At 46.4% G+C, this 144,179-nt stretch overlaps 7 protein-coding genes across 11 annotated transcripts in view; 3 read left to right on the top strand and 4 right to left on the bottom strand.

Moving 5' to 3' along the window:
* Positions 1-14,020, bottom strand: part of LOC137432158 (epidermal growth factor receptor kinase substrate 8) — a 68,656-nt gene extending 54,636 nt beyond the window's left edge. Inside the window, exons 1-3 of the mRNA XM_078783939.1 lie at positions 13,861-14,020; positions 4,033-4,146; positions 1,347-1,411 (exon numbers count right to left, since the gene is read on the bottom strand). Coding sequence (XP_078640065.1) covers positions 1,347-1,411; positions 4,033-4,109 — 142 coding nt within the window. The 5' untranslated portion in view covers positions 4,110-4,146; positions 13,861-14,020. The remainder of the gene's footprint in view (positions 1-1,346; positions 1,412-4,032; positions 4,147-13,860) is intronic.
* Positions 14,021-21,101: 7,081 nt separating this feature from the next.
* Positions 21,102-36,255, bottom strand: LOC137432305 (transmembrane protein 216). Of its 3 annotated transcripts, XM_068124122.2 has the most exons (6): positions 36,235-36,255; positions 28,682-28,698; positions 28,007-28,100; positions 26,543-26,635; positions 26,112-26,313; positions 21,102-21,662 (listed from the first exon to the last, which is right to left on the bottom strand). In XM_068124122.2, the coding sequence occupies exons 1-6, from the start codon at positions 36,245-36,247 to the stop codon at positions 21,644-21,646; spliced, it is 438 nt and encodes a 145-aa protein (XP_067980223.2). In that variant the 5' UTR covers positions 36,248-36,255; the 3' UTR covers positions 21,102-21,643. The 3 variants fall into 3 exon arrangements, with proteins under 3 accessions (XP_067980223.2, XP_067980226.1, XP_067980225.2); XM_068124125.2 differs by lacking the exon at positions 26,543-26,635; XM_068124124.2 differs by lacking the exon at positions 21,102-21,662 and having other exon boundaries at positions 26,108-26,313.
* An 80-nt stretch (positions 36,256-36,335) lies between these two features.
* Positions 36,336-52,781, top strand: STRAP (serine/threonine kinase receptor associated protein). The gene is made up of 9 exons (XM_068124119.2): positions 36,336-36,595; positions 44,477-44,612; positions 45,629-45,710; positions 46,009-46,081; positions 46,174-46,273; positions 49,922-50,059; positions 50,265-50,401; positions 50,662-50,811; positions 52,257-52,781. Exons 1-9 carry the CDS (start codon positions 36,484-36,486, stop codon positions 52,316-52,318), a joined length of 990 nt encoding a protein of 329 aa, XP_067980220.1. The 5' UTR covers positions 36,336-36,483; the 3' UTR covers positions 52,319-52,781.
* Positions 50,313-57,841, bottom strand: TMEM138 (transmembrane protein 138). Of its 3 annotated transcripts, none has more exons than XM_068124120.2 (5): positions 57,387-57,841; positions 56,968-57,139; positions 53,398-53,473; positions 53,156-53,284; positions 50,313-50,438 (listed from the first exon to the last, which is right to left on the bottom strand). In XM_068124120.2, the coding sequence occupies exons 1-4, from the start codon at positions 57,509-57,511 to the stop codon at positions 53,175-53,177; spliced, it is 483 nt and encodes a 160-aa protein (XP_067980221.2). In that variant the 5' UTR covers positions 57,512-57,841; the 3' UTR covers positions 50,313-50,438; positions 53,156-53,174. The 3 variants fall into 3 exon arrangements, with proteins under 3 accessions (XP_067980221.2, XP_067980222.2, XP_078639135.1); XM_068124121.2 differs by lacking the exon at positions 50,313-50,438 and having other exon boundaries at positions 52,902-53,284; positions 57,387-57,571; positions 57,705-57,723; XM_078783009.1 differs by lacking the exon at positions 50,313-50,438 and having other exon boundaries at positions 52,902-53,284; positions 57,291-57,444.
* Positions 57,842-58,476: 635 nt separating this feature from the next.
* Positions 58,477-82,527, top strand: DERA (deoxyribose-phosphate aldolase). The gene is made up of 9 exons (XM_068124118.2): positions 58,477-58,620; positions 61,781-61,878; positions 62,354-62,501; positions 70,593-70,688; positions 71,003-71,137; positions 71,292-71,420; positions 81,534-81,646; positions 81,766-81,915; positions 82,183-82,527. The coding sequence occupies exons 1-9, from the start codon at positions 58,590-58,592 to the stop codon at positions 82,237-82,239; spliced, it is 957 nt and encodes a 318-aa protein (XP_067980219.1). The 5' UTR covers positions 58,477-58,589; the 3' UTR covers positions 82,240-82,527.
* A 10,874-nt stretch (positions 82,528-93,401) lies between these two features.
* On the top strand, positions 93,402-111,099 carry LOC137432300 (uncharacterized). The gene is made up of 5 exons (XM_068124117.2): positions 93,402-93,655; positions 99,243-99,463; positions 100,967-101,095; positions 106,916-108,200; positions 110,581-111,099. Exons 2-5 carry the CDS (start codon positions 99,262-99,264, stop codon positions 110,594-110,596), a joined length of 1,632 nt encoding a protein of 543 aa, XP_067980218.2. The 5' UTR covers positions 93,402-93,655; positions 99,243-99,261; the 3' UTR covers positions 110,597-111,099.
* A 4,333-nt stretch (positions 111,100-115,432) lies between these two features.
* EIF3M (eukaryotic translation initiation factor 3 subunit M) lies at positions 115,433-135,434 on the bottom strand. Its single transcript, XM_068124116.2, has 11 exons — positions 135,281-135,434; positions 131,920-132,052; positions 131,588-131,726; positions 130,979-131,102; positions 127,586-127,680; positions 125,390-125,473; positions 124,901-125,000; positions 123,860-123,941; positions 123,138-123,281; positions 122,710-122,770; positions 115,433-116,102 (listed from the first exon to the last, which is right to left on the bottom strand). The coding sequence occupies exons 1-11, from the start codon at positions 135,320-135,322 to the stop codon at positions 115,982-115,984; spliced, it is 1,125 nt and encodes a 374-aa protein (XP_067980217.1). The 5' UTR covers positions 135,323-135,434; the 3' UTR covers positions 115,433-115,981.
* Positions 135,435-144,179: the final 8,745 nt, after the last annotated feature.

Below are 144,179 nucleotides of genomic sequence, written 5' to 3'. Positions count from 1 at the left end.
GTCCGCACAGAACGTGAGTATGTTTTTCTCTGCAACCATTGGCCCAATTGTCAAGAAATTTTCAACGTAGGAGCACCTACACCTGTTTGACACCATAGGTCACATGGTACTTAGAAAGATACTGCCACACGCCATAGGCGGCGCCATCTTGGAAAAAGGGAAAATTTTTGCATCTCTATATCTCGGAACTCACCTAATGGAAAAAAGTGAAACATGGCTCATTGTCACGTACTCCCCATTGAAAACAACATATATTCATGATGATGTCATCAATGCCTTTATTATGACATTGTAGCGGTTCCCGCTGAATGTACACAATCGCCTTGCACCTGCCAGGACGCGGCCAGGGCGCGATCGCCATGCCGGGCTCGTCCGGACGGGCCCAGACGCGCCTCTCCTGGGCATGCCCGGACTCGCTGTTCCCGGGCATGCCCGAACCTCCCGGGCACGCCCGGTCTCGTCTTTCCCGGGCATGCCCGCTCTCGCCTTTCCAGGGCTCGCCCAGAGCGCCCGGGCACGCCCAGCCTCGACTTGCCAGGCCGCGTCCAGGACGCCCGGGCATGTCCAGACTCGCCTTTCCAGGGCTCGCCCAGAGCGTCCGGGCATGCCCGCTCTCGCCTTTCCAGGGCTCGCCCAGAGCGCTCGGGCACGCTCAGCCTCGACTTGCCAGGCCGCGTCCAGGACGCCCGGACATGTCCAGACTCGCCTTTCCAGGACTCGCCCTTGACACCCAGGCATGCCCGGTCTCGGTTTTCCCGGGCAAACGCCCCGGCATAAATGTGTATATATATTGCTGCCCGATAAACGGGCTTTTCAGAATACCTGAGCTGTTTTGTTTCAATAAAGCAACTCGGACGAATTCCGTCTTTGGTCGCGTCAATTCTTTCGACTCGCGTTGGAGCGCAGCTCCTTCAACATCATGATTAGACAAGTAGAACGCTTGATCTGATAAGTTTTAAATTTATTAAGCGTAATCTACACAAAACCTGTGTGGGACAATTAAATTGATGATGTCATCATCAGTCACGTCGTTCGGCAGCCATATTGGATTGAACATAAATCGATGTCGTCAATAAACCACACAAAGACAGCAGCTAATAAACACCATACAAAATACACCACACAAACACGTCCTGGTGAGGGTCTGCAATCTCTGATTGCTCTTTCTTGTATTTGATCTGTAATTTGCTGGTTTTGTGCCCTGGAAAAGGTGTTGCGTATCTAAATAAATGGAATAACCTCTGTTTGATAGACTCAAATGTGCATTTATTTGAGGGTTGTTCTGTAGACAAGTTGCAGTGTGTTCTGTAGACAAATTGTGCAAATGGACTTCCAACCCAACTTACAGTACAATGACTTGGAGTTGGGTTTCTGTGACTCGAACAACCCAGGATCACCTTGTCGTGAGGCACTACCAATGAGAAAACACAGTACAAGGTCAACGTCACAAACCTTCCCATGCCTGATCATGCTACCTTCATACACTCATGATAGTGATGTTCCTTATACAGTATTTCATCCCAACGCTGCTAATATTCCTAAATTCAGCATGTTGAACTTGTACTCTGTCCATACTTTTCATTCTCCCACAACATACCTAACCTTCCCTTCGCTGATGGGTTTAATCATCAGTATGTTGTACAACAGCACACTGTACTTCACAACACATTACATGTCTATCTGTGAGTGTCAATGAGGATGTAAAATGAAGTAGGACACATGAAAAAGGATCTTTTGTAGCACGTACAGTATAGTTGCTGTTGTCGTAGCTGAGGTTGTTGTTTGTGTGCTTCTTCCATGTACTTTTAGATTTTTTATATTGCTTTGAGAAGTATTACTATGTATAATTTTGTGTGCTCCTCCCATGTTCCATGTTCCAAAACCTTGTTGGTCCGTCTTACAAAAGTTCCTGTTGTCATAGAATAATAAACGTTACCGTTGGAACCGTTACATTAAGCTCACATTCCCACTTCATCTTCCTCAATCCCGGAAAGAGAGGCTTTATGGACATTCATTTTTGTTTTAAGTAAATAGATTATTATCTTTCCAAAAAAATTAATCGATTATTAGATTTCCAAACAAGTAAATCGATTATTAGCTTTCCAAACAAGTAAATCGATTATTAGCTTTCCAAACAAGTAAATCGATTACTAGCTTTCCAAACAAGTAAATCGATTATTTGCTTTCCAAACAAGTAAATCGATTATTAGCTTTCCAAACAAGTACATCGATTCCTAGCTTTCCAAACAAGTAAATCGATTATTAGCTTTCCAAACAAGTAAATCGATGATTAGCTTTCCAAACAAGTAAATCGATTATTAGCTTTCCAAACAAGAAAATCGATTATTAGCTTTCCAAACAAGTAAATCGATGATTAGCTTTCCAAACAAGTAAATCGATTATTAGCTTTCCAAACAAATAAATCGATGATTAGCTTTCCAAACAAGTAAATCGATTATTAGCTTTCCAAACAAGTAAATCGATTATTAGCTTTCCAAACAAGTAAATCGATTATTAGCTTTCCAAACAAGTAAATCGATTATTAGCTTTCCAAACAAGTAAATCGATTATTAGCTTTCCAAACAAGTAAATCGATTATTAGCTTTCCAAACAAGTAAATCAATGATTAGCTTTCCAAACAAGTAAATCGATTATTAGCTTTCCAAACAAGTAAATCGATGATTAGCTTTCCAAACAAGTAAATCGATTATTAGCTTTCCAAACAAGTAAATCGATTATTAGCTTTCCAAACAAGTAAATCGATTATTAGCTTTCCAAACAAGTAAATCGATTATTAGCTTTCCAAACAAGTAAATCAATGATTAGCTTTCCAAACAAGTAAATCGATTATTAGCTTTCCAAACAAGTAAATCGATAATTAGCTTTCCAAACAAGTAAATCGATTATTAGCTTTCCAAACAAGTAAATCGATTATTAGCTTTCCAAACAAGTAAATCGATTATTAGCTTTCCAAACAAGTAAATCGATTATTTGCTTTCCAAACAAGTAAATCGATTATTAGCTTTCCAAACGAGTAAATCGGTTATTAGCGTTCCAAAAAATAAATAGATTATTATCTTTCCAAACAAGTAAATCGATGATTAGCTTTCCAAACCAGTAAATCGATTATTAGCTTTCCAAACAAGTAAATCGATTATTTGCTTTCCAAACCAGTAAATCGATTATTAGCTTTCCAAACAAGTAAATCGATTATTTGCTTTCCAAACAAGTAAATCGTTTATTAGCTTTCCAAACAAGTAAATCGATGATTAGCTTTCCAAACAAGTAAATCGATTATTAGCTTTCCAAACAAGTAAATCGATTATTTGCTTTCCAAACAAGTAAGTCGGTTATTAGCTTTCCAAACAAGTAAATCGATTATTTTCTTTCCAAACATGGAAATCGATTATTAGCTTTCCATACAAGAAAATAGATTATTATCTTTCCAAACAAGTAAATCGATTATTTGCTTTCCAAACAAGTAAATCGATTATTAGCTTTCCAAACAAGTAAATCGATTATTAGCTTTCCAAACAAGTAAATCGATTATTTGCTTTCCAAACAAGTAAATCGGTTATTAGCTTTCCAAACAAGTAAATCGATTATTTGCTTTCCAAACAAGGAAATCGATTATTAGCTTTCCAAACAAGTAAATCGATTATTTGCTCTCCAACAATATTTTTTATAATTCAATGATAGCAGGAATTATTAGAAATAAAGCATAATACAAAGACACACAACACACACACACACACACACACACACACACACACACGCACACACACACACACACACACACACACACACACACACACACACACACACACACACACACACACACCTCCTTTTAGTAATACATGTCACACATTGATTTCCACATCTATCTAAACCCCATATATAAATCCCATTCTTTCCCTCACCATTCTCACCATTACAAAATCGCATCCCAAAAGACAACTTCCCCAAACAATGTAAACTCTTCTCACTGAGCAATTGGATGTGATATCATTTCTTCCAAAACACAAAGCTTACTTGTTCAGCAGGTTCGTTTCACCAAGGCTGGAAGATCTGTAGTTTGGAGAGTTACTGAACGGGTTAACAAAACTCATGGTAGAAGTTATAATCCCAGCAACGAAGTTAGTAAGGCTGTGAGAGGATCAAAAGCAGAAACAAATTGGAGGGAGAGACATGAGAATTGGACATGCAGCCACCAAGTCATTTAATTTATTTAATTACTATAACCTATTAAACAAACTGGAGACTTCATAGAACACCTTACCCCACACAGCCTTGAGAAAAAAGGGCATGGGCGGGGTCTGCGAGCAGCAAATTTGATTGGTCGAGATGATGTAAAATGCCATAATACAGACTTGGCATTTAATATGGAATATTTTTTTTGTGGGGGTGAACTTACTTTTCAAGATGACTTAGAACCAAAAGTTCATTGGAATTATGTTGAAATTATTCCAGATTTTGTTGGTGACCTTTAAAAGAAACAAAAACGACATTTGACATTTCGAAGCAAATAAATTGATCCTTGAAAGTGATGTAAACTGATATCGAACTCAATTCACGGACAGTACTGTGTTAAACTTCTGTACGTTTTCCAGAAGTATCTCTTTATTTTGCACATTAGCCAAATTTTTTTTCAACATAAACAAAAGCTAAATTATGACTGGGATTACGGACAGTAAAATTACAGTTCAGTACTTCGTGTAACCCCCACGAGCATTCGGGAGAGCACGTACACGTTGAGGCATGCTGTTCACGAGATTTGCCAAGGTTTGGACAGGAATCGCTTGCCATGCAGTGACAATAGCCTGCTGCAATTCACGCACAGAGGCAGGCTGTTGGTCCAAGTTGTCGATTTGATGCGTTAATTTTGCCCACAAGTTCTCTATCGGATTCATATCCGGGGACATGGCAGGCCACTCCATATGCTCTACACCACAGTCAGCAAGAAAGTGTTGGATCATGCGAGCACGATGAGGCCGTGCATTGTCATCTTGGAAGACAAAGTTTCCTCGAAAGGCTGCACAAGCAAATGGAAGCAATGTTTCTTCCAGAATGACGCTGTACTTGAACTGGTTCAGGTTTCCATTCAGAACAACCAGGTCAGTTTTGCCCCCTTAATGAAAAGCAGCCCAAACAGTCACCCCACCACCTCCAGCTTGGACTCTTGGCACTATACAATCTTCGTTGTGGGCTTCATGGACTTGTCTGCGCACTCGGACGCGGCCATCTTGACGATAGACCAGAAATCTAGACTCGTCACTGAAGGTCATGTGATTCCAGTGTCCTGGCTGCCATTGACGGTGCTCTCTGGCCCACTGCAATCGGCGCTGGCTGTGTTGTCTGGTCAGGCGTGGCTTTCTCAGGGGATGCCTGCCACGATAGCCTGCTTGAACCAGTCGTTGGTTGACTAGCCTTCTGGATACAGAACGCAACAACCCTTGTATACCCGACTGTGAAGCCAATCATCAAATGCACCTGTCCGTACATTTTGCCACGCCACCTGTGATATAATCCTGTTGTTGACTTCTTGCTGCGACAGACAAGCAGTGACATGGTTCTTTTAACAAATAAATCACCAAAGTGTAAAAGAAACTCACCAGATTGATATACTGAGTTAAGAAAGTAAACCCAAGTCAAGAAAAAAATATATAATCCATGTTAAATGCCAAGTCTGTATTTTGTCCAAGTACTGCCAAACGGAAGGGTTTTGAAAGTGCCAAAAGGCCATTTGTGTTCTTCGGTGTTCAAGTATATAATTGAATTGAAATAAAAGAAATATTTAAAGGTTGTCAAAAAAATTTTTTTTCCGGAAGTTTACCACAGTTGACGTAGCGACCTTTACGCCACCATATCTACCATGTTACATTTGTTCTTCATGCTTGTTGTCATTTATGACGTCCTTATGTCAGTTAAAAGCGCATCTCTCGCTGTACGTGATCGGTGCCAGTTATAATGTGACTATAGATGCTACAGTGGTATATATAGAGTCAGCGTGAGAGAAAGCCGTCGATCGATAAAATGTGATGAAGGCATAGATAGCAACGACTGGTAAGATGTAGTTATGCACTTATGCATAAGGTAGATTAGATTGATCGTTGGTTAACGAGGAACGTTTAAAGCGTTCCCGTAAACTGTGTGGATCACCGAAATGGGCCAGTGATTGTTGCCGAAACGGTGTTTTCAGTTTGGGTAGAAAATAGTTGAGTTGTATTATTGGATTCCGGGCTGAAGGAACCTTTGTGTTCATGTTTCCAATGTGCCTGGAAGGAATGACTACTCGGAAATCCCGAGCTCTGTATCTTTCTGTCTCTCTCTGTCTGTCTCTCTCTGTCTGTCTCTGTCTGTCTCGCTCTCTCTCTCTGTCACAGACACACACACACACACGCACACACACTTTTATCTTTCTCTCTCTCTCTCTCTCTCTCTCTGTCTCTGTCTCTGTCTCTGTCTCTCTGTCTCTCTCGACATTTCCTGATTGGTGCACAGAGGAGCGCGAGGACGAATGGTCGGAGGACCAGGTGTGCGTGTTGTTGAGCGAGGCTTTGCAAAGCAATACTCGTACGATTGCAACCCACGTTGAAGGTGCAACTTTGCCAGTACAACAAGACTCATTTGGACTGTGTGTCGGGCAGGATACTTACATCTCCGGAAGAGCGTGAGGACACCTTTGGAGCGCTGATTATACTGAAGGGCCGGCCTAGAGGATTATTCGTGCAACTCGAAGTGGAGCAGTAATCCAAGGCCGGCCATTCATTAGGCAGTCCCACTGTCCCAGAGGAGACTCGTGAGCGTCCAAGGGAACACTGCACGTGGATGCGGATTCGCACTGACCGCCGGTAACAGTGAATATTGTACCCACGTTTGCTACTGTACTTTTGTTTCAATACAGTTATTGTTTGAGTACTGCAAGTGCTGTCGTGTTCATTGTAGTGCGCCCACAAGTCACAGACACCGGCTGACAAGTCCCCTGGTAGATAAAGTAATGGTAATTCTAAAGATACTGTTTAGATTTTGATGATTTGCATGTGATATGATTCAACGGATGTTTATATGAATCGTTTAAAATAAAAAAAGCCTTCAATTTCTGATATTTCTGATATTCGCCACAGTCCCACGATCGATGTTTCTCTACGTGAATGTACCCGTTTGTTTGCGAACAGGTACGTTTTTCATGGAAGTCCTTCACGAACTTGCTGTCCATGTCTGACGTGCGACTGAAGGTGCTACAGGAATGTGAAATTTATTGGTTTCATGCTTTAGCATTCACCGTATCTGCATTGCCTGTTTGCTTCCGGCCTCCCACCCGTGCGTAGCACGGGTATTTCTCTAGTCATCAAAATCTAAACAGTATCTTTAGAATTTCAATAAAAACCACATTACTGTTCATATCGGTAAATATTATTCCATCGTGTTTCACATCGTGATCGATACACCATGATTGTGATGATCGTGATCGTGAATCGTGATCGATAATCGTGTTCACAATCGCTATGTGATGTCATATGTACTCCCGATACGTGTACCAAATTCCCGATACGTGTAACTGTACCAAATCAACAGTTAAAAGGATTTTGAGCCGATAGCTGTTACGGCCTTGGCAAGATCGATGGAGACAGCGATCTGTTAGCGTATTCACCGCCCAAATAGCTATGTGGAATTCTCTCATGTAGAGATTGAACGTTACGGCTGTTACGGCCTTGGTAAGATCGATGGAGACAGCGTTTATTATGCTTTTAATGAAGGACACTGTCTCAAGCCCCAGTCCCCATCACGGATGGGGCTCAGCGGTTTACCCGAGCTTGACGGCGAAGGGCAAGGTACATGCTGGCCCGTCCAGTGTAGCGCGCGCGCGGCCCCGGACATCGAAGGGCATTAAACGTTCATTAAACATTAAACGTTCATTTATGTCCATCATGTCCATCATCATTAAACGTCCATCATCCATTATGTTTTGCACTCTGTCAAAGCGCCTTTGGGCTTCATGAAAAGCGCTATACAAAATAAATGAATTATTATTATTATTATTATTATTAAAGGATTATGAAACGAAAACATTACGAAATTACGTTCACACCGTCACGTCAAACACTACCGTGAACACATCGTCACAATGAGAACATCGTCACAATGGACGTTATGCGAACGTGAATGTTATGGGGGAGTCAAAACCTGAGAATACTGGAGACCAAAGCTGAAATTGGGAAAACTAAATAGCCTATTCTACTCCTGGAGATCCCAGGATTACCCACCTAAAATATCGTTTCGATCGGTTGAGCCGTTTTTGCGGTACCTTCGAACAGACGGACGGACATTTGGTGAATTATAGTAAGATGTACATGTATGTAATTTGGAATAGTTTAGATGTACACCATACAACTAATTGTACATTGCTATGAAAAACGGGTATGTTTTACATGCATACTCTTCCATTGCAAGTCTGGATTACAATTTCTGGGCCTTTTATATAATTACAATTTAATTGTGCATATGTATTTCTCCCGGTGCGCCGACATGAAAAGTTAAATTACTTTTTAATTTTCATATTTAAAATCAACATTTCTGTCATTTGTCAAGATGGTTTGAAGGCAATCTTGTTATAATAATAGGAATTTATATGGCGTAAATTGCAGGAGCTTCTAAGCGCTTAGAAAAGAGAAGAAAGCCAACGAGATGAATATACAAATACAAATTATACAAGAAGAAAACCTAAGATATAATCAGATGTAGGCATTTTCAAATAAATGAGTCTTTAACAGAGATTTGAAAATGTTCACATTGTCGGCTTTATGTGCATGCATGCTCGTCAAGAAAGTAAGACGCAAGAGAGCAAGGTAGTCCAGAAAATGATAGGCACTTCCTGTCCCCTCTTTCCCTTTTATTCCTTTTCCGCCTCTCCTCCCCACATAAAACTACATTTCTGAACAAAGATTATTGCAATAAACAAAATCCGATTCTTATCTTTGACGAAAATAAAATCATATCAAAAGCGAGGGACACGGTGCAAATCACAAATTACACAATGTAGGCACTCAAATTTTGTACTAGGTTACGCACAATGTATACACACTAGCGGGCAGTGCACTTGTGCGTGGCGCAAACAATGGAAACAAAATGGCTTCTAATTCCGGGTTGTCGTAACTCTCTCTATACAGGGACTCCACCCTTCTCATCCCCTCCCCCAAACCATTCATAAAAATAAAAACAGAAAAATGAAACCTCATGGAGGTGCTCAGGATCTCTGCACCATGAACCCCACATTGAAGTGGTTCTCTGCACCATGAACCCCACATTGAAGTGGTTGTCTGCACCATGAACCCCACATTGAAGTGGTTCTCTGCACCATGAACCCCACATTGAAGTGGTTCTCTGCATCATGAACCCCACATTGAAGTGGTTCTCTGCACCATTAACTCCACATTGAAGTGGTTGTCTGCACCATGAACCCCACATTGAAGTGGTTCTCTGCACCATGAACCCCACATTTAAGTGGTTCTCTGCACCATGAACCCCACATTGACTGGTTCTTGACACCATGAACCCCACAATGACTGGTTCTCTGCACCATGAACCCCACAATGACTGGTTCTCTGCACCATGAATCCCACAATGACTGGTTCTCTGCACCATGAATCCCACAATGACTGGTTCTCTGCACCATGAACCCCACATTGACTGGTTCTTGGCACCATGAACCCCACATTGACTGGTTCTTGGCACCATGAACCCCACATTGACTGGTTCCTGGCACCATGAACCCCACATTGACTGGTTCTTGGCACCATGAACCCCACATTGACTGGTTCTTGGCACCATGAACCCCACATTGACTGGTTCTTGGCACCATGAACCCTACATTGACTGGTTCTTGACACCATGAACCCCACATTGACTGGTTCTTGACACCATGAACCCCACATTGACTGGTTCTTGACACCATGAACCCCACATTGACTGGTTCTTGACACCATGAACCCCACATTGACTGGTTTTTGACATCATGAACCCCACATTGACTGGTTCTTGGCACCATGAACCCCTCATTGACTCGTTCTTGGCACCATGAACCCCACATTGACTGGTTCTTGACACCATGAAGCCCACATTGAGGAGAAAGCAGGGGAACTGGGCAACGTAGACGAGTTATGGCAACAACACTTATAAGAAACAGTCATTTCTCCAGGTTGATTCCACCAAAGAGTTTTTCAACTTCCTGGCTGATGATATCGGAAAGGAAACACCACCTGATGGAAAAGATCAGGTGTGAACCTTTGACACCGTGTGAAATGCACGCGCATGGATAACGACACAACCAAACTAGAGCCAGGTATCCATGAGGAGGTGAACACTCGGATGATGATACCTGTAGCTGATCGTGTCGCCCAATGATACAATCAAGTTACCATTCGAACGGTGGACACTGGTGTAATAGTTCTGGCTGTTTCCATAGTCACCCAACTGGATATTTCGGATCTGTGGATCACCTTTGGTTCAGGGAAGACATTCAGGTACATCAGGGCCCACAAAATTACATCAAATATTTGGCGGTACAAGGCAGCAGCTCTGGCACTATTCCATAGCTTATTGACTGGGTGTGACACTGGTTCATCCTTTCCAGGACGGGGAAAGAAAACGTACCGGGATGTGTGGAAATGGTTTGAGCCTCTTACAGAATCCCTTCTGAATCTTGCAGCAGCACCGGCACAGGTCCCAATCAGCGTAACTGCAAAAGCTTCAGAGATTCACAGTATTGCTGTGCAGCAGAACATGTGGGCGGGAGACTTCGAATGAAGCCAGGAAACATCCGTCCGCACAGGGCTCAAGATCCTTGAAAAACAACATCCCTCCGACGGAGGTTGGAACACTCGAGGTACGCACATTCGCCTCCAAGCTGTGACCATCTTTAGAGGCCATTTTTTCCCGCAGAGCAGGGATTGGCGATTTTTGGGCACCTTGGTCCCCTCTTTGAAGCAATGTTTTATGGCCGGATGCCCTTCGTGCCGCCAACCCTGTTCGTCGCCTCTTGCGACACACAGGGAATTACCAGTGAACTGATACTCAATTTTGAACTGTACCTCGGAAGGATGACAGACTGAATCAACCCCCCTGGCGTTAATTCAGCGATCGACCGGGATTCGAACCCAGGATCCCAGGATCCCAAGCTGGCACCCTAACCGCTAAGCCTACACCAGGCTACTGTCTGGGTTCGAATTTCGACCCAGCCATAAACTGTCATCCCGGTGTTTCATAGCCAGGGTGAACCATCATAGTGTGTGCCGTCCCCTGTATGTACGTTAAACTGGGCGTTCCATCTGCCAGAATGATTTGGGAGACACTAAATACCCAGCGATGTCCTTTGTGAAGAGTACACGAGTTATCACTTGCACCATAGCCAACTTCCAATATTCCTTCCCTTTCCACTGTTGGCAAAACACCCAGTATAACCCTTGGCAAGAAACTTCTTGGCAGCACTAACAATCTGTAACAGATTTGTGGTACATCGGAATCAGAAGAGAATGCAGTACGAGGCCTGAGAAACTGAGGAATGTATGTAGAATTGTAGAGTAATCCACTTGCACATCTGCAAAATAATATTTCAAGATCCCAGTTCAGGAAAAGTCATGGAAGCACAAACCAAGAGCAATCGTTAAAAATGAGGACATACGCATGGTGCGTGCTCTCTCATGACCTGACCAATCTCATCATGTGTGAACAATGTAAACAAGGCCTTGCAACCTGACATAGTGCTCAGATATAACAAGGGAAAGATGGCATTGCCAATCGAGACGTCAAGTTTGGCCGAATCTGGAAATCGGTGAAATGACCAAGGCCCAGGAGCTGAAATACGGAAGTAAATAGAACCTGGAAGCTGAGAAGTGACGGTGACATTCGGAACAACTGCAGTGGTAAAGCAAAACCTCATTGAGATAGCAAAACTATACCCAGAAATATTACAACAAATGAACTACAATTGGATTGGTTAACGGGGGTTCAGGGGTGATCATTAAAAGACCCCTTCAAACAAACAGAATGAGCCATGTAAAAATCACAGCTACATCCTCCCTCTGTGTCTTCCCTCTGCTGTTTCGACAGGCCCCTTCCCCATCCTAGTCGTGTTGCTGTCTATATCAGGAACGAGACATACTACTGACTGTCCATTGTCCACCTGAAACCATCCTCCTCTGGAATAGCTCTGGCTACTATCTGGCTGCTCTCCAAACGGACTCTAATGCAATAACCTCTTCTCTGGCGAGGGTAATAACAACACAAACTAGAACAGCACTCAGTAGAGAGCATACCTCCACCTGGTTGGCCACATCACTCAATGGTGAAAAATCACTTTAGAAAATTTAATAACTCTCATATCTGAATCCATATTCAGATCTTCACCAAAATTGAATCGATTCTTCCTCGTCAGACACCCAACCTGTCCACCAAGTTTCGTCCAAATCTGTCCACAACGTTTTCAGATATCCTGCTATGTATCGTTTTTGGCCCTTTCTCCCAATGGTGAAGAATCACTTAAAAAATTTCTAGTAGCCGGATCGGAATCCAAATCTTCACCAAAATCTAATCATTTGGTCCTTGTCACATACGCTACATCTCTGCTAAATTTCGTCCGAATCCGTCCACAACCTTTTGAGATATTTTGTTCACAAACAAACAAACAGACAAACAGACAGTGATGAAAACATAACCTTCATCCACCTTTGGTGGCGGAGGTAAAGATAATAGCATAATATTAATGTTATTACAAAATAAAAATTCTTACTAATAATATCCCACCTCCCCCAAGGAGTTTCCTCCTTGAACAAACTCCGTGTTAACGTGTATAAATAGCTTATCGTGCAGTCTCGTGGAAAAACTTTACCATCGTCAAAAGATTATAAACCATGAACACCTACCTTGTGAAACAGTCGCTACTGCTGTTTAACACTAAACTGAAAGGGAGTAAGCCCAAGGTGTGTTCAGTTACCAAGCAACTAGCTAGAGCTTGCCAAGTCACCCGTTCCTTATAAACGGTTTTGAATGGAGTGTTTGCTCTTCAAGAAACTCTTGAGGCCCGACCCGAGATCTACTGTAATCTATATACCCCAAATAGGAATGACTCTTCCTACCACTCCCTAGGGAACAGGTGTACTTGTGATTAAATTGTTTTAAAATAAATTTTCCAGTAGTTTCTGTTAATGATAGCCGGCGAAGCCGGTGTTGTGAATGAACGCGTACGTATTATGTTGAAAAGCCAGATTTTGCTGGATCCTTTGAGAATTTCGAAGCTTTGACGCACCAAATCGCTCCATGGAGGCCGCCATCTTGCGGATGCGGAAGTATACATAGAAAATTACGAAAAAGTTCAATATGAGTTTGTTTCACACGTCTTTGTTTGATTCACAATCTTATGCAGCTCTAATTTGTAATTAAAATACTTTAAGACATGATGGAGTGACTTTGTTGAGTGACTTTGTAAAATATTTTATAGCCGGCGAAGCCGGTGTTGTGAATGAACGCGTACGTATTATGTTGAAAAGCCAGATGTTGCTGGATCCTTTGGCTTTGGCTTCGCCGGCTCATTGCGGCTTTGCAGTAGGGTCATATTAAAGTAATATTATAGTCTTGATTATACTTACTTATTAATCCACTAGTTGTAAGGTAAGATCACAAAATAAGTTTTCTCCATGTCATGCAGTACAGGTATATAAACCGCTTTACTTTTCAACATTCATTTGTATTTCTGTACATCAGAGCAAACCGAAACGAATTTATTTTTCCACTAACGATTATTAAAACAAGAAATATCCTCGATCTACAAAACTGCGTTCTTCCTAAAACGGTTCAGGTTAAGCTTACCGAGGGAGCTGACGATCAGGTGTCCCACCTCCTTGTCCAGGTAACGAGTCGACTTGCCTTGCGGTGAAACACACCCGTTTCAAAGGTGAGAGCAATAAAGTTCTGACGCAGCAACAGTTACCAGGTCTCTACGTACACGATTAAAACGAACTCCCTGAGTGGATCACAAAGGTCAGTTATTTATTGTTTTGGCAACAGAAACACACACACAGTTACGAATCACGTGACCAGTGAGGGTAAGATCACGTACAGCATGTTACTGAATCAATATAAATTAAATATTTTAATTCCAGTCAGTTTTACTCTGGTTACACCGTTTTACAATGGGGGTGTAAATGACAATATGTTTATGTAAGGAGTAAACAATTGAAGGGGTAAATTTTTACAAGTTGTCCATAATCGTTTTTACAAACTTTTATTTAACTTCATCTGAACTTTGTTTGTCCCTTTTCAAATCAATGAGCCGTACGTTTTCTAGGTTCCATACGTACCAGAGAGCTGAAATTTGGTCCACGGTCCTCTTTTCTGGTACATTTTCATCTATCAAAATTTAATTTAAAATAATTAATAAAACAAATAATAATAATTGGTTTGAAACTTTTTTTAAAGATGTGTTTTTAAAAGTAGCCCTAAAACATGTTTTTTCGTTCACTTGTTCACATCAAACCCAGGTTTTTCCGATGTTGTTGATGAAATTCATTCGAATTGATATTCATTTCAAACTTGATATTTGAAATGATATTTGACATGACATGGATATTCATTTTTTGATATTCATTTTATGATATGATTTATGATATGATATCATTTTTTATGATATATGATATAATTCATGCCATGAATTTATTCCATGAATTAATCTCCCCCCCCCCCCCCCCCCACCCCCCATCCAAATCATCAAAAATGAGTTATTTTGACTGAAACAAATATCAAATTTGAATGAATCTCATGTAACCCTAACCCTAAATCTAACCCTGACCCTAAATCTAACCCTGACCCTAAATCTAACCCTAACCCTAAATCTAACCCTAACCCTAAATCTAACCTTAAATCTAAACATAACCCTAAATCTAAACCTAACCCTAAATCTAACCCTAACTCTAACCCTAACCCTAAATATGACCCTAAATCTAACCATAACCATAACCATAATCATAACCCTAACCCTAACCCTAACCGCTATCCGGGAAGGCCGCTCATTGGCCGATATGATCACATGATGTATCGCTTCTCTATGATTGGCTCTTTCTCGTCGGAAGGAGGTAATTTCTATTCGTATTTTCTCCGTTAATAATTTTTTGCCGCGATATTACTATATAGAAAAGTTGTCAGAAATGACAAGATATAATCGATTCTGGGTCTAAAAGGTGTACGAATTTATGGGCAACTTGTAAAAAAAAAAATACCATTGAAGGTACAGTCAGTGTTGGTGTAAATGAACGAGAAATTTGGGACTTATGTGAGATATATTCCACATCTGTCATGTATCACAAATTCAAACTAGAACGCCACTCAGTAGAGCGCATACTCCCGCTGTGGGTCAAGTTGGAATAGTACGATTTCACAAAAGTTTGAGGGAGTAGTTCAGTGACAACACAAGACAAGACAGACACTGCACATATATATATATTATATATATATATAGAATATATAGAAAATAATGTTTAAAAAAAGAAACAAGGCAATTTCACTTACATTTTCGGATTCAGCGGTCAATTCTATATAAGTGAGTGTGTTTTGAGGCATGTGTGACTTCAAATAAAATTGTAAGCCAGGAAAACGTTCGTTTCATTCCTTAGGGATACAACATGTAAAACTGGCCCAAACGTCAAAACAAAACTCGCTCATTTTAAGTCGTACAAGCTAATGCGACCACTCATTCTTCTGGGAACAATCCCGTGCACATGCTGGTCACACTTATAACTCACCTAAGTCTTTATAAGTTCATCAAATACTGACACCGCGATTGACATTCGCTGAGGTAAATGTTGATATCTCTACTGAGGTAAAAAAAAAAAAAAAAAAAAAAACTGTTTTAAAGAATTATACGTATCAAACGATACATTTTATGAAACGGGGAAACGTAATACACACTTTGGTGGTTTTAAAATGACAGAATATGTCTTTATTAGAAAAAAAAAGAACATTGAAGACGACGCTGCTAAAAAATACACCGCTCTAACGCATAACCATGAGTTTAAACTACATTTACAACAAATATGAAAACTATTTTCATATCACAATGTTAAATATAGAATATAATTCAGTGGTTCTCAAACTTTTTTGGACTACCGTCCCCTTCTGCCCTCTTGGACCGGCCCAATGCCCCCCTTGTCCTATCGTTCGTGGTCGGACACCCAGAATTTATGTAGATAGGAAGCAAAAATAACAGAAGCCAAATATTTTCTGAATAATATTTTACTTTATTTTTTATTTTGCATGACCTACAATGTTTCAGCAGAACAGGTCGAGGTGAGACAAACTGGGAATCTGTTATCACAGGCCCAAATACCGTTAGTGTGAAGGGTGGGCCTGGTGACTCGCTGCGAGATTACGAACGTCTGGCTCCATCTCAGTGAGGTAGATACGCAGATCGCCCCTCTTGATAATGTCAAGGCGGTTTCGATACTTGCTCAGCAGCACCATCACGGTGCTGAACCCTCTTTCAACGAGGTATGATGTGGGGAACGCCATCAGCAGCAGTTCTGCCTCTGTCCACATTGCGGGGTATTCGCCCCGCTCCAGAATCCACAATTTGCCGTATTCATGCTGCGAGAATCTTGCCTTCGCCTCGTCATTGTGGAGGTTGATAATTTTGTCCTGTAATTCGCGCTTCACATCTTGAATGTCACATTTCAATGGGTTGATCACCCATGCTGGCACCGACAGTTCTCGCATGTCTCTGAAACGTTGCTCCATATCTCCACGAATCTTCTCAAGGTGATTGCAATAAACGAGCAGCTCTTCATCAGAAACAGCAGTTTTCTTTGCCAACCGGGGAAAGTGGTAGCCTACACATCTCTGCGGCCGAGGGTTTCCCTGTGCAGAGTCGCCTTGGTTACGAACGCGCCGATCACTTTCTTTGCTTTAATCAGCGTCATATGGTCACCCTGGAGTTGTTTGTTGACATCATTCAGTATACTGAATATGTCCGTGAGGTAAGCCACATCATGCTCAATCGCATTCACTTTCTCCGATAGCTCCGTATCAATTTCCGACAGAAACTCGACCACTGTTGAGAAGAGGGCATGGAAACGTGTCAAACAAGCGCCTTTGGACAACCATCGAACTTCGGTGTGCAACAGGAGCCGCTCGAATGCCTCATCGCTCTCCTGGCAAAGCTGACGAAACAGCCAATCATGCAGAGACGGCACCTTGATTTTATTCACTGCTTTGATTACTGTTTGGAGTGATGTATGAAGTCTGGTGCTGAGAGCTTTTGCTACAAGATGCTGGCGGTGCACGACACAGTGAATGGCGAACACGGACGGTCCCTGGTTCTTCAGAAGCGCAATAAAACCACGCTGGCGGCCAACCATCGCTGGTGCCCCGTCCGTCGCGCAAGCGAGAATGTTCTCCATCGGTATGTTCTTATCAGTAAAGTACTTCTCCAACGTTTGGAAGATGGAAGAACCCTTCGTATCGGTCTGGAGAGAGCGGGCAAACAACATTTCTTCCACCATTTCCTGATCACGGATGAAGCGAACGTAGCAGAGTAACAGGGCGTCACTGTCACGCAAAGTGGACTCCTCCAGCTGGATGGCGAAGTGTGTGCTTCTCAGCTCACTACACAGCTCATCTTCTACATCTGATGACATTTCATCAATCCGCCTGGCCACGGAATCATTGCTGAGCGCAATCGACGAGAGAACTGGATTCGGATCCTGGCCCATGACGGTTTTTATCACTTCCCCAACAGCTGGTTTGATCAACTGTTCGCCGATTGAATACGGTTTTCCAGATCTGGCGATGAGCAATGACAGCTTAGACGACGCTTCCAGTCCTTTATCCACGAGCTTTTGGCTGGCTTTGAACATCGTCGTTACCGTGGACCGCTTCTCAAATTTCTCTTTCAGCGATTGGAAATAGCTGACCTCTGCGCGAGCCTTATCCCTGTGCTTTTTACTCAGGTGCTCGCTCAGTCGAGGTTGTTTCATTGCTTCATTGGACAGCGTGATACCACACAACAAACACATCGGTAACTGTTTGTTCGTCGGAGATGGAATGAATCCATACTTGATGTATTCAACGGAATACTGACAACACTTTTTCTTTGAGGCCGACATCTTGAAGCCGACCGGACGTGAAGCTTTTTTGAATAACGAAATCAACAAGCCAAAATGTCGAAAGACTAACACCAGCGCTAACACTGACTGTTCATACCTTGCCCAATGTCTGTGCTGGCAAGGCCAGGCTGTAAAGTTGAACCAGGCACGTTGAATAGTCCAGCACGAATAGAGTGTGTTATATCCCGCATAAAAAGATTCTTGCAAGCCGATTGGTTGAAATGGCACCACGTGACAAAAAGTAGTGTTGTGCGGCCAATAGTATTTCGCTGGTGTCATACACTATCATGTTTGTTGCATGAGCATGTATGGACAAGAAAATACCTACACGACATCAGCGAATATGTGATCATAAAAACCATGCGAAGGGGGAAAGAATGTGGTCGTTGATTGGATGGCCAATTTGCCGAATGGCGACGGGTAACCTGTTCAGACTGCAGGAAGCCCAATGAGCGCTCCAAATCGCCGCTGCTCCTCTAAATCGCCAGTGCCCCCCAAATCATTGCCAGCGCCCCCCTACCGCCCGTGTACTCTGGAGAGCCCCCCTGAAAGTTCCCAGCACCCACTGGAGGGCGGTAGGGACCACTTTGAGAACCTATAAAATATATAGAAGATAATGTTAAAAAAAAATGAGCCCTATCTTCCAATGGTAAAAACCCCTTCAAAAAATTCCTCGATCCGGAATAATATCCTGAGCTTCACCAAAAAGTAATCAATTCTTCCTTTTCCCAAGGGCACTCATCCCACCAACTTTCATCCAAATCCGTTCAGAACTTTTCCAGATATCTTGTTCACAAACACACGAACACACACACGGACGGACGGACACGATCGAATGCATTACTCCCTGGCGGGAGTAACTAGAATGACACTTGGTAGAGAGCACACACCTCCACCAGGCTGAACAGTTCACGTTCTGTATCCCACTGATAGGCCAGATCTGGATTCGGACCGGAAGCAAAATCGAATCGGCTTTTTTTCTCACCGATCCAGCTCGTCCACCAAGTTTTGTTATAATCCGTCCACAACATTTTTAACTAGAATCCGGGCACTCGGTAGAGCGCATACCTTCGCCGCAGCTACTGTTCTGTACTTGGCATGGGAGTGTATGCGATGTGAAACTTTATGTGAAATGCGATCGATTTTTAAAAATCAGAATTTGAGCAAATCTGTTTCATTCGTCTGTTAATATGCCTCCCCGATTGACAAATCTGCAATTTGAATTTCATTTGAGGTTGAAATGATTGCGGGAGATCGCGTTATAGTGATGACGTCTTGGATGGACATCCTCTTCTTCAGTCGCTCATAACTTTGAGTGAAATACGATCGAGTTAAAAATAGTCAGAATTTGAGCAAATCTGTTTCATTCGTTTGTTAATATGCCTCATCTCTTGACAAATCTGCAATTATAATTTTTTTTGAGGTTGAAATGATCGCGGGAGATCGCGTTATAGTGATGACGTCCTGGATGGACATCTTCTTCTTCAGTCGCTCATAACTTTGAGTGAAATACGATCGAGTTAAAAATAGTCAGAATTTGAGCAAATCTGTTTCCCAAAATCTAATCAAATGTGTCCCGTATAATAACCAATCATCCCACCAAATTTCATGCAATTCGGTTGAATACTTTTTGAGTTATGCGATTAACATACACACACACAGACATACAAATAAATACACAGCGATCAAAACATAACCTTCCGCTTTTGCGAAGGTAAATATCATGCTATATATCGTTTTTGGCCATATCACTCAATGATAAAGAATCACTTAAAGCTTTTAATAATTCTCGTATCCGGATCTGGATTCGAATCTTAACAATAATCGAATCGATTCGTCCTTGTCACACACCCAACCGGTCCACCAAGTTTCGTCTGAATCCGTCCACAACTTTTTGAGATATCGTGCTTTATATCGTTTCTTGCCCTGTCTCTCAATGGTGTAATCACGTAACAAATTCTCTAATCCGGATCCGGATTCGAATCTTCACCAAAATAGAATCAATTCATCCTTGTCATGCAACCAACCTGTCCACTAAGTTTCATCCGAATTTATCCATAACTTTTTGAGATATCGTGCTATATATTGTTTTTCGCAGTATCTCTCAATGGTGAAGATCCATCTCTTAAAAAATTTCGGATCCAGATACGAATCTTCACCAAAATGTAATAAATCCTTCCTTGTCACACCCAACCTCTCCAGCAAATTTCGTCCGAATCCGTCCACAACCTTTTGAGATATCCTGTTCACAGACAAACAGAGGGGGTGAAAACATAAGCTCATGCACCTTTGGTGACGTTTGGTTTGGTTTGGTCTGGTGAATTTGGTGAGTTAATTCATCTCAGTAAACCCCTCACTTTACAAACAGACAAGCAATCAAAAAGGTTTGATGGGATTAATATGATTATTGCATTTTGCTCTACACAATTGATTTAGAAATTTCTAAAAGCAACAAAAACTGCTTCTATGTGAATGTGCTTTTCCTCTTCAGTAATTATGGGAATCCTTTGTGGTGCTGCTGTATTAGATATTTTCATGTCCATCCAAAGTTGGTCTCAGGCCATTCAGGGTGAACGAATCGAGACCGTTGTTAAACGTGTTCCACCGTTTGCATATTTCATAAATCCATGGCCCATAAGGAGGGAAACTGGTGCATTTTTATCTGAAAGATTCAGATGTCCTCTAAAAAAACATTGATGTACGAAAACTCTCATTAGTTTGTCTTAACGCATTTAGTTTGTCGTTTTTCCTCCAGTACCCGCTCGAAAATGCAATATTTCTGCCAAACGCACTTTGTATCCACGCTCTTCATATTTTAAATGTTTTTCCATTCCAAACTATATGTTGAAGCTTTCACAAAAGCTTCTCTCACTCAAACCCTTCCCATTATCGAGCTAATACACAAACAGGAAGTGGTTAATTCAATTATGCGCAAAACACAAAACGGTACACAAATTCCATTTAGGACATTTTTATTCAGAATGAGATTATAAGCATAATATCCCATACCACTTTGTGTAAAAGCATTTATTAAATTATATCATAAGCCAAAGACAAACTCATCAATTCCTAAACACAACAATTACCGAAGACATTGTTATTAACAAAAACAAACGACACCATTGGGTAGGAATGATGGTGCATTCTGGTTTTTAACACGACTCCCTTTCTAGGGAGTAAAAAAAAACACTAATTTTGCGCACTTGTCAAATGATGGACAAATATCCACCCACGAACGAGCTTAAAAACAACTAAATGAATGATGTAAAACTTTACAGTAAATTGATGAATGAACAGGTAGATAAGCTCATCAATGAATAAGTAAATGAGCTCAGGAGTGGTTGGTCGATGAGATGCAAATCCCCGAATGAGGTATGGGTGAAAATATCGCGACTGAACTGTAGTAATGACTGCATGAAATATATACATTTCAGAATAACATAACAAGTTGATAAATGAGTTTTACATGTGACAGCGACATTTCCAGGTTGTGCTGTTCACTCGAGTGCTCCTGCCCTGTGAGAAACACACACAGAATTGTAGTTTGTAAAATTTCATGCAAAGCAACAAACATATTGTTGCGGTTTTGGGAAACCGCAAAAAAGTAATGACAACCACCATACATACAGTCATGGCCAAAAATATTGTCACCCTTGCACTTTTTTCAAATAATTCGCCATTTCCTCCAGACAGTTGTTGAGATTAAAACATATTTTGGTATCCACATTTGTATTTCTTTGGTTTGGAGTGGAACAGAACAAAAAAAGCTGAAAAATTACTAAATCTTAGCTTATTAAACACAGAAATCCTAAAATGGCCCGGACAATATTATTGGCACCTTTTAGAAATTGTTAGAATTAATTAGATTTCAAGCAGGTGATTCTCCTTTACTTTGGAATTGAACTCACCTGTGGTGAGTTGCGGGTGCCTGCAATATAGAAATTACTCATTCAACCAGTTTGAATAGAGAAAAGGAGTCATTCTGATGTTTTGTGTCACTGTGTGTACCGCAATGAGCATGGAGAAAAGGAAGAAAACCAGAGAATTGTCTGAGGAGGTCAGACACAATATTGTAGCCAAGCATGGACAATCTCAAGGCTACAAGTCCATCTGCGGAAGCTTTGATGTTCCTGTGTCCTCCATATGCAATGTTATCAGGAAGTTTAAGGCCCATGGCACTGTAGCCAACCTCCCTGGACGTGGCCGCAAGAGAAAACTTGATCGAAGATCGCAGCGAAGGATTGCTCGAATGGTGGAGAAAGCACCTCTATCAACTGCCAAACAGATTCAGGCTGACCTTCGGACACAAGGTACGACAGTTTCAACTCGCACCATCCGACGCCAACTCAATGAAAGGGGGTTCTATGGTAGGAGACCCAGGAGGACCCCACTGCTGAGATTGAGACCCAAAACACACCTGAACAAGCCAAAATCCTTCTCGGAGAATGTCTTGTGGACAGATGAGACCAAATTAGAGCTTTTTGGTGAAGCACATCATCTCTATGCTTACAGAAAACAAAACGAAGCCTTCAAAGAAAAGAACGCCTTCCCTACAGTCAAACATGGAGGAGGTTCAGTGATGTTTTGAGGGTTGCAGTGCTGCCTCTGGTACTGGGTGCCTTGAATGTGTGCATGGCATCATGAAATCGGGAGATTACCAAGCCTTGAATGTGTGCATGGCATCATGAAATCGGGAGATTACCAAGGCATTTTGGAGCGCAATGTTCAACCCAGTGTCAGAAAGCTGGGTCTCCATCGAAGGTCATGGGTCTTGCAGCAGGACAATGACCCCAAACACACTTCAAAAAGCACCCAGGAATGGTTCAAGACAAAACGCTGGACTGTTCTGAAGTGTCCAGCAACGAGTCCAGATCTAAATCACATTGAACACCTGTGGGGAGATCTGAAAACAGCAGTTGGGAGACGGCACCCTTCAAATCTGGGAGAACTGGAGCAGTTTACATAAGAAGAGTGGACCAAACTGCCAGTAGAGAGGTGTAGGAAGTTCATTAATGGCTATAGGAAGCGCTTGACTGCAGTTATTTTGTCCAAAGGCTGCGCTACCAAATATTAAGTGAACGGTGTCAATAATTTTGTCAATGCCATTTCTTTTTATTTTCTAATTTCAAAGGATATATTAAGTTCTGAATCAAAAACAAAGGTTCTGTAATATTAACAGTGAAATAAAGAATTGTGGAGACCGAATAGTTTGATCAATTTCAACTTATTTTTGGAAAAAATTATGAGTTATTTGAAAAAAGTGCAAGGGTGCCAATATTTTTGGCCATGACTGTGCAAGTCCCTTGGAATAGTTATTTCATAGCAGAACATTATCTTAGTCCCTTCCCCTTATATGGGTTAGTTTGTCATGCATTGGGGAGGGAAAGACAGGCCCTCCACCCATAAGGGGATAATTTGCCAGGAAATGCACACAGACTTAAAGGCACATCATCCAAGCGTCATAGTAAAGGTCCCTTCGCCAAAGAGCGTTACGGCAAAAGTCCCTTCGAGAGCGCTTGTGGGGGCAGGGTGACAAACTCCACCAATCAGCAGCCCAGAAAACACCCAAAAACAGCGCCCACCCCAGGGAGGGGCCGGACAGGAAGGCATTGGACTTTGTTCGCTCTGCACATGTTCACGACTCTCTCTCTCTCTCTCTCTCTCTCTCTCTCTCTGCACATGCCTGCATGATTCTATATTTTGGCTGGCCTCTCTCTGCTCCTTCTCGCTGCAGGTGTGCACGGCACTCTCTCTTAGGCCTCAGCACGTGTACTTGATTTATCTCTCTCTCTCTCTCTGCTCCCTCTTGGTGCACGTATTCATCAGACTCTCTGCACTCTGCACATGGTCATCGGACACTCTGCACTCTGCACGTGTGCATGACTTGCACTCTCTATGCATGTGCCTGGACTGCCCCTTCGTGTTCATGCTGGGACTCCCTGCCCGTGTTCGTGCTGGGACTGCCTGCCCGTGTTTGTGCTGGGACTGCCTGCCCATGTTCGTGCTGGGAATACCTCTTCATGCTCGTGCTGGGAACTGACCTTTGCCGGCATGGTGCTCGTTGGTGAATCAAGACAACACGGTCCTGGTAAAATCGTAACCATTTTGCTGACAGGATCCCAACGTTCGTTTCCCTTTCTCCCCCTCCGTGAATGTGTGCTGAGCACCCTTGTCATGTTTATTCATAGCGATCATCATAAGGTATAGATTAAGCAAAGTTTCTGCCTCTTGTCCTTTTTTCTTTCCAATCGATAAGTTGCACTGTAAATACTTGTAAATAAATCGAATCGTTAAACGTTTCCTTTCCAACTGTCCGTGAATGTCCTTTCTTTCATAGGTCCGCCATTGCTCGCACCCAGAGTAGCCATCAGCCGTAACAAAATTAGCATCAGCCCGGCGGGTACCAACGGTTGCTCGGCCGTCTAAATTTCCATCCAGGAACAAAAGTGGTACACTGCCAGAGGGCACGTTCCCTGATTGGAACCATCATGTGGTACAGGTAAGTGGTGTCAAACGATTGGACCCTGCTATCGCGCGATGGACCAATTGGCGTTCGTAATTGCTGGTTCGCAACCTGCCGAAGTACGAAGTTATTCGTGCGCAGCAGCCTCAGGTCCGGTAAGTTCGGGAGAGAACGGAGGCTAACACCCTCATAGTAGACCTGATCCCCACGACTGTAACAATATTCAAGAGGTGCATGAAAGAAAAATAACCGGGTGTTATTATTAACATGGATAAACAAAATTACCTGGGGTTATTATTAACATGAATGAACAAAATAACATTGGGTTATTATTAACATGAATAAACAAAACAACTTGGGGTTATTATTAACACTAGGGCATGCCCGTACTATATATAAGCTAGGACGTGCCCGTACGTGGGTGCCCGTTCCTTGCCAAAAAAAAACAAAAAAAAAACATGAATGGTTTGGTCCATTCGCAACGACCACAGAACCCCCCCCTCTATTTACATGCAATGGTTTGGTCCAAAGCGAACGGTTTGGTCCATTCGATGTGATTCGATGATTCGATGTGAATGGTTTGGTCCATTCGCAACGACCACAGAACCCCCCCCTCTATTTACATGAATGGTTTGGTCCATTCGCAAAGCCAAAGCGAACGACCACAGAACCCCCCCCCTCTATTTACATGAATGGTTTGGTCCATTCGCAAAGCCAAAGCGAACGACCACAGAACCCCCCCCCCCTCTATTTACATGAATGGTTTGGTCCATTCGCAACGGCAAAGCGAACGGCGAACGGCTAAATCGCCATAGCTCGGTAAGTACTTGTCCGATTAATTTCAAACCTTGAAAAGGCACATCCTCGGGTCCCCAGCAATATACCTGGCAAGTTTCAAGTATATCGGACCGGTAGTTGTCGAGAAACAGCGGTCACAGACAAACAGACAAACGTACAAACGTACAAACGTACAGACAGAGATTACTGGAATTATAGATAGATGAATAAACAAAATAATCTGGGGTGATTATTAATGTTCTTCTTCCTCTTTAGCTGCCACAATTATTCCCGCGTTTTCGTGGGGTTGCCCAGGGAAACTTGGCCCAAGTGTTTCACATACCGATTGGCCAGGCCTGGACCTGCATTGTGTATTGAATTTATATTTTCTGCATTGTATATGGAGTCTCACTTAGCCTGGTGTTGGCTTAGCGGTTAGGGTGCCAGCTTGGGATCCTCGGATCCTGGGTTCGAATCCCGGTCGATCGCTGAATTTACACCAGGGGGGTTGACTCAGCCTGTCATCCTTCCAAGGTCGGCAAATTGAGTACCAGTTCACTGGTAATTCCCTGTGTGTCGCAAGAGGTGACTAACAGGGTTGGCGGCAGGAAGGGCACCCGGCCATAAAACATTGCTTCAAAAAGGGGACCACGGTGCCCAAAAAAGGCCAACTCCTGCTCAGCGGGGAAAAATGGCCCCTAAAGGTGGTATATATGGAGTCTCACTTGGCAAAGGTGGCGATGGCCAGGCAGGAAAGCACAGCTTCAAACCCAAGAAACACGAGTAAGATGGAGCTGATAATGACTTCGGCACGAAGAACATATGTTTGCCACAGCAACAGGTACAAGGAAAGCAGAACACATGGTACGGCCAAACCCAGCGCCAGGGTGAGTGGAACTCGCCTCTCGGTCAAATTTCCTTTCCAAGCTGGATCGAGGACACGAAGGAATAAGTTTAGAGATCACAATGAATGACCACTGAAATCGTCATGTGACATAGCTCTTTTAACCAATCGATAGATGACCAATGGTTTTACTACAATGTATGAAGCGACCACCTTTTTAGCAATGCTGTTATGACTTATACTTCATCTAATGCCCACTTTGCAAACTGTGAACATTGTCCCAATCTGTAACCAAGAAACAGTCACCCATACCAAAGTAAGTACGAGAAATCTCAATTCCAAGCAGAAGGAACAGCAAAAGGACATCCAGTGCTAGGTTTGAGGATGGATATGGTAAGACTTGTCCTGCATACGTTCGGAGTAAAACATACCGTTATCAGGACATCATAAATCCCTATCAACCATCATCAGTCATGCAACTTCCTCAACAAAATGTAAGGCATTACACAATCTTCATAAACTTTTTATGAGTCTCAACTTAGTATACAAAAAAAAAATTCTTGTTTCCACAGACTCGACACTTTCACTATTAGAAGCCTTTAGCAGGTTGTGTCAGGAGGTGTGCTGTTGTCTCAGGTAGCTAAGCTAGAAACTAATGCCCATCTGCCTTTTTTGTTAATTTTTCGATCGACTCACATAGGAGATTAACGAGAAAGGGCATCAGGTTCACATACAACCAGTGGTTATGGGGAGATGGACATACACAAGGAGAAAAGAAGGGGGAAAAACATAAAAATGACTAATAATGTGTTTAAGTGATCATGGATGTGCATAGGTAGTGATGGGAAGCATATTTGAAAGATAGAATTGAGGAGGGTGAGACAATGGGCACAGGGAGACGATTCCACAATTGGCAGAATAAGGCGATGAACGAATGAATGCAGATGGTTAACCAGCCTGGACTTTGAGACGGTGAGCAGGTGAAGGTTTCTGGCGGAACACGTGAGCTGCTGGGGTGACTTGGGTAAGGCAGAGCTATAAGAGGGCAGGAGGAGCAAGGCCAGACACTGTTGTCCATCTCAGCCATTCACTTTCCCGTTTTTAAATGTGCAGTGGAAGAGGCTCATATAGGGGTGAATCAAGGAGGGGGTGGGAGAGCTGGACCCCACTTTTTGGGGGAGTAAAAACAAATCACAACAAAACCCCCCAAAAAACAAAAACTGTACATTATCATCAGCCTGCTTGTCGGTTTTTGTGTTGGTGTGTTTGTTTGACTTCTGTACACATGAACTGCCTGACAGAATGACTTGAAAACTTGTCGTTGTACTAGTCACCGGTAAGAATAACAACAATGCTTGCCAACCTGTGGTTGTGTGTCAGTGCTTTATCTAATGCTGAGCATCCAGCAAGGAAGCAGCAAATTTTTAAATATTTGGTATGAGTCAGGTAGGGTTCGAACTCTGGTGATAGGACTCAGGTATAGGGACCTCCCAGACCCATAGCAGACGCTCTGTTACACAGCGAGTCTGGTTAATATAAATGAGTGTGATAGAGGGTTAAACACACAGGAAAACTATGCTCACAAAGGATGTTAAGAAGGTTTTCAAATGAGTGGGTTGCGACAAACAGCATAGAGAAACATGCATACACTTGGAATTGTACAACACAATTTGTATGGTATGCAGCCATCTTTACGGGCAGTCACATCTTACCCGAACCTCTAAAGGCCTCAAATGTTCAAATGAAAAAGTCAGAATGTGATGTACCTTCTCTTACCTTTGTACACAAACATAAGAATTTCCGCAATGAAGAAAAAGGCGAAGTAGTAGGAATTTAAATAGAGCAGAACTTGAAGGGGTACCGAAGAGAGCTGAAGTGGCGAGGAGTCAAAGTTTGAACATTACCGGACTCGGCACAAACAACACCACACTTACTAACTCCGGATGTTATACAAATCAAAAACCTTTTCACCATTCTTACTATAATTCACCAAATGTCTGTCCGTCTGTCTGTCTGTCTGTCTGTCTGTCCGTCTGTCTGTTCCCAGGTACCGCAAAAACGGCTGAACCGATCACAACGAAATTTTGGGTGGGTAATCCTGGGACCCCCTGGAGTAAAATAGGCTATATTGTTTTCCCAAATTTTCCAGTTTTTCCAAACACGATGGAATAATATTTACCGATATGAACAGTGATGCGGCTTTTATTGAAATTCTACAAATACTGTTTAGATTTTGATGATTTGCGTGTGATATGATTTAACGGATGTTTATATAAATCGTTTAAAATAAAAAGCCTTCAATTTCTGATATTTTGCCTTTTCATTTGGGGCTCCCAATGTAAGCCCCACCCATAGAGCGGGTACTGTTGCTACTTAGTAAGAACACAATAAACCAATCTTGTATCAATGAACACCCCAATCAGCTTGTTGACGGCTTGTTGCAAAGGATACCACCACATGTCCACGCCCTGGAATATAACAAAAGGGCAAACACGTTTAATCAGAATAAAAATTATTTGATGGGAGCAGTTTTAAAAAAAAACATTCACAAAGAACGACCAAAATATCAAATCCAAAGAGTAAGAAGGATGAAGCATTTTTACAAAGCAAAGCTGTTTGAAACTGAAATGAACGTTTCACAAAAAGAGGGCCCACAAACACATGACGTAATGAAGGTGTATTCGTCATTGGTTGATTTTTTTTTGATCAATTAAAACCCTCAACTACAACTCACTCACATATTTATACAGCGACACCCAATTAAATTTACCCCCATATTAATGTAGACAACCCCATTAAAATCAACCCCATCTTTGTGGAAACAACCCCCAATAAAATATACACAACCCCGTTATAATTAACCCCACACTTACCCACATTGCAATTAACCCCATAATTATCCAGACAACCCCATTACAATAAACCCCACATTTACCCAGACAAACCCATTGTAATTTAACCCCATAATTATCCAGACAACCCCATTACAATGAACCCCACATTTACCCAGACAACCCCATTGTAATTAACCCCATAATTATCCAGACAACCCCAATACAATAAACCCCCACATTTACCCAGACAAACCCATTGTAATTAACCCCATAATTATCCAGACAACCCCATTACAATAAACCCCACATTTACCCAGACAAACCCATTGTAATTAACCCCTTATTTATCCAGACAACCCTCAATTAAATTCATTCCATATTAATACATACAACCCCATTGCAATTAACCCCATATTTATCCAGACAACCCCATTACAATAAACCCCATATTTATCCAGACAACCCATTGCAATTAACCCCATATTTATCCAGACAACCCCATTACAATAAACCCAATATTTATCCAGACAACCCATTGCAATTAACCCCATATTTATCCAGACAACACATTGCAATTAACCCCATAATTATCCAGACAACCCCATTACAATAAACCCACATTTACCCAGACAAACCCATTGTAATTAACCCCATAATTATCCAGATAACCCCATTACAATAAACCCCACATTTACCCAGACAAACCCATTGTAATTAACCCCTTATTTATCCAGACAACCCTCAATGAAATTCATTCCATATTAATACATACAACCCCATTGCAATTAACCCCATATTTATCCAGACAACCCCATTACAATAAACCCCATATTTATCCAGACAACTCCATTGCAATTAACCCCATATTTATCCACACAAACCCATTGTAATTAACCCCATAATTATCCAGACAACCCCATTACAATAAACGCCACATTTACCCAGACAAACCCATTGTAATTAACCCCATAATTATCCAAACAACCCCATTACAATAAACCCCACACTTACCCAGACAAACCCATTGTAATTAACCCCATAATTATCCAGACAACCCCATTACAATAAACCCCACATTTACCCAGACAAACCCATTGCAATTAACCCCATATTTATCCAGACAACCCCATTACAATAAACCCCATATTTATCCAGACAAACCCATTGCAATTAACCCCATATTTATCCAGACAACCCCATTACAATAAACCCCATATTTATCCAGACAACCCATTGCAATTAACCCCATATTTATCCAGACAACCCCATTACAATAAACCCACATTTACCCAGACAAATTACAATAAACCCACATTTACCTCACCTCTTGTGGTGAGGCTGTTGCCCAGAAACAACTTGCCTTCGTCTCCTGGAAAGCAAATCCAACGGAAGGAAATCTCATTTCCTTTCACAAAGCCCGAAACAAGTGTGTGTCCACCCTCAGGAGAGCCAGGAAACAATATCTCTCCGTTCTCAAGACCGAACTCTCTTATCTGTCTCCCTCTTCCAAATCCTGGTGGCGTCTGGTCAAATCCGTTTCTGGTGTTTGTTCCCCCTCCATCCCCTCCCTTACCTCAAACGGCTACACAGCTGACTCCGCACGTGAAAAAGCTGAATGCCTCAACTCTGTGTTTGCCTCTAAATCTTGTGTCCCAAACCCATCCCTCTCTGTACCCACCATACCCAGTCGTACCCTGCTGCTCCTGGACTCCGTGTCCTTTCCTCCTGACAAGGTGGAAAAGTTTCTGTCAACCCTCGACTCTGATTCTGCAACTGGACCCGACGGCATCAGCCCACGGGTCCTAAAATCCTGCTCTGCCGCTCTATCTCACCCTCTCTCTGTTCTCTTCACCCTCTCTTTTGCTCAAGGTCAACTGCCATCTGCTTGGAAATCAGCCAACATCACCGCTTTGCACAAAAAAGGTGCAAAAACAGATCCTAGCAACTACAGACCAATCAGCCTTCTCCCAATTATCAGCAAAGTCATGGAATCCATCATTGCTTCGGATATGAAATCTTTCCTCTTCTCCAATGGCTTGATCTCTGATCATCAATTTGGTTTCAGACCAGGTCACTCTACTCTGGACATGCTGCTTCTGCTGTCTCAACAATGGATGGAGGTCCTCAATGCCAAACAGGAAATTAGAGCTGTCTCCCTTGACATATCACGTGCCTTCGACACGGTCTGGCACCCCGCTCTGCTCACCAAACTCTCCTCCTTTGGTATCCATGGAAATCTCCACGCATGGCTGGCGGACTTCCTCTCTAGTCGTCGTCAACGTGTGGCCCTGAATGGGTTTCTCTCATCTCCTCTTCCTGTTCAGGCTGGAGTTCCTCAAGGCAGTGTTCTGGGCCCCGTGCTTTTTCTGGTCTTCATCAATGATCTCTCTGACTCTCTTGAAAATCCTCTCTATCTCTTTGCTGATGACTCCACTCTCTGCCGCTCCATTCCTCTTCCCTCAGATCGGCAGTCTGCAGCCTCCTCACTCTCTGAAGACCTGGACAAAATCACAGACTGGTCAAACAAGTGGAACATGTCTTTCAATCCTGACAAATCTCACACTCTTACTATGTCTCTCCGAAAAGATCGACTGGACAGCCCTCCCATCTACTTTCTCAACAATCCTCTCCAAGAAGTTCTGTCGCTCAAGCTTTTGGGTCTCACTATCTGCCATGATCTTTCTTGGGAAAACCACATTTCCAAGCTGGCCTCCAAAGCCAGTCGCCGACTGGGCATCCTCCGTCGTGCGAAGTCCTTCCTCGGCACACCTGAGCTCCTCACCACATACAAGGCTTTCATCCGCAGCTCAATGGAATACTGTTCTCCCCTATGGGCCGGTGCTCCTGCCTCACACCTAGCTCGGCTTCACGCTGTTGAAACCAAAGCTTTCAGAATTATTGGAATCTCCCACGATGAAGCTATCTCTGAGGGCCTTTCACTCACTCACCGCAGGCAGGTAGGTGGTCTTTCTGTCTTCTACCGACTCCTCTCCGGCCTTGCACCCCCAGCTCTCTCTGTGCTCTGTCCCCCAAATATTCCTACAGGTCGCACAAGATCTGCCAGCAACCCTCTGATGGTTAAACTGCCGAAATCTCGGCTCTCTGCTCACCTGCACTCTTTCATGCCTCTTTTCTCCCGCCTCTGGAACAAACTCCCTCACTCCCTTCAATCCCACTCCTCCCTCCAGGTCTTTAAAACAGCTGTTCACCACCATCTCTTATCTTCCCCCATCCAAAACCTTGATCTTTTCTACCCCCGCTAATTCACCCCAGATCCACCTTGTTTGAAATTCCAACTTCTTTCCTGGAAGTCCTGGCAGTGTCCATATGTTTTATACCTCTCCCACCACCCCCTTCCCATGCCCCCCCCCCCCCCAAAGCCCTCGCCCTCTCTCAGATCTCTCGATGTCTCCATGTCTCTCGGTCCCTGCTCTCAAATGTTGTGTTTGTGTCCTTCCCCCTCTCTCCCCATCTTGTCTACCGCTCCCGATGTTATATGTTTTATGTGTCGGTTTGTCTTTCTGTGTGATAATGTTCGCTCTTTCACGAGCCTCGATCTTGTATACAAAAAAAAAAAAAAAAAAACCAGACAACCCCATTACAATTAACCCCATATTTATCCAGACAACCCCATTACAATTAACCCCACATTTACCCAGACAACTCCATTGCAATTAACCCCACATTTACCCAGACAACTCCATTGCAATTAACCCCTTATTTATGTGGGACAACCCCAGCTGCAATTAACCCCATATTTATCCAAACAACCCCACTGCAATTAATCCCATACTTATACAGACAGCCCTATTACAATTAACCCCATATCTATCCGGACAACACCCAAGTACGTGACAGCTCAGCCAATTCCACAGGCCAGCTCCTTATATAACCCCTTGATAATGTCCTTCTGAGAAAGCCTTTGGGATTGATCAGACACAGAACCATTCATAGAATGACATCATCTTTGATCATTTTAAGGTTATGTGTCTAAAGATTCAAGCGACCTTCAACCCCAACCCACAAAGTCTTTGTCTTTATTTTTTAAAAATTTTTTTACAGATCAGTAAAATCCACAAATGTTATTTCATTATTACAGTATACTGTACGACTACTACATGAAGCCTGGTGGTGGCTTAATTGTAAGGTGGCTGGCTTAACATCTTAAGGTACTGAGCCCGTGTCGTGCCATTAAAATAACCCCAGCTGGGTTGACTCAGCCTATCATCGTTCGGAGGTCGGCAAAATGAGTACCATCTTATTGGGAAGAGTGAATAAAGGAATGGTTACATTGATCTATATAATACAACCTAAAAACACGATGTTTGTTTGTCATCAACCGCAATATGTACCGTAGAGCGCCACCTGGTGGTGGTGGGAAGGAGTATTACATGTCAACAGTGGATATGATTTGTAATTTTCATTGTACGCGCTTCATAGTGCAAGTCGAAGAATAGGCGAGCCGATACCATGGCCAAATTTGGGAGACATGGGGTCTGTTTATTTGTCATCAACCACAATATGTACCGTAGAGCGCCACCTGGTGGTGGTGGGAAAGAGTATTACATGTCAACAGTGGAGATGATTTGTAATTTTCATTGTACGCGCTTCATAGTGCAAGTCGAAGAATAGGCGAGCCGATACCATAGCCAAATTTGGGAGACATGGGGTCTGTTTATTTGTCATCAACCACAATATGTACCGTAGAGCGCCACCTGGTGGTGGTGGGAAAGAGTATTACATGTCAACAGTGGAGATGATTTGTAATTTTCATTGTACGCGCTTCATAGTGCAAGTCGAAGAATAGGCGAGCCGGTACCATGGCCAAATTTAAAATTTCTGCCATAACCAGCTGGTGGCCACATCAGCGCCACAGCTAGTAGTGCGTGTTCTTCACTGACACCTACCAGAGGGAGAAGGTATTACTTTCCCATAGTGAGCTGCTGTTTCATACAAGTACTGGTACCATCCGGGGATTTCCTGCCCCTTGCACGGAAGCACAGCAGGTCCATTCATCTGGTTTTATTGCAATACAGTACTACAAAAACTTTATTTAGCAAAAAAAACTGTGCATGATCGAGGCTCATGGAAGACCAAGTGCAGAATTGAAGGGGCCAAAATGGAAACTGGGAAAACACACCAACAGCAGAGAATAAGTGAGAGTGAGATCGAGAGAACGAGAAGAAGGACACATGTGGTCTGGGGTGAACAAGCTGCACACAAGATGAATGGAACAGCAAGAAAAGTAAGGGGAAAATGGGAATCAAACAAAAATGGAATCTGGCGAACCAAATGGCCGGGTTTACCTCTTTGATTCACATATAAAATCCATTTGAAGGGTGGGTTAGCTACTATATAGTGCTATATGCAATTTGAGAAGTGGCTTTGTGTGTTTTTGGTTGTTATCTCCAAATGTGGGTTTCAGAAGGTGTTATTAGGTCTCATTGTATCCACCTTCGTGTGTATGTGTGTGTGTGTGTGTGAATGTCTCTGTGTGTGTGAGTGTGTGTATGTGTGTGTGTGTGTGAATGTGTGTGTGTGTGTGTTTCTGTGTATGTGTGTGTGTCTGTGTATGTGTGTGTGTGTGTTTATATGTGTGTGTGTGTGTACATGTGCGTGCGCGCGCATGCGCATGCGCACCTTCTCTGTGTGTCTCTGTGTGTGTGAGTGTGTGTATGTGTGTGTGTGTGAATGTGTGTGTGTGTGTGTGTCTGTGTATGTGTGTGTGTGTGTTTATATGTGTGTGTGTGTACATGTGCGTGCGCGCGCATGCGCATGCGCACCAAGCATTCTGGGGCATATTACGTAATTTCGAAAGTCGCGTTTTGTGTATTGTATAGCGCCGCTCCCGGTGGAATTTGGTATTACAGGTTTAAATACACTGGCCTATGCCATAGAAACGATAGAAGTGGGTAAGTATGGACTGGTTCCTAGTTCATGTAAATTGTTTATTTTCTGGACAAAGATCGCCGCAAACAAATCATTCTCACAAGGAACGTGTAGCTTATTGAAAAAACAAAAACAGTTACAAATGGAAGATAATGAGGTAATAACTGCTTAAACTGATAACTTTTATAGTTTAATAGCAGGAGTATGAGGCGTTGCTGGGGAGGGGGAAGGGGGGAGGGGCAGGAGAGGGAGGGGTGAGGAAGGGAGTGGGGGGAGAGGGAGGGCAAATATATACTAGGCCTACATATACATCTTTTGGAGGTTGGGGGGCGAGGGGGGGAAGGGAAGGAGGAAAAATTTTACCCGTGCAAAGAGTGCTTCAACCTCAGTATTGCACAGGTAAAAATGGAAATTGTAATACCCTCTGCCACCATCACCAGGTGGTGCTACACGGTACACATTTACATAGAGAATTTACGCCATTCTGCGGGTCCCCAAGACCCCATGGCCACATGGCCTATGTTACTCCCCAAACAAAGTTGTATTTGTATTTGTACCCCGAGTAAAGTATATAAGTGTTTATAGCTGGAGTACTTGGCGTTGCTCAAGCGAAAAAGAAACGTTAACAAATTTTAATTGAAGGCAAATATAATGAAAAGCAATTACATCCAAATCAGAATCCATCACAAATGTCAAACCATCATTTTACCTTTTCGTTCAATATATGCTGCTGAATGTGCTGTTGATCACGTTTCTGAATAAAGTTTGATGACTTTCAGGAAGAAGAAGAAGCCTACAGCTAACTTCGAATGCTTCCGGAATTGTTTTATTATTTGTGTTCAAATGTCTGGTAATTGTTTTGTATTTATTTATGCGACTATGTACTTGTATATAACTGTCATTCATCTAAAAGGTTTAGGCACTATAGACTATAGAGCGATTATTTAAATCCAAAAAAACAAACTATTTTTTTCTAAAAAAAAATTTGTGCCCATAACACTCCCCGGTCACTGATGAACCTCGGGAAGTTTGACGAAAAGGAAAATCTGTTCAAACATCTCTGAGCAAAATGGCGACACAGACATACACAGACCAACGCAACGGCTCTCTTGAGTCTTGTAATTATATAGAAGATAACTTGTAAAATGTATGTTGGGTTGGATATTTTAAAGACGTAATTATTTATTTAACAATCAAAGTAGGCCGAACACATTTATCGATGTTAACGCAATATTACCCACAATGTAAAATATGTTGCATTGAACACAATTCTCTACCTACCTACAAGGGCCATAGCTTGGATACAACAGCAAAACTTTCATAGTTATATCTGCCCTACGGGCAGTAAGTATTGAATACTTCGACAAATCGTCGAAAGAATCAGAAACCATCTACCCCTAAGGCAGCTTGTATTTATAAAACGTAACACAGCGCTTATTTCCTTGAGGCCTGGTCGCGCGAACATAATCGGTTACCATTCAGTGCAAACGCCATTAAGTTGTTGGTCGGCTTCCTTACATCGCCGCAGACATGGCCATGAGACAGACTCCCCTGACGTGCAGTGGACACACAAGACCCGTGGTGGATTTGGCGTTCAGTGAAATCACCCCGTACGGTTACTTTATGATCAGTGCTTGTAAAGGTGAGTACGAGGCACAGGGGAGTCAAGCCAGCCATTCCTTAAGGTGGGTTTTCACGGGACACGCGAACGGTTCGCGAAGGATGCGAATGTCGAAAAAATGGCAAAGTCCAACATTCGTATTTTAGGCTCCAAAAGTTCGCCAAACATGCGCGGGGGTTCGGAAGCGTCGTCAATTGTTCGCAGGAGTCGTTTTTTGTTCGGCGGGTATTTCAAAAATGTTTGAAAACTCCTGCGAACAATTGACGACGCTTCCGAACCCCCGCGCATGTTTGGCGAACTATTGGAGCCTAAAATACGAATGTTGGACTTTGCTATTTTTCAACATCGCAATCCGTCGCGAACCGTTCGCGTGTCCGTGAAACCCACCTTTAACGGTTTCGAATGCAGCGAGCGCTCGACAACAACTTTGGGAATGGAAAGCACCTCTGACGATGGGTTACGTTAGGTGATAATGAATGAACACATTTGTGAATTTAAAAAGTTAGTTTCATGTCGGTTTACTCAGGGCCGGCCCTAGTCCAAATGACGTCTCCTCTCATTTGTTCAACTTTTGAATACCTCATGAGAGGTAGCGAGGGCAGGCATGGGTGAGGCGGTAGCGAGGGCAGGCATGGGGTGAGGAGGTAGCGAGGGCAGGCATGGGTGAGGCGGTAGCGAGGGCAGGCATGGGTGAGGCGGTAGCGAGGGCAGGCATGGGTGAGGCGGTAGCGAGGGCAGCATGGGTGAGGCGGTAGCGAGGGCAGGCATGGGTGAGGCGGTAGCGAGGGCAGGCATGGGTGAGGCGGTAGCGAGGGCAGGCATGGGTGAGGATGTAGCGAGGGCAGGCATGGGTGAGGCGGTAGCGAGGACAGGCATGGGTGAGGCGGTAGCGAGGGCAGTCATGGGTGAGGCGGTAATGAGGACAGGCATGGGTGAGGATGTAGCGAGGGCAGGCATGGGTGAGGCAGTAGCGAGGATCAGGCATGGGTGAGGCGGTAGCGAGGGCAGTCATGGGTGAGGCGGGTAACGAGGACAGGCATCGGTGAGGCGTTAGGGAGGGCAGGCATGGGTGAGGCGGTAGCGAGGCCAGGCATGGGTGAGGCGGTATGCGAGGACAGGCATGGGTGAGGGGTAGCGAGGGCAGTCATGGGTGAGGATGTAGAGAGGGCAGGCATGGGTGAGGCGGTAGCGAGGACAGGCATGGGTGAGGAGGTAGCGAAGGCAGGCATGGGTGAGGCGGTAGCGAGGGCAGGCATGGGTGAGGTGGTAGCGAGGGCAGGCATGGGTGAAGGGGTAGCGAGGGCAGGCATGGGTGAGGGGGTAGCCGAGGGCAGGCATGGGTGAGGTGGTAGCGAGGGCAGGCATGGGTGAAGGGGTAGCGAGGGCAGGCATGGGTGAGGGGGTAGCGAGGGCAGGCATGGGTGAGGCAGGTAGCGAGGGCAGGCATAGGTGAGGGGGTAGCGAGGGCAGCATGGGTGAGGATGTAGCGAGGTCAGTCATGGTGAGGCGGGTAGCGAGGACAGGCTATGGGTGAGGCGGTATCGAGGGCAGGCATGGGTGAGGCGGTGAGCGAGGGCAGGCGATGGGTGAGGCGGTAGCGAGGGCAGGCATGGGTGAGGGGGCGGTAGCGAGGGCAGGCATGGGTGAGGCGGTAGCGAGGGCAGGCATGGTGAGGCGGTAGCGAGGGCAGGCATGGGTGAGGTGGTAGCGAGGGCAGGCATGGGTGAGGGGCGGTAGCGAGGGCAGCATGGTGAGGCGGTAGCGAGGGCAGGCATGGGTGAGGCGGTAGCGAGGGCAGGCATGGGTGAGGCGGGGTAGCGAGGGCAGGCATGGTGAGGCGGTAGCGAGGACAGGCATGGGTGAGGCGGGTAGCGAGGGCAGGCATGGGTGAGGAGGTAGCGAGGCAGGTATGGGTGAGGTGGTAGCGATGGCAGGCATGGGTGAGGCGGTAGCGAGGGCAGGCATGGGTGTGAGGCGGTAGTGAGGGTCAGGCATGGGTGAGGCGGTAGCCGAGGGCAGGCATGGGTGAGGCGGGTAGCGAGGGCAGGCATGGGTGAGGCGGGGTAGCGAGGGCAGGCATGGGTTGAGATGGTAGCGAGGGCAGGCATGGTGAGGAGGTAGCGAGGGCAGGCATGGGTGAGGTGGTAGCGAGGCAGGCATGGGTGAGGCGGTAGCGAGGGCAGGCATGGGTGAGGCGGGGGTAGCGAGGGCAGGCATGGGTGAGGCGGTAGAGAGGGCAGGCATGGGTGAGGCGGTAGCGATGGATGGTGGCGAGGCTTGGGTGAGGCGGGTAGCGATGGCAGGCATGGGTGAGGCGGGTAGCGAGGGCAGGCATGGGTGAGGCGGGTAGCGAGGGCAGGCATGGGTGAGGCGGTACTGAGATCAGGCATGGGTGAGGTAGCGGGGGTAGGCATGGTGAGGCAGTAGCGAGGGCAGGCATGGGTGAGGCGGTAGCGAGGGCAGGCATGGGTGAGGCGGTAGCGAGGACAGGCATGGGTGAGGTGGTAGCGAGGGCAGGCATGGGTGAGGCGGTAGCGAGGGCAGGCATGGGTGAGGCGGGTAGCGAGGGCAGGCATGGGTGAGGCGGGTAGCGAGGGCAGGCATGGGTGAGGCGGTAGGGAATGCAGGCATGGGTTAGGAGGTAGGGAGGGCAGGCATGGTGAGGCAGTAGTGAGATCAGGCATGGGTGAGGTGGTAGCGGGGGTAGGCATGGGTGAGGCGGTAGCGAGGCAGGCATGGGTGAGAGTGGTCAGGAGGGCAGGCATGGGTGAAGTGGTAGGAGGCAGGCATGGGTGAGGATGGGTAGCTGAGGCAGGCATGGTGAGGCGGGTAGCGAGGACAGGCATGGGTGAGCGGTGGTAGCGAGGGCAGGCATGGGTGAGGGTGTAGCGAGGGCAGGCATGGGTGAAGGGGGTAGCGAGGGCAGGCATGGGTGAGGGGGTAGCGAGGGCAGGCATGGGTGAGGTGGTAGCGAGGGCAGGCATGGGTGAAGGGGTAGCGAGGGCAGGCATGGGTGAGGGGGTAGCGAGGGCAGGCATGGGTGAGGTGGTAGCGAGGGCAGGCATGGGTGAAGGGGTAGCGAGGGCAGGCATGGGTGAGGGGGGGTAGCGAGGGCAGGCATGGGTGAGGCGGTAGCGAGGGCAGGCATAGGTGAGGGGGGTAGCGAGGGCAGGCATGGGTGAGGATGTAGCGAGGTCAGTCATGGGTGAGGCGGGTAGCGAGGACAGGCATGGGTGAGGCTGGTAGCGAGGGCAGGCATGGGTGAGGCGGTAGCGAGGGCAGGCATGGGTGAGGCGGTAGCGAGGGCAGGCATGGGTGAGGCGGTAGCGAGAGGGCAGCATGGGTGAGGCGGTAGCGAGGGCAGGCATGGGTGAGGCGGTAGCGAGGGCAGGCATGGTGAGGCGGTAGCGAGGCAGGCATGGTGAGGTGGTAGCGAGGGCAGGCATGGGTGAGGTGGTAGCGAGGGCAGGCATGGGTGAGGCGGGTAGCGAGGGCAGGCATGGTGAGGCGGTAGCGAGGGCAGGCATGGTGAGGGGCGGTGGTAGCGAGGGCAGGCATGGGTGAGGCGGTAGCGAGGGCAGGCATGGGTGAGGCGGTAGCGAGGGCAGGCATGGGTGAGGCGCTGGGTAGCGAGGACAGCATGGGTGAGGCGGTAGCGAGGGCAGGCATGGGTGAGGAGGTAGCGAGGGCAGGTATGGGTGAGGTGGTAGCGATGGCAGGCATGGGTGAGGCGGTAGCGAGGGCAGGCATGGGTGAGGCGGTGCGGTAGCGAGGGCAGGCATGGGTGAGGCGGTAGCGAGGGCAGGCATGGGTGAGGCGGGTAGCGAGTGCAGGCATGGGTGAGGCGGGGGTAGCTGAGGGCAGCATGGGTGAGATGGTAGCGAGGGCAGGCATGGGTGAGGAGGTAGCGAGGGCAGGCATGGGTGAGGCGGTAGCGAGGGCAGGCATGGGTGAGGCGGGTAGCGAGGGCAGGCATGGGTGAGGCGGTAGCGAGGGCAGGCATGGGTGAGGGTCGGGTAGCGAGGGCAGGCATGGGTGAGGCGGTAGAGAGGGCAGGCATGGGTGAGGCGGTAGCGATGGCAGGCATGGGTGAGGCGGGGTAGCGATGGCAGGCATGGGTGAGGCGGGTAGCGAGGGCAGGCATGGGTGAGGCGAGGTAGCGAGGGCAGGCATGGGTGAGGCGGTACTGAGATCAGGCATGGGTGAGGTAGCGGGGGTAGGCATGGGTGAGGCAGTAGCGAGGGCAGGCATGGGTGAGGCGGGTAGCGAGGGCAGGCATGGGTGAGGGCGGGTAGCGAGGACAGGCATGGGTGAGGTGGTAGCGAGGGCAGGCATGGGTGAGGAGGTAGCGAGGGCAGGCATGGGTGAGGCGGTAGCGAGGGCAGGCATGGGTGAGGCGGTAGCGAGGGCAGGCATGGGTGAGGCGGGTAGCGAGGGCAGGCATGGGTGAGGCGGTAGTGAGGGCAGGCATGGGTGAGGCGGTAGGGAATGCAGGCATGGGTTAGGAGGTAGGGAGGGCAGGCATGGGTGAGGCAGTAGTGAGATCAGGCATGGGTGAGGCAGTAGTGAGATCAGGCATGGGTGAGGCAGTAGTGAGATCAGGCATGGGTGAGGTGGTAGCGGGGGTAGGCATGGGTGAGGCGGGTAGCGAGGGCAGGCATGGGTGAGGTGGTCAGGAGGGCAGGCATGGGTGAAGTGGTAGGGAGGGCAGGCATGGGTGAGGAGGTAGCGAGGCCAGGCATGGGTGAGGCGGGTAGCGAGGACAGGCATGGGTGAGGCGGTAGCGAGGGCAGGCAGTGGTAAGGATGTAACGACGGCAGGCATGGGTGAGGTGGTAGCGAGGTCGGGCATGGGTGAGGCGGTAGTGAGGTCAGGCATGGGTGAGGTGGTAGTGAGGGCAGGCATGGGTGAGGCGGTAGGGAGGACAGGCATGGGTGAGGCGGTGGGGAGGGCAGGCATGGGTGAGGCGGTTGGGAGGGCAGGCATGGGTGCGGAGGTCGGGAGGGCAAGCATGGGTGAGGCAGTAGCGAGGGCAGGCATGGGTGAGGATTTAGAGAGGGCAGGCATGGGTGAGGATTTAGAGAGGGCAGGCATGGGTGAGGATTTAGAGAGGGCAGGCATGGGTGAGGATTTAGAGAGGGCAGGCATGGGTGAGGCGTTAGCGAGGTCAGGCATGGGTGAGGATGTAGAGAGGGCAGGCATGAGTGAGGCGGTAGCGAGGACAGGCATGGGTGAGGCGGTAGCGAGGACAGGCATGGGTGAGGCGTTAGCGAGGGCAGGCAGTGGTAAGGATGTAACGACGGCAGGCATGGGTGAGGATGTAGCGAGGGCAGGCAGTAGTGAGGATGTAGCAAGGGCAGGCAGTGGTGAGGATGTAGCAAGGGCAGGCAGTGGTGAGATTGCAGCATTAGAGATAGGCAGTGGTGAGGATGTAGCGAGGGCAGGCAGTGGTGAGGTTGCAGCATTCGAGATAGGCAGTGGTGAGGATGTAGCGAGGGCAGGCAGTGGTGAGGTTGCAGCATTAAAGATAGGCAGGAATGAGGCCAGTGAGTTTTTGTTGGCGTAGAAACTATTAAATATGTAGATTCTTAAATCTGCAGGAAGGATCGTCGATATAGAGTTGTGTATAATTTTGAAGGAGCAGGGCAGTAGTTGGGGATATTGAAGGAAGGTTAAATGACATCGTATCTGGTGCATAAGAGGGCCACTAAAATAGTTCCAGAAATCGAGGAGCTTCCTGACCAAGGTAGTCTGAGGTTCTTGAATCTTCACTCCCTGTACTACAGGAGGATGAGGGGTGATATGATTATTGTACACCAGATTCTTCATGGGCTGATCAGGATCCTCCTGACAGGTACGAGGGTATGTGGCGTGACAAGTACGAGGGTATGTGGAGTTGTTGACAAAAGTGTTCTTCAGCAGAATAGACTGTGATAGGTCCAGGGCCATATAGAGCCTGAGAGTTAAGACTGTGGTAAAGCAGGAGTTGTTAATGTATGGAATGATCTCCATGGAAATGTAGTACCAGGAGAAACAGTGTATAGGTGTAAATTGGAATTGGATAGGTACCGAGTAAGAAGTATTGGAGGAAGAGCGCTATTGGGTTTTTGACAGGATTTGTAGGTAGCTTGAGTATGGATGTGTGATTTTGTTCATCTGTGCTGATTGTCTTCTCAAGGGATAGTGCATGGTCGATGTTGTACATTCGTCACCTAAACCATCACACCCTCTCCCTCCTCAAAAGAAAGTTAATTTAATTTAGCACCTCATTGTCTACCACACTTTTCTCATCCCCACTCCTCCATCCACGCAAATAAATGAAGGCATTAACTTGACGGATACATTTAAAATACTCTGGTGGTGTAGCTCAGGCATGATGACCAAATAGCCTCCTGCGTCAAATTTCGTTGTTATAGCTTCGGGGAAGGTATACCACAAGCCTTGCAGCCGGCACCGCCCCACCCACCCCGAGCTCTATGCACCAGGTGGTAGGTCGCCTGGATCACCTGCCCCTAAATCCAGCCTTGGATTTACTAACACACCGAACCAAATAGTCAGGTTCACTATGTTTTTTCGTTCAAAATCATGGTAGATTAGCAAACCTATACATTTTTGGAAACGTTATTACATGGAAAATCTGAAAATCAATGTTTACATTTGCCAATTCGACCAATTCGACCAATCGACCAATTCCATTCGACCAATTCGACCATTCGACCAATCGCTTCGATCGACCATTCGACCATTCGATCGATTCGATTCGATTCGATTCATCGAATTCGATTCGATCGACCATTCGACCAATTCGATTTGCCAATCAATTTGACCGACCTTTGCTTGTGTGGAACGGACTGTGAAAACGATGCGGACTATATTGTCGGATACGACACACAGGACAGTGATGACGAACTCTAAATGGCATATTCTGTGATCGTGTATGTTTGATGCCATTGACTGCCTGTGTATATTTTGCCATTGACTGCCTGTGTAGATGTGAAGTTATACCGACTGCATGTGTACATATGATTTTGCTGACTGCCTGTGTATGTTTGGTGATATGAATTATTGTGACACATTTTGATGTTATTAACTGCCTGTACAAAATGATAACATGTATTTGATTATGCAACTTATCGCGAATATAAAGACAGTATTTTGCAATTCATAACCTTTGATTCGTGTCTTACCATTCCCCATAGCACTAATTTGATACTTTCATTGGATTCCTTGTCCCTGAAAATATAGGTTTAGCATATTTTAAAAAGTTTTTAGGGTAATTAGAGGCAGAAATAGAACAAAATATGTATTTTACAGTGGCCATTTTGAAAATCCAAAATGGCCGCCACACAGGTATCTCTCCAAATGTAAACATTGATTTTTAGTTTCCTTCCAAAATGGCCGCCACACAGGTATCTCTCCAAATGTAAACATTGATTTTTAGTTTCCTTATGCTATAACTTTTCCAAAAATGTATAGGTTTGCTAATCTACCATGATTTTGAACGAAATATAATTTATTGACAGAGTGAACCTGACTAAACAACAATTATTGTACCATGGCATGCATTCTGACTCATGACATTAGTGGTGTCTCATCATCAGTGATGTAAGTGAAAGTGTAGTTTATTTTATACCATAGTTCTTAGATTCTCGGAAGTTGCACAATCTTGTGTCGTAGGTCTACAAAAGCTCAGCGTGGTTGTTGTTGCTATTGTTGTTGTGTTCTTGTTGAGGTCGATGTGTTGAAATGTGCACCCATTGGTCGGACAGCTGCCGGACCACACCCACATTTGTCGCTCCACTCCACCGACATTGCTTGACTCCACCCACCATGGCACCCAGCCAAAATGATATGGCCGCCATCTGATTGGAGTGTTCCTCTCCCCCTCTGTTCACCTTGCAGATGGCAAACCCATGCTGCGTCAGGGTGAGACCGGGGATTGGATTGGAACTTTTCTGGGCCATAAAGGTGCTGTGTGGGGAGCCACGCTGAATTCCGATGCGACACGCGGAGCAACAGCAGCTGCAGATTTTACCGCGTATGGAACAACCACTCCCATTACCATCCCCAGCTCTTTCACATAAAGGGGTCATTACATCGAGAGGTTATACAATTGTTTATTTACACACTTTACATGTGCTGCTCATTGATGACAATAGTCAGCGGTACCTGCTGGTTATGGAGGAGAGTGTAATGGCATCGAAGGAAAAATCCAAAGGTCTTCCATGAAACATGAACGTTTTATTCTTGTGTTGAAGTTATTTTGAAGTTTAAATATTTTAACCAGATGCATACTTCTCATCATCAAAGGAATAAAGGAACAGGAAAGGAGTGGAAGAGCAAGGTTAAATTAACAGTGGGTTAGTGGGTCGAAGGACTGAGAGTGAAAAGGGAGCAGTGTTGGAGAATATATGGTAGAAAACAAAGAGACCACCTACTTACCTACCTGCGATGTGACAGCAACAGACCTTGTACTTGCAAGGGCTTCAGCCAAAAGCCTTGTCAACTGAGTAGCTCTGATTTCCCAAAGAAAGACAGAGGTCAGTTTTGCCATGTGGTTTGCCCAAGTAAGGTCATGGCTGAGGATGAGGCCTAGACGTTGACGAGCCTGAACCTCTTCCAGTGACTGACCATGGAATGAGGTTGGTTAGTTTGATTGATTCTTCTGGAGCGACGGGGTAAGACAGTGAGATGATGCCCGACTATAAACCGCTGGATTGATGCTTCGCAGAAAGAGTTGCCACAATGTGTGCGCAGTCCCTTGGATGGGCGTTAAGCCTGGTGTCCTGTCTACTAGCATTATTTTATGGGCGTTAACGATCACGGTGTTTTTCGATTAAGAGTAGGCAAGTTTTTGCTGTCACCCTGACCAAATTACAACTTCCTGCCTTAAGTTGCAGGGTCGCACAGCTGCATTTCAAGCGATGAGGAAACCCAGGTACCCCATGCTGCACATGAGTGAATGATTATTAAGGAAAATTAGGAGTGTGAGTTTTGGGTTAGTGACCACAATGAACAGATCAAAATGGTGTGTGTACGTACTTCTACCTTCAGGAAGGTGTGGGATGCCGTAAGTGGAGACGAAGTTGTGAGCTTCACACATAAGCACATTGTAAAGACTGTTCACTTCACAGGGGTATGATTGAAACTTTCTCATTTTAATTACATTGCTCTTGGGTGTTTGTGTAATTATGAACTGCTTGGGGTGTCTTTGGGACCATGTTCGTATGATTTGTTGAGGTTTGGGGTAGAGCTAAAATCGAAGAAGAAAAGGGGGGAGGGTTGGGGAAGGAGGTGAAATGACGAGGAGAATGTATATAAAGGTTGGGAGTAAGTCAAGCCATTGTTGGATTGTAATCTCGAGATGACTCCCTTGGAGTTGTGTACATTTCATACACAATGGAGAGAAACTGATGGAATCTGTAATTTTACAGGACAGTACAAAGCTGCTAACTGGAGGACAGGACAAGATCTTGCGAATTTATGATCTTGAGAAGCACGAAGCAGGTAAGGTATCCAAAGAAGGAAAAAGTCTGTGTAACCTAAGCTCTCGGACCCTGAGGTTATCTGACACTGTACTCTCCCTTGGACACCTACAGATCCAAATGAATTATCAGGACACCATTCCGGTGTTCGTAAAGCAGTGTGGTGCAACAATGATGCGCAGATCCTCTCAGTTGCAGACGATAAAACTGTGAGGTATGTGCATGCCCGGAACTATGTCACGATGATCAGACAAGACTACAAGTGCAATGACCTCCAGCTTGCGCTGTCAGGTGTTCTACCTTTCCTTTTGTAAACACTAGCCATACCTACCCGTCCCTTCACTGACGGATTTAATCAAAAGAGTGCATGTTGCACTTCACAACCATCTATCTGAGTCTCAATGAGGATGGAAAATTAAGTGAAGCATGCAAAAAAGGAAGTAGTTGTAGTTGTAGTAGTAGTAATCCTTTCGTGTACTGTTATATATTTTCCTCTTGTTTTGAGAAGTATTACTATATACATGGTTTTGTAGTCCTTGAAACTCCTGGAAAAACAAGAAAACATTCCCTGTACTGGAAAGTCCTTGAAAATCGAGAAAATTGCGCAAATATAAATCTGCCATGCCCCATGGTCAGAATTGTTAACACCGCAGGTCTATTTAAGAGGGCATTACCAAATTTAACCTTCCCCAAGGATTTACCAAAGCCACGGTAAAATCGTTTCAAGTGCACAAAGTCTCCAAATGCGAGTCACCACACAATGATTTCTTATGGAATAACAGTTTTATTATAACAAAGCACGGGATGAGGAAATGGAGAATCCTGGGACAAAAGAAAGACGGACACAAAAACAGGCAAATAAACTGGAACGGCACTCGTTAGAGCGCATACCTCTGCCAGGCTGAATATTTGCGTTTTGTATCCCACTGATAGGTTGGATCTGCATCCAGACATTAACAAAAATCGAATCGGCTTGTTCTTAAATACCCAACCTGTCCACCAAGTTTTGTCCAAATCCGTCCAAAAGTTTTTGAGTTTTTCTGCTCACAAACAGACAGGGGGTGTAAACACAACCTCCTTCCACCTTCAGTGGTGGCGGTAATGAAATAAATAAAGCACACACGCAATCAGGTACAATGAAAATGAAAAATTTTCAACAATTTTTTTTTGTTCCAAGTAAATCTATTATGAGCTTTTTCATGGTACCATTTTTATTACTCCATGACAGCAGAAATCCTTTATTATAAATCGTGACACAGACATACGGATGCTTCTCCTTTTAGTCACACTCGTATATTCCCCAAACCACTTGGTAATGCTATGTCATTGGAGAGTAATGCCTCAGGACAACAGATGAATCCCTCTGGAAATTATTGTTTTGTGTATCCCTTCTGTGCTTGACACACTGACCCACTCCCTTCTCTGGTAATTGAAGAAGAATCACCGATATGTGGCATGACAAGGGTCACTGCCAGGCTTTCTTCAAATTGTTTACTTTCATTTAAATGTTTTACTTTGGTGCCATGACTGGCAGCCAGGGCTGAGGGGTAGTTCATGTTCAATATTAACACATTTTACAACTGTTTAAATACTGTATGCAATGTTTAAAGTGTAGCAGACATTAAACATTGCATTACAGTTTTTTAAAAATGAAAAGGTTATGAATGAATTCCACAGTTATGAATGATTAAGATTATTTAAAATGCCGTATTTTTTCAAAGATGGAAAGTTAACTACCTACACTTTTGTTTATGCATTCATAACTGCAACAACAAAGGTCACATGGGCAACACATTTATATGATTTACTTGAACAGTGCTTCTCATTGATGACTGTCTTTACACCATTAACTTAGCCAATGCCAGCTCACGACTATTAACTCTGCCTTGTCTGTATACCTCGGCACGTCTCTCCGCCATCGGCACGTCTCTCCGCCCACGGCACGTCTCTCCGCCCACGGCACGTCTCTCCGCCCACGGCACGTCTCTCCGCCCACGGCACGTCTCTCCGCCCACGGCACGTCTCTCCGCCCACGGCACGTCTCTCCGCCCACGGCACGTCTCTCCGCCCACGGCACGTCTCTCCGCCCACGGCACGTCTCTCCGCCCATGGCACGTCTCTCCGCCCACGGCACGTCTCTCCGCCCACGGCACGTCTCTCCGCCCACGGCACGTCTCTCCGCCCACGGCACGTCTCTCCGCCCACGGCACGTCTCTCCGCCCACGGCACGTCTCTCCGCCCTCGGCACGTCTCTCCGCCCTCGGCACGTCTCTCCGCCCTCGGCACGTCTCTCCGCCCACGGCACGTCTCTGCGCCCTCCTCACGTATCTCCGCCCTCCTCACGTCTCTCCGCCCACGGCACGTCTCTCCGCCCTCCTCACGTCTCTCCGCCCTCCTCACGTCTCTCCGCCCTCCTCACGTCTCTCCGCCCTCCTCACGTCTCTCCGCCCTCCTCACTTCTCTCCGCCCACGGCACGTCTCTCCGCCCGCCTCACGTCTCTCCGCCCTCCTCACGTCTCTGCGCCCTCCTCACGTCTCTGCGCCCACGGCACGTCTCTGCGCCCACGGCACGTCTCTCCGCCCACGGCACGTGTCTCCGCCCACGGCACGTGTCTCCGCCCACGGCACGTGTCTCCGCCCACGGCACGTCTCTCCGCCCACGGCACGTCTCTCCGCCCACGGCACGTCTCTCCGCCCACGGCACGTCTCTCCGCCCTCCTCACGTCTCTCCGCCCTCCTCACGTCTCTCCGCCCTCCTCACGTCTCTCCGCCCTCCTCACGTCTCTCCGCCCTCCTCACGTCTCTCCGCCCTCCTCACGTCTCTCCGCCCTCCTCACGTCTCTCCGCCCTCCTCACGTCTCTCCGCCCTCCTCACGTCTCTGCGCCCTCCTCACGTCCTACCGCCCACCACGCTCCCCATCTTGGCTATTCTGTGTTCCGCTTTGACAGGCCCTTCTCCCGCTTAGTTTTGCTCATTGTCCATTGTCCCCACAAACCACTTTAAGCCCTTTGGAATACCACTGGCTGCATATACCTTTCTGCAACCACCTAATGTTTGTGTGGTATACTATCCACCCCATGATGATGATGACTCCACAGTCCACATACACCTCCATTTCCTCCAACATGGATCAACGCATAACCACCCATTCCAACTATCTTTCTCATCTGTGGCGATTTAAACTGCCGCTGGCTGGATGTTAGCTTTGCAACAACCAGCCATGGCATTGATGCAAAGACCTTATGTGTCTCTGTGGGTTTGACCCAATCTGTAAACGTCCCAACCTGGGGGACGAGGGGTTTAATCAACTATCCTACTCAATTTATTTTGTTTACACAAACATCATGACCACAGGAGATGAACAACGAGTGTTATAGGATCAGTTTGTGCAAGGTAAAGAGACAGAGCCACACATAGTGATTATAACCTTGCCATGTATATTAATCGACATTCTCAAATCCTTTCCATCCTGTGTTTAAAGTGTGCTGTGCCACGATCCAACGATGCACTGTTTTATACTTTCCAGCTTATGTTGGTTTGTCAACATGTGAAATAATTAAAATTGGTTCTTTCACACCTTCTCGTTTGTTAAAAGCACTTCAGGGCATGTCTGTCCCAAAGTACTTTTACACGTAAAAAATAAAGGAGACTTTGTTTAATGGTGGTGCTGCTCGTGAATTATCCGATTATCCAAAGATGCACCTCCAGCCGTTTTTGTCTTTTATTATAATCCCTTATTGTCAAATGAAATCGCCACTAAATTTATTGATTCAACCACGTGCCGCCACCACCAAATCGATCACCAATGAAATTAGTACAACTTGTTTCAGTTTAGCCTATGATATGGTGGGTTTGTGGCAGGCTGTGGGATGCAAGGACGCTGGAAGAGGTGAAAAGTTTGGACCTGCCCGTGTCGGTGTCTGGCGCAGAGTACCAGGCCGAGGGGGAGATACTGGTTCTGACGTATGGACGTACCATTGCATTCTACAACGCACTGAGGTAAGGACTTCACCTGTAGATAGTCATGATACCACCACCACCTATTGTATCCTTACCACCGTGGCCACCACCATTGTTAATGGCAGCAATCACCACAACAAAATCCATTGTTTCATCTTGTGCGGCTCCTTAACAAACAGAGTAAAGCGGCATAAAAAGCCTTTAAAATGACTTCATTCCTGATTTGGTTTCATGCATTTCTTAGTCTTGAGCTGGTGAAGTCATTCGACGCACCCGCACGCATCAATACTGCATCTTTGCACCTGGAGAAGGAATGCGTGGTCGCTGGAGGGGACGACTTCAAACTGTACAAGTTTGACTATGCCAGCGGGGATGAGCTTGGTGTGTTCCACTTTGCTGGCACACTCTCTTTCTTGAACTGTGAAAGCAGTTTTGTATTAGTCATGTTATGTGGTCAGTTTCACATCACCCTTTATCCGTGCAATTCATTGCTAGCATGGATGGTAAACAAGGGTACTGTCCTCTACATAAACGTTTGCTAAAGATTAACTTGACATAAAGTCCATAGTTATTGTTTCACTGCCTCCAGTGGTGCTGTGTTACAGTTTATCGGGACCGTCTTATGATCTGTGTGCACATAGAGTCCTATAAAGGTCATTTTGGGCCAGTGCACTGCGTGAGGTTCAGCCCTGATGGTGAGCTGTATGCGAGTGGCTCCGAAGATGGCACTCTGCGCCTCTGGCAGACCACGGTGGGAAAGACCTACGGCTTGTGGAAGTGCGTGCTTCCAGGTTGGTCAAGCATTGCACTGACATACCATTCCCAAAACATGCTTGGGTTTGTATTTTACATCCCTTTAAATTCATTGTGCATGGAAGAAGTTTCGGGAACTGAGTGGCGTGCTGATGAGGAGGGGAGTGTCGTTGAAGCTGAAGGGAAAGGTGTATGCTGCATGTGTGAGAAGTGTTATGATTTATGGGAGCGAGACATGGGTAATGAATGCAGAGCAGCAACGAAGGCTGGAAAGGGTGGAAATGCGAATGGTTCGGTAGATGTGTGGAGTATCGTTGAGAGAGAGGAAGACAAATGATGAATTGCGAAAGATGATGGGAATAGAGCCTGTGATGGATGCTGTGAAGAGGAACAGGTTAAGATGGTTTGGTCATGTATTGAGGAAGGATGAAAGTGACTGGTTGAGAAGACTGATGGAAATGAATGTAGAAGGAAGTAGAGGACGGGGAAGAGGTAGAAAGAGTAAAAGGATTACCTTCCTTTGTGCGCATGTGAGATCAGGACGAGATTCCTTACAATTTGCCAAATTCCAAGGAATTTTTTGTTACCAAGGCATTTTTTTTTTTTCAGGATTGTCACTGAACCAACAACCAACTGTTGACGACTGAAGTTCATTTGTTATTGCATATTATTTGCATTTCCTGGTATCGCTTTCACAATATCATTGAGCTTTTGCTTTGCCTTACCCACGGTGGGGGTATCTGTGGGGCATTTGCGAATGGGAATGCAGGACAGGACTTGGCATGCTCATTTAGACATCATATTACTGTAATCATAATTACCTCCACCACAGAAGGTGGACAGAGGTTATGTTTTCAAACCTTGTCCGTTTATCTCTGCGAGCACGATATCTCAAAGGATTCAGAAGAAACCTGGTGGACAAGTTGTGTGTGCAACAAGGACGAATTGATTAGATTTTGGTGAAGTCCTGGATCCGACACGATAACCTTTTTTTTTTTTCTTTTTTTTTTTTTTTTTTGTTTGTTCTTCTCGTGATCCTTCACCATTGAGAGATAGGGACAACAAGGATATCTCAAAACGTTGTGCACGGATTTGAACGAAACTTTGTGGATGAGTTATGGGTTTGACAAGAACAAGCCGATTTGATTTCAGTTAAGGTCCAGATGCAGATCCGGCATTTTGGTGAGATACAAAACATAAACTGTTTGGCCTATACTCAAACTGTATGCCCTCTACTTAGTGCCGTTCAAATTTAAGGTTGACAACGGATGTACTGTATTCACCTAAATTATTTAAAAACAAATTAAAAACTCATGAGGAAGTGAAGTGCAATGCGCATGAAGAAACGAACGTATTACTCAAACAGAAACTATGGCGTCATATCTCGTAACTCATTGGCAAGAGTAAGGTTTTCAGGGCAGCTCTGGCCACGTTGACAGTTTGCTTGATAATTCTGAATCTTTTTGTTTCTTTTTCTCAACAGAGGAGCTGAACTCAGAAAGTGTGGAGTCTTCAGCTGCCGCTTCTCAAGATGTAAAAGCTTGATAGGAAATGGTCATGAGTTCAGCGTGCCTGCTTGGAGTTCACCATCTCATCTCAACACGGCACCGCTCTACCATTCCTTGACACGGTACCGTGATAGGATGTGCAAGAGCAAAAGGACAGAACCTAGTGTGCTTCACTCTGGGAACTTGTGTTATTTTCTGGATTCATTCTTTCACTTCCAACATGATGGAGACATTGTGCCAGTGAAGCACTGTGCTCGCGTATTTCCGTAAATGCAGTTTGTATGTAAACAAATCGGCATAAACCCAGGTCGTGCGCGATTGGTGCATTTTGATGAAGCGCAGAGCTGTCGTGGCATCGATCCGATAACTGTGTAAGGTGCCATGTGTGCGATGCAGTTAGCGTGGTCCATGATGTGAATCTGAACAGAATGAATACATGGGAAGGCATTTTTAAAATGCCTAATGTACCGGTGGAGTTCCAAATAAATGGGAAGTTTGTTTTTTATTTTTCCTCTGCACTTTATTCCAGTAACAGGTATAGATATGCCACATCAAATTTACAAACAGTCATAAAAGAACATTAATATTCACAGATACAGTAAAGTTAAACATTTTGTTATGTCCAAGGATGTTTGGAAACATTCCAACCTGAGACTCCTGTCACGAACACTTTCTCCAAGAAAACCTTTAATGCGAAATACTCCTCAAATAATTTTAACAAACTAGTGTTTTTATTTGTTTTTTTTTATATTGTCCATTTAAATCGAAAAAGCGTTCAGATTATGGCTTTGTTGTCCTGTTTGTACTAAATTCCTTTTGATGCATTGTAGCAATGTTGAGGTGATGTTTCAGTGCAGATAAACGTAGTTAGTACCTCATGCTGCACCCGACTCTCAGCGTGACCTCAAGAAGGCTTTGCGAAGCCACTCCGAGTCTGAGTAGAGCCTGGCATCTCCAAGCCGTAAGGCTGCACGCTTGTAGAAGTAATAATATAAAACCCCACCTGGACACGGATAATAGTGAGATGAGAGGGTAAATGTTTTAAAAACAACTCTCAGGTATGTTCGTTATTACATCAGTGTCATTGATGTGGTGGATAGGAATGCACAAGGTTACCAAGTCGCTGCAGCACAAAGAGAGCCAACAAACCATCGGTCCACACGTACGCAGCGACCTTACCCCAACGCAAGTTCTGAAATGGCACAAACGGGCAGGAACCAAAGTACGAAGCATTCCAAATTGGATCCAAACACTGGCCATTTAAGGTACAATTTAACTTTTATTATTGGTTTTGTGGTTTGCATTGAATACAATCATTGGAATATATATATAAATTTATTTATTTATTATACGAGTGTGATGGAGCAGTTTCTACAATGAGAACGCCACGAGGAAGAGAGCACACCTCCGCCAGGCTGAAGAGTTTACATTTTGTATCGCACTGACTATCTGGATCGGGACCTGAACCAAAATCGAATTGCTTGTTCTTGTCGCCTACCCAACTCGTCCAAATGGACTAGTTTTGTCATAATTCATCTACAACGTTTTGAGATATGTTGTACATCGTTTTTGGCCCCATCCCTCGATGGTAAAGAATCACTTAAAAAATTATCATGTCCGGATCCAGATCTTCAATAAAATGGAATCAATTCGTCCTTGTCACACACCCAACCTGTCCACCAAGTTTCGTCTGAATCAGTCCGTAATCTTTTTGGGATATCCTGCTCACCCAAACAAACAGGTGTGAAAGCACAACCTCCGTTCATCTTCGGTTCAAAGGTGTGTGTGTGTGTGTGTGTGCGTGTGTGTGTGTGTGTGTGTGTGTGTGTGTGCGCTCGGTGGTGTAATGGTTAGAGAGTGTCTGTTCTGAGGTTGGTGGTTGAAGCCCTGGCCAAGTCAGTCAGGTTCACTATGTCAATAAATTATATTTCGTTCAAAATCATGGTAGATTAGCAAACCTATACATTTTTGGAAAGGTTATAGCATAAGGAAACTAAAAATCAATGTTTACATTTGGAGAGATACCTGTATGGCGGCCATTTTGGATTTTCAAAATGGCCACTGTAAAATACATATTTTGTTCTATTTCTGCCTCTAATTACCCTAAAAACTTTTAAAAATATACTAAACCTATATTTTCAGGGACAAGGAATCCAATGAAAGTATCAAATTAGTGCTATGGGGAATGGTAAGACACGATTCAAAGGTTTTGAATTGCAAAATACTGTCTTTATATTCGCGATAAGTTGCATAATCAAATACATGTTATCATTTTGTACAGGCAGTTAATAACATCAAAATGTGTCACAATAATTCATATCACCAAACATACACAGGCAGTCAGCAAAATCATATATACACATGCAGTCAGTATAACTTCACATCTACACAGGCAGTCAATGACAAAATATACACAGGCAGTCAATGGCATCAAACATACACGATTACAGAATATGCCATTTAGAGTTCGTCATCACTGTCCTGTGTGTCGTATCCGACAATATAGTCCGCATCGTTTTCACAGTCCGTTCCACACAAGCAAAGGTCGGTCAAATTGATTGGCAAATCGAATTGGTCGAATGGTCGATCGAATCGAATTCGATGAATCGAATCGAATCGATCGAATTGGTCGAATGGTCGATCGAAACGATTGGTCGAATGGTCGAATTGGTTGAATGGAATTGGTCGATTGGTCGAATTGGTCGAATCGAATTGGTCGGAATTGGCAAATGTAAACATTGATGTTCAGATTTTCCATGTAATAACGTTTCCAAAAATGTATAGGTTTGCTAATCTACCATGATTTTGAACGAAAAAACATAGTGAACCTGACTATCATATCAAAGACCTTAAAAATGGTTTGTCCTGCTTCCTTGCTTGATCGTCAGCATTTCAAAGGACAGAACACAGACAAACTGCTGAGAAGGCAATGGCAAACCACCTAGTGTAATCCTTGCCAAAAAACTGATTTGGCAGCACTAATATATATATATATACATATATATAATTGGTAGAATTTGTTTTTCACTTGGAAGTTGTGGGTTACGATATGTAAATAAAGGTGGAAAATGTCTGGTTGAATGCAATTTCATTCCAGGCGATAAGGTAACGAAAGGTGAAAATTTTGAAATTGGGTGTAGACTTTATATAGGCACTGCAGCAGGATATATCAAAAAGTTACGGACAGATTCGGACAAAACAAAATGTGTGACCAGGAAGAATCGATTAGATTTTAGTGACGATCTGGATACGAGAATTATTCAATTCTCATATGATTCTTCACTTTTGAGTGACAGGGCCAAAAACGATATACCACCTTTAGAGGTGGTATATCGTGGCTTTAGAGGTGATATGATGTGATTCTTCACTTTTGAGTGACAGGGCCTAAAACGATATGTGGCATGATATTTCAAAAAGTTGTGGATGAGTTGGTTCGGTGACAAGAACAAGTTGATTAGGTTTTGGTTCAGGTCTGATTCCAGATCCGGCCCATCAGTGGGATACAAAACATAAACTGCTCAGCCTGGCGGAGGTATGCTCTCTCCTTCGTGTCATTTTGGTATTATTAGCTGATGGCTAGGAAGATACGACTGTCTTGCAAAGAGAAGGCGAATTATCACGGGCTCCCTGGCCAAATTAGAGATCCGACTACCACTAAGAAGACAAAGATAAGACTATCCTGTATCATCCTTGCCATGGGGTTGCTTTGGCATCATTGAACCCGCCTTCAGATGGCGCACCAGAGATGTTTGTATTTCCTGTGATCGAAATTGTCATCTGGAGGATGTCAGCATTAGATACAAGTCATGTTCATTTACCAAAACACACAAGACACATTTACACACAAGATTTTACAAGATACAAACACACAAGATCATTACACAAGATGCATTTACCTAGCTCGGCTTCACGCTGTTGAAACCAAAGCTTTCAAAATCATTGGAATCTCCCGCGATGAAGCAGACTCTGGGGGCCTTTCACTCACTCACCGCAGGCAGGTTGGTGGTCTTTGTCTTCTACCGACTCCTCTCCGGCCTTGCTCCCCTTGCCTTGCTCTGTCTGTGCTCTGTCCCCCAAATATTCCTACAGGTCGCACAAGATCTGCCTGCAACCCTCTTGTGGTTAAACTGCCAAAATCAAGACTCTCTGCTCACCGTCACTCCTTCATTCCTCTTTTCTCTCGCCTCTAGAACAAACTCCCTCACTCTCTTCAATCCCACTCCTCCCTCCAGGTCTTTAAAACGGCTGTTCACCACCATCTCTTGTCTTCCCCCATCCAAAACCTTGATCTTTTCTACCCCCGTTAATTCACTGCAGATCCACTTTTTGGAAATACCAACTTCTTTCCTGGAAGTCCTAGCAGTATCCATGTGTTTTATACCTCTCCTGCCCACCCACCCCCTATTCCCATGCCTCCTCCCCCCAAACCCTCTCCCTCCCACAGATCTCCCGATGTCCCTGTTCTCTACTGTTGTACTCTCTCCCATCTTGTCTCCTGCTCCCTTTGTGATTAATGTTAGCTCTTACACGAGCCTCGATCTTGTTTACAAAAAAAAAAGTGTCCCATGTGTCAGGACGAGTTAATCGGTAGTTGTTGATTTCCAATCTCACACTGCTCGCCTTCTTCAGCCACTCCCACCGGTGGTAAGACGCACTGAGATATGAGTGTGAGCAATCGGTGCTCACCATAACCCAGACGTGGAACGAGATGCTGAGCCCGAGGTAAATGGCCGAGACTATGATCGTAGCCTTGAACTTGTGTATGAGGATCCCCACCAGGCCGGCTTGGAAGACAAAAGTGTTGAAGAACATAAGAATGATTATGATGATGTTGAAGAGGATGGCAATGTCCTGGATTCTGGAAAAAGAAAATAAATCAGTGCTGGATGAAAGGCAGAGATAACAAGTGAATAAAAATGTATTTGAGACATTAGGCCAGGAACAGTATTTCCATCCCAAACCTTGAGTTACATCCCCACACATTGAACCAGTATGACGTCATGACATACCAATGTAAAGGTATTCATCAGTACTGCACATCAGACAGACAATGTGAAGCAATGTTTAACTTCAAGGAGTGCGGGGACGGACGTAAAGCGTCTCACATGAACAACACAAGCTGCACGACGTTCTGCCGGTGGAAGAGCTCTGAGAATGAGTTCACAAACAGATCGAGCACGAGCAGAAGGAACTGCAGGGAGATCACGAAGCCGTAGCTCGTGGTCTGCATCCCGAGTCGTCACGTGACTCAAAACCGCCGCTGCACCTCAGGACGCTATAAATGATTCTTCTTCATTCGAAGTGCGTACGACTTTTATCAATTTATCGCACAGATTCGCTGCTACACTTTTATTAAATAACTCTTGAGGAAGGATTTTTTTTTTTTAAGATGTGAAAAACGGAAAATCCTCTCACCGACGTACAAGATGCTCCGAGACCGAGGAGTGACTCACGATCACCGATTTAAATCAGTCAATTTGAGTGATCTCGGAAGGGAAGGTTTGACTCACTCTCTGCGAGCATAAAGAGCTATGTCCGAGAATCCAAAACCGTGCGCTAATGGCGGCTCTGGCGTCGAGATCCCCATAGCAACCTCGCTCCTCCAATCACGACGATGCTGCTCTGTGATTGGTTTATATTAATAAGATGCAATTACACAGTGGCATTATGATTGGCTATTCTTCCACCGCTTTTGCCCAACTCGTACTCTGATTGGATGAATCGCACCAAGGGGCGTAACTATTTTAAGAGCGTTAATTTCATATAAAATCCAGTTCAATGTCATTTTTACGCCGAACATACAATTTTTAAAACCTTGGGAATGCAATTTAAAACTTAAATCGAATCAATGATTTGGAATTGATATATTTATAATTTGTCCGATGGACGATTTTATTTTAAATGTGATTCATATTGACGAAAAGTCGAGGGCGGTAAACCAGCGACTGGAATTTTCTCCTCTTTATTTTAAAATATCTATTTGCTTGATTATAACTCAAAATCCTGTTTTCAAATTGCTCTCCTATATGTTTTATTTCTTTAGCGGTGTAGACGACGGTGGAGCCTTTAACGATATATTTTATGTTGTTTTTCTCCTTGTGTTGTGTAAATGTATTTGAAATTGAACATCGAATGCCAATGTGTGCTGCGTATAATAATCCAGTAAATTTAAGTGACATTTAAATCTGTTCTTATACAGAAGCGTAATCTCGCGATATTTACACAGCTGGTTAAAGTCCATGGTTTGAGCCTTCAGGTTGGAACTTGGAAAGAGCGATTAATTGGTTGTGCATATACAGGATTTGAGTATGGTAAATCGCAATGCTGGCATGGCCCTGGGTACGTTATTCTCACGTTATTTTTATGTGGATCATTTTTATGGAGTTTTTTTAAGTACCGGTAAAAAAAAATAAAGTTTCCCTTTTTATAACGTCGTTTTACAACAATAATCCCCATAACATAAACGGATTTATATAATTTTCACACTTTAACATCAGATTTGAATGTTTGTGTTTAAGGAAGGGATATTGGAAGCTGTTTGTAATTTAAAAAATATTCTGTTTTAAACAATTTAAATGTTTTGGCATTTTCTATCGAAATTCGTCTGGTATTCCCAATCACGAAGTCAATTAGAGAGTTCATAGAACACCTTACCCCGCGCAAACGTTAGAAAAACACATGGGCGGGGTCTGTGAGCTGCAAATTTGATTGGTCGAGATGATGTAAAATGCAGGAATATTTTGTCCCAGTCTTGTTAAAGGGAAGGGTTTTGAATGTGCCAATAAGGCGATTTGTGTTCTGCAGTGTCAAATATATAATTCCATTGAAATAAAACAAGACCGAAAGTCTAACAGCGACGTAGCCGGACTTGTAATATATTATAAACCACAAACACACATGATTCGCTTTTTTTTAACAGTCGCTAATGCTGTTCATAACATTAAACAAATAAATTTGGATGAATCCCGACATCCGTGAGGTAAGTTTTACTTGTAGAACTGAGGGAAGATCTACTGTAATCTATATACCCCACAAGGGCTGGATACGTACCGTTTTGTTGGAAGAGACGTAACGCCGATGCTTTCGATATTTGATGGTCATTTTAACAATCGGTTTGTTTGTGTTTCACACTGAATGAAAAACGTAAAGGTAGAACATGGCGATTGTGATATATGACAGGTTCGACAATATGTTTGGCTTAAACGGCATATAAATCAAAATAGCGGGCTGTGGAGAGTCAGCCGCCGTACCGCCGTAATGACATCAGACGTAATCACATCACCCTGTCATGTGACCAGATCCTCAGCTCTGATTGGTATACGTTTGAGGGGACATACATACATACGGACGGACAAACACTGTTCTCGACGGCTTTGCCCTATGGGCTAAACCGTAATAAAAGTTTTAAAGATTGTTGAAAAAAATGAGTATGGGAGGGGTTATTTTAAATATCTGACTTTTAAAGAGTGGAGATCTGTCCAGTATTGTTTCTAGCTTTGAAAAGTGTATTGACTAGTGAATGCTCCTCAAAGCTCTGTCAAGAGTATGGGCCTCCATTACTATTACATACCTGTACTTGGCTTTGTAACAAGGTTACGCTAACTTGTATGCATATTGTTACGGACACGACTTAGATGTTGCTTGACCGAGCGGAATGGCCGCCGTGTTCGCACAAGTTACCCGATTACACTCGAACGTTGGCCGAATCGCGCTATGCTAAATCAATGAAGGAAAGGACACAACGGCTGGGTTAAATGCCACGACACCAGGGGTACAGTTCTCAAGACCTCCGGAGGAGGATATAATATGGGGTATGCAGAACGTTTAGATTACACGGCACAAGAGGTACAGCACAGAAAGGTGGGCACTTAGACACGGTCTTATCTTAGCCCCGACAGACCACAGACAAACGGGACAAGACTGACTCACACAGGGATTGATGGCAAGGAAGGGCAGGTAGTCGATGGCTCAAGGTGCACCTTGGCTCAGGGGCAGAATCGACTCGGTCCGGTCCAGAGATGCGGGAGGTATCTCTCAGCGCTAGGAGGTGGCGTCCTTTCTTCTTCGTAGCTGAGGCGCATCTGACGTCACCTCCGTCTTCCTGCGCATGTCCAGCGGGGAGTGACACGCCCACGGCTCGTTAGCTCCGCCCCAGATGGAATCGGTCCGCCGCTTCTTATTGGGTGCGGGGGGTTACCGGGCTCCGCCCTTGACGAGGAGCTGACAGTGAGCCCCTGAGTGGTAACCCCGTCGGAGCACATGGTCAATGGCGGCTAACCAAGCCGGAGTGAGGACGCGCACTCCCCGCGCCGCTGTTGTTGTTGTTGGTGTTGTTGCTTCATGAGGAAGAGATGCGGGGAGGTATTGGGAGGTCCTAAACTTACTACTGGTGCCATACAATCACATTCTGGTGCAACGAAGTCAGAATTAATGGAAACGAGTCCTTAACTGACATAGACTAAGAATAACTAGCAAGATGTCCTATAGTTGTCTACGTGAGATGCGGTGAACCTGGGTACGACATTTAATGGGGGAAAAAGGGGAAGGTCGGGGCTACAGAGTGTTGTTTACAGACAATGGGACTAGGGAATGGGGGATTGGGGATAGTTGGGGAGTATTGGGGAAATAGGGGAATATTTACAAGCGGATATGGATGGAGGCCAAATCCCATATCCGCAACGTATCCGCAACATTATAAACCACAAACACACATGATTCGCTTTTTTTTAACAGTCGCTAATGCTGTTTATAACATTAAACAAATAAATTTGGATGAATCCCGACATCCGTGAGGTAAGTTTTACTTGTAGAACTGAGGGAAGATCTACTGTAATCTATATACCCCACAAGGGCTGGATACGTACCGTTTTGTTGGAAGAGACGTAACGCCGATGCTTTCGATATTTGATGGTCATTTTAACAATCGGTTTGTTTGTGTTTCACACTGAATGAAAAACGTAAAGGTAGAGCATGGCGATTGTGATATATGACAGGTTCGACAATATGTTTGGCTTAAACGGCATATAAATCAAAATAGCGGGCTGTGGAGAGTCAGCCGCCGTACCGCCGTAATGACATCAGACGTAATCACATCACCCTGTCATGTGACCAGATCCTCAGCTCTGATTGGTATACGTTTGAGGGGACATACATACGGACGGACAAACACTGTTCTCGACGGCTTTGCCCTATGGGCTAAACCGTAATAAAAGTTTTAAAGATTGTTGAAAAAAATGAGTATGGGAGGGGTTATTTTAAATATCTGACTTTTAAAGAGTGGAGATCTGTCCAGTATTGTTTCTAGCTTTGAAAAGTGTATTGACTAGTGAATGCTCCTCAAAGCTTTGTCAAGAGTATGGGCCTCCATTACTATTACATACCTGTACTTGGCTTTGTAACAAGGTTACGCTAACTTGTATGCATATATTTGTACAATTTTTATGTTGGACATGTTATACTTTATAAATCTCAGTCACGTAACTCCCCATAATTCCTGCAGACCAGGGCTGGCTGGAGCAGGTTCGTGTGAATCTTCCTGGAGCGAATCGACGAGCACAGGAGATTTTGTCGAGTCGTTCCCTCAAAAAACAATGGCAGGTGAGATAATTCATCTGGAACATAGTCTGATCTATCAAAAAGCAAATATGGAATTGCTGTGCTTTGTGTGCTGAATTGCAGGGAATTTGGTGAAATGGAACATGGTCTTGGGCTACTACTCTGTTAATTACCACCGCCACCACAGGTGTACGGAGGTTATGTTTTCACCTCTGTCTTAGATTTTGGTTGAGGTCCAGATTCAGATCCGGCCGAATCAGTGGGATACAAAATGTAACTGTTCAGCCTGGCGGAGGTATGCGCTCTACAGAGTGTCGTTCGTGTTTGTACTTTATTCTCAAGTGCAACGATGTATGTGGCAGCTCTTTTTGCATGGTGTTTTCTCTGTTTTGTGGTGACATTCTTAAATTGTGTTTTGCATTTATTTTCTTTACAGCCAATAAAAGGGCATACAGCAAACTACTTACCTCTGTGCCGCTGTACAAGTGTATTTTCTTCTTGTACGTTCCACCTTCAGGTGGCCTGGCAGCTACGGGCCGTGACGCTCATCGACTTGACTACTCTGTCAGGCGACGACGGGCCGAGCAACGTCCGGCGCTTGTGCTGCAAAGCCAAGCGCCCAGTTCGGCAAGACCTCCTGGACGCCTTAGGCTTGTCACACAAAGGTAGCATTGCTTCATTTTGATAATAAAACCACTTGTTCATACCTCTTGCTCATACGCGTGCGTGCGTCCGTCCGTCCGTCCGTCTGTCATTTTGTACATTGTAATGATTCTTGTAAGATTCATCATGATGTATAAAACCTCGACGATGGTTGATTGTATCGGACCTTTATTCCCTCTCCTGTCCCTCCCTTCGGGGACAGGCGAGACTTGATAACATTCAGATAACAAAACCGTTATCACCTCTCTTGTTTTGATTTGGTAGTATGGCTAATGTTACGGATTCGGCACGTATTATTATTATTGCTGTTATTATTATTATTGTGGGTTCTAAGTATTATGGGTATTGTTGTTTAAGGGAAATGGTTATTGTGGTTAAAATGTTAAAAGCGCTCATGATAAAAATGAGACAGGAAATCGGATCGTGACCCGGAATCGAAAAGAGGGAAGAAGAAGTAGTCGTGAGGAGGGAAAGGCGTGCTGAAAAAGCTCCGTACCTAGCCTGGTCAAGCGTACATGGCGAGTGAACTTTGAGTCCTTCCAAGGAATCTCGGGCCATCGGTGTTATCACCGGAGTTGTGGAAAAGCCTGCGAAGCCAGGTACAAGGGTGAAATTCCGGAGAATCTTCGTCTCAAGGCCGCGGCTCGAGTGAGAGCCTTCCGCCATTTCGTCCCGCGCGCTACCTTCAGCGGAACAGGTTTTTGTCGTGTCGGGTGGGCTTATCCTCCGGTGGTTTGCCGGGGACGGCTGTGCAATAAAGCGGCGTCTGAAGATTGCCCTGCGGTTCGCCGATTGAACGGCAAAGGTGTAAACGCGCGCCTCTGGAGATTTCCCTTTCTACCGCGAGTGCTGTGTGTTGGACCACGTGACTTCTGTGTCGCTTCGGCCGTCTACGCCTCGGTTGCTCTGGAGCGGACATTGGTTCAACGATCGCCGGAGCGCATCAACTTCGCCTTGGAGGGGTATAGAGACATTGCGGAGGGCTCGGTTCCATTTCCTGCGAGGGCCATAAGTTTGGGGTTACGTTACTAGATAACGTGGTACCATCTTAAGATATTTATTGAATTGTATTGTTGCGGATATGGGATTTGCATCCATCCATATCCGCTTGTAAATATTCCCCTATTTCCTCAATACTTCCCAACTCTCCCCAATCCCCCATTCCCTAGTCCCATTTTCTGTAAACAACACTCTGTAGACCCGACCTCCCCCTATTTCCCCCATTAAATGTCATGCCCAGGTTCACCGCATCTCATGTAAGACAACTATAGGACATCTTGCTAGTTATTCTTAGTCTATGTCAGTTAAGGACTCGTTTCCATTAATTCTGACCCTTCGTTGCACCAGAATGTGATTGTATGGCACCGTTAGGAAGTTTAGGACCTCCCAATACCTCCCCGCAGCTCTTCCTCACAGTTCAACAACAACAACAACGACAACGACAACAACAACAACAACGAGCGCAGGGAGTGCGCGTCCTCACTCCGGCTTGGTTGGTAGGGGTGTTGGGAGGGCACCAGGCCTTCCCAACGAGCCGCCATCGAACATGTGCTCGACGGGGTTACCAAATAGGGGCTCCCTGTCAGCTCCTCGTCAAGGGCGGAGCCCGGTAACCCCCGCACCCAATGGAAGCGGCGGACCAGCCCCAATGGGGCGGAACCAACCAGCCGAGGGCGTGTGACTCCCCGCTGAGCATGCGCAGGGAGAGGGAGGTGACGTCAGATGCGCGCCGAGCTGAGAGAAAGCAAGACGTCCCCTCCGAGCGCTGTGACACCTCCCCGCATCTTCTGGACCGTGCTTTATCCTGTCCCCGAGCCAAGGTGCACCTTGTGCTATCGACCTACCTGTCCCTTCCTGCCATCAATCCCTGTGTAAGTCTGCCTTGTTCCGTTTGTCTGTGGTCTGTCTGGGATAAGATAAGACGGTAATTAAGTGCCCATCTCTCCTGTGTCTTTACCTCACTGCCTTGTAATCTACCCCTTTTCTCCACCACTGTAATTATACCCTCCTCCGGAGGTCTTGAGAACTGTACCCCTTGCGTCGTTTCCTCTTTCCCAGTCGTCGTGTCCTTTCTATCATTGATTTGGCATAGTGCGATTTGGCCAACGTCTGGGTGAATCGGGTGAGTTGGGGAAGAATCGGGGGAACTGTTAGGTCGCGGCAACACCACCGCTCGGTAAATAACATCTAATCCGCGGACCGTAACAACTGGTGTCGGGAGTGAGATACGGACCCGAAGCGCGCTTAACGCGCTCAAAATTACAAGTCACCGAAATTTGATTTTGTTTTACAAAAACCAGAATTTTGAAAGTCGCGCTATGGGAGATCAAGACGGCTGGGTTCCGGTAGAGGAGAGTGAGGCAGGGTCGATCCAGGACCAAATTGAGGGACATGAGGAGAACGAAGCAGTGAGGGCGGCAGGTTCGCAAAATGGCGTCCTCGCGCACGAGGTTACGGGCGCGCAAAATGGCGCCTCGCACATGGCTACGGCGACCGCGCCCGCGACCGTAGCAGCGCCGCTGGTGGATTTGAACCTTTTTTTTATATACAAATGAAGGCCCTTATGGACAAGAATGGCGAAGAAATGGAAAGCAGAATGATGGGAGTAATGAGGGACGGAGTGAGGGCTGATAGTAAGCGATTGGGGAGCGAAATGGGGGGCAAATGGGAGAAATGGGGGAACGGCTAGAAGCTAAATTAGAGGGATTAGACAATAAAATTGAGGGGTTAGACAATGGGATAGAAGGGGTGAAACATGGGTTAACGGGGGTAGAAAACAGAATGGCCGCTCAAGAGAATCAAATAGAAGGGGTGAAACATGGGTTAACGGGGGTAGAAAACAGAATGGCCGCTCAAGAGAATCAAATGGAAGGGATGAAAACGGGGTTAGAGGGGTTAGAAAACAGTATAGAAGGCAAATTGAGGGACATGAGGGACCAAGCGGAAAGGGAAGTTAAACAAATGGGGCAGCAGATAGAGGGGGTCAGAATGGGGGTAGAAACTAAATTGGATGCTCACAGGGAGGAAATGGAGCAGATGAGGGTGGCATCTGGGCAGGAGATGCAAGTGATGGGAGAGGAGATCAGAAGAGGTGTGAGTGTGGAGGTCGGAGGAGTGCGCGAGGAGGTGAGGCACTGTAAGGAGCGCATGGAGAAGGAGGTGAGAAAGGGGACTGTAAAATTGCAAGGTGGTATAGAGGAGTTGACGCTGGGAGTAGAACAGCTGACAGTGGGACAAAAGGAGTTGGGGGACCAGGTAAAGAAGAACACAGCGGTAATAGAGGGTTTAAAATCAACACAGAAGGAGATGAAAAAGGACGTAGGGGTAATTAAAAAAGAGTGTCAGACGGTACATGAGGACCTGACGAGGAAAATGAACAAGGTGGTAGAGGTGATGGAGGTTAAAGAGCGGGAGGTGCGGGAGCACATAGAAAAAAATAAGGTGGAGTTAGAGGAAGAACTTAAGGGGGCGCACGAGGAGATGAAGGAGGTGAAGCAGAAATTAGAAGAAGTGGAAGAAGGGGTGAGCGAAATTAAGAAGCGACGGAGAGAGGATAAGACAGAGATAAAAGAGGAAGTAAAAGAATTGGTCCAAAGTCTGTGTTCGGATCGTGATGATGTGCTCATTAACCGGATGAGGGATTCGCAGGTGATGGAGGAGAAGCGAAGAGGAAGAGGACCCGGTGTAAGTGGTGACCAATATGGTCATGCGTATGATGCGCCAGGTGATTTAATAAGCTTGGGGGTCGAGATGGACCCGGATGTTCGTGAGAAGCCACGAGTGAGGTGTATGGCTGGTCCGGAGTGTATGGAATGAGGGTGCGAGCAAGAGGGTCCGGTGATGGGAGAGGTGCGAGGTGTGAGTGAGCCAGGTTGTGGTGGTATGGAATGGGTAGCGGGTTGCGGAAGCGTGACCCATGCATCGACACCAACAGGGGTAGTTTTTAGAGGGACAGGGGAGGCACGGGAGCCCCTTGGGGGTAATGTACTGTGGGGGCCCGGCCGGTTCGGCCCCGCGCTGACCCCGCAAGGGGCGACGCATGGGGTCCGGCAGGCGGGCAACGACTCACATACGAGGTGGTCCCACAAGGTCCCACTCGCGCCGTATGACGGCAAGAGTGATCTACGAGCGTACCTGGCGCAATTTGACTGTGTGTGTAAGGGCAACGGTTGGGGTGAGGACGAAGGTGGAATGCCCGGTGGGTAAGGGTGGCATCCCTGCCACCCTTCCCATGAAGGGGGCAAATGCGCAATAGTTTATGGGGTGGCTATGACAACCGAGCCAGGGAGGGCTTGGTTACATTGATAGGGACTAGAGGTGACTATAGGTGACAAGATTTAAGTAGGAGACTTGGTACCTGTAGTGGGGACGTAGTAGCTTCGTGTTTGATAATGACGTGGGAGCGCTGAGTGTAAGGGAAGACGGAGGAGCGCGAGTTTTAGAAGGGAGTAGACAGAGCAGATGATGCAGTATGAATGGAAGTGCTGGTGAGCAGCTTCAAATGAGGCATTGGTGAGGCAATGCTCCGAGGTGTGTGTGAGTGTACAAGTGATGAATGAGAGAGCATTGCGGATGAGTGTCATGGTGAGTAGTGAGTGTTGTGGATCAGCGCGAATGCGCTTGGGGGAGAGAAGGGTGCAGGCGGCACCAAGTATGAGAGCACAGGTGTGCAAGTACAGGTGTGTGGAATATATGGAGCAGAGAATGAGTGGTGTGGAGAGAGTTGGAGTAAGTGGTACGGAGTGGTGTGCATGGTGCGAAGGTGTGGATGGGGGAAGGATGGACCCCCATCACGAATACCCGGGGCGGGTAGTGTAAATGTTAGGTAGAGGGTATAGGTAAATTGTGGTTGAATATTGGCATCTGTGGTGCGGGTGGAAGAATGATGTTTGGATGGGTGCATTAGTGTTGTGGAAATGGCTGGGCGTGTAGCCTGTTAGTGTGTGTAGTTGGTTTGGGCACTCCACCACTGTGAGGATGTCGGCCAGGTGAGGCCGCAGGTGGGCTCTGGGAGCCGGTAGTAGTTGTTGTGGATGGGGCCCGAGGATCCGGAGGACGGACCTGGGTAGCCCAGTGCCAGAGGGCACCGAGTGGGGTGACAGAGCCAGGAGGGGCCTTCCCCAGTTAGTTAGGTTAGGGTGAGGAGCTAGGTAAGCTCGGGTGGCAACTGCAGTGGTGGAGGTGTGCAGGTGGGTAGACCTGCTGGGAGAGCTACACGTCTCAGCCCAGAAATTGTGCAAGGGCACCGGGAGATGAATCGGGGGAGTGAGACCCCAAATTGAGAAGCACCACAGTTTGGTCAATGGGAATTGGTTTTTAGAACCCATAGTGTAAGTTGGCCAATGGATTGGCAGGGAAAGACCCCGGGTAATGTAAAGTTGTTAAAGTCATTTAGGAAATAGTTAGGATTGATGAACCTGTCGCACCATACGCAGCCACTTACCTGAGGTGATGCTGATGACTCCACACCTGTGTTTTCTTTGTTTTGTGTTGCAGGAAAGGAGAATTGCTGTTTGGATTTGTGAGACGCATCACGACGTGGATGAGACATTGGGGTGATTCCATCTCTCCCTCCTTAGGAGGGACTGATGATGAATTGGTGATGGCAGATTTTGATGTTCAGTTGGAGATGGCAAATTTTGATGTTGAGTTGGAGATGGCAAATTTTGATGAGAGTTGGAAATGGCAAATTTGATTGGTTAGGAGGGAGAGAAGATGAATTTGGTTTATGGGAGGAACGGGGAAGACAGTAGGGACGTTTGTTGATGTGTAAAGTAGATGTTTATGGGTAGTGTTGTGTTTTGTGGATACAGTAAGGGGTAAGGGAGGGGCAATGTAGGTTACCTGGTGGGGGGGGGGGGGCGTACGGTAGGAACGTACCTGTCTCACCTGGTTCCCATGTGCCCCCAGTGTGCATTACCTTGTATTGCATGCACTTTTGCGCCCTTACCACCTTACTCACTCGTCTTCTTTTGTCTCCCACCTCCGAGGATCTGGCTTTGGGGCAGAGAGAGAGGAGAGAGAGGTGCTGGCTCCGCAGTTGTGGGCCTGTACTCCTGCTGCTTGCTGCCTGGATCGATACACCATATGGACCGCAATTTTTGTGGCCGCCCACAATGGACCGCAGTTCTTTTGCGGTCAAGCACCACCCGTGGATGGACCTCTGGGTCAACGTGGCACCTATGCCATACAGGTGAACCACTTTTAGTTGGCCCCCCTGACGGCCACAATTAAGAAATGGACGCGGTTGGCGCCTTTCTTTATTTCTAAAGAAGCCAGAAGGCCAAGTGCACTCCATGAAGGCAAGACCAGCGGCAGAACATCGGCCGGCTGCGACACCACCGGTGACCATGGACACTTAATTGTGCATTTTTATGAACACTTTATTGGTGCACCGGATGGTGCTGACTGTGCGTAATGGGGTGGTGCTTTTGGTGCTTGGACGGGGTGCTCTGCACATTATTAAAGGCCGTAGGGCCACAGGGCACTAGTGGGTTGGTGTATCGATGCTGGCATGCGTGCTCTCCCTATGCATAACATCTGCATGTGTTCCTCAAAGAACAGGTCCTGGATCGTAGTGTAAATATCAGTGTAGTCTTGTATAAATGATGCTCCCTACCGGCTGTGTGTTTAGTTTGAGGATGCTTCCGCGATTCGGTTATCTTGTGGGTGTGTTTCTGTTAGGAGAAGGGTGCAACGTCGCAGGGGGACATATTTACTCATTTGTGAACATCTGTAAAACTGTCGCACTCAGGGTTGAGTTAATAGTAGAGGGAACTACATCTGAGTGCCACACTAAAGTAGGTAAAAATTTATCGGGTCGGGACGCACCGAGGTCGAGAAGGGTGCAATGTTGCGGATATGGGATTTGCATCCATCCATATCCGCTTGTAAATATTCCCCTATTTCCTCAATACTTCCCAACTCTCCCCAATCCCCCATTCCCTCGTCCCATTTTCTGTAAACAACACTCACGGAACCAACCAGCCGAAGTTTAGGACCTCCCAATACCTCCCCGCAGCTCTTCCTCACAGTTTAACAACAACAACAACAACAACAACAACAACGAGCGCAGGGAGTGCGCGTCCTCACTCCGGCTTGGTTGGTAGGGGTGTTGGGAGGGCACCGGGCCTTCCCAACGAGCCGCCATCGAACATGTGCTCGACGGGGTTACCAAATAGGGGCTCCCTGTCAGCTCCTCGTCAAGGGCGGAGCCCGGTAACCCCTGCACCCAATGGAAGCGGCGGACCGGCCCCAGTGGGGCGGAACCAACCAGCCGAGGGCGTGTGACTCCCCGCTGAGCATGCGCAGGGAGAGGGAGGTGACGTCAGATGCGCGCCGAGCTGAGAGAAAGCAAGACGTCCCCTCCGAGCGCTGTGACACCTCCCCGCATCTTCTGGACCGTGCTTTATCCTGTCCCCGAGCCAAGGTGCACCTTGTGCTATCGACCTACCTGTCCCTTCCTGCCATCAATCCCTGTGTAAGTCTGCCTTGTTCCGTTTGTCTGTGGTCTGTCTGGGATAAGATAAGACGGTAATTAAGTGCCCATCTCTCCTGTGTCTTTACCTCACTGCCTTGTAATCTACCCCTTTTCTCCACCACTGTAATTATACCCTCCTCCGGAGGCCTTGAGAACTGTACCCCTTGCGTCGTTTCCTCTTTCCCAGTCGTCGTGTCCTTTCTATCATTGATTTGGCATAGCGCGATTTGGCCAACGTCTGGGTGAATCGGGTGAGTTGGGGAAGAATCGGGGGAACTGTTAGGTCGCGGCAATACCACCGCTCGGTAAATAACATCTAATCCGCGGACCGTAACAGTATTGTATTGTATTATTCCCGTGTGATTTTTAATATATTCTTTTGTTGATGACCATTGGTGTGGTTTCCTTATTGATTTGGATTGTTTCCTTTGAGGATTTCATGGATGGTTTCAGTAGTGATTGATTTCGACATGGAATAACATCTATATCTTTCTGCCGGGGTTCCTCTCGGGGTTCGGGGGTTACCGAGACCAGAAGATTGCAGAGGACCCCGTAACACTAAATACCCTTTTAGTAATTCATCTCACCTTATTTTTGCCTCTTCCCTCCACAGAGTTGACTGTAGCTGCAGTTTGTGTATACCCTTCCCGTGTGGCCGATGCGGTAGGGACGTTGAAATCCATCGGCTGTGACATTCCCGTGGCCTCTGGTGGGAATCCCTTCAACGATGTTTTGGAGCTTGGATGTTTGATGTTTTTGATTGGTGTTTCAATAATTAAATATTATTTCGAAAGACAGACATATAATACAAAATCTGTTTGCCAATCTTTTTTTACATTCTTGACTTATTCAGCATTTAGTTCCTGTTTTGATTTATCTTTCCTAATGCATTATTTTGCATTTGAGGGACAATATTCCCAATTGTTTTTTGTGTCTGGAAGTGGAATGTCATAGAGATCTACAATGTGCAAACCTGTGTGGATGAGGAAATGGTTCTAAGAGAAAGGTCTATTCCTTCCTCAGTTGCCGCTGGATTTCCCTCGGGACAGACAGGCCTGTGTAGCCGAGTTGAGGAGATACGACAAGCCATAGCAGCGGGAGCAAAAGAAATCGACATTGTGGTGAACCGGACACTCGTGCTTAGCGCGAAGTGGGACGGTGAGGGAATATGCTTCGAATTGTGGGAAACATTATCATTGGACTACTTTCTGATTGAGGGGGAATTTAAATGTGGAAAGAAACAAGGCTTGCTTGCTCTGGGCCATTATTTGTGGCATTCATCTTCCCGTCTCTTCGCTCAACCTGCGTGCAGAGCTGTACCAGGAACTGCGTACATGTCGGCAGGCATGCGGTGAGGCCCATATGAAGACCATCTTGGCAGTCGGAGAACTGGGCTCACTGACAAATGTGTACCGTGCCAGCCTGGTGGCCATGATGGCTGGTAAGGAAAACGAAACCTACACTCCAAACTTCTACGTTGGGTAGCCTTGTGCATACAATAGAGACTTTTGAGATTCTGTTTTACTTTATTACCTCCACCACCAAAGATGGCCAGAAGTTTTGTTTGCACCCCTGTCTGTTTGTCTGTGAACAGAATATCTGAAAAATTTGTGGACGGATTCGGACGAAACTTGCTGGACAGTTTAGGTGTGTGACAAGGACGAATTTATTGGATTTTGGCAAAGATCCAGATGCAAGTAATTTAAAGTGATTCTTCACCATTGAGAGATGGAGCCAAAACAATACATACAGTGCCTTCAGAAAGTATTCACAGCCCTTGACGTTTTTCACATTTTGTTGTTACAGCCTGAATTTAAAATGGATTAAATTAAGATATTTTTGTTACTGATCTACACTTATACCCCATAATCTCAAAGTGGAATTCATTTTTAGAATTTATTACAAAGTTATTAAAAATGAAAAGCGAAAATGTCTTCGGTCACTAAGTATTCAACCCCATTGTTATGACACTCCAAATTGAGCTCGGGTACATCCATTTTCCTTTGATAATCCTTGAGATATCTCTACAACCTGTTTGGAGTCCACCTGTGTCCAATTCAATTGGTTGGACATGATTTAGAAAGAAACGCACCTTTCTATATAAGGTCCCACATGACAGTGCATGTCAGAGCAGAAACTCTACCATGAAGTCCAAGGAACTGTCTGTAGAACTCTGAGATAGAATTGTGAGGATACATATATCTGGGGAAGGGTATTCTGGTGTTAAAACTTGCCAAAAGCACAGTGAGCTCCATCATTAGTAATTGGAAAGAATATGGAACTACCCAGACTCTTCCAAGAGCTGGCCTTCTGACCAAACTGAGCGACCGGGCAAGAAGGACCTTGGTAAGGGAGGTGACCAATAACCCAATGAGCACTCTGAAATAACTACAGAGTTTCTTGGCTAAGATGGTAGAAGCTGTGGGAAGAATAACAGTCTCTGCAGCAACTCACAAATCTAGGCTTTATGTGAGAGTGGCCAGACGGAAGCCACTCCTGATGAAAAGGCATATGACCGCACACCTGGAGCTTGCAAAAAAGCATGTGAAAGACTGAGAGCATGAGGAAAAATATTCTGTGGTCTAATGAGACGAAAATCAAACTCTTTGGCCTGAATGCAAACGGCTGCGTCTGCCCGAAACCGAGCACAGCTCGTTACCCATATAACACCATCCCTACCGTGAAGCATGGTGGTGGCAGCATCATGCAATGGGGATGCTTTTCAGTGGCTGGGATTGGAAGACTTATAAGGCTAGAGGGAACAATGAATGGAGCCAAATACAGTGGAACCTCGACTTACGAGTGCCCCAACTTACGAGTTTTTCGAGATACGAGCCGTCACTCTGGCAGTTTATTGCTTTGAGATGCGAGCCGAGATCCGAGTTACGAGCTTTCGCCACCCGGTCACGTGGTTATCTTGCCGTGTCGGGAGTGAGATTCGAGGCCCGACCAAATTTTGAAAAAAAAACGAATAGAGAAAAAAAAAAAAAAAATTTGGTCAAAATTTGGAGCGGCCGAAATTTGTTTTGTTTTACGAAACTCGAATTTTGCAAGTCGCGCTATGGCGGATCAAGACGGCTGGGGTCCGGTAGGGGAGAGTGAGGTAGGGTCGATCCAGGACCAAAATGAGGGACAGGAGGAGAGCGAAGCAGTGAGGGCGGCAGGTTCGCAAAATAGCGCCGTCACGCACGAAGAAGCGGGCGCGCAAAATGGCGCCTCGCTGATCACCGCGCCAGCGACCGTGGCAGCGCCCCCGATGGATTGGGGCCTTTTTTTCATACAAATGAAGGCCCTTATGGCCCAGAATAGCGAGAAAATGAGGGAGGAAACGAGGGCTAATAATGAGCGATTGGGTGAGCGGTTGGGAAACCGGATGGATGCTCAGGGTGAGCGATTGGAGGGCCAAATGAGGGGTACCGGTGAGGGATTAGAAAAGAAATTTGAGGGGTTAGACAACGGGATAAAAGAAGTAAAGAATGGGTTAACGGGGGTAGAAAACAGAATGGCCGCTCAAGAGAATCAGATAGAGGGAGTGAAACATGGGTTAACGGGGGTAGAAAACAGAATGGCCGCTCAAGAGAATCAAATAGAGGGAGTGAAAAATGGGTTAGAGGGGTTAGAAAACAGTATGGAAGGCAAATTGAGGGACATGAGGGACCAAGCGGAAAGGGAAGTTAAACAAATGGAGCAGCAGATAGAGGGGGTCAGAATGGGGGTAGAAACCAAACTGGATGCTCACAGGGAGGAAATGGAGCAGATGAGGGTGGCATCTGGGCAGGAGATGCAAGTGATGGGAGAGGAGATCAGAAGAGGAGTGAGTGAGGAGGTCGGAGGAGTGCGCGAGGAGGTGAGGCACTGTAAGGAGCACATGGAGAAGGAGGTGAGAAAGGGGACTGTAAAGTTACAAGGGGGCATAGAGGACCTGACGCAGGAGGTGGAGCAGCTGACGGTGGGACAAACGGAGTTAGTGGAGCAGGTTCAAAGGAACACTGCGGTATTAGGAGGTTTAAAAGCGACACAAAACGACATAAAAAACGACTTGATAGCGACGAAGAGGGAATGTCAGATGGTACGTGAGGGACTGACAACGAGGTTGGACGAGGTGATAGAGGTAATGGAGACGAAGGACCGGCAGGTGAGGACGCACCTGGAAACGGTCAAGGTAGCCTTGGAGGACGAGCTTGAGGAGACGTACCGGGGAATAAAAGAGGTGAAGCACAAATTAGAAGAAGTGGAAGAAGGGATGAGCGAAATTAAGAAGCGACGGAGAGGGGATAAGAAAGAGATAAAAGAGGAGATAAAAGAATTGGTCCAAAGTCTGTGTTTGGATCGTGATGATGTGCTCATTAACCGGATGAGGGATTCGCAGGTGATGGAGGAGAAGCGAAGAGGAAGAGGACCCGGTGTAAGTGGTGACCAATATGGTCGTGCGTATGATGCGCCAGGGGATTTAAGGAGCTTGGGGGTCGAGATGGACCCGGGTGTTCGTGAGAGGCCGTTGGTGAAGTGTGCGACAGGTCTGGTGTGCGAAAGAGGAGGTGTGCGAGAAAGTCCGACTCTGGGGTGTGTGAGGAAAAAGTGCGTGCCAAGGAGTAGTGAGGGTGCTGGCGAGAGTGAGTCGGTCGTAGCGCGTGTGCGAGGGAGCACATGGAAGCGCGGTGTGGTAAGTGTTACAGAGGGTGTAACGGGAGAGTGTGCGCGAGGAAGGTGTGTGACGGACAGGTGCATGGGGAAAGAGTGCGCTGTCAAAGGCAAGGAAGAATGCACAGCTGTGGTGAGTGTTACAGAGGGTGTAACGGGAGAGTGTGCGCGAGAAAGGTGTGTGACGGACAGGTGCATGAGGAAAGAGTGTGCTGTCAAGAGTAAGGGTGAGTGCGCTGTCAGGAATGGAGGTGAAAGTAGTGAGAGTGACATGGAGCGTGAGTTAGTTGTGACAGGTGAGCGAGGATGTACACCTGGGATGGAAGGATGCACACCTGGAATGGTAGAGCGTGAGTGGGAATGCACGCTGGAGTTGGTGGTGAGGCACGTGGTTGGGTGTGCGAATGAGAGCACACCTGTGATTGTCACAGAGGAGGTGACCGAGGAGGGGGCGCGAAGAGGTGTATTGGTGAGGTGTGCGAGCGACGAATGTGTGCCAAAGTGTTCGGTGGTCAGGTGTGTGACCAAGGCTGTGAGTGGAATGAGTGTACCTGGGTGTGTAAGGAAAGGTACGAGGAGCATGGGCACGGCTGGATGTGTGAGCAAGGAACGGGCTGCGGGGTGTAAGCGTCCAGGTGAAGCATCGACGTTACACGGGTTAGAGGTTAGAGCGACTTTTAGCCGAAGCAGGCCCTCGGTGCGTGCCGGGCCTCGCTTTGAACGGCCGCGTCCAGGCTCCACTAGGCGGAGCTGGCAGCCCGATAGAAAGGGTCGTCATGGCGACCACTTTTTGGTGAGACGTGCCGGCAGGTCGAGATCGGGGCATTGGATGGCTCCGTGCCGAGATGGTGCGTGGGATCTCGGCCCGGGTAAACCTCCTTCCCTGCACCGAGTGCCGGACGCATCCAGCCGCTGGCACAAAACAACCAGCATCCATTGCTTGGCTTTACGAAGCCGGGCTTTGGACAGGGATTGGCGCACCGAGAGGTATTAGTGAGTCGACTGGGTGATGAGGTTAGTGTTTTGGACCCAAAATTGGAGAAAAACAAAATTTGGTGATTGGCAAGGGATTGGCAGTAGTGATTGGCAGATGATGGGTAGTGATTGGCAAATTTTTAATTTGTTGGATTTGGACGAGCGAAATTGGTAGTGAGAGACCCCCGATGTGGTGGGATGGCAAATCCACCATCCCTCACAGGTGTGGGGCAAAGGAGCAATAGTTTATGGGGTGTATGGCAGTGAAAACTAGCCCGGGTGGGTTAGGTTATATTGATAGGGCCCTAGAAGATGACATTAGGTGACGTTAAGATTAGTTAGTGACTGATACCTGTAGTGGGGACGCAGGTAGATTAGTATGGATGATAATGACGAGGGAGCGCAATAGTTTAAAGGGACGACTGGGAAGCGCAAGTTTCAGAAGGGAGTAGTTAGATGAGATGATGCCGTGTGTGTGTGAGGATGGAACAGGTGTGATTGCACAGGTGTGCAACTGGACAGGTGTGTGGAGCAGTGTGTGAGTAGTGAGTGTGTGGATCAGCGCGAATGCGCTTGGGGAGAGAAGGGTGCAGGTGGCACCAGGTGTGAGAGCACAGGTGTGCAGGTACAGGTGTGTGGAGAGAGTTGGAGTGAGTGGTACGGAGTGGTGTGCATGGTGCGAAGGTGTGGATGGGGGAAGAGTGGACCCCTTTCACGAGTACCCGGGGCGGGTAGTGTAAGTGTTAGGTAGAGGGTACAGGTAAATTGTGGTTGGATATTGGCATTTGTGGTGCGGTTGCAGAATGGTGTTGTGGATGGGTGCATTAGTGTTGTGGAAATGGCTGGGCGTGTAGCCTGTTAGTGTGTGTAGTTGGTTGGGCACTCCACCACTGTGAGGATGTCGGCCAGGTGAGGCCGCAGGTGGGCTCTGGGAGCCGGTAGTTGTGAGTGGGTGCCTGAGGATCCCGGGTGTGGATCGGGCAGCCCAGTGCCAGAGAGGGCACCGAGTGGGGAGAGTGCCAGAGGGCCTTCCCCAGGTAGTTAGGTTAGGGCAAGGAGCAGGTAAGCTCGGAGGCAACTGCAGTGGTGGAGGTGTGCAGGTGGGTAGACCCACTGGGAGAGGTACACGCCGCAGCCCAGAAATTGTGCGAGGGCACCGGGAGATGAATCGGGGGAGTGAGACCCCAAATTGAAGAGCACCACAGTTTGGCCAATGGGAATTGGTTTTTAGAACCCATAGTGTAAGAGGGCCAATGGTTTGGCCGGAGAGAGACCCCGGGTAGTGTAAAGTTGTTAAAGTCATTTAGGAGATAGTTAGGATTGATGAACCTGTCGCACCATACGCAGCCACTTACCTGTGGTGATGATGATGACTCCACACCTGTGTTTTCTTTGTTTTGTTGCAGGAGATGAATCGCTGTGTGGATTTGTGAGACGCATCACGACGTGGATGAGACATTGGGGTGATTCCATCTCTCCCTCCCTAGGAGGGACTGATGATGAATTGGTAATGGCAAATTATGATGTTGAGTTGGAGATGGCAAATTTTGATGAGAGTTGAAAATGGCAAATTTGATTGGTTAGGAGGGAGAGAAGACGAATTTGGTTTATGGGAGGAACGGGGAAGACAGTAGGGATGTTTGTCGATTTGTAAAGTAGATGTTTATGGGTAGTGTTGTGTTTTGTGGATACAGTAAGGGGTAAGGGAGGGGCCATGTAGGTTACCTGGTGGGGGGGGGGGGGGCGTACGATAGGAACGTACCTGTCTCACCTGGTTCCCATGTGCCCCCAGTGTGCATTACCTTATATTGCGTGCACTTTTGCGCCCTTACCACCTTACTCACTTGTTCCTTCTTTTGTCTCCCACCTCCGAGGATCTGGCTTTGGGGTAGAGAGAGAGGAGAGAGAGGTGCTGGCTACGCAGTTGTGGGCCTGCACTTTCGCTGTTGGCTGCCTGGATCGATACACCATATGGACCGCAATGTTTGTGGCCACCCACAATGGACCGCAGCTCTTTTGCGGCCAAGCACCACCCGTGGAAGGACCTATGGGTCAACGTGGCACCTATGCCATAAAGGTGAACCACTGTTAATTAACACCAAGTGCACCACAAGAAGAGCAAGAGACACCTGCAGGGTTAGGGGTTGTCGAATTTATTTTTATTCCAATGAACAATGGTGACTGCACCGATTGGTGGTGGGGTGGTGCTTTTGATGCTCGGGAAGGGTGCTCTGCACGTTATTAAAGGCCGTCGGCCACAGAGCACTCGTGGGTTGGTGTATCGATGCTGGCAAGCGCGCTCTCTCTATGCATAACATCTGCATGTGTTCCTCCAAAAACAGGTCCTGGATCGTAGTGTAAATAGCAGCATAGTCTTGTAAATAATGCTCCCTACCGGCTGTATGTTTAGTTTGAGAATTCTTTCCGGATTCGGTTATCCTGTGGGTGTGTTTCTGTGAGGAGAAGGGTGCAACGTCGCAGGGGGACATATTTACTCATTTGTGAATATCTGTAAAACTGTCGCACTCAGGGTAGAGTTAATAGTAGAGGGAACTACATTGCGTGCCACACTAAAGTAGGTAAAAATTTATCGGGTCGGGACGCCCCGAGGGTAGAGAAGGGTGCAATGTTGCGAATATGGAATTTGGCCTCCATATCCGCTTGTAAATATTCCCCTATTTTCTCCAATACTCCCCAACTTTCCCCAGTCCCCCATTCCCTAGTCCCATTGCATGTAAATAACAATCAGTAGAGCCGACCTTCCCCTTATTCCCCCATTAAATGTCGTGCCCAGGTCCACCGCACCACACGTAGACAACTTTCGGACATCTTCCTAGTTATTCTTAATCTATGTCAGTTAAGGCCTCGTTTCCATTAATTATGACTCTTCGTTGCACCAGAATGTGATTATATGGCACCAGTAGTGAGTTTAGGACCTTCCCATACCTCCTCCCATCTTCTTCCCCAAACAACAACAACAACAACAACTACAGCTACAACAACAACAACAACAACTACAGCTACAACAACAACAACAACAACTACAGCAACAACAACAACAACTACAGCTACAACAACAACAACAACAACTACAGCTACAACAACAACTACAACAACGGCGCGCGCGGGGAGTGTGCGTCCTCCCTCCGGCTCGGTTAGCCGCCATTATCCATGCGCCCCACGGGGTTACCACGAAGGGGCTGGCTGTCAGCTCCTCGTCAAGGGCGGAGCCTGGTAAACCCCCCCCGCACCCAATAAGAAGGGCGGACCGATTCCATCTGGGCGGAGCTAACGAGCCGAGGGCGTGTCACTCCCCGCCGGATATACGCAGCCGCTTGCCGGACGTGACGTCAGATGCGCCCCCAGCTTGAGACGACAAGACGCCACCTCGAGCGCTGAGAGACCTCCTGCATCTTTTGGGCCGCGCCATCCTGTCCCTGAGCACAAGGTGCACCTTGTGCTGGCCATCGAATACCCGCTTTCCTTGTCATCAATCCCCGTGTGAGTCAGTTTTTGTCCTGTTTCTCTGTGGTCTGTCGGGAATAATATAAGGTTGTGTCTAAGTGCCTGTCTTCCTATGATGTACCTCTTGTAGTTGTAATCTAACCTTCCGCCTTAATATAACCTCCTCCGGAGGTCTTGAGAACTGAACCCCTGGTGTCGTATTGTGTCATTATAACCCAGCCGGGTGTCTTCTCTTTCCTATTGAGCCAGCGTAGCGCGGCTTCGTCGACGTTCGAGTACAATCGGGTAATTTGTGCGGACACGACGGCCATTCCGCTCGGCCCACCTTAACATCAAAGTCGTGTCTGTAACAATTAGGTGGGTTCTGGTCACGTGGTTATCTTGCCGTGTACGTACAGTATCTCTATCGTATAGCGCTGCATTTTAGTTTACGCATTTCGGTTATTTTGAGTTTTGCCGCCAGGTGGGTTCTGGTCACGTGGTTATCTTGCCGTGTACGTACAGTATCTCTATCGTATAGCGCTGCATTTTAGTTTACGCATTTCGGTTATTTTGAGTTTCCGCCGCCAGGTGGGCTCCGGTCACGTGGTTATCTTGACGTGCACGTACAGTATCTCTGTCGTATAGCGCTAATGATATATAACGCCGCCGATAATGATATGATAATTTATGATAATCTATGCAGCACGACGTGGTCCTCACGTCACACAAGGCGCCTTTGCCGGCGCAAAACGGCTCTCTCAGGGTCAAACTCGGTATCGTTTTGAGCGCACGGTTCAGACCTTCAAGAAAAAGTTTATTTTGTAAAAATCGAGCCACGCGTTCAAAAGATATGACCGGTTTTGTTCGCCGGCACGTCGGCGCTCGAATCGAATCGAGTTAAAATGAACACTGCCGTTGTCGGGTCCGTCTGAGACAACCACCAGGCCTAGAACGCTGGGACCGGTCTCGTTGGATAGGCCTGGATCAGATCTCGAAACGCTGGAAGCTGCACCTCTCTGTGATAATCTTGTGGACCATGACAAGAGATCGTGCGACACGTGGTTATCATGCCGTGCAAGTACAGTATCTCTGCCGTCAACTTGTTCAGAGTGCCGGCGATAGCTCGCCTTCTCTTTGTGGAAAACACGGTGAGATCCTTAACATCCAACAACTAATGGGACGCAAACGGGGCGCCCAGTTTAGCGGTACACCCATTGATGAATCACCCTGCCTGTGATTCACCCATAACAGGTTATAGCTGGGTCGGGATTCAAACCCAGGCTGGACCGTTTAGAGTCAAGTGTGCGTACCTCCAGTCCAGGCCATCCTGCCAACTTGTATGCTGCATACAGGTGAAATATAAAGCGCGAGATATTTTTATATATACTGTATATTTAAAAAAAAATTGGTGTGGTTTTTGGCGGGCTGGAACGGATTAATAGCATTTCAATGCATTTCAATGGGGAAATTTGATTTGAGATACGAGCAATTTGAGTTACGAGCTCGGTCACGGAACGGATTAAACTCGTAAGTCAAGGTTCCACTGTACAGGCAAATCCTTGAGGAGAACCTGCTTCAGAGTGCAAAAGACCTTAGACCTTGGCGAACATTTATGTTGCAACAGGACAATGACCCCAAGCATACAGCCAAAGCAACACTGGAATGGCTTCATAACAAGAATGTGAAAATCCTTGAGTGGCCCAGCCAAAGCCCAGACTGGAATCTCATTGAGAATCTGTGGAAAGACTTGAAGGTTGCTGTTCATTGATGCACCCCATCCAACTTGACAGAGCTTGAACAAATCTGCGAGGAAGAATTGGAGAAACTCCCCAAATCAAGATGTGCCAAGCTGATACAGGCATACCCAAGAAGACCCGAAGCTGTAATCACTACCAAAGGCGCTTCTTTTAAGTATTAACTCAGGGGTTGAATACTTATGTAAATTAGATATTTCTATATTTCATTTTTAATTATTTTGTAAAAAATTCGGAAAAAATCCACTTTGACATTGTAGGATATTGTGCAGATCAGTGACAAAACATCTCAATTTAATCCATTTAAAATTCAGGCTGTAACACAACAAAATGTGAAAAAAGTCACGCGGTGTGAATACATTCTGAAGGCAATTCAGCAGTATATTTCAAAAAGTTGTGGTCAAGTTATGACAAAACTATGCTGATAAGTTGGGTAGATGACAAAGACTAGTCGTTTCGATTTTGGTTGAGTTCAGATCCAGGTCCGGCCTATCTGTGGGATACAAAACGTAAACTGTTCATCCTGGTGGAGGTATGCTCTCGACCGAGTTATCTCTCTTCCGAGTGCCGTTCTGGTTTGTATATATGATTGAGGCTCGTGGAAGAGCAAGGGCAGGATGTCAGGGAACAAAGTGGAAAGGGGGAAAGTGAGAGTGGAAGTGAGATTTGAATTGCACTTCCATCTTCAATTCCATAGTATCCTTTGGTCTTGTCTGGATTTAGCTTTCCCTTCGCAGGCTCGGACTTCATCAAGACTTCCACAGGGAAGGAAACCGTGAATGCTACCTACCCGGCAGGTGTGGTTATGACGAGAGCCATTTGGGAATATTACCAGCGAACAGGATTCAAGGTGGATTCGGTGTCCCATCATAAGCAGATGTTGTTGGTGTCATTTGAACACGGTGTGTTTGTTGTGCCCGTGCCAGGTGTTTTGACGTGGTCGGTCGTTATTTTTGCTTTTCCCTTCAGGTCGGGTTTAAGCCCGCGGGTGGGATCCGGACAGCGAAGGACGCTCTCTGCTGGCTCACGCTCATTGCCGAGGAGCTGGGAATGGAGTGGCTGCAGCCAGAGCTTTTCCGTTTAGGAGCAAGCTCCCTCCTGCTGGACATCGAGCGGCAAGTAGGTCCCAATTGTCCCAGTGGCCTCTCTGGTTTCCCTGTGGAAGATTGTCATATGCTGTCGAGTCCTGTTAATTGTGATCCATTGGTATAACGAGGTCATGGCTAAAACCTGTTAACTAACTGGTGTCCATGTTGTCTAACTCTCCGATAAAGGTACCATCGACTCAATCGACAAGGTTCGTAGACCCTGGTCTCCTGCAATCTCTCTTTCGTTGTTTTGATTGGAAACATGTGTTTATGGACGTTTGCTGGCTCTTTCTGACAGATCTTCACGCACGTGACGGGTCGCTACGCAGCTACGCAAGACTTTGCCATGGCATGATGGACGCGTACAAGCGCCTGCCCGCCGTACATCAAACCCGCACATCCTCCTCGTCGGTTTAAAAAAAAATCCTGATCAGGCATTTGTCAGAAATGTTTTATCATTCCGGTAGAATTGCACTTCCGAATGTGAGGTAAATGGGACTGCGTCTGGTGTCTGCTAAATCGACAATGCGCCCGTCGAGTGCTGTATAACATAAAGCATCTGATGATTTTGATTTGCACATGTATTTGATTGGTTGATTATTTGGTTTCCTGACGTGGATTTAAATAAACTCCTGTTGACTAACTTCCTTCCTCCTGGTTTGTATAAGGTGGCCCCAACCCATACTTGTGGTACATATTTCATTATACACAATAATAACTATGGTAGTTTAGGGTGTGACACGTGTTTTTGGATGTTTGCTCGTTGTGAGAAACGATACTCGACGAAAGGAAAGCCTTTCAAAAGTGAAATACTCTTACCCTGGCACTGCTGCTCATTTGTTTGGTTCTGCTTTTTTATTTTTTTTGGAAAGTCGAGGCTTCTGGAAGAGCAAATCATGGAGGATGAGGAAGTTGTGTTCGTGTCAGGACATATGTGGTCAATGTACAAAGACCTTTGTCCATGAGAAGGATTGGATAGACATGAATGGCGGAGGTTGTCATTTTCGGTTGAATTTTCAGTTGTCATACCCTTCCTCCCGTCCATGGTACACTGAATCTTGTGGTGAGGCTGTTGCCCTGAAACAACTTGCCTTTGCCTCTTGGAAGGCAAATCCAACTGAAGGCAATCTCAGTTCCTTCCACCAAGCTCGGAACAAGTGTGTCTTCCCTCAGGAGAGCCAGGAAGCACTCTACTCTCAAGACTAAACTCTCAAACCTGTCTCCCTCCTGCAAATACTGCTGGCGTCTGGTCAAATCCGTTTCTGGTGTTTGTTCCCCCTCCATCCCCTCCCTGACCTCAAATGGCTACACAGTTGACACCGCATGTGACAAAGCCGAATGCCTCAACTCTGTTTCCCTCAAAATCTTGTGTTCCAAACCCATCTCTCTCTCTGTACCCTCCTTACCCAGTCGAACCCAGCTGCTCATGGACTCTGTGTCCTTCTCTCCTGACAAGGTGGAGAAGTTTCTGTCAAACCTCGGCTCTGATTCTGCAACTGGACCAGACGGCATCAGCCCACGGGCCCTGAAATCCTGTACTGCTCTGCCGCTCTTTCACGCCCTTTCTCTATTCTCTTCACCCTCTCTTTTGCTCAAGGTCATCTGCCATCAGCTTGGAAATCAGCCAACATTACCGCTTTACACAAAAAAGGTGCACAAACAGATCCTTGCAACTACAGACCAATTGGCCTGCTCCCAATTTATCAGCAAAGTCATGTAATCCATCAATGCTTCTTTTATCAAATCCTTCCTCTTCCCCAATGGCTTGATCTCTGATCATCAATTTGGTTTCAGACCAGGTCATTCTACTCTGGACATGCTGCTTCTGCTGTCTCAACAATGGATGGAGGTCCTCAATGCCAAACAGGAAATCAGAGCTGTCTCAGAGCTGAATAGCAGATCCCGTGAATAGCGGAACGTGCAAATAGCGGATCCCGCGAATAGCGGAACGTGCGAATAGCAGAACACGAATAGCGGAACGAGCAAATAGCAGATCCCACGAAGAGCAGAACACATGAATAGTGGATCCCGTGAATAGCGGAACGCGTGAACAGCGGAACGCGTGAATAGCGGAATGCGCGAATAGCGGAACGTGCGAATAGCGGAACCTGCGAACAGCGGAACGCGTGAACAGCGGAACGCGCAAATAGCTGAACGAGTGAATAGTGGATCCCACCAATAGCGGAACGCGCGAATAGCGGATCCTGGGAATAGCGGAACCCGCAAACAGCGGAACGCGCAAACAGCGGAACGCGCGAATAGCGGAACCTGCGAATAGCGGAACGCGCCAATAGCGGGGTCCGACTGTACTTCATTTTTTCCTTTTTTCTTTTTACTGAACTCTCGCTCAAGCTCGTTGATGTTGGACTTATTTGACTCAAAACGCTGCACTCTCACCACATACTCCACACCACGGTGGTTCTATTTAAAGTCCTCCATGGGACCTGTAACCAGTTACTGGCGCAAAACACTCATGGATCGTACTCCAAGTTTAAAAAGGCGTTTCCCAAACGCCTCGTGTTCTGGGTCCAGGTCAGCAGAAGACTCCTCCACTGCAGACGTGACTGATGGACTTGCACTGGGATAGGAGGACTTGCTGTGTCCCGTCTGCATAAAGGTCGTAGGAACACATGTATATCTTTTAAACTCCACTAAATTTACTTTCAATCTGGTGAGTAGAGTAGGTAATGAAGCTGTATTATAATCGTGTTTTTCACTTTGTTAACGGCCTTTTGAATGACGTGCTTTTCGAGTAAGTCCTTTCCACGTGCTTTCGTCGGATATCCCCACGTTTTTGATCATTTAACTCTTCGATCTAAGATTGTTTTATGGGATTTGGAAAGATAAATTCGATTTGTGAATGATTGTGAAACAGTTAGTTAGTAAGTCGGGCATACGTCGCATACGTGGAGGTGGAATTTGGCTGTGTTTGCGGAGCAAGTGACAGTTAAAACTGCCACGTCGTCCTCTCGAGCCCTGGGTGCTGTATGTGTGTGTGCGTGTGTGTGTTTTTGTGTTTGTGTGTATAATCCCGCACACATTTCAAAAAGGGTGGAAATGTGACTTCCCCCCCCCCCCCTCCCCACTTCCACCCCCACCCCCAACCCCTCAAAAATCAATAACGGGAAGGAACAGAGAAGGAAAGGAAAAATAAGTTGACAGAAGGAGACGTAACACAAAAGCCACAGTACAAACTTCCTTTTTTTTTTAACACGCCCAAACTGCTCCAATATTTTTCCTGTTGTTCCCAAAATGATGATTATGGTAACCTTGTGGGGGACACGAAAGCCCACTGGCGTGGTGACATCATTCCGTGCACCAAGTGGGCGGCGGCCACGCCCAAGGGGTAGGCGTGGCCTCAGGATATACACTGGGCACGCAGAGCGCGCCAGTGCTACAGTGACCTCTTGTCAATAAAGACACTTTTGTTTAACCGCCTTGTCCGCTTCCTCCTTGGTAGCAAGTCGCGCGCGTAGCACCGCGCTTCATTGGTGACTGACGTTTTGGTCAGCCGTCACTGACCACCCGAACCCACCACAGCCATGGCAACCAACGCGGTAGCGATAAAGCTCCCCGAGTTCTGGGAAGCTCAGGCGGAGATCTGGTTCCTGCAGGCCGAAGCCCAGTTCAGGCTTCGACGCATCACGGCGGACGAGACATGCTACTGCCACGTGGTCGCCTCCCTCGGGGCCGGCGCGGCCGCCCGCGTCGTGTCGGTCCTGAGGAACCCACCGGCCCACGACAGGTACGGGGCGATCAAGTGTCTCCTCCTCGCCACGTTCGGCCTCACCGTGGACGCATGGGCCGATCGCCTCATGGACATCCCCGAGCTCGGTGACACGTGACCGTCGGTCCGAATGGACCATATGCTGTCGCTCATGGGCGACGAAACCCTGAACGCTCTATTCCAGGCGTTATTTCGACGCCAGCTGCCGGCACGAGTCCGCCTCGCGTTGGCCGGTTCCGTGACAACGGAACCCCGTGCGTTCGCAGCCGAGGCCGACAAGTACTATGCGGCTTTGGACACGCGGGCGAGTTTCGGTGTGGCCGTAGCGGCTCCCGAGCCCGAACCTCCTGCGGGTGCCCACCCCTGCTCCGAGGGGCGCCTCGTGGCGGCCGCCACGCCCTGCCCACCACCACCGCGGAAACCGCGGCCTCCGGCTTCGCCGCAAACCTGGTGCCATTTCCACGCTAGGTTCGGCCACGAGGCTCGGCAATGTCGCCCGCCGTGCTCATTCGGCAGGTCGGGAAACGCCCGGGCTGGCCCTCGGTAATGGCACTGAGCGCCGGCCGATTAAACAGCCTCCTATACATAACGGACACCTTATCCGGGCGCCGTTACCTGTGTGACATGGGAGCGCAGGTGAGTGTCGTTCCTGCCGGTACGTCCGACAAGCAGTCCGCGGGCTGGGGCCCCGCGCTGCTTGCTGCCAACGGTACGCCCATTCGCACGTACGGAAAACGCTGCCTTTCTCTGCGGTTCGGAGGGCAGGTTTTCCGGTGGTCGTTCGTCACTGCCGACGTGCCTATGGCACTGCTCGGCGCGGACTTCCTCTGTGCCAATGGCCTGTTGGTCGACGTCAAGCACAGAAGGCTTGTCCAGGCTGAGACGTTCAGCTCGCTCGCGTGCGCGCTGCCCGCCTCGTTGAGCAGCTCGCCGAGCGGCTTGCTGAGCGGCTCGGTTCCGGCCAGGTTCATCTGTACGCTTCCGGCAGCGAACGAATTCACCCGCCTCCTCGCAGGTTTCCCGGCCCTCACGAGGCCCACCTTCTTGGCGGGGACCGTCAAGCACGGGGTGGAACATCACATCCCCACAGCCGGGCCACCGGTCTATGCCCGGGCACGCCGCCTCGAGCCGACGAAGCTCGCGGTAGCTAAAGCGGAGCTTGCTACGCTGGAGCGGCTCGGCATCGTGCGGCGCTCCGAGAGCGCTTGGGCGTTGCCGCTCCGCATCGTGCCAAAGCCTGGCAGGGAATGGCGACCGTGCGGGGACTACCGCCGTCTCAACGACGCCACCACCCCCGACCGCTACCCCGTCCCCTATATTCAGGACTTTTCCGCCCGCTTGGCGAATATGTCCTTCTTCTCGAAGGTGGACCTCATACGCGGTTACCACCAGGTCCCCGTCAGGCCGGAGGACATCCCGAAGACGGCTGTCATCACGCCGTTCGGTCTTTTCGAATTTCTTCGGATGCCCTTCGGGTTGAAGAATGCGGCTCAGGCGTTCCAGCGCCTCATGGACAGCGTCTTGCGCGACTTGGATTTTGTGTACGTATACCTCGACGACATCCTCGTCGCAAGCGCGTCCCGCGAAGAGCACCTACACCATCTCCGCACGCTCTTCGAACGTCTGGGCCAGCACGGCCTGATCGTGAACCCCGCCAAGTGCCGGTTCGGTGTCGTCGAAATCGACTTTTTGGGGCATCGCGTCACCAGGCACGGGGCCGTCCCCCTACCGGCCAAGGTGGAGGCGGTGAAAGGGTTTCCGAGCCCCCGCACGATCAGGGGGCTCCAGGAGTTCCTGGGCATGGTAAACTTTTACCACCGTTTCCTGCCCCGCATCGCCCAGCTCCTGCGCCCCTTGCACGAGGCCCTCCGGGGGAAGCCGGGCAAAGGTGACGTCACCTGGACCGAGCAGATGGACGCGGCGTTCGTGGGCGCGAAGCTCGCCTTGGCTAACGCCACCATGCTCGCGCACCCGGCGCCCGATGCACCGATCGCCCTCACCACCGACGCCTCGGACTACGCGGTGGGCACGGTGCACGAGCAATGGGTGCGTGGAGCTTGGCAACCGCTGGCGTTCTTCAGCCGGCAGCTTCGCCCGCCCGAACGCCGGTACAGTACCTTCGACCGCGAGTTGCTCGGGCTCCACCTGGCGGTCAGGCACTTCCACCATCTGCTCGAGGGCCGTGCGTTCACGGCCTTCGTCGACCACAAGCCACTGGTGTTCGCGATGGGCAAGGTCGCCGAGCCGTGGTCGGCCCGGCAGCAGCATCACCTCTCGGCCGTGTCCGAATACACGACGGACATCCGGCACGTCGCGGGGAAGGACAACCCGGTGGCGGATTGCCGTTCCCGGTCCGTTGCCCACGCGGTCCACCTCGGCATTGACTATGCCCGGATGGCGGCGGACCAGGCCGCCGACCTCGACGTCCAGGCCTTGCGGACCGCCGTTATGGGCCTCCGCGTCACCGAGGTGCCGTTCAACGGCGCGGGCACGGCCCTCTGGTGCGACGTCTCCCTCGGGCGGCCTCGCCCCATCGTGCCCGCGGGCTGGCGGATTTTCGACTCCATCCACGGCCTGTCCCACCCGGGCACGATGGCCTCCCAGAGGTTGATCGCTGACAAGTTTGTCTGGCACGGCCTCCGGAAGGCCGTCCGCGGCTGGGCCAGGACGTGCCTCGCGTGCCAGCGCGCGAAGGTGCACCGACACACCCAGGCCCCATTGGCCCCGTTTGCGGTGCCGGAACGTCGGTTTGACCACGTTCACGTGGACCTGGTGGGACCTCTGCCCCCCTCGCGGGGTTTCACCCACGTCCTGACCATGATGGACCGCACCACCCGGTGGCCGGAGGCCGTGCCTTTGGCGTCAACGACGGCGGCAGACGTCGCGCAGGCGTTCATCGCCACCTGGGTCACCCGGTTCGGCGCCCCCTCGGACATCTCGTCCGACCGCGGCCCCCAGTTCACCTCGGAGCTCTGGGGGGCGGTCGCGCGGGGGCTCGGGGTCCAGCTGCACCGCACCACGGCCTACCACCCCCAGGCTAACGGCCTGTGCGAGCGGTTCCACCGCTCGTTGAAGGTCGCGCTCCGGGCCACCCTCCGCGACGGCGGCTGGGTCGACAGGCTCCCCTGGGTCCTGCTGGGCCTCCGGACGGCGCCCAAGGAGGACCTGCGCGCATCCGCGACGGAGTTGGTCTTTGGACAACCGCTGCGGGTGCCGGGCGAGTTCCTCCCCGACCCCACGACACCTTGGTCCGCGGTGCAGGAGCGCCCCGCGCTGCAGGAGACCGCCCGGAGGTTCGCCCCGGTGCCGACGGCGCACCACGGGCACCCACCCACGCATGTCGCCCCGGAGCTTCGCACCGCGGAGTATGTCTTCGTCCAGCACGACGCCCACCAGACACCACTGCGGCCCCCGTACGACGGGCCTTTCCGCGTGCTGGAGACCGGGGTGAAATTCTTCACCTTGGACATCGGCGGTACTCCCGACCGCGTCTCGGTGGATCGACTCAAGCCGGCCCACCTCGACGTGGACCACCCACCGCCGGTGGCTCGGCCCCCGCGTTGGGGCCGCCCCCCGGCGGGCGGACCCCCGGCACCGCCCAGCACCGCCGGCACGCCGCCTCCCGGTCCGGCACCCATCCCGGGTACAGCCGGGGGCATCCCAGCTGGCATCCCTGCACCCCGGACGCCGCCGGTCGCCAGAGGGCGCTTCGGCCGGGTCATCCGTTTGCCCCGCAAACTGGCCCTCCAGGTGCGCGGGAATTCTGGGGGGGCGCGTGTGGCGGACACGAAAGCCCACTGGCGTGGTGACATCATTCCGCGCACCAAGTGGGCGGCGGCCACGCCCGAGGGGTAGGCGTGGCCTCAGGATATACACTGGGTGCGCAGCCCGGAGCGCGCCAGGCTGCCAGCCGCCAGTGCGACAGTGACCTCTTGTCAATAAAGACACTTTTGTTTAACCGCGTTGTCCGCTTCCTCCTTGGTAGCAAGTCGCGCGCGTAGCACCGTGCTTCAACCTCATGATAACATACTGATTTTTAGTGAATATAATAACCATAGATTCTATAGTTAGGACAACGATGTGACAATACTGAATATTCGACATTAGGTTTACTATTCTTTCGGTCCTTTTTTGCGATGAAGTACAACTTGGGTGGTAGAATCTCCATGACCCGGATGTAATTTAGCCCCTCATTCCTGTTCTTGTGCATCGGTATTGGTCTTGGGCAATGGGAGGGCATTAAAAGGGTATGAAGGAGGTGAAAAGACACGGTTGGTGTTGGACTCTGATGGTGGTGTGATACACTTTGGTGGTGGTAGTGGTGTAATACACCTTGGAGGTGGCAGTGGTGTAATGCACATTGGAGGGGGTGGTGGTGTAATACACCTTGGTGGTGGTAGTGGTGTAATGTACCTTGGTGGTGGTAGTGGTGTATTACACCTTGGTGGTGGTAATGGTGTAATGCACTTTGGTGGTGGTAGTGGTGTGATGCACCTTGGTGGTGGTAGTGGTGTAATACACCTTGGTGGTGGTGTATTACACCTTGGTGGTGGAGTATTAAACCTTGGTGGTGGTGTAATACACCTTGGTGGTGGTGTACTACACCTTGGTGATGTTATAATACACCTTGGTGGTGGTGTATTACACCTTGGTGGTGGTGTAATACACCTTGGTGGTGGTGGTGGTGTAATACACGGTGGTGGTGGTGGTGTATTACACCTTGGTGGTGGTGTAATGCACCTTGGTGGTGGTGGTGGTGTATTACACCTTGGTGGTGGTGTAATGCACCTTGGTGGTGGTAGTGGTGTATTACACCTTGGAGGTGGTAGTGGTGTAATGCACCTTGGTGGTGGTGTATTACACCTTGGTGGTGGTGTAATACACCTTGGTGGTGGTAGTGGTGTATTACACCTTGGTGATGGTGTAATACACCTTGGTGGTGGTGTATTACACCTTTGTGGTGGTAGTGGTGGAATGCACCTTGGTGGTGGTAGTGGTGTAATGCACCTTGGTGGTGGTAGTGGTGTAATACACCTTGGTGGTGGTGGTGGTGTAATACACCTTGGTGGTGGTGTATTACACCTTGGTGGTGGTGTAATACACCTTGGTGGTGGTGTACTACACCTTGGTGGTGGTGTACTACACCTTGGTGGTGGTGTAATACACCTTGGTGGTGGTGTAATACACCTTGGTGGTGGTGATGGTGTAATACACCTTGGTGGTGGTGTAATACACCTTGGTGGTGGTGGTGGTGTATTACACCTTGGAGGTGGTAGTGGTGTAATGCACCTTGGTGGTGGTGTATTACACCTTGGTGGTGGTGTAATACACCTTGGTGGTGGTAGTGGTGTATTACACCTTGGTGATGGTGTAATACACCTTGGTGGTGGTGTAATACACCTTTGTGGTGGTAGTGGTGGAATGCACCTTGGTGGTGGTAGTGGTGTAATGCACCTTGGTGGTGGTAGTGGTGTAATACACCTTGGTGGTGGTGGTGGTGTAATACACCTTGGTGGTGGTGTATTACACCTTGGTGGTGGTGTAATACACCTTGGTGGTGGTGTACTACACCTTGGTGGTGGTGTATTACACCTTGGTGGTGGTGTAATACACCTTGGTGGTGGTGTACTACACCTTGGTGGTGGTGTAATACACCTTGGTGGTGGTGTAATACACCTTGGTGGTGGTGATGGTGTAATACACCTTGGTGGTGGTGTAATACACCTTGGTGGTGGTGTACTACACCTTGGTGGTGGTGTAATACACCTTGGTGGTGGTGTAATACACCTTGGTGGCGGTGATGGTGTAATACACCTTGGTGATGGTGGAATAACCTTGTACGTTGGAATCTGCGTCATTGTTGAATCTTTGGTAATAAACTGGCAATGGTTGTAAAAGTCGTGATTTTTACGATATTTGAAAACGCATAATGAAAAACGACACCGAAAGATCCATCAACAGTGAAGAAACATCAGTTTAGATCGATGACCTCAGCCGGATTTACCAGACGACTCACCCGTCCTGGTATTGGGTCAACGCGACCCCCCCGTCCTGATATTGGGTTGTCACAACCCCCATCCTAGTATTGGGTCAACGCGACCCCCCCGTCCTGGTATTGGGTTGTCACAACCCCCATCCTAGTATTGGGTTGTCACAACCCCTTTATATCGCCTACAAGGTTAAAAGAAAGAAAGACAGGAATGGGGATTTTGAAGGGAAAAAATGGCCTTCACTGGGATAATCCACGGTTTATTCAAGTCAATGGGGATTTTACCCAAGTGGGGAAAACTGAACTGTGCCAATCAGTGCCAAACCTGACTACAGGAGTAACAAAATGGCGGGAACCTCGGCCATTTCTATTGCCGTTTTTGTCCGTCAATTCGGGGACGAGTCTGACTCTGCGAACATTGGAAGTCGCTCTCGACATCGATCCGTTTCTACCTTTCGTTTTAATCTCCACGAAGACCGAGAATGCAGGTTCACATCGGTAAGTTAACATCAGGATCATCACTGGGACTTGTGTAACTACTTAGCGCAGTCATCTCGCGACCCCCATGGAAACCCTCCCACGGCCCCCTTTGGGGGGGGGGCACGACCCCACGTTTGGGAAACAGTCGGTTCTGAGATTTCAGTGCTGCGGGTTCAGGTTCTGTTCGACCCAATCAAAGGTCTCCGTCCCTTATGAGAATGTCAGGTGGGCGACATTGCGCAGAGGAGTCCTGTGAAGGTGTGAAGGTATGCCAGGTGAATGACGTTGCGCAAAGGTGTGCCGCAAAGGTGTGATGGTATATGGTAATTGTTATTAACAAAGGCAGATTTACTGCAGGTAATTGTGAGACCTGTAAGGAATGTGGAGTCATCATATGCTTCAGACGGTCTCAGGTGAACGTGCAGGTATTTTCGTACCACGTGCGAATGGGACTTTATTCGTCGTGTTTTCTTCCACCCTTTTCCCCTCCACCTTTCCCCTCTTCCCCCCCGTATAAAAGTATTATTTAATTATCCCCTCGTTTTGTAACGTTGTGGATTTGCCCTTTGTTGTGGTCGTTTCGAGCCATGGTGGATGCTCAGGAAATGATAGGAGTGGAGTTTGTGCACGATGGGGTGCTGCACCGAGGATCACGCTTCCTCCTGAGGAACGCCCTTGGGGAGGAGGGACCGACAAACACGAGTTTGGGAGGTTTGGCCGGAAACTGTCGAGGAATTTGTGCTACGTGGTCGGGTCGGGGTTCGGGTTCGATCCCGAATCCCCGGACGCGCTCAATTGCGCCTCAAGCAACCGCAACCGCCTTGTATGAAGCGCCTCGGGGACTCTCGAACCGACTTCCTGTGACCGACGAGTTTACTCACGGCCTCTGCGCGGGATCGACAGCTCACACGGACCAGCACTCGAACTTCCTGGAGGACCACCTCGCGCCGACCCCTGACCCCGGCACAGCTCGGACCCCTGACCCCGGCACAGCTCGGACCCCTGACCCCGGCACAGCTCGGACCCCTGACCTCGGCACACCTCGGACCCCTGCATAGACCGGGACCCCTGACCCCGGCACCCCTGAGCCCGGCACCCTTGACACCGGCACAGCCCGGGACCCCTGACCCCGGCACAGCTCGGACCCCCGGCACAGCTCGGGACCTCCGACCCCGGCACAGCTCGGACCCCTGCACAGCTCGAACCCCTGCACAGCTCGGACCCCTGACCCCGGCACAGCTCGAACCCCGGCACAGCTCGGACCCCGGCACAGCTCGGACCCCGGCACAGCTCGGACCCCCAGCACAGCTCGGGACCTCCGACCCCGGCACAGCTCGGACCCCCGGCACAGCTCGAACCCCGGCACAGCTCGGACCCCTGCACAGCTCGGACCCCTGACCCCGGCACAGCTCGAACCCCGGCACAGCTCGGACCCCTGACCCCGGCACAGCTCGGACCCCTGCACAGCTCGAACCCCTGCACAGCTCGGACCCCTGACCCCGGCACAGCTCGGACCCCTGCACAGACCGGGACATTTCTCGCCATGTCACGGTTCTGAAGCTTTGATGCACTCAGGTAGGTGTATATAATACCGGCCGCTTCGTCCGTCTGATTCACGTCTGCTAATGGCATATATGTATATATGTGTGCATCTCTACCACGAGGTCCACTCACGATCCTCGCCTCGTCTAACATTACTATTACGATTCGGTGAACACGTTTCGGCTTCGATGATGAACTTTGGGTTCATGGTTAAATGTGTGAAAAATAGAAACAACAGGTAACCACGTGGCAACCCCCACACCCCACCCTCCACAAACCCGTCATCAACCCCCCAATCGCTTCCATGATTGAGTGAGTGAGTGAATGGTGGGGGAGTGCGTAACCGAGTGAGTGAATGGTGGGTGAGTGCGTAGCTGAGTGAGTGAATGAATGATGGGTGAGTGGGTAGCTGAGTGAGTGAATGAATGGTGGATGAGTGGGTAGCTGAGTGAGTGAATGAATGATGGGTGAGTGGGTAGCTGAGTGAGTGAATGAATGATGGGTGAGTGGGTAGCTGAGTGAGTGAGCGAATGAATGATGGGTGAGTGGGTAGCTGAGTGAGTGAATGAATGGTGGATGAGTGGGTAGCTGAGTGAGTGAATGAATGATGGGTGAGTGGGTAGCTGAGTGAGTGAATGAATGGTGGATGAGTGGGTAGCTGAGTGAGTGAATGAATGATGGGTGAGTGGGTAGCTGAGTGAGTGAGTGAATGGTGGGTGAGTGCGTAGCTGAGTGAGTGAATGAATGATGGGTGAGTGGGTAGCTGAGTGAGTGAATGAATGATGGGTGAGTGGGTAGCTGAGTGAGTGAATGAATGGTGAATGAGTGGGTAGCTGAGTGAGTGAATGAATGATGGGTGAGTGGGTAGCTGAGTGAGTGAGTGAATGGTGGGTGAGTGCGTAGCTGAGTGAGTGAATGAATGATGGGTGAGTGGGTAGCTGAGTGAGTGAATGAATGATGGGTGAGTGGGTAGCTGAGTGAGTGAATGAATGGTGAATGAGTGGGTAGCTGAGTGAGTGAATGAATGATGGGTGAGTGGGTAGCTGAGTGAGTGAATGAATGATGGGTGAGTGGGTAGCTGAGTGAGTGAATGAATGATGGGTGAGTGGGTAGCTGAGTGAGTGAATGAATGGTGGATGAGTGGGTAGCTGAGTGAGTGAATGAATGATGGGTGAGTGGGTAGCTGAGTGAGTGAATGAATGATGGGTGAGTGGGTAGCTGAGTGAGTGAATGAATGATGGGTGAGTGGGTAGCTGAGTGAGTGAGTGAATGGTGGGTGAGTGCGTAGCTGAGTGAGTGAATGAATGATGGGTGAGTGGGTAGCTGAGTGAGTGAATGAATGATGGGTGAGTGGGTAGCTGAGTGAGTGAATGAATGGTGGATGAGTGGGTAGCTGAGTGAGTGAATGAATGATGGGTGAGTGGGTAGCTGAGTGAGTGAATGAATGGTGGATGAGTGGGTAGCTGAGTGAGTGAATGAATGATGGGTGAGTGGGTAGCTGAGTGAGTGAGTGAATGGTGGGTGAGTGCGTAGCTGAGTGAGTGAATGAATGATGGGTGAGTGGGTAGCTGAGTGAGTGAATGAATGATGGGTGAGTGGGTAGCTGAGTGAGTGAATGAATGGTGGATGAGTGGGTAGCTGAGTGAGTGAATGAATGATGGGTGAGTGGGTAGCTGAGTGAGTGAATGAATGATGGGTGAGTGGGTAGCTGAGTGAGTGAATGAATGATGGGTGAGTGGGTAGCTGAGTGAGTGAGTGAATGGTGGGTGAGTGCGTAGCTGAGTGAGTGAATGAATGATGGGTGAGTGGGTAGCTGAGTGAGTGAATGAATGATGGGTGAGTGGGTAGCTGAGTGAGTGAATGAATGGTGGATGAGTGGGTAGCTGAGTGAGTGAATGAATGATGGGTGAGTGGGTAGCTGAGTGAGTGAATGAATGGTGGATGAGTGGGTAGCTGAGTGAGTGAATGAATGATGGGTGAGTGGGTAGCTGAGTGAGTGAGTGAATGGTGGGTGAGTGCGTAGCTGAGTGAGTGAATGAATGATGGGTGAGTGGGTAGCTGAGTGAGTGAATGAATGATGGGTGAGTGGGTAGCTGAGTGAGTGAATGAATGGTGGATGAGTGGGTAGCTGAGTGAGTGAATGAATGGTGGATGAGTGCGTAGCTGAGTGAGTGAATGAATGATGGGTGAGTGGGTAGCTGAGTGAGTGAATGAATGGTGGATGAGTGCATAGCTGAGTGAGTGAATGAATGATGGGTGAGTGGGTAGCTGAGTGAGTGAATGAATGGTGGATGAGTGGGTAGCTGAGTGAGTGAATGAATGATGGGTGAGTGGGTAGCTGAGTGAGTGAATGAATGGTGGGTGAGTGGGTAGCTGAGTGAGTGAATGAATGATGGGTGAGTGGGTAGCTGAGTGAGTGAATGAATGGTGGATGAGTGGGTAGCTGAGTGAGTGAATGAATGATGGGTGAGTGGGTAGCTGAGTGAGTGAATGAATGATGGGTGAGTGGGTAGCTGAGTGAGTGAATGAATGATGGGTGAGTGGGTAGCTGAGTGAGTGAATGAATGGTGGGTGAGTGGGTAGCTGAGTGAATGAATGGATGGTGGGGAGCTGAGTGAGTGAATGAATGGTGGGTGAGTGGGTAGCTGAGTGAATGAATGGATGGTGGGGAGCTGAGTGAATGAATGAATGGTGGGTGAGTGGGTAGCTGAGTGAATGAATGGATGGTGGGGAGCTGAGTGAATGAATGAATGGTGGGCGAGTGGGTAGCTGAGTGAATGAATGGATGGTGGGGAGCTGAGTGAGTGAATGAATGATGGGCGAGTGGGTAGCTGAGTGAGTTAGGGAATGAATGGATGAGAGTTTGGGATGAAAACGTTCCTTAGGTTTCAGAACAATGGGTCATTCACCACAAGAGGAGATGGGAATCCACCACCACCACCACCACTACGACCACCACCACCCATGTTGTGTAGCAAAAACCAGATTGTGACGAAGAAGCGCGGATTATAAGCCGGGAATGTGCCAGGACTTGCCTGCAGGAAACTCCCAGGTATATAAGGGCACCGGTGGAATAATATTTACCTTTCTTTTTGCACGTCACAAACATGATAAAACATCTCCATTTTGGTTCCTTTGTGTTTTCTAATCAAACTCGACATTTGATATTCACAATGAAAACAAAAGCCAATCAACAATGCGTTGTTTTCCCTTATAGATCAAACGTTAAAATTCGCATATACAGTGCAATCATTAGGTCCTTCACATCCCAATGAGAGTGGAGTGGGTGGTGAGGGTGAGGTCTGTGTGATTATTTAATAACAAATCCTCCGAGTCTCGAACTGGCTCCATGTATCCATCCATTTGTTTTGTGGTGGTCCGTTGGTCGATTGGACCAAACTTTCATTGGTCTTCACCGCCTTGTAGCATACCTGCCTGCCGGACTCAGGAGGTGGAGAGGAAGGGGGTATTTTGGGTCCACGGGGACTTTTGGGTCCTCTGGGTCTTCAGTGGTCTTAAAGGTTCTTAAAAGGTCGAAGGGGTTTCAGCCGTCTAAAGAATTAAAAGGTACATTTCAATCGTACATAATATGTAATTAATAGACGTGTGGCTCATTTGTAATGAATCGACACAAAAGTGTGCCTCATATACACACACACACACACACACACACACACACACACACACACACACACACACACACACACACACACACACACACACACACACCTCGTTTTTTTCATTTCTGTTCCTCACAATTCTGTCTCTCTCTTATTCACAGACACGCACACGCGCACACACATACACACACATATACATTCACACACACATATATACATACACACACACACATATACATTCACACACACATATATACATACACACACACACATATACATTCACACACACACACACACACACATATTCACACACACACACACACACCACACATATATATATACACACACACCACACATATACACACACACACACACACACACATACACACACACCACACACACATATATATATATACACACACACACACACACACACACCACACATATATATACACACACACACGTGCACACACACACACCCATACATACATTCACACACACATACACACAGACACACACACATACACACACACACACACCACACATATACACACACACACACACACACACACACACACACACACACACACACACACACACACACACACACACACACACACACACACACACACATACACACATACCACACATATATACACACACACACACCACACATATATATATATATACACACACACACCACACATATACACACACACACACACATTCACACACACACACATACACACACACCACACATATATATATATATACACACACACACACACACACCACACATATATATACACACACACACACACGTGCACACACACACACCCATACATACATTCACACACACACATACACACACACACACACCACACATATATATATACACACACACACACACATATATACACACACACACACACATACACACATACCACACATATATACACACACACACACACATACACACACATGCGCACACACATACACACACATATACATTCACACACACACATATATACACACACACACATATACATTCACACACCACACATATATACTCACACACACACACACACATTCACGTGCACACACACACATACATACATATACACACACACACATATATATATACATATACATATATACACACACACACACATATACATTCACACACCACACATATATACTCACACACACACACACACATTCACGTGCACACACACACATACATACATATACACACACACACATATATATATACATATACATATATACACACACACACACAGACAGACACACACCTCATCCATTTATGGTAGATTACCCTCGCAGGAGGAGAGGGTATTTATTGTATTTGGGTCCGTTTGTTTGTTTACTTGGCAATTTTTTTCCAAGTATGTTGGTCTGTAGCATCTCTGTCTGTGTCTGTCTGTCTGTGTCTGTCTGTGTGTCTGTCTGTTACACGATTTTTGGCTACAGTTTTGACTGACCAAAGACAGCGATGCACATTTTTAGTGAAGATCTTGTTCGGGATACTATAATTATATTGTGATTCTTCACCGTTGAGTGATTGGGCCATAAACGATATTCCGCACGATATCTCAAAAAGTTGTGGACGGATTCGGACGACATTTGGTGGACAGGTTGGATATGTGACGATATATAGCACAATGTAAAAAGTTGTCTCAAAGTTGTGTTGTGGAAGGATTCGGACAAAACTTGGTGGATGAGTTGGTTAGGTGACAAAGCAAAACGTTGGTTAGGTGCCGATTCAAAAGGTACAAATCCAGATCCGGCCTCTCAGTAGGACACAAAATGTAAACTGTTCAACCTGGCGGAGGTATGCCCTCTACCAAATGCTGTTCTTGTTTTTTTAACTGTAGCTTGTCATCTAATAGTTTATTTATTTATCTTCTGGTGTTATTTGGTTTAGTGAGTGACCAGGTATTTTTCACCAATTTACCATGTGCACCTCTCTCTACCTTCAGTGGTGACAACTGCCCCACCATGGAAGCTCTCTTCCTGCTGCCCGTGCTGTTCCTCAGTTGGGTGTTTGTGCTGTCAGAGCCGATGTGCAAAAACACAGAAAACTTGAAGAAGGAAGTCAACGAGGCCACGCTTCCGGCCATCGGTGCAGCATTGTTGAGTGAGAAGGTCGTTGGAAGAAAAGAGCAATGTGCAAATGCATGCTGCAAGTATAAGCGGACAGGTGAGAGCCGTCGGTGAGGGTGACATGCAAATTCTAATTTTGTGTCCACAGGTACATTTGGAAACACCTGGGTATACCTCGTACACCTAATGGATGTGACGTTATAGGATGGATGTGCAGTGTTGTGCTTTATTGCTAAAAAGGTTTAATTCTTCCACCACATTTACCTGTCGTCGTAAGTCACAAAAGCCACTGCAGTGAAACAAAGCATCACCTCTCAGGTTAGTGATCATTTCTTCGAAAATAACGAAAAACTTTGCACCTCTATATCTCCAAAAGTGCTGAATAGAAAAAATGGAAACATGGCTCATTGTAAAGAACTCCATATGGGGAACAAGAACGGCACTCATTAGAGAGCATACCTCCACCTGGTTGGCCATATCACTCAATGGTGAAGAATCATTAAAAAAATTATACTCGCTGGATCCGGATCTTCACCAAAATCGAATCTTCCTTTTCACACACCCAAGCTGTCCAACAGGTTTCGTCCACTTCCGTCCATAACCTTTCGAGATATCCGGCTATGTATCGTTTTTGGCCCGATCTGCCAATGGTGAAGAATCACTTTTAAAATTCTAGTTGCCGGATCCGGATCCGGATCTTCACCAAAATCTAATCATTTTGTCCTTGTCACATACACAACCTCTCTGCCAAATTTCGTCCAAATCCGTCCACAACTTTGAGATATCTTCTTCACAGACGAACGGACAGACAGACAGATAGGGGTGAAAACATAACCTCCATCCACCTTTGGTGGCGGAGGTAACTAGAACGGCACTCGGTAGAATGCATATCTCCGCCAGGCTGAACAGTTTACGTTTTGTATCCAATGATAGGCAGGATCTGGATTCGGACCTGAACCAAAATCAAATCGGCTTGTTCTTGTCACCAAACCAACTCGTCCACCAAGTTTAGTCATAACCCGTCTACAACTTTTTGTAAATATCGTGTCATGTATCACTTTTAGCTCTATCTCTCAATGGTGAAGAATCACTTAAAAACTCTCTGATCCGGATTCGAATCTTCACCAAAATGGAATCAATTCTTCCTTGTCACATACGCAACCTCTCCGCCGAGTTCTGTGCGAATGCGTCCACAACTTTTTGAGATATCTTGTTCACAGACAAACAGAGACAGACAGACAAGCAGACAGACAGGGCTGAAAACATAACCTCCATCCACCTTCGGTGGCGGAGATAATAAGTGTTGTTAACGATGACATCTTGGCGCTTTCATTATGACGTCATAATTCAACAAGTACAATGCTTAGTCCGTGCAGTTTGAAATGTATTGAGCGTGAAGTATTCAACAATTACATTGGAGAATGTAAATTTATGACGTCATTGGTCACGTGGTCTGGCAGCCATATTGGATCAAGGGGAAAAAACCCTGAGAAAAACAGAAGAGTTGGCTCGCTTCAAGTGGACTGTGCCGGGTAAGTATTCTATGAATACCATCTAGTTGACAAACCGTGAGTGAAAACATTGCTTCTCTCTCTCGCAGGTGACGCGCCATGCGATGTTGCCGTCTTCAACCAAGGCATCGAAAAAAACTGCCGATTGTACTCCTGTTCAAACGAGAGTTGCGTGTTTCAACCCAATGAGAATGCTACGTCGTACAATGTGGATCATGGTAGGTATTCTGCAACCATACATTAGGTTGAATGAATGAATGAATGAATGAATGAATGATCGTTTTAAGGCCATTTTTTCCCCGCTAGAGTGGGGGTTAGCCTTGCGGGCCCCATGACAATCATGGTTCCCTGTTTGAGGCAATGATTTTTATGGCCGGATGCCCTTCCTGACGCCAACCCTTGGTCACGCTCTTACGATGCGCAGGGATACGGTGTGCCTATTCTGAATCGGGGTACACACCGTGATCATTCATCCCAGCAAGCTGGTACTCAATTTGCCGACCTCAGAAGGATGACAGGCTGAGTCAACCCCCCTGGCGTTAATTCAGCGATCGACCGGGATTCGAACCCAGGATCCTAGGATCCCAAGCCGGCACCCTAACGGCTAAGCCAACACCAGGCTATACATTAGGTTATGCATTAGGTTATACAACCATACATTAGGTTATGCTATCTAAATCTCTAAATACAGACCAAGAACAGTACAATAAAAAAAAAATAGGGGCAATACCCCTGGGCGCTCACCTGGTGGAATAAAGCGGTATACTACACCGATAAAAAGTATTTTAAACAGTACCACGGTATGTTAAACCAATTTCAATGGTTGCTAGGAGACGGGGTATGGTCATCAAAATTGTGTGTGTTGTTTCGGAGAAGAGAGCAAATACCCATTTCAGGGGGTCAAACCCACCACACACCCTCTTAAACCCTGATTTTTTTTTTAATGCCATCAACAAACGTTGATGCATCACGGGCGATGACGGTTGTGGTCAAGTTTCATTGAAACCGTGTGTGGTTTCGGAGAAGAGAGCAAATACCTACTATGGGGCTTTTTTAATACCGTGTACAAACTTTGCTACATCATGGATGAGGAATAGATTGTGTGGTCAAGTTTCATTGAAAGTGTGTGTAGTTTGAGGTATAAACAAATTCCTATTTTTGGAGGGTCAAACCTGGATCCAATAACACCCCCCTAGACCCAGATTATTTATTTATTTTTTATATGCCTCTGCCCCTGAAGGTGGCCCGAGGCATTACGTTTCAGGTTGTCCGTCCGTCCGTCCGTACGGGCTAAACCTCGTTTTTCTCAGCAACCATATGTCCAATTGAGACGAAACTTTCAGAGTCGGAGCAACACCCATGCAGAATGTTTTCATGAGAATTTTGACGTCATAGGTCACATGGTGTGGCAGTCATCTTGGATTAAACACAAATAAATAAATAAACTGCTGAATGGAAAAATTTGAAACTTCGCACATTGTCAAGTACTCCCAATGGGGAACAAAAGCTTGATAATGATGACTTCATAGGTGAAGTGGTATAACAGCCAAAAATGTTTTAATCTAATTCCTTATCCTAAAAATCTGAAATTGCATGCACATGATCTATGATCCATTTGTATTGAAATAGTACATTTATGACATAAGTCACGTGGTTTGGCAGCCATATTGGATTTAACCTAAAACATTTTAAAAACAACTCCCAAACCACCAAATCGATTGACTCGAAACTTTGTCATTGACTAGGCATGTCGATTAAAAGGTCACGAAAACATCATAGGTCACATGGTTTAGCAGACATATTGGATTGAAGAAAAAGATTAAATAATTATATCTCTGAAACCGCTTACTCTATCGATGCGAAATTTTACAAATATCATCTAACAGCACTGATGCATATAGTTTGAAAATGATGATGTCGTAGGTCACGTGATTGGCAGCCATCTTGGATAGAAAAACTAACCTTATCTGATCAGCACGAAACTTCAGAAACATGATCCCCTAGCCATACATATGCAGACTGTACATTTTAAAGGTCATATGTCACGTGGTATGGCAACCATATTAGCTTGAAAGCCGATATTTAAAAAAAAATCTCTCTCTGAAACCGCTTCACCGATCGATATGAAACCTGTCATGGCTGGTGAAAATGTGACACTTGAAAACAGCTGATGGGCTTTAAATCAAACTTGTTTATTTTTAGGACAGTGAACGATGGCATCTACCCGTTGTGGGACTATGTGGAAGCATATTGGCGACAGTCGCGTTGTTCTAGTTTTTTTTTTTTTCATGCCATGAATAATATTGAGTTGCAACATACCAAATATAATTTGTGCCAAGTTTGGTCACAATCCCATCAATAGTTTCGGAGAAGTTGCAAGTGTTTACGGACTGATGGACGGACGACGCGCCATCCCATAAGCTCTCCGAAACTAAGTTCTAGGTGAGCTGACTAGAAGCAGAATACCCTAACTACAGCGTGGCCGTTGATACTGCCTGTGTGAAGTGGGCAGTCCTGTATCTTTAACAGGCTCCACCCACTACAGACTGTATCTTAAGTCGGAAGTGTGGCTGTGTGTGCTCATTCACACAACTCACACCTCGACTCACTCTCCTTGAATTCCTCCCAACGCCGACTACTGGTGTCTGAGTCCAGCTGGTTTATATCTCCAGTCCCCAGGGCCTTGGGTGTGAGGCTTCCCCCAGCCATGCGAGGCTGTGCACGAGCTCCTGTGGTGACGTAGTCACTCACGTGTTGCCACCACGTCATTGGAATGTGTGGGTTTCGCCATGTTTAAGTGGAATGTGTTGGACGTGAGAAATGACAAAAAAGAATGTTAATTATGGAGAGAGAAAGAGAAAGAAAGACGGTGACTATGGCTACAAGGTCAATCTTGGTCATTGGCTAACTGGTGTTACAAAACACTTTCGCTAACATTCATTAAGAGACAACTCACGCCATATTTATGATTATGATGAATACCCTATTTAACCCCTCATTAACCCAGAAGCCATTTCTGAAACACAACCACTATTGGTCAGAACCCTTGCAGCAATTACTGGTGTGAAATAACGAACGGTTCATGGTCACCATTCCAATGAAAAGGTACTATGAAATTATATATATATATATATATATAAATAATTTATGTTCTTTGCATATGCCAACCAATGACTCAGCCTGTCATCCTTCCGAGGTTGGCAAATTGAGTATCAGCTTGCTGGTAATTTCCTGTATGTCGCAAAAGGCGACTAACAGGGTTGGCGGCAGGAAGGGCATCCGGCCATAAAACATTGCTTCAAAAAGGGGACCACGGTGCCCAAAAAAGGCCAGCCCCCACCCTGCGGGGAAAAAATGGCCTCTAAAGGTGGTTCCATATACCAACCAACCACCTCCAGGCACCTGTCCCTCTCCACATCACTTCTTCAGTCCCAACCCGCCAAGGTTCTTCTCTCTACACTCCACAGCTTTACTTTCGGCAATTTCCATTCGGTATTTCTCACAGCATTTCATTCTGGCTTCCCATTTGATGATCCACAGATCAGTAGTTTTTCATTTCTAAATAAATCAGTTTCACTTAGGGACATTAGTTTAGATTCGCCATGGCAACTTGTGATGAAAAGCGAATGGTGCATGAAAAAGGTCGTCAAAAACGATTTTCAGGGGGAATTTTATTTAAAAAGGGGTCTAAAGTCTCCAAAGGGTTGAAGAAGTGTCTATAGGTCTCAAATGGGTGTGAAGGGGTTTAAAGGGTCCTAACAAGTTCTAAATGGTGCAAAGGCATACGGGGTCTAAAGGGTGCAAAGGAGTGAAGCGGTAGTAAATAAGTATACTTGGGAGTGCAATACAGCAACAACAGGCCAAATGACCTCCTCGTGACTGTTTAAAAACCCCCTATGTTGATGCATCATTATATTAAAAAAAGATTGTAGAAAGTTTTGCCATGATTAACCTTGGGAGCTCAAAGCAGTAAGGTCTCAAGCAGACAAACAAATGCTTAACTTCTATATATTGGCATGTGGAAGGGGGTTGGGGGTGAGGGGTCCAAAGCTAGACTTTGGTAAGTGTAACATGGTCCCTTTGGTAGAGTAGGTTAGATTGCTATGTATCAGGGACCTGTTAAGAGTCTTTTGTTACACATGATGCTGAGGAGGCAGTGAGTGTGAACTTAAAGGTACACAAAGGTTGTAAAATGTTTGACCCTCTGTAAGGTAAGTTCAGGTGAGAAATTGGGGATTTCACGGTACATGGGAGAGCTTCGTGGTTTGGTGGCAACATAGCAAGCTGCTTGACCAATGTGTGCGAGCCATGATGGCGAAATAGGCTATGGAGCCCAAAAGAGGTGAAAAAATACTTATTTTCTTTTGTGGGAAAAAAATAATAATACCCACCATCCAGTTTTTATTGGGGCTGCCCCGTGGGCTGGATCACCATCACCCAGATGATGGACTTCCCTCAAGGAGCAGGCAGCTAATCACAGGGCCTGTGGCGGGAAAAGGTAGTCCTGGAGTACGGGCCAGAGGACCGGGTGTGAAGGTTGGGACAAAGGACAGCAATGGGGGCTTTTACTGGACACCACAGATATAGTTGGAGCTGAACCTTAAGGCAATAAGCACCTTCCCTCTGCTGGGTTGCCATCTTTTCTCTCGTGGTCTTCCACTGCATCGTTCCTGCAGTAATGCCTGTCCAAAACAATAATTTGCTTGTGCGCCAGCATTGACCAATTGCTTTGCCATCCAAGACCTCGCTTACCCCCATTGTTCTTCGTTGCAGGAATCGGTATTGCCGCCGCCATAGTGGGATATTTATTTATTCACTGTACATAAGTTTGCGGGCGGTAACCGCAAGGTAGAACAAGTGAATCCTCTTGGATTGCGCTGAGGTTCGGGCATGGAATTTCGAGCCTCGATCATGGTTCGAGCCTCGATCTTGTATACAAAAATAATAATAATAATAATAAGAACCTTGGGCCGAATCTCGCGCTTCACCAGTGCGCGTGCGCGAATTTACGTCACGTCGGCAGCGAGAAGGGGTTCCCCAACACGAACCAATCAGGAACTGCTACGTCACACTTATATGATCTCAGAATTCCTGTGACAGGAATTCGCGTTACACTGGCTGGAAGTCATTCGCTAGAGGCGCTTCCTCAGCGCTAATAACTGAACCACCTTTAGAGGCCATTTTTCCCCGCAAGCGGGGGTTGGCCTTTTTCGGGAACCGTGGTAGTTGTTGTTTTTCGGTCCCCTTTTTGAAGCAATGTTTTACGGCCGGATGCCCTTCCTGACGCCAACCCTTTTTTCCGCCTTAATAGAATAGTAGGTAGAATAACATCAAGGTAGAATAACTGAACGCCGTACAAAAAACGGTTTGGGGAATTGTAGGGTGAGGACTGAACAAACACCTACAGCACATTCACCTGTTGATGAGACCCTCTCATAGACGTCACAATCATCGCTCTTCGATACCGCAGTCACCTGCCAGTATATATATATATATATATATATATATATATATATATATATATATATATATATATATATATATATATATACATCCTCCAATCAGCAGCCAGGGGGGTTGTTTCATTATATATATTTCATTATATATGTATGTAATTATATATATTTCATTATATATGTATGTAATTATATATATTTCATTATATATGTATGTATATATATATATTAGTATCCACCCTTCTCATGCCTCCTCCCCCCAAGCCCTCTCCCTCCCACAGATCTCCCGATGTCTCTGTTCTCTGCTGTTGTACTTGTGTGCTTCCCTCTCGCTCCCCAACTTGTCTCCCGCTCCCTTTATTGTATGTTTTGTGTCAGTTTTTTTTTTTTTGTGATTAATGTTAGCTCTTACACGAGCCTCGATCTTGTAAACAAACAAAAAATAGTCCATGTTATGTATCTCTTTGTATCAATCAGCCCCTCACTTCTATCCTCCTCCTCCTTCCCTCACCCCACTCCAAAAGTTTGCTATATGAGAAATACTTTTGAAAGTTAGTAAAATAATGGCATTTGTTTTCACAGTTGGAGGAAAGCCAGACTCGAGACATCAAACCAACAAAGGGGAACCAATTCCAACGATAACGACGACAACCACGATGACGACTACTACAACCACTCCTGTAACCTCCCCCAGTGAAAAACGATTCAAACCAAAATCTGGAGACAAGACTACCATCAAAGCAACCACAACCACCACAACAACCCGACCAAGTTCTTCCACTCGTAATCCCATCATGGCCAAGATAAAGCCAACCAAGAGTAAAGTGACCACCAAAGGCACGATGAAACCGACCACCACGACAACTGCACAACCCATAACCACAACCCACATAAAAACAACTACACCCATACTTTCAACCACAACGACATTGCAACCAACAACGTCAGCATTTACAACCATTGGAATCACAACGAAATCACCAATAATAACTACGTCACAAACCACGACATCACAACCAACAACAACATCAGCATTTACAACCATTGGAATCACAACGAAATCACCAATAATAACTACGTCACAAACCACGACATCACAACCAACAACAACATCAGCATTTACAACCATTGGAATCACAACGAAATCACCAATAATAACTACGTCACAAACCACGACATCACAACCAACAACAACATCAGCATTTACAACCATTGGAATCACAACGAAATCACCAATAATAACTACGTCACAAACCACGACATCACAACCAACAACAACATCAGCATTTACAACCACCAAAATCACTTCGAAGTCGCCATCGACAACGACATCATCAACTACAGAACAAACCACAACTCCATTACAAACAACAACGCCAGCATTTACAACCGTCAAAATCACAAAACCACAACCGACAACACCACACACATCTTCATCAAAAACTACAACTTTAAAACCGACAACAGAACTACCACCGACAACCACAGAAAAAGTTCCAACGTTACAAGCAACAACAGCAACCGTACCAACTACGGAACAAACTCCAACCACAACTGGAGCAAGCACAACCAAAAGAGGTGTTGTACTACGAAGTACAACGAAAGCATCAACTACCACACCGTCTTCTGGAACCGGCTCACGCGCCGCGGGGGCCGGACACACGACTACCATCGACCGGCTGGAGCCGAAGAATCCCGGGGACGGGGGCGTAGTCGGTCTGACGCACAAGGACAGCGCGGCGCTCATCATGGCCTTGCTTTTTGGCCTCGCGGCCACGCTCATCGTGTCCTTCATCCTGACCAAGAAGGCCTTCTCGAGCTACCAGAGACGCGGTTACGCTCCGGTGGATTTTCTCATCAACGGCATGTACGCGGACGCATGAAGCAGCACTGGCCTCTCTCACTCATGGGCTTTGCTTTCACAGCTCAATGTTAACCACTTGTACGCTCAAATTATCGGCGCACAAACGGCACAGCCAACTTCATAGGACAGCGGATAAGCTCTCATATTTTAACAAATTGAGCATTTTTTGAGAAAAGCATGAAATTTCTAGCATAGTTAGTGCATACCATAAGGTTTATTTTCAGATGTGGAGGGAAGTCAGGTTTGACCTCTGAGGACCGTGAGAGGTCAAATACAAGATGGCCGCCAGTTCCCCAGGGGTAATGTTCAAACGCGCTTATAGGTGTCATTTCCAACTAAATTGGGGGTGCCCATTCATTTGGTGATACTTTTGAGATCGCCAGAACTCAAGGACATGCATTTAGGTCACGGTCAAGGTCAAATTACATTAAATATCTATTTTTATGATACTGCAGTTGGAACTGCTAATTGGAAAAAGTTCATTTGAACTTTTAAAACTATTTTTTCAGGTACAGGGATAGGTACAGAACACCCAAAGACCAGAAATGATGAAAAAAGTGTTTACACTGCAAGGAATGATGCAATAACCTCTGAAAAAATAACTGTAGTTAACCAAGTATGTCCACCAAAGCTTATATTAAATCAAGTGCAATGATGAAAATTGGCAATGATCTAAATCTAACGGTCTCCAGAACAGAAGCACAGTGCAGTGCACTTGAATGCAGCTTTGGCACACTTGCAGCGCCCAGTGCACCCTTTCTTGCAGCCACAGTCGATCAATTCATGGCACGATTTTGATGCTTCAGGAAGAGTGGTCCAAAGAGGCTGCCACCCAGTTGTCTCCTTTGTCCAGCCCCAGTCAGGTGGGTCTGGCATCTCTGGATCCATGACCAATGCCTGGTTACAACAGTTGGCCTGGTAGCAAGTGCGCTTGATGTGCTGCTTGAGTGCTGCCTGGGTTGGAGGAATGTTCTCTAGAGTTCTACACTTCTGTGTGAAGAGCTGTTTCCTGGCATCATTCACTTCCGTGCTCTCACTGGTTCTATCGTACATCAGCACCACAAATCGCTTGAGCAGTAACATTGAGCCTTCACCGACCTCACTTGGCATGCCGAGGAGTTCATTGAAAGCATCATTCACCTCTGGGCATCCCCAATTTAGTTGGAAATGACACATAATGTTTTTTTTTCTACACTATTTGGTTCCAAAATTAACCCTGGTGTTGGGCTAGCGGCTAGGGTGCCGGCTTAGGATCCTAGGATCCTGGGTTCGAATCCCGGTCGATCGCTGAATTAACGCCAGGGGGGTTGACTCAGCCTGTCATCCTTCTGAGGTCGGCTAATTGAGTACCAGCTCACTGGTAATTCCCTGTTTGTCGTTAAAGGCGACAAAAAGGGTTGTCGTCAGGAAGGGCATCCGGCCGTAAAACATTGCTTCAAAAAGGGGACCGAAAAACAACAACAACCACGGCTCCCGAAAAAGGCCAACCCCCGCTTTGCGGGGAAAAATGGCCTCTAAAGGTGGTTATTTGGTTCCAAAATTAAGCGCGTTTGAACATTAGACCCGGTGGACTGGCGGCCATTTTGGATTTGACCTCTCACGGTTCTCAGAGGTCAAATCTGACTTCCCTCCACATCTGAAAATAAACCTTATGGTATGCACTGACTATGTTAAAAATTTCATGCTTTTCTCATAAAATGCACAATTTTTGTGTTTATCTGCTGCACTATCAGATGACCGGTCCGTATGAATTTGTGTCCCCTTCGTGCGCACATCGTGCGGTCGGTTCTTGGGAAACTGTGCTGTTATTATTGAAGTATTGTTGGTGGTCTCCCTTCGCATAGCCAAGCTCGAACAAAACGTATTCAATCAAAGGTGGGAGGGATATGGTGTAGGTACGTATAAAATACCGGTACGTCTTTTGCATTCGTCAATGTTGTGAACCTTTCTTAACGGAAGGTTGCGATGCAATCGAGGACAAAACTGTCCGGTCTCTTTGGACCTCGTTATGCAAAGTGTAATGTACCTTCACACACCGATTACAATCCAATAGAGACCTTCAGCGGACATTACGTGGACGGTATTCCACTAGAGACTGTCGATACTTGCATCAAGGTGGTTATAACGAGGATTATGATGATATTGCACAATGTTAAGCGGTTTTAAGATGTAACGAGCGTCTTGGTGATGGTGAATCTTTGTGCCAAATTTGCCGAGTTATGCAGTGCAAGGTTAACGCGCTCGATCCACACAAACGGCCCCGATTAAGCTGGCTGCTGTGCCCGGTACACCATCCGTGCGCGTGCAGAATGTGGGTGGCCAGAGGGTTGTGGAAAGACTGTCGTGCTTGGTTCATTAACATCCCCGTACCGGTGTGTCTCAGGGAGCCGTATGACTGAGGAGCCTCCTCCACGTGCTCGACACCACACTTTTAAATGGCGGCCCTGTGGAACCCGTGCAGGGAAAAGCATGCTGGCCATCCTGCCTAATGTGGGCGACGTTCGTCCTTTAGAGAACATTCCACTTCGTGATTACAATAGAAATATGGAATGTTCGAGTGGTTTCTCTCTACTTCATGAGGACTTTGGGCAGAGGGGATTGGGGAATGTGATTTTTAAGAAGAGTCGGCCTTGAATTCTTCCAATGAACTGTAAAGGTTCATGTTTCTATCATACCTGATGCTTGAAACAAAAGTTTTCATCGACAGCCCTCTGACTGGGTTGAAATACTCGTAGCATAAACATACCTATCTTTTGGAATACAGCCAATTTTAAAATGACATTTTAAGTTTACCGTGCACTATGTTTAGAAACGGCTCCGAGTGATGTAAGATTTACCAAACACGATGGAAATTGGGAAGCTTTGTACCGTTTGCTTAATAAATATGAGAAAGAATGTCAAATCTCATGATCTCTCAGACTCTCTGGAAAATCCTCTCTATCTCTTTGCTAATGACTCCACACTCTGCCACTCCATACCTCATCCCTCAGATCAGCAGTCTACAGCCTCCTCACTCTCTGTAGACCTGGACAAAATCACAAACTGGTCAAACAAGTGGAACATGTCTCAATACAGACAAATCTCACACTCTCACTATGTCTCTCCGAAAAGACCGACTGGACAACCCTCCCATCTACTTTCTGAATAATCCTCTCCAAGAAGTTCTGTCACTCAAGCTTTTGGGTCTCAATATATATATATATTTTTGTATACAAGATCGAGGCTCGTGAAAGAGCTAACATTAATCACACAAAAAGACAAACCGACACACAAAACACAAAAAACAAGGGGAGCGGCAGACAAGATGGGGAGAGAGGGGGAAGGACACAAAAGAGAGGGGGAAGAGGGGGAAGGACACAAACACAACATTTGAGAGCAGGGACATCGGGAGGACTTGGGGGGAGGTGGGAGAGGATTAAAACATATGAACACTGCAAGGACTCTGGGGTGAATTACCGGGGGTAGAAAAGATCAAGGTTTTCGATGGGGGACGATAAGAGATGGTGGTGAACAGCTGTTTTAAAGACCTGGAGGGAGGAGTGGGATTGAAGGGAGTGGGGGAGTTTGTTCCAGAGGCGGGAGAAAAGGGGAATGAAAGAGTGAAGGTGAGCAGAGAGCCTAGACTTTGGCAGTTTAACCATAAGAGGGTTGCAGGCAGATCTTGTGCGACCTGAAGGAATATTGGGGGGACAGAGCACAGAGAGAGCTGGGGGAGCAAGGCCGGAGAGGAGTCGGTAGAAGACAGAAAGACCACCAACCTGCCTGCGGTGAGTGAGTGAAAGGCCCTCGGCGTTGACTACATCGCAGGAGATTCCAATGATTCTGAAAGCTTTGGCCTCAACAGCGTGAAGCCGAGCAAGGTGTGAGGCAGGAGCACCAGCCCAGAGGGGGGAACAGTATTCCATTGAGCTGCGGATGAAAGCCTTGTATGTGGTGAGGAGCTCAGGTGTGCCAAGGAAGGACTTCGCACGATGGAGGATGCCCAGTCGGCGACTGGCTTTGGAGGCCAGCATGGAAATGTGGTTTTCCCAAGAAAGATCATGGCAGATAGTGAGACCCAAAAGCTTGAGCGACAGAACTTCTTGGAGAGGATTGTTGAGAAAGTAGATGGGAGGGTTGTCCAGTCGGTCCTTTCGGAGAGACATTGTAAGAGTGTGAGATTTGTCAGGATTGAAAGACATGTTCCACTTGTTTGACCAGTCTGTGATTTTGTCCAGGTCTGCAGAGAGTGAGGAGGCTGCAGACTGCCGATCTGAGGGATGAGGAATGGAGCGACAGAGAGTAGAGTCGTCAGCAAGGAGATAGAGAGGATTTTCAAGAGAGTCAGAGAGATCATTGATGAAGACCAGAAAAAGCACAGGGCCCAGAACACTACCTTGGGGAACTCCAGCCTGAACAGGAAGAGGAGATGAGAGAAACCCATTCAGGGCCACACGTTGACTACGACCAGAGAGGAAGTCTGCCAGCCATGCGTGGAGATTTCCATGGATACCAAAGGAGGAGAGTTTGGAGAGCAGAGCAGGGTGCCAGACCGTATCGAAGGCACGTGAAATGTCAAGGGAGACAGCTCTAATTTCCTGTTTGGCGTTGAGGACCTCCATCCATTGTTGAGAAAGCAGAAGCAGCATGTCCAGAGTAGAGTGACCAGGTCTGAAACCAAATTGATGATCAGAGATCAAGCCATTGGAGAAGAGGAAAGATTTAATATCTGAAGCAATGATGGATTCCATGACTTTGCTGATAATTGGGAGAAGGCTGATTGGTCTGTAGTTGCTGGGATCTGTTTTTGCACCTTTTTTGTGCAAAGCTGTGATGTTGGCTGATTTCCAAGCAGATGGCAGATGACCTTGAGCAAAAGACAGGGTGAAGAGAACAGAAAGAGGGAGTGAAAGAGCAGAAGAACATGATTTTAGGACCCGTGGGCTGATGCCGTCAGGACCAGTTGCAGAATCAGAGTCGAGGGTTGACAGAAACTTTTCCACCTTGTCAGGAGGAAAGGACACAGAGTCCAGGAGCAGCTGGGTACGACTGGGTACGGTGGTTACAGAGAGGGATGGGTTTGGGACACAAGATTTAGAGGCAAACACAGAGTTGAGGCATTCAGCTTTTTCACGTGCGGAGTCAGCCGTTAAGCCGTTTGAGGTGAGGGAGGGGATGGAGGGGGAACAAACACCAGAAACAGATTTGACCAGACGCCACCAGGATTTGGAAGAGGGAGACAGATAAGAGAGTTCGGTCTTGAGAATGGTGAGATATTGTTTAGAATGGTGAGATATTGTTATAATTTGCCATGATCTTTCCTGGGAAAACCACATTTCCAATCTCGCCTCCAAAGCCAGTCGCCGACTGGGCATCCTCCGTCGTGCAAAGTCCTTCCTTGGCACACCTGAGCTCCTCACCACATACAAGGCTTTCATCCGCAGCTCAATGGAATACTGCTCTCCCCTCCGGGCTGGTGCTCCTGCCTCACACCTAGCTCGGCTTCGCGCTGTTGAAACCAAAGCGTTCAGAATCGTTGGAATCTCCCGCGATGAAGCTACCTCCAAGGGTCTTTCACTCACTCACCGCAGGCAGGTAGGTGGTCTTTCTGTCTTCTACCGACTCCTCTCTTGCTCCCCCAGCTCTCTCTGGGCTCTGTCCCCAAAATATTCCTACAGATCGCACAAGATCTGCCAGCAACCTTCTTATGGTGAAACTGCCAAAATCAAGACTTTCTGCTCACCTTCACTCCTTCATTCCTCTTTACTCCTGCCTATGGAACAAACTCCCTCACTCTCTTCAATCCCACTCATCCCTCCATGTCTTTAAAACAACTGTTCACCACCATCTCTTATCTTCCCCCATCCAAAACCTTGATCTTTTCTACCCCCACTAATTCCCCCCCCCCCCCTGCTCCACTTTTTCGAAATAGCAACTTCTTTCCTGGAAGTCCGAGCAGTGTCCATGTGTTTTATACCTCTCCCACCCCCGCTTTCCATGCCTCCTCCCCCCAAGCCCTCTCCCTCCCACAGATCTCCCGATGTCCCTGCTCTCCATCTTGTCTCCCGCTCCCTTTATTATATGTTTTATGTGTCAGTTTGTCTTTTTGTGATCAATGTTAGCTCTTACACGAGCCTTGATCTTGTATACCAAAAAAAATGCAAAGGACATCCACCTCCAGTTTGTACTCAAACTAAACTTTATGAAAACAGCTAAATTGTGAATTTTATCAATTGTTCTCCACATTCTCATAATAAGAGTTTGTTGAAAATTTGAAAACAAAAAAGTTATGGCTTGGATAGACACAGAAGTGCAAATGGTAAATAAAGAAAGAAAACAGAAGCAATTTAAAAAAAACAACTCAGCCGTCTCCTGCTGCGCAGCATGCAGGCTAATAAGGCCAATTTCTCTGTGTGACTTCATCCTTTGAATTACTGACGCAATTATTAATTAGTCTCCTACCATATTCCATATTCTCATACCAAGGGTTTGTTGAAAATTTGATGATAAAAGCTTGAATTGTAAAAAGAACTATTACGGCACTTCGACGTCACGACGTCGACCGGTTATGCCTCTGCCCACATTATTACATCATTATAATACCTGTACCAAGTTTGCTTTAAATCCATACAGCTGTTCTCAAGTTATCACATTTTTACCTGACATGACCTATGACCTTTGACCTCGGGACCCCAAAATCTAATCAGTTTATCTTTACATCATTATACATACCTGTACCAAGTTTGAATTAGATCACTTTGGCCGTTCTCAAGTTATAGACATATTACAGACTTTGACCTCAACATCGAATCAGTTCGTCTTTACATCATTCTACAGAATTGTACCAAATTTGCTCAGAATCCCATCACGGGTACACAAGTTATCGCAGTAACAGGATGTTTACCCAACATGACCTCTGACCTTTGGCCATTGACCTCGTGACCCCAAAATAGAATCGGTTAATCTTTACCTCATTATACATACCTGCACCAAATTTGACCAAGATCCCTTCAGCCGTTCTTAAGTTATCGCGGTAACGAAAACCCATCACGGATGGACGGACGACTTGAAAACATGCCTCCGGCGACTTTGTCAACGGAGGCATAAAAAAAAGGTTACTCCATGGGGACACACATGTGCGCGATTGCAAAACCCCGTCTCCGACAGTGCAGAGGGACGGGCGAACAAGTTCCATCCGCTGCAATTTCCTCCACTGCCTAACAGCTCCTTATAGTAAATCCTCATCACACAGCAAAAGTTGTCGGCATTATTTATTGTGTAAACGGAATGTAAACCAGAGGTAAGTGTGCGTTTGGCTTGTGAGGTGGTGCAGACGAAATAAAGCGTGACAATGTGCGATCTGTGCTAGAAATGGTAGTGCACAGAACTTTGACAGTGAAGATCGGCTCAAAGGGCAAGGAAAGATCACCCTTCGAGTGATGCAAGATCGAAGCAAAAGGAGCTAAAGGAGGAAAACATTTCTAAATTCACAATTTGCTTTAACAAGTTGATGGAAAGTGCACCTGACCACCAAAATGATGCTGCGCCTGGATAGTTGAGGGTAGTGGAGTAGCGGCTGAAACTCGAATCCCATCCAGGTACCTCCTGGGGACTCCAATGCAGCATTTGGTCTTCCGTTTGATTGCCGTACAGCTTCTGGTTTGGTTAGATAAACAAGCTGCATAACCAATCGCCAATGTCACATCCCTGAGCAGAGACGACGTTCGGCGTGCATCGCACGTGTCAGCATTCATCACGCGTGGTTGTTGGTGTACAGGTGGGAGGTAAGAGGCACGGCGTCGCCCTTAAGAGTTGGAGACCGACAGCAGGCTGGTACGGATCTGCGTGAGGTTCTGGTTCCAGGATCCCAAGCAATCATAGAGCTGTTGCCACTGCTGGCGGCCGAACGTCCGATGGGTGCTGCATCTGCAGCAACAATGGAGAGAAAAAGATTGATTTTTCGCAACACCGATAATGATACGACGGCAGTTCAAGGTTAATATGGACCGACCTTGCATTGCGAATCGTGTAAAAATCGCGTCTCAACAACCCAGGAAAACGCGTTCTCGGTTAAACCAAGATAGAGACAAACAATGACGTGTGCTGTGGAACAAGGGTGCATCATGAAGCTCCTCGTGAAGAAGCTTGAAATCTCAAAGTGAAATCCATAGGTAAATGTCTGCAGAATGCACATCTTCAACTTAGTTATGTGTTTAAATAGTGCAGCGAGTGAAGAAGAAACAAGTACAAAAAGTTTTAATTAAAACAAAAGCCGCGTCGATGTTACACAATGCCTAGATGCAGCTGTGCCTATAACGTCGATGTTATAGGCACAGGACATTCCTATTGATTCGATTACTTGATGTTATTTTTGTGCAAAGTGAAAATATATCTCGGCAATTTCCCGTGTGTGGCGACGAATTTTTAATATATCTCGGCATTTTCCCGTCTGTTATTTCAGGCGGTGTATGACTGACCATGCCGCGATTTAAAAAAAATATATCTCGGCAATTTCCCGTGTGTGGCGACATGTGAACGAAGCTATGCTCCTCTCTCCACATTATTGTGACGACGTATAAATTAAATATTTCATCGTGACGATTGTCATCAAATGGACGAATTTTTAATATATCTCGGCATTTTCCCATCTGTTATTTCGGGCGGTGTATGACCGAGCATGCCGCGATTTAAACAAAATATATATATCTCGGCATTTTCCCGTCTGTTATTTCGGGCGGTGTATGACTGACCATGCCGCGATTTAAAAAAAATATATCTCAATGGACTTGAAGTTACAGGCCTTTGAGAATTCATTTCGTTCTATAAAGGGCAACTTTCATCGGATTTTCTTCCCGTTTTTTTTCAACTGAGTCTAAAACTATGTTAGCGACTGTGAAAAATGAAATGATATATCGAATTTGATTTGAAATAAAACTGTGTGAGAGAGGAAGACACCACGGGCCTACAAAACAGGCCTCAAAGCTATGCGAGTTAATAAAATGGTGGATATTTGTTTATATGAAACCTCTCTCAGAATGGGTGGAGCTATGGTTCCCAGAATGGGTGGAGCTTTGAGGTTTTGTCTTCTCTGCAAGAACAAGAAGAAGAAGAACAAGAAGAACAACAACAACAGCAGAGGGCACTCTATGACCAGCGTCTGCGACGCGGCTAAAAATTAGAGATCATCAATCGTTGAACGATCTTGAGTGTTTTCACCTGCAACCAATTGCTGTGACGCAGGCATATATTAATGAAGAAGATTGCGACGCGTGACGAGACACGGGTCCATCGTTTCGGGGCGGAGCCAACAGCGTGGAATGGACACATTATTGGTTCTCACTCATGGAAATAGTGTTTCAGGAGCTATTTGGTTTAAATTGCGTGGAATACCATCAACGTGCGGAACTACGGCGATTTAACACAATTAAGTGAGGCAAGCAATATGCAGACATGTCCTGACTCAAGCCACAACTTTAGTGTATGATAATGCTCATCCTCATGTGGTAAATGTGAGCATTTAGTGATGATGTGGGGATGGTTTGGGGAGTTCCCAATCATCCCCCATACGGTCCCGACTGGGATTGGCGTCTCTATGGATTCTTGAAAGAACATCTGTGTGGCATTGAGTTTAATATTGAGCAAGCATGTACGTGGTAGAGCAAGGGGACACAGTGAGAAATAGGTGAAGTTTCATCGCTTCCCTCTACTTTATGATTCTAACAGAATAAAACTCAGTGCACATTGGTTCAAGTGTTCGCTCTGAGTCTGGGAAGTTGGTGGTTTAAACCCTGGCAGAGGCGCACTCAAGACTATAAATGGTACGTGCTTCTTCTTTGCTTTACGCTCATCATTTAAAAGGACAGAGCACGGATATACCCCATCATTTGGCCTCCATAAGGAGGAGGACATTCCTCCATAATTGCCCGACTGAGTGTGGAGAGAAGAGCGGTGTAATAAAAAGATTGCGTCGCTGGTACCCACGCAGTGGCTGCGTTTGTCTGAAGTCAAGTCTGGTGTTGTCTCATGTATTTGTCTTCATGTTTGTGTGCAATTTGTGTTCCAGCTCTTCTATGAGCAAGCCTTGTGTTGGCTTAACGGTTAAGGTGGCACAATGTGCCACCACAACAACAACCACAACACAACAACTTGGATGGACAACAGGCTAGAGATATCAGTGTCCTGAGTTCAAGCCCCTGTCATCCATTGAAATAATACCAGGTGAGTTGACTCAGCCTGTTATCCATCCGAGGTCGGCAAAATGAGTATCAGCTTACTGGGAACAATGAGCCATTCGAGAATCCAGCGTCGAAGTGGCGACCCATCTAGGATTGAGCGAAATAGCCTGGGAAACTGCTTCGGTAGCCCTGTGCATCTGAAGATGCAAAAGGAGTGGTCTTCTTCTTCCATGAGCCGTAAACCCTGGAAGAAGTCCATACTATAATTCACTGACCAGTGTGTTTGTTTGTTGAGATACTCATCCTACAGTTCCGTGCCAATTACATCCAGACTTGCTACACAAGATCAGCCTGACCCCAATTAGTGTATAGAGATGTTTTTATTTTTGCCAGTAGTCTTGTGCGGGAGGGGGTGACAACGGAGGGCGAGGAAGGGGGACGGCGACGCAAATTCCCTGTCTAAACGTGTATCGTGGAGCGCCGCTTCAGGAGGGAGAGGGTATCACAAGTCGCCACCATATACAGTACAGTATTCCTGTCCCCATGTTTTCCAGTGCAGTGAAGTGTTTGGAATTACACGTTCGAATAAGGACAACAAGCGTTACGCCTAGGTCCCCCGTCGGTGAAGTGATGCGAGTTGACAAAGTGGAAGACGCAAGGCGGCCATCTTGGATTTTTATGTGGCGACCCAATTTTCAACAGCATTCTCCCTTATGCGTAGACACACCCACACACCAGATTAGAAGTTAGTAGTTAGTTTATTTTTCAAGATATTTCGCTCACAAGGTTCAGACATATATATGGTGGCGGCCATCTTGGATTTTGACGTGGCGACCCAATTTTCAATAGCGTTCTTCCTTATGCCTAGATACACCCACACACCAGATTAGAAGTTGGTACTTCGCTTATTTTTCAAGATATTCCACTCACAAGGTTCAGACATACATGGCGGTGGCCATCTTGGATTTTGACGTGGGTTGCACCCACACACCAAATTACAATTCGGTCCTTCGCTTACGCACGCACGTACGGACGGACGCACGGGAAAACCATAGTCCCCCTTTCGCTCATGGGACGGGGGACAATAAAACAACCCCCCTGGCAGCTGACTTTATTCTGAAATAATCAGAATCACTACAATTTAACACAGGTGGAGGCCAATTAACTTGGTGTGTGATTTTGAAGGTGATTGGTTACATCTGAGCTAATTTACAATTGATATCATAAGGGGTGTGGACGCTTATCCAACCAAGATATTCTAGTTTTGTATTTTTTATTAATTTTCTGAAATTTGTAGAATTCGTTTCTCACTTGGACATTGTGGGTTACGATGTGTAAATAAAGGTGGAAAAAGTCTGATTTTATTCCAGGCCATAAGGAAACAAAAGGTGAAATTTTTAAAGGGGGTGTAGACTTTCTTTCGGCACTGTATGCACAGGTACAGTCATAAACAGGGCGAACAGTAATATACAATTCCAGCTCTGTACCATCTATGCTCTTCACCCCCTCCCACCCCTCCACCCCCCAATCCAAACCCAGTTCTTGGTAGGGGGTTAACTGGTGAAGTGATTATGTAATCTTTAAAATCTTAAATGTCTTTGCTATGACAACCCCCGACTTACCATTGCCATTATATTCGATCATGGATTGGTGGAATAAACGTAAGACATGATCATTAGATAGATATTGATTTATATACAACGAACTTGGACACAGGAGGAGGCCATTTGACCCACCATGCCTGTGCTTTCTCCACACTCTCCATTAATCATTAGACCGATTCGAATATTAGATCAAGGACCAGTCCAGGTGTATGTTCTTTGGCTGAAAACAAAAATTATTCTTTGACTTGATGTTCCCCGAAAGGATGGCATACTCAATGTGAAGCACCAGAAAGGTAGTTTATCATCAGCTTGCGAATGAAACCCAGAATATATGGTGATTATGCTACTTCTAACATATTCTTCCAACCCATTGATTATACAGTGCGACCCCTCTATTCACGGTTCTGCTATTCGCGGTTCTGCTATTTGCGGGTTCCGCATATTCGCGGTTGATCAAATGCAAGCTGTTTCTCGATTCGTGGAAAGGTATCCCACAAATTCGCGGGTTTTTTTCGATTCGCGGAAAAGTGTCCCAATAATTCGTGTTTTTTTTTTTCCTATTCGCGGACGTGTCCCACGAATTGGCGGTTTTTTGGGGGTGCAAAAAAGAATTTTCACGACCCGCCAGCCTGACATTTATAAAAACCCCATCTTTTACCAGCCAGGCATAAAGCTGCAGGACATAAGCAAAAAAACATCTTCTATGAGCCACGAACATGATGGTGTTGTGTTTTTTGTTCCACGGTGCGGTATCGTCAAGCTGGTTAAGCACTTTTAATAAACCGTAAGCACATTCCTTCAATAAACGAAATCGTACCTGGTGTTGCCATTTTTTTTTTTTTTCGTCAACGAAGTCGTCGGAGGCATATTTTCAGGTTGTCTGTCCATCCGTGATAAGTTTTCGTTACCGTGATAACTTGAGAATGGCTTAAGGGATCTTAGTCAAACTTGGTGCAGGTAGGTATAATGAGGTAAAGATGAACTGAATAGATTTTGGGGTCACGAGGTCAAAGGCCAAACGTCTGAGGTCATGTTCGGTGAAACTCCTGTTACCGCAATAACTTGTGTACCAGTGATGTGATTCTGATCAAATTTGGTACAATTATGGAGAATGATGTAAAGATGAACTGATTATATTTTGGGGTCAAGAGGTCAAAGGTCAAAGTCTGTAATAGGTCTATAACTTGAGAATTGCTGAAGTGATCTAATGCAAACTTGGTACAGATATGTGTAATGATGTAAAGATTAATTGATTCGATTTTGGGGTCTAAGGTCAGAGGTCATGTGAGGTAAAAATGTGATAACGTGAGAACAACTGAATGGATTAAAATCAAACTTGGGAGAAGTATTATAATGATGTAATAATGTGGGTGAAGGCAAATCGGTCGACGTCGTGACGTCGAAGAGTGTCGTTCTAGTTTTTATTTGAAAGCATTTTTTGTGAAACTGTAATCATGTGCATTTGCGGTCGAAAACATTTTAAACTTTAAAAAATTTCCTCTATGAATCAGGAATCGCCAGGAACCTATAACCTACTCCCCTTTTCCCCGTTGAAACAATGGCATGGCATACATTCGCGGGACTTTCATCGACCTTCACGGATTATCGTCGACATTCTTTGGATTTGCCTCACTATTTGCGGATATGGTCTCTCCATTCGTGGTTTGTTCCTCTTTTCACAACTCAGGGAAACAATCCCCCCTTTTTCCATTGAAACAATTCCCCGCCAATCGTGGTTTCGCAATTCGCTGAATTTTCCAGGAACGTATCCCCCGCGACTAACGGGGTCCGACTGTATAGGCAAGGTATAATTATTAGATATACGTATTTGTTATTAGACACAAGACAAAAATATTCTATGTGTTTGTATGGTCTGATATGATGGTGCAGAGGTAATGTTGTATTGAGCTTTGAGCTGTCCAATCTGGGTGGGATTCTCCACCGATAAACTATCAGATTGGTGCTTCGGAGGCAGGGCCTTGCATCACAAAGTATCCCAACTCTTGGATCATTTCAACGATCCCTTACTACATTTGCACAAATATTTAAGCCGGTGTCTTGCCTTCTAGCATTAGTGGACGTGAAAGATCCTGCGGTATCTTTGGCGAAGTAGGCGAGTTAACGCCGGCATCCTGAATGAATTACAAATTCCAGCCTAAATCACCTTCACTCTCCAACCTAATCTGAGGATTCTTGATCAGAAAAATGTTCATCAAATTCACTTTTTGAGGAGTCTGAAGCGAGTTGTGCGGCCATTATCCATTGTGTGCTGAGCCAACCTTTCCCTTGATTACGTCACGTGGATGACGTCATGACCAACGTGGTTTTTTGAAATTTTAGGGGTGGCACCCGACGAATTTGCTTTTTTAACTGGAACATTCCAAAAAATTATTTAAATCAAAAACCACCTTCTGCTCTTTGTTTATTACTTTAAAACATTCAAGGTATATCGGGGTCTTACGTAATGAATACACCTACTCGCGTTCTGTGCGGACAAACACAAACAAATCCAAATGCAATACCCTGTCCTCTGGTGGGGGGAATTAAATAGAAGGTCCACCTCAACCTTTAACTACCCTCAAATGTGAAACACCTGAACTTCAGTGGGCCTGCATGATAGATCACATTTGCTTCTGTATGACCACCTATCCTGCAAAGTAATTAGACAGAGGCAGCAGGTAGACACCCACAGAAAAAAAAAAAACATCCACATAAACTTAAAATCAGGTGAAGTGAAGTAAAGCAACCACTTACGTCACAATGACTTTCCTTTGCAGCTGGTCTATCTTACAATGAACCATCTTGGTACGAACAGCTGGTACGAAAACAAACACACCAAGACACAGTCATGGCCAGATTAACCGATTAGCAGAAATCAACCTCATTCATTGCATGCCTTCCAAAATAAATAAATAAATCGATATATCCTTGTACGTGGAAATCAATCGCATACACTGGACGGAAAGACAAACGCTGTTCCAGACGGCATTGCCTTTCAGGCTACGTCATAAAAAAAATCTCCATTTCAGTTAAACATGTCCCGCTCACACCGATCTCAGTATAAGCCTTGATGGCCGTTCACCACATCATGGGTCCAGAAAGTGACGATTCTTCTAAGTGAGATCATTCTTCTTCCAACATCTTAAGAGGAAATTAAAAAAAAAAAATCATATGGAACCAACCATCAATAACAAATGCTTCAACCTCCTCTTCCTCTATCTGCAACTCCTCCTGGATGGTCCCAAATGCGATCTCCGTGGCCTCCACGGCCATCCCCATGAAGGTGAGCAGACGCAATTTGCTCACGTTCTGCTCGTGGGACAACCCTGTACACATGCACGGGAACACACATGTTTCAGACCATCTATATAATAATAGCGTAAGGACTCGACTTTGTTATCCCTTTTACGCCGCACCCAGTGACCCGATGCCCATGGCACTAATGGATTTACGATCTACGAACCGCGCTCTTTGTTTATCACGTACAGCCATACTCGAAAAATCTGAATTAGCCGACGTTGGGGCCCAAAAGCATCCGATTAACTGCCGATACGACGCCATCTTACGACGCCATCGTATTGGCGTCTGCTGGGCGAAGGCGAAGCAAGCCGTCCGCTGATTGGACAGGCAAAGGCGAAAGCACGCCGTCCACTGAGTGGACAATCCAGAGCATGCATTTGTGCCGGTGTCGGCGATCGTTGTTCATATATGCACTCTTAATTCTCATCTTTCTTCCTAACTCTTACTCGGACGAGCAAATCCCCTATGCCATCCATAATGGTACACTCTATCCATACACCACATCCTCCCTTCCGTGGATGTTCCACGGGTTTCGGCTAGTTCACAATATTCAAGTAAACGGCTGAAGCTCCGCCATTGACACAATAATGGTCCTCACACTCACCGAGGGACTCCACAAAGTCCTTGTTGGCCGAATAGAACTTCATGTATGATGACAGCCTTCCACTAACAAATATAGTGAGCAGCTGGAAAGGGAAAACAAACAAAGCTTATAAATGATTCATCTTTAGAGAAAGCTAACAAGATCCCGAGATTGTGGAAGTGGAAAAGAAAACTGGAAAATATAATTTTACGCAATATCAATGGATATGCTTCTGCCAACGTTAGATGCCAACAAACTTACATTTGAACTCAATTAAAGTTCATGTGAAAAATTAAAGGTCACATGCTAGAGAATGCGAAACAGAAAAGAGAGAAGCAGAAGAGAGAGAGAGAGGGGGGGACGGAGAGGAAGAGAGATCAGATGATTCCAACTCAAATTAAGATCTGAAAATGATTTTCAAAGGGCACATGACCTTCGACCTTTGACATGTTGAAACCAAAATCAATTCAGTTCATCTTTGTATTAAAATCTATACTTGAGCGAAGTTTTGGTTGAAATCCTTTTTCAGTAATTCACAAGTTATTGCGATAATGCAGATTTTCAAGTGGAGAGTTCAAAGAACACCTTACCCCACACGACCTTGAGAAACAAGGACATTGGTAGGGTCTATAAGCGGCAAATTGGATTGGTTGTGATGACGTAAAATGCCGTAATATTTTGTCCAAGTACTGCTAAACTACAGGTTTGTTTTCCGATTCGTGTTCAAAATACAACGTTAAACATTCTGTTGAATCAAGTTGTTCCTCGATCACAAACTAATATTTGTGGACAGAGAAACAGAGTGAAACAATTGCTTAACCCCACTTTTCACTCCGCGCGTACGAGGTAACTAGAACTGTACTCAGAAGAGCACATACCTCCGCTAGGCTGAACAGTTTACACTTTGTATCCATAGTTTTGTATCCAAAAACATATAACAGCACTACTTATATTGATTGAGGACTTCTTGTGTTTAGTTTGTTTTACCTTGAACTCTTTCACCTTTACAAATAAACAGAAACTCCTGCCATTCCACCTTCCTTGTCTTCCACTACAACTCACATCATGGATAAGTTCTCCCTCGAGAAAACGAACAGGTTTGAGTGCCACCAGATGGTCAAACAGGAAGGTGTTAGGATCTCGCAGAGCCCTCACGATGCACCTGCATGCCACATCACATAAAAGTACATCAAATCACGTTAAGCGCAGCAACACAAATTACGGTTAAGGATCAGCCTTGCATCTCGGCGGTTGGACACGGGGTCTACTGCTTTGCTTCAGTCGCCCATCTCAATAATGCTGTGATCATAACCATAACTCTTACCCTATCAATGCTATCTGGAAGGTGAAATGTAAAACCCACGTAAAATAAATATCAATTAATTCAATTTAGAAAGAGGTTGTGAATTGGCCTCGCATTATGAATTACACAATTCGCATAGTTGTGGGCTATGGCACGTCCATGGATAAGAGATGCCAAGCTTCCGACATGCATTAGGCTAAGTGTCTAGGGTCATGTGATAGGTCAAGCAGCACAGCACGAGACGGAACCTGTGGGCGTCATCCCGAGCCTGTGATGCGTTCTCCTCTGTGTAACTCCCCAACAGTTCCACCATGACCTTTGAGGCTTTGTCGCTGTTGGTTTGGATGGGTGCGAGAAGGGTACAGCAATTGGACAACAACCAGGAAAGACCAAGATGCTTGTATTTATTACTGATTAAAGGGTGCTCACTCAGATACAATTCCAATGAGTTTTAAAACACTCAACAACAGATCCATAATTAATCGTTAAGACAATTGACTTACGGTGTAAAATAAAACCCATGAATAGCTACGTTCATTTGTGTATAATTTTCAATCTTCACAATTTACTCGTTCTTTCATTGCATGCAAATTATTGCAAAAGGACACAAATCTGTTGCTCACAACAATTATAATCCATGAATGAACAGCAACCACCATTCCTAAAGCATTAAATGAACATTTGAAGGATGTTCGATATGCTACCAATTTTAAAACCCACTAAATGCTCAATTAATTTTCAGTGTAAACCACAATATAGTCGTTGTATGCTAAAAGCAATAAATTCAGTAACTTGTCAGCAATTGAGAGTTTCTGACTGCTTGGGACAGCAGTTGGGCTCCATTGTTCATAGAGGATGAACTTTATTTGGAAGTTTTTGAGAAAAAACGAGGATACACATGGATGGACACGCACGTAATGTCCGGCGTGTGTGCGTGCATTGAGAGATAAGTGCGTGCATTGTCTGGCGAGGAGTGAGCGCAGCAATGTCTGGTGAAGAGCATGGGCAATGTCTGGCAAGCATGAAGAGCACGCTAAATGTCTGGCAAAGTGCGAAGAGCACGCACAATGTCTGGCAAAGTGCGAAGAGCATGCACAATGTCTGGCAAAGCAAGTGCAAAGTCTGGCAAAGCGCGGAGAGCACGTGCAATGTCTGACAAAGCGCAAAGAGCAAGTGCAATGTCTGGCAGAGCGCGGAAAACACGCACAATGTCTGGCAGAGCGCGAAGAGCACGCAAAATGTCTGGCAAAGTGTGAAGAGCATGCGCAATGTCTGGCAAAGCGTAAAGAGCAAAGAGCAAGTACAATGTCTGGCAAAGCGCAAAGAGCATCCGCAATGTCTGACAAAGCGCAAAGAGTACGTGCAATGTCTGGCAAAGCGCAAAGAGCAAGTGCAATGTCTGGCAAAGCGCGAAGAGCAAGTGCAATGTCTGGCAAAGCGCAAAGAGCACGCGCAATGTCTGACAAAGTGCGAAGAACACACGCAATGTCGGCCAAAGCGCAAATAGCACGCGCAATGTCTGACAAAGCGCGAAGAGTACGTGCAATGTCTGGCAAAGCACGAAGAGCAAGTGCAATGTCTGGCAAAGCGCAAAGAGCACGCGCAATGTCTGACAAAGTGCGAAGAACACACGCAATGTCGGGCAAAGCGCGAAGAGCATGCGTAATGTCTGACAAAGTGCGAAGAACACACGCAATGTCGGGCAAAGCGCGAAGAGAACGCACAAAGAACATGTGCAATGTCTGGCAAAACACGAAGAGCACGCGCAATGTCTGGCAAAGCGTGAAGAACATGTGCAATGTCTGGCAAAACACGAAGAGCATGCGCAATGTCTGGCAAAACGTGAAGAGCACACACAATGTCTGGCAAAGCGTGAAGAACATGTGCAATGTCTGCCAAAACGCAAAGAGCACGCGCAATCTCTGGCAAAGTGCAAAGAGCATGCGCAATGTTTGGCAAAGTGCAAAGAGCATGCGCAATGTTTAGCGAAGCACGAAGAGCACGCGCAATGTTTGGTGAAGAGGGAAGAGCACACACAATGTCTGGCGAGGTGCAAAGAGTGTGTGCAATGTCCGGTGAGGAGTCCCAAGCAAGTGTTGCAAATTGTCCCCCCAAGCAAGAGTTGCCAATTTCTGCCAAAAGGAAGAAGAAGAGTTCTTCAAAGTTGTCAAAAACGAAAATGTTACCATAAGGCCAATTTACATTTTGTCTTTTTGCGTTTAGCTCATCCTAAAAGTAAAAATTGTAAATTACTAGTCTCTCAAAATATGATTACAACTATTAAAGGTCAGTAAAGAAAGAAAGCCAAAAAACACACTCCAACAGATAAAGCTGAATCGATAAGGAGAACCAATTCATTCTCACCACAATGAAAAATCCATGTCAAAGTATTCGGATCAGGTCTTATCATTTGATCAACGCAATCTGCATTCTCACACTCTCACCTCTTCTTCAGATCCACCAGTGACTCGTATAGGAGTCGTAACAGCTGTTGCTTTTGTTCCATCGTCAGTTTCCACTCACTCATCCATTTGCGCACCTGGACGATGGAGTAATATTAATGGAACTTCAGCTTTCAGCCAGTGTACCCAAACGTAGACCAAAATATGCAAATAACACAAATCTCATCACTTTTCTTTTTCATCTGCTGCACCGGATCTAGCGTCGCATCTGTATTTATAACATTGTTAAAAGTTGGTGCTTGAACTTTGGGATTTTCCATAGCAGAAACCAAGCTTAAGACTATAAAATAGAAATTAGTAGGAGATGAACCATCCACCTGGTGTCCCGTGTGTGAGAATAATAGAAGAGAACAAACAGAAAACTATTAAAACTTAACATTGGGATTCATTCAACCAACCAAAACCTTTTCCACAAATCGGGCCTCAACACTTGATTGATTCATAAGGATAAAAAGCTTCTTCTTCTTCTTTTGTATGCAGCACGAGGCTGACAGTAGTGTCATTGGCTGAGGGTGAGGCTGTGCTGCTCATGCGATGCCCTTGCTGGTTAGAACAGGAATTGGGAATTTATTCAGGGCGCCTGTGATAGTTCAGCTATTCTTCACGGAGGACACTGTGGGACCTTGTACGTCCAACAACGAATGGTGGTAGACGGGATGCTGGTTTAACATCCATCCGAGGGACGGCACATACATTGATGAATCACCCTGCCTGTAAAACACCTGAATGGCAGTATATAGCTCGGTCGGAATTCAAACCCAGGCAAGACAGGTTAGAGGAAAATGTGATCGGCTTGCACATGCAGGCATAGAAACGGCCGTAAAACGATAATGATGATGATGTGATAAAGAGCTGCACGCAGTTAAATGAAGGATGCCAAAGGACATCACCTGCTAGAATAGGGAGCAGTATGTAACTTTCACTAAACTTTGGGTGTAAAACGACACCAAAAACCCCAAACGGCTTGAGTCAATCACCCTATGCCAAATCAACCATTTTCAAGGAATTACCTTTACGAGCGCTCCACTTCTGCCTTCATACCTAGTCTTCATTTATCAGGTTTGCATTGGTTTAAACTTCCCCTGACCATCCACATTTAGTAGATTTTGCTACGTCAACCAATTCAGGATTTGAAAATACAGCCAGGAAAGCCTTTTGGGGCTGACCACATTATGTCACATTATGTCACACAATAACACACAATTGGAAATGAATGTAGAAGGAAGTAGAGGACGGGGAAGACCGAGAAAGACTTGGCTAAAGGTGGTGGAAGAAGAAATGCGGGCAAGGGGGTTAACAAGGGGAGATGTAGAAAATAGGGCAAAATGGAGAAGATTGTCATGGGGCCCGCAAGGCTAACCCCGCTCTAGCAGGGAAATGGCCTTTAAAATGCGTTGTTGTTGTTGTTGTTGTTGTTGTAGTATGTCACACAACATCATGCTGTTTTGCCATTGCCAACATTTTGTAGATTCAGTTATATGATGCGTTTTCATATATTTAGTGGCATAGTTATTAATCAACAATAAGCACAGCAAGTGGTCCACATTGTCCACCATTAGGGTGCCCTTGACAAAGGGTTCATGGCAATGGAAATAACGTGAGAATGTTGCATTGGGTGAAGAGAAATGGCAATCGAAATGCTGAAACACCAGAACGTACGTGAACTGCTCCATCCTATAATGATATAAATGTGTCGAGGTTGTTTATGATTTGTCTGCGATTGGTGAAGTTATAATATTGTTACGTTTGTGGGGTAGGTGAAGAAATACCTTAGGAAAGTCAGGAATGTGTAGGTTTTAGTATGGACTGTGTGACACGAAGCAGAAGACATCTCGATGTACATAAGCAGGGTAAATGTTCAGGTTAAGAGTGTTTGCATGTCGCCATGAGGAGGGTGGTTTTGTGCTAATTAATTATAGGGCTTATGGTTAATAATCCCCAGTATGTATTGCCTCCCTGTGATTTTTCCCTAATGTTCTTATTAAACTCAGCCAGCCAAGCGATGGGCTCCATTAGTCAACCACGTCGCCAGGACCGACAGAAACAGTATTTGCTGATCGGCAAAGGAACCCCGTCATCCGAACATTCTCGATCAGGAGTTTAGACTCCGCCCCCCCAACCCCCCCGACGACCCGTAATGGAGAGACCATGCCCCGAGCTTCGTGATTGGTGAAGGCGCGATGGGGTGATGGGCAAGGCTCAGGCGATTGGTAGAGAGTAAAGCCATCGTCGAACATTCGAGAGCTAGGAGAGCAAAAAGAAGCCGTCTCGCCATCTTGGTTTCTTATATGGTGCTGGCATTCGTTGAAGGCGGTCGCATTCTCTTCTGGTGCTGGCATTCGTTGAAGGCCGTCGCACTGTTATTCTGATCCTGGGATTCATAGCGGATGGTCGTGGTTGCCGCTCTCTCTCTCCTTTGTTCTGGTTTGGTCGTGGGCGGTGGCACATCTTTGGCTCGTGTGTGCTTGTGGGGAAGAGACTGAACAAGAGAGGTTTGGGGAAGTCGGCATTGCGAGAAGTACCTCACGTTGGGACGTCGAGGAGCGCGACTCCGCGCCATTTTTGTGCGCTTCCCACATGGTGGTTTGGAGGTGACGAACGTCGACAAGCCCTCGGTTGAACAGCAAAGCTGAGTGCTGGCCGATTTACCAAACCATTTTACTTTCATTTATTTCTCCCTGTGTCTGTAATTGAGTCCGCATGGAGAGTCCCTCACCTTAGCCTGTTACTATAGGTTTTTATCTCACATTCATTTTAATTGCTTGCATTCTTTTCATTAAATCATTATTGGTGACTTTAATTTCATGTCTTGTTTCATTTCTTTGTTCTGTGGGTTCGGATTAACCCCGTGTGTTCCCGATTAGATAAGGCTTCCGCGCGCGTCAAAGACAATCCCACCAAGTTTTGAAATACACCTCGGAGTTATCGCTCGTTTCGGTCATTCGTCACCCAGGGGTCTTAACCCCAGGGACACGACAATATCGTATGTGCGATATCTCTTACAGGTTTGTGATCTGCACAATTATCTCAAGCAGCACAGCAATGTTTGTGAGGATATCTCAAACATTGTTAAAGACAAAGGTGGTGAAAAATTCCTTAAATATAAGATGCATTTTAATTGGCCTTCGGGGAACCCCCACACCTGGAGGCACAATACCAAAATGTGAGGAATCGGTGCTAAAACGTCAGTTTTCTTTGAAAGAGGTTTATGGAAAAGATAGCAATACATATTGATTCAGAGATGGTTAGGGTGGGGACCATTCATCCATTTCAATGGTCTGCCGACCCAAGTTTTCAACGGCAGGTTCAAACGTTTCCTTTGATTGACCGTCTTTACACTACTATGGCGACGAGGGGCAGAGCCACCAACCATACCTGCTCCAGATCAGTTGGAATCTGCTGGATGGCACCGCAGGAGCTGGCTACGTGAATCAGGCTCCAGTAGACCGTATACCGCACCACCATGTTGCCCTCAATACCGTGGAACAGATTACTGAGGCTGCAAGGAACGAGAAACATCTGTCGAGCTCACGAGGGTTTGCATATGGATTGAGCAGTTTACAAGCTACATGCTGTAAAATAGATAACAAGGCAGGATCTTGAACATCAAAAGGCCTTAAGGCCTAGCCCTGCATGCACGATGCTTCTGAGGACTTAGCAAGCATTTTGATGATGCATCTAAACCATGTAATAATAATAATAATAATAATAATAATAATAATAATAATTCATTTATTTTGTATAGCGCTTTTCCAGAAGCCCAAAGGCGCTTTGACAGAGTGGAAAACATAATGCATAACAATACATGAAAACAACAATTGCAAAAAGACAAGAATCAATAGGGAAATATTTAAAGCAAAAGGAGGGAGAAGGAGAAGAGATAGTCAGGGGTTAGATGCTGTGGGTTGAATGTTGAATGCAGTGTTGTACAACAGATATATCTACCAAGAGAGACAGCAAGTGTGCAAAGTGAATGTTACCCACAGCTGAAGGCGCAGGCAAGCATGGGCTGCCTCTTTCGTCTTACTCAGCTTCTCAGAGAGGCTCTGGACGAGCTCTTCTTGTTTTTCAGGATCCAGAATGAGCAGGAGAGAAATGACGCTGTTCATTACACTCTCCACATCTGCAAAATTGCAATGCACACTAATCAAAAATTTACTCAAACAGCAAACGACTGTCCAGCCCAGGTACTCCAACCTGTCGTGGATAGAACACAGCATGATTGGGTTGGGAGGGGACACCATCATGACTTAGCAGATAATGCACCTTTACAAAGGTCACATCGTAATTATTAGCTCACAAACCACAGGCGGTACCTTTTTCATCCCCTTTCCACACCACGTCCACGGCCTCGATAATGGCTGCCAGGTCCTGCACCAACCCTCCCTCATCTGCCTCCTCCGAGATCTCGGCACCCTTGGACTTGAGGAACTGCCGCAGTTCTAATGCCTGCAGGTTGGACTGGCATCAGCTTTCAGTCGGTGTACCTAGTATTCAGCCGGTCATTATTGTCCTACGTTACAATTGTAAAAAGCAATGCAAATACTACTCCACCAACATGTATGGTAGTCTAGCCTCTGGAGTTCAAAAGTTTTGGCCAACAAAGGACATAAATTCAGCATAAAGTTGGTGCACGTTGGCATTAATTCAGTAAAAGGCCATTGAAGGTCATGTTTGATCACCAAAGGGCACGAAAAGCCAATGGAAACGACCACATGGCACCAAGCAGCACTTTATGAAGCATTTTCCCGGTTACATGAATATTAAAAACACTCTGTCCCACAAATTACAATTGAGCGATTTGAAAGAACACAAAGCTCACTCATACAAATTTTCATCTGAGTTGTAATCTCTGATTCTCTGATTACAACTCGGAGTAATCTCTGATTAAAACTCGAATTAAAATTATTGTACATATCAGTATCATGGTTCATATCAGTGAGATCCGTATCAATATCACGGTTCAGATCAGTCGGATCCATATCAATATCATGGTTAATATCAGTGTGATCTGTATCAATATAATGGTTCATATCAGTGTGATCTGTATCAATATCATGGTTCATATCAGTGTGATCTGTATCAATATCATGGTTAATATCAGTGTGATCTGTATCAATATCATGGTTCATATCAGTGTGATCTGTATCAATATCACGGTTCAGATCAGTGTGATCTGTATCAATATAATGGTTCATATCAGTGTGATCTGTATCAATATAATGGTTCATATCAGTGTGATCTGTATCAATATCATGGTTAATATCAGTGTGATCTGTATCAATATAATGGTTCATATCAGTGTGATCTGTATCAACATCATGGTTCATATCAGTGTGATCTGTATCAATATAATGGTTCATATCAGTGTGATCTGTATCAATATCATGGTTCATATCAGTGTGATCTGTATCAATATAATGGTTCATATCAGTGTGATCAGACCTAAAGGTGGTTTATATCAGTGTGATCTGTATCAATATAATGGTTCATATCAGTGTGATCTGTATCAATATCATGGTTCATATCAGTGTGATCTGTATCAATATAATGGTTCACATCAGTGTGATCTGTATCAATATCATGGTTAATATCAGTGTGATCTCAATATAATGGTTCATATCAGTGTGATCTGTATCAATATCATGGTTCACATCAGTGTGATCTGTATCAATATCATGGTTAATATCAGTGTGATCTCAATATAATGGTTCATATCAGTGTGATCTGTATCAATATCATGGTTAATATCAGTGTGATCTGTATCAATATAATGGTTCATATCAGTGTGATCTGTATCAATATAATGGTTCATATCAGTGTGATCTGTATCAATATCATGGTTAATATCAGTGTGATCTCAATATAATGGTTCATATCAGTGTGATCTGTATCAATATCATGGTTAATATCAGTGTGATCTGTATCAATATAATGATTCATATCAATGTGATCTGTATCAATATCAGTGTGATCTCTATCATTGTCATGGATCACATCAGTGTGATCTGTATCAATATCAGGGTTCATATCAATGTGATCTGTAGCCTGGTGTTGGCTTAGCGGTTGGGGTGCCGGCTTGGGATCCTAGGATCCTCAATTCGAATCCCGGTGATCGCTGAATTAACGCCAGGGGGGTTGACTCAGCCTGTCATCCTTCCGAGGTCGGCTAATTGAGTACCAGCTTGCAGGGATGAATGATCCCGGCATGTACCCAGATTTAGAATAGGTACACCGTATCCCTGTGCATCGTAAGAGGCGACTAAGGGTTGGCGCCAGGAAGGGCATCCGGCCATAAAAACATTGCATAGCTTTATGAGGCCAATAACTACATAGCTTTTCAATGTCCAATACCTCCCATAACCAGTCAGGAAAGGTCATACAGCCGGGCAGCAGTAGGTACCCCCCAGGCAGCCCGTCTAGTATTGTGTGTGTGTGTGTATGTATATATGTATATATCAAGTTGTTTTTGGTTTTTTTCTGTATGTATATATCGAGTTGGCTGATCGAGTGTTTTTCAGTATTTAAGAAAAACTGCACTTGAACAGATATGTCAGTGTCTCAACATGTGCCCAATATCTTCGCATTGTGACATATTGTACCATAACCATCATCAGAGATAAATGAGTTTGGCTTTATCAGCCTGTGCAATGGACAATTCCCAGTTGGTGACACTTCGTTATGAGTCCACGTGAGACTCACTCCAATTAACCCTTTCACTTTACCTTGATATACAAGGAGCTTTGGGGGAGGGCTGTGGGGCAGGTACAAAGCAACGCTCCCACCACGAGGACGTTTTATTGATTTATTTTTGTTAGGAGGGTGAATGGGGTTGTCGGTTGAGGTATACATAAACACCGATGGCACATTCAATTTTTGTTGACAGGACCCTCTCACAGACGTCACAATTATTACCTCCACCAAAGGTGGATGGAGGTTATGCTTCCACCCCTGTCTGTCTGTGAGCGGGATATTTCAAAAAGTTGTGGACGGATTCGGATGAAACTTGATGTACAGGTTGCGCGTGTGACAAGGACAAATTGATTCAATTTCGGTGAAGATCCGAAACCGGATCAAATAATTATTTAAATTTTTAAGCGATTCTTCATCATTGAGAGATATAGGGCTAAAGCGACATATAACATGATATTTCAAAAAGTTGTGGACGGATTATGACAAAACTAGATGTACGAGTTGGTTTGGTGACAAGAACAAGGCGATTCGGTTTTGGTTCAGGTCCGAATCCAGATCCGACCCATCAGTGGGATCCAAAACGTAAACTGCTCACTTGGCGGAGGTGTGTTCTCCACAGAGTGACGATCTAGTTGCACAGGTAAATAATGACCCATTCATACCTTAGCTACCTACCAGGCTACCAATCCTGCCAACGTGCATTTCCCACTCCATCAGACCATCATTAATCTTTCCAAGTACCTATCGAATTGTAATTCCAGTTTAAACCGACCCACTGTTTCTGCCTTCCCAGAGAGACCATTCCATACATCCATTAACGACTGTCCGAGGGAAAGACCCCCGACTTACTCTCCTCTTTCTCACAGACCGTGATCCCCAATTCCCTGGTCGTGCCCAAACATTGCCATTAGGCATTTATGATTATCCATTTCAACGGAGTATGTGTAATTTCCACAGAGCTCACCGAGGGGATCATACTCATACCTGGTCATCCTCTGTGACATCAATAAAGACAGGAACGCTCATGGCTGAGGTTAATATGACCTCCGAAACACGGCGGTAACACGACCAAATCAGAAAACGGGAATGTAGAAATGCACCAAACACACGTGGCCTCAACTACTTCCGGTACACAACCGAACGACGCGATTGTTTTTATCGAACTATAAAAATATATTAAGTGGGTTATTAAGCTGATTACAAGTTACACAATGTAACTTTGTTTTCTTTATTTCATTCACTATTGTAAAAATGAGTTTCGTCATCAAGGATACGAAGGCGAAAGTCTACACCAAGCTGTTATATACACCTCCAATGTCTCGGCCGTCTCTTTTTCGCAGATTAAAATGGCGATTAGAATTAGATAGATATAAAATAAATAATGACAGGTGATATTACTAATAGGCCACTAGATAACAAACTTCATGTGACTGTATCAAAAAGCGAAAAATCATGAAAAATGCTATTAAGAACTATTAAATTCCCTCTTTGGTCAAGAAGCGAGGATAATCTATTTATAAGGTACGCAAATGTTCATTTCCTCCTCTTCCCCTAAGGCTGAGAACTCTTCTCCTAAACTTACATTTTCCTTCTCTCGTCATTTCTCTACCTATGTAACAAACCTTTTCAGTGTTATTGTGTCGATTCACGTTCAAATCAGCTGTATTTTATAGACGGTTGTACGTATTTTATAGATACACGTATTTTAATGACGTAGCCGTATTGTTATAGTACCGTACGTACTTTATAGATCCACTAAAGTTGTTAATGCACGTACTTCATAGACATACTCGCATTCTACTATTACGTACCTTAGAGACGTGTTCAGATTTTAATTGCACATATTTACCTCTGCCAACAAAGGTGGATGGAGCAAATGTTTTCACCCCTGTCTGTCTGTCTGTGAACAGGATATCTCAAAAGATTGTTGACGAATTCGGACGAAATTTGGCAGAGATGTAGCGTATGCGACAAGGACGAAATTATTAGATTTTGGTGAAGATCTGGACCCGGATCCGGCTACTACAATTTTTTAAAGTGATTCTTCACCATTGGGAGATAGGGCCAAAAACTATAAATAAAAAAATTAATAAATAAATAAAAAAATTAAAAAACCACCTTTAGAGGCCATTTTTCCCCGCAAGCAGGGGTTGGCCTTTTTTCGGGAACTGTGGTTGTTGTTGTTTTTCGGTCCCCTTTTTGAAGCAATGTTTTACGGCCGGATGCCCTTCCTGACGCCAACCCTTTTTGCCGCCTTTAACGACAAGCAGGGAATTACCAGTGAACTGGTACTCAATTTGCCGACCTCGGAAGGATGACAGGCTGAGTCAACCCCCCCTGGCGTTAATTCAGCGATCGACCGGGATTCGAACCCAGGATCCTAGGATCCTAAGCCGGCACCCTAGCCGCTAGCCCAACACCAGGTATACATAGCAAGATATCTCAAAAAGCTGTGGACGGATTTGGACGAAACTTGGTGGACCGGGTGGGTGTGTGACAAGGACTAATCGATTCGATTTTGGTGAAGATCTGAATGTGGATTCGAATATGAGGATTGTTTAATTTTTTAAGTGATTCTTCACCATTGAGTAATAGGGCTAAAACCAACACATAGCAGGATATCTCAAAGTTATGGACGGATTTGGACAAAACTTGGTGGACAGGTTGTGTGCGTGACAAGACCAAATCGATTCCATTAAAGTGAAGATCCGGATCTGGATCCAGCTAGTAGAATTTTTAATTGATTCTTCACCATTGGGATGATAGGGCCAAAAACGATATACAGTATATCAGGATATCTCAAACGTTGTGGACGGATTTGAATGAAACTTGGTGGATGAGTTGGTTTGGTGACAAGAACAAGCCGATTAGATTTTGGTCCAGGTCCAAATGCAGATCCGGCCGATCAGTGGGATACAACACAAACTATTCAGGCTGGTGAGGTATGCGCTCGACCAAATGCCGTTCTAGTTTATAGAGATATTCTGGTTGAAAAAAAATTAAGTGTAACACTGGCGACCAATAGGTAGCGTTTGTAGCCTATGTGGACCCGGTGTGTACCCTGGTTAGAATAGGTACACCGTATCCCTGCGTGTCGTAAGAGGCGACTAAGAGGGTTGGCGTCAGGAAGGGCATCCGGCCATAAAAACATTGCCTCAAAAAAGAGAACCATGACAATTATAACTACGTATGGGCAGGGTGCAGCCCAAAGTGGAGATCGGTTTCTGAGGTTTGGGACATGGAATGTAGGGACAATGACAGGGAGATCGGGAGAAGTGGTGGAAGTATTGATCAGAAGAAGAGTGGACATATGTTGTGTGCAAGAGACGAGATGGAAGGGAAGTGGTGTGAGAATGGTGAAGGGTAGGCAGGGACAGAAATACAAGTTTGTGTGGCAAGGGTGCCCGGAGGGCGTGAATGGTGTTGGTGTCCTGTTTTCTGAGACGTTTGTAGACAGTGTGGTGAGTGTGACGAGAGTGAGTGATAGGTTGATGATGGTGAAAATGATGATTGGAAAGCTCTTGGTAAACGTCATCTCGGGATATGAGGAAATTGTTGTGGTAGGAGGAGACCTAAATGGACATGTGGGAAGGAGTATGCACGGTTTTGAGGGAGTTCGTGGGGGTTACGGATATGGTGTGAGAAATGGAGAAGGTGAAAGGATTTTGGAGTTTGCTGATGGAGCTGATTTGTTGATTTGTAATACTCAGTTCCAGAAAGGGGATAATAAGCTTGTTACATACACGTCAGGTGGGTCGACGACAACCGTTGACTACCTGATGGTGCGTAGGCGAGATAGGGGGCACCTCCGGGTCACAAAGGTGATCCCGGGGGAGGAGGCTGTTTCACAGCACCACTTGGTTGTCTGCGACATAAGGGTGAAAGGTGCGAGGAGAGCTCGGCGGGTGAAGTACCAACGGAGAATGAAGGTGTGGAGGTTGAAAGAGGTGACAGTAAGGGAGGCATTAAAAGAGAGGCTGAGTAGGGTAGAGGATGGTGTGGTTGAGCTTGAACGTGGTTGGATGTCAATGAAAGATAGTCTGTTGAGAGCCGTTGGTGAGGTATGTGGATGGACAAAAGGACCACCGAGGCACTCGGAAACATGGTGGTGCGATGATGAAGTTGGAAAGAGGTTGACGAGAAGAGGAAGAAGTTCAAGGAGTGGCAGAAGGCGAAGGGTATGGGAGCAGAAAAAGCAGAGCATGAAAGTTATAAGGCAGCCAAGAAGGCTGCAAAGAAAGAGGCAGCAAAGGCGCAGGAGGCATGAAGGAAAATGTTCGGAGAACGCTTGGATTCGGAAGAGGGTCAGAGTATTCTGGATTGCAAAGCAGGTAGCGAAAGAGAGGTGTGATGTGATGGGGGTGAGTTGCTTGAAGGATGAAGTGGGACAAATCGTTGTGGACCCAGATGGAATTAAAGGAACATGGAAAAGATATATGGAAATGCTGTTGATTACAGAGAATGAATGGGATGGCAACATAGAAAGTAACCCAGTTTGAGAAGATAACTGAGAAGGAAGTTGAGGAAGCGATAAAAGCCATGAAGAGTAGAAAAGCGGGAGGGCCGACGGGAGTTGTGGGAGATATGTTGAAGGCAGCAGGAAGTTGGGGTGTGAAGAGAATGACAAAGATCTGTAATCTGGTGGTGAAAGAAGGCCGCATTCCAGTGGTTTGGGAACTGAGTACCCTCGTCCCTCTATACAAGGGGAAAGGTGACCCTCTGGAGTGTGGCTCGTACCAAGCGATAAAGTTATTGGAACATGGAATGAAGGTATTGGAAAGGGTGTTGGAGAGGAGGATAAGGAAGAAGGTGAAGATCGACGAAATGCAGTTTGGATTTATGCCAGGAAGAGGAACGACAGACGCGCTCTTTATTGTGAGGCAGTTGCAGGAGAAGTACATGGAGAAGAGGAAGAAGTTGTTTCTTGGGTTTGTTGATCTGGAGAAAGCATTCGATAGGGTTCCACACGAAGTAGTGACATGGGCATTGAGGAAGTTAGGAGTGGAGGAATGGTTGATCAGAGTAGTGATGGCAATGTACAAAAGAGTGCGCACAGCTGTAAGGACGAAGGACGGGAACAGTGGTGAGTTTGAGGTGAAGGTGCGAGTGCATCAGGGGTCGGTACTAAGTCCACTACTATTTGTAGCTGTGATGGAGGTGCTGGCTCAGAACGTAAAGGAGGGTTTACCGTGGGAGTTGTTGTATGCAGATGATCTGGTGTTGATTGCGGAAAGTATGGATGGACTGAAGGAAAAGATGAACAAGTGGAAGGAATGTATGGAGACAAAAGGTCTGAAGGTGAATATAGGAAAGACGAAGGTGATGACAAGTGGTAAAGCATGTGGTGAGGTGGAAAGAACTGGGAAGTGGCCATGTGCTGTGTGCAGGAAGGGTGGCGGAGTGAACTCCATTCAATGTACAATGTGCGCTGAGTGGGTTCATCAAAAATGTAGTGGTCTGAGAGGGTCATTAACCAGTGTGGCAGCTACATTCAAATGTAAGGTGTGCACAGAGGGAGCTGCAGATGGAGGAAATGTTGAGTTGGATCTTGGAGACGGCGTGAAGCTGGAAGGTGTGAAAACATTTTGCTACCTCGGAGACATGCTGAATGGAGAAGGTGGATCAGACTCGGCAACGGTTGCGAGAGTGGGATGTGCATGGAAGAAGTTTCGGGAACTGAGTGGCGTGCTGATGAGGAGGGGAGTGTCACTGAAGCTGAAGGGAAAGGTGTATGCTGCATGTGTGAGAAGTGTTATGATTTATGGGAGCGAGACATGGGTAATGAACGTAGAGCAGCAACGAAGGCTGGAAAGGGTGGAAATGCGAATGGTTCGGTGGATGTACGGAGTATCGTTGAGAGAGGGGAAGACAAATGATGCATTGCGAAAGATGATGGGAATAGAGCCTGTGATTGATGCTGTGAAGAGGAACAGGTTGAGATGGTTTGGTCATGTGTTGAGGAAGGATGAAAGTGACTGGTTGAGAAGAGTGGTGGAAATGAATGTAGAAGGAAGTAGAGGACGGGGAAGACCGAGAAAGACTTGGCTAAAGATGGTGGAAGAAGAAATGCGGGCAAGGGGGTTAACAAGGAGAGCTGCAGAAAATAGGGCAAAATGGAGAAGATTGTCATGGGGACCGCAAGGCTATCCCCCGCTCTAGCAGGGAAAATGGCCTTAAAATGCATGTTGTTGTTGTTGTTGTGGCCTATGTGGCAGACTACGAACAAACCCAAAGGCAATACATTCTCCACTAACGAGGGTAACTAACCCAAAGTGCCCAACAAAGAACCCTTGTATCCTTTGCACATTATTCTCAATTTCCCCACCAGCTCTTCACATTCTGTCCCGAAACGTTAGCTTTTTCACATCTCCTCCTCTGTTCCAAACTATGTGGACCTGAAACATCTGAGACCTCCGCTCAAGCCTGACAGACCTATCAATCGAGGCCGCTACTGATAAAGCGGCCATCGTCTGTTTAACAGAATCCTTCCTCGTTCTGGACGTCCCCAACTCCTTATTGTCTCTCTTTGGCTATTGTATCCTCTGGTTCGACAGGCACCACCCCAACGGTGGAGTTGTACTTTACATCAATCACTCCATTTCTAACTGTCCGTGTGCTGACCTTGGACCTCCAAACTCCCAGGAGTACCTTTGGCTGCGACTTCTCCTTCGCTCCCACCTCTTGTTCGTCTGTGTTGTACCGTACTCCTAACATTGATGACTCCATCTATATCTCTCTCACACAATATGGACAAACTTTTAACCACTCATCCCAACTCTCTCTTCCTCATATGTGGTGATTTCAATTGTCACCATGCAACTTGGTTGGGTGCTGGTACCTCTTTCATCAGCCCTGGCACTTCAGAAAAGACTTCTGTGACTCCATCAAACTGACTCGATCCGTGAAATGTACAATCCGGATTTCTCCCATTGGGAAAGCCTCCCTTCTGGACTTGATGACTAACTTTCCCACAAATGTCTCCAGCTCTTCATCTGCTCCAATTTATTTGTCTGATCACATGCTTGTGAAAGTCAACATACAGACTTGGCATTTAATATGGAATATTTTTTTTGTGGGGGTGAACTTACTTTTCAAGATGTCTTAGAACCAAAAGTTCATTGGAATTATGTTGAAATTATTCTAGATTTTGTTAATGTGACCTTTAAAAGAAACAAAAACCACATTTGACATTTCGAAACAAATAAATTGATCCTTGAAAGTGATGTAAATTGATATCGAACTCAATTCATGGACAGTACTGTGTTAAACTTCTGTACGTTTTCCAGAAGTATCTCTTTATTTTGCACATTAGCCAAATTTTTTTTTAACAAAAACAAAAGTTAAATTACGACTGGGATTACGGACAGTAAAATTACAGTTCAGTACTTTGTGTGTAACCACCACGAGCATTCAGGAGAGCACGTACACGTTGAGGCATGCTGTTCACGAGATTTGCCAAGGTTTGGACAGGAATCGCTTGCCATGCAGTGACAATAGCCTGCTGCAATTCACGCACAGAGGTCAGCTGCTGGTCCAAGTGGTCGATTTGACGCGTTAATTCTGCCCACAAGTTCTCTATCGGATTAATATCCAGGGACATGGCAGGCCACTCCATATGCTATACACCACGGTCAGCAAGAAAGTGTTGGATCATGCGAGCACGATGAGGCCGTGCATTGTCATCTTGGAGACAAAGTTTCCTCGAAAGGCTGCATGAGCAAATGGAAGCAATGTTTCTTCCAGAATGGCCCTGTACTTGAACTGGTTCAGGTTTCCATTCAGAACAACCAGGTCAGTTTTGCCCCCTGCATGAAAAGCAGCCCAAACGGTCACCCCACCACCTCCAGCTTGGACTCTTGGCACTATACAATCTTTGTTGTAGGCTTCTTGCACTTGTCTGCGCACTCGGGCGCGGCTATCTTGACGATAGACCAGAAATCTAGACTCGTCACTGAAGATCACGTGATTCCAGTGTCCTGGCTGCCATTGACGGTGCTCTCTGGCCCACTGCAATCGGCGCTGGCAGTGTTGTCTGGTCAGGCGTGGCTTTCTCAGGGGATGCCTGGCACGATAGCCTGCTTGAACCAGTCGTTGGTTGACTAGCCTTCTAGATACAGGCACATTTGTCAGTTGCTGCCACTCAGCCCTAAGCCGATTAGCTGACTTGGTACGGCCATTGCGGACTAACCGGTGCAGCTGGCGATCATCCCTCCTTGTGGTTCTGCGGGGACGTCCTGGCCTCGGTATTGGAGTAGGGACACCTCTCTGAGCATTTCGTTTCAGGATCTTTGACACCTGACCTTGAGTGATGCCATACTGCCGAGCAATAGCACGCTGTTTCATGCCGTAATTTCGTAAAGCCACCACTCCATGACAAACAGCAGTCGAGTTGACGGACCATCTCCAGAGGAAGCGGCAATAACTTTTGGAGACGTGCAGCAGTTGTTTTCCACTAATACAGAATGCAACAACCCTTGCATACCCGACTGTGAAGCCAATCATCAAATGCACCTGTCCGTACATTTTGCCACGCCACCTGTGATATAATCCTGTTGTTGATTTCTTGCTGCGACAGACAATCAGTGACATGGTTCTTTTAACAAATAAATCACCAAAGTGTAAAAGAAACTCACCAGATTGATATACTGAGTTGAGAAAGTAAACCCAAGTCAAGAAAAAAAAAAAATCCATATTAAATGCCAAGTCTATATTTGGCTCGTCTCAGATTGCTGCTTTAATGCCAGCGAGTGTGGGAGTTCACTCAAGCAGATTGGCAAGGACTGCAAGCAGCCATCTTTCTTCAGGACGAGTCTCCCATATCTACTGTCCCTCATGTTAACTCTTCCACAGAAACCTCTCTCATGCAGATCAATCCCACCGCGTCTTCGATCATCACACCCATGGAACACTGAATCCTGTGGTGCGGCAGCTGCCTTGAAACAACCTGCCTTCTATTATTGGAAGGCAATCTCAGTTTATTATCTCTTTGCTACCTCTTTGCTTTGCTATCTCTATCTCTTTGCTGATGACTCCACTCTGCCGCTCCATACCTCATATCGGCAGTCCGCAGCCTCCTCACTCTCTGCAGACCTTGACAAAATCACAGACTGGTCAAACAAGTGGAACACATCTTTCAATCCTGACAAATCTCACACTCTTACTATGTCTCTCCGAAAAGACGGACTGGACAACCCGCCCATCGACTTTCTCAACAATCCTCTCAAAGAAGTTCTGTCACTCAAGCTTTGGGTCTCACTATCTGCCATGATCTTTCCTGGGAAAACCACATTTCCAAGCTGGTCTCCAAAGCCAGTCGCCGACTGGGCATCCTCCACCGTGCGAAGTCCTTCCTTGGCACACCTGAGCTCCTCACCACATACAAGGCTTTCATCCGCAGCTCAATGGAATACTGCTCGCCCCTCTGGGCCGGTGCTCCTGCCTCACACCTAACTCGGCTTCACGCTGTTGAAACCAAAGCTTTCAGAATCATTGGAATCTCCCGTGATGAAGTTGATTGTGAGGGCCTTTCACTTACTCACCGCAGGCAGGACAGTGGTCTTTCTGTATTCTACCGACTCCTCTCCGGCCTAGCTCCCCCAGCCCCGTTTGTGCTCTGTCCCCCAAATATTCCTACAGGACGCACAAGATCTGCCAGCAACCCTCTCATGGTTAAACTGCCAAAATCAAGACTCTCTGCTCACCTTCACTCTTTCATTCCTCTTTTCTCCCACCTCTGGAACAAAGTCCCTCACTTTCTTCAATCCCCCTCATCCCTCCAGGTCTTTAAAACAGGTGTTCACCACCATCTCTTATCTTCCCCCATCCAAAACCTTGATCTTTTCTACCCCTGTTAATTCACCCCAGATCCACTTTTTTGAAATGC

This window comes from Myxine glutinosa, chromosome 8 (genome assembly GCF_964187855.1).
Source record: "Myxine glutinosa chromosome 8, kmMyxGlut1.1, whole genome shotgun sequence".
Classification (NCBI taxonomy): domain Eukaryota; kingdom Metazoa; phylum Chordata; class Myxini; order Myxiniformes; family Myxinidae; genus Myxine; species Myxine glutinosa.
The sequence above is the reverse complement of the archived record's forward strand: the minus strand, read 5'-3'. Positions and strand labels throughout refer to the sequence as shown.

Coding starts and splice junctions, on each gene's coding strand:
- LOC137432305 (XM_068124122.2), bottom strand. Junction 26,636..28,006: donor TCTTATGTTTGTGTACAAAG/GTAAGAGAAGGT, acceptor GAACGTATGCAG/GACAAGTCTTACCATATCCA. Junction 26,314..26,542: donor GATTTCTCGTACTTACTTTG/GTATGGGTGACT, acceptor TCCTCGATCCAG/CTTGGAAAGGAAATTTGACC.
- STRAP (XM_068124119.2), top strand. CDS start 36,484: ATGGCCATGAGACAGACTCCCCTGACGTGCAGTGGACACACAAGACCC. Junction 44,613..45,628: donor GCAGCTGCAGATTTTACCGC/GTATGGAACAAC, acceptor TTCTACCTTCAG/GAAGGTGTGGGATGCCGTAA. Junction 50,060..50,264: donor GCATTCTACAACGCACTGAG/GTAAGGACTTCA, acceptor TGCATTTCTTAG/TCTTGAGCTGGTGAAGTCAT.
- TMEM138 (XM_068124120.2), bottom strand. CDS start 57,511: ATGCAGACCACGAGCTACGGCTTCGTGATCTCCCTGCAGTTCCTTCTG. Junction 53,474..56,967: donor CGTTCCACGTCTGGGTTATG/GTGAGCACCGAT, acceptor GTGCCATTTCAG/AACTTGCGTTGGGGTAAGGT. Junction 53,285..53,397: donor CTTTGTGCTGCAGCGACTTG/GTAACCTTGTGC, acceptor ATCCGTGTCCAG/GTGGGGTTTTATATTATTAC.
- DERA (XM_068124118.2), top strand. CDS start 58,590: ATGGTAAATCGCAATGCTGGCATGGCCCTGG. Junction 61,879..62,353: donor CCCTCAAAAAACAATGGCAG/GTGAGATAATTC, acceptor TTCCACCTTCAG/GTGGCCTGGCAGCTACGGGC. Junction 71,421..81,533: donor CCTGGTGGCCATGATGGCTG/GTAAGGAAAACG, acceptor TTCCCTTCGCAG/GCTCGGACTTCATCAAGACT.
- LOC137432300 (XM_068124117.2), top strand. CDS start 99,262: ATGGAAGCTCTCTTCCTGCTGCCCGTGCTGTTCCTCAGTTGGGTGTTT. Junction 99,464..100,966: donor CTGCAAGTATAAGCGGACAG/GTGAGAGCCGTC, acceptor TCTCTCTCGCAG/GTGACGCGCCATGCGATGTT. Junction 101,096..106,915: donor GTCGTACAATGTGGATCATG/GTAGGTATTCTG, acceptor TTGTTTTCACAG/TTGGAGGAAAGCCAGACTCG.
- EIF3M (XM_068124116.2), bottom strand. CDS start 135,322: ATGAGCGTTCCTGTCTTTATTGATGTCACAGAGGATGACCAG. Junction 123,942..124,900: donor AGGGAGAACTTATCCATGAT/GTGAGTTGTAGT, acceptor TTCCCTTTCCAG/CTGCTCACTATATTTGTTAG. Junction 123,282..123,859: donor GGACTTTGTGGAGTCCCTCG/GTGAGTGTGAGG, acceptor GCATGTGTACAG/GGTTGTCCCACGAGCAGAAC.